This window comes from Psittacula echo (assembly GCF_963264785.1).
Source record: "Psittacula echo genome assembly, chromosome: 2".
In the NCBI taxonomy this organism is placed as follows: domain Eukaryota; kingdom Metazoa; phylum Chordata; class Aves; order Psittaciformes; family Psittacidae; genus Psittacula; species Psittacula echo.
In genome coordinates this window covers 28,683,504-28,827,682 of record NC_137737.1, presented here as the reverse complement: position 1 = coordinate 28,827,682, position 144,179 = coordinate 28,683,504, and the positions used below count along the sequence as shown (strand labels likewise).

Sequence of the window (144,179 nt, the reverse complement as noted above, 5' to 3'; positions counted from 1 at the left end):
ATCTGAAAGTGCCAAAATAGCCTTTTATATGTATATATATATATAAAAGGCTTCTCTGATACCTTAATGGAGTGATCCTTGTTTTCTATTAAAATTACATTTTTAACTAAGAGAACTCAACATTTTTTAATATTGAAAGTGGAAACTGTAAAACTATTTAATGTTCAAAACTGATACATTATGTTTTGTTTTCATGGGTCATTCCAGCACTTTCAGTTCAGGTTCTCTTTCAGAAAGCGACAAGAGTTTGCCCATGAAATGGGCAAGCTGATTCTCAGCCAGCTTTATTAAAGTGTAACTGGACAAGAAAGGTGACTTCCAACATTACATTTTAACTGTAATGTTCTATATGCACTTAAGGAATTCTACAGCCAAAAGAGGTTCTGAAGAGAGATCCATCATACAACTGTGCCACAAGACCCCCAGCATTATTCTACAAGAAGTTGGTAAGAATAGCACCAAACTAAGAAAAGCCTACACTAAGATAGATTGACTTTTCCCACAGTTGTAAGATATTCTGTATGAAGAAATGCCATGAGGTTCTGGTATAAAGACTGTCCAACACGAAATGGAAATATGTTCCTTTGGTGCTTTCACTAATTTTAACCTGCCCCTCCTTTGGCTCATGTACTGGCCTGATTGTGTTATCAGTCCTCTGATGGGTTTTTTTTTTTCCATAGCCCTGCTTAGCTTGGTCGTCTTCAGACAAAGGACAGCAGCTGTGAATCTGTTTGCTCTCTGAAAACAGGCAAGTACCCAATGCTTCATGCAGCACCTCATGTTTTCAGTTTTGTTGAGTAAGATACTGGTTTGGATGGTAGTCATTTCCACTCGTTGCCAAGGAAGACTGTTTCTCACACTTTCTTTCTAGATTCAGTCAGATTTTGAGGCAGAACATTGATCTAGAAAAACTAGCCACTTTTGTTGTGCTGACATTCATGAAAGACAGAACAGAGGTTTGACAGTTTCTTTTCCATAACTGGTATTTTATAAGCACATATTTCACATACAGACTACAGCATCAGCTTGTAAACTTGACCTAGGTAAGCCTGCCTCCTGTCATCCTAATATTTTTCTGTTTTCACAATATTTTTGTGCTGATAGGTAAGAACCTTCTATCACCTTCCTGCATACTGTTGCTTTTTCTAGGCAATATATTGTAGGATGTATTTAGCTGTGGCTCAAGGTAAGAGGTTTTACCCTATCAACACAAGAAACTCCACCTGCTCTGAAAGTTCCTTGCTGTTGTGCTAATTAGCTGAACTGATGTAGGCACTGTGCATGCCTACATTGCACAGTGCAACTCTCTGTAAAACTATTGAATATGATCAGAGGCGGTATGACTGCAAGACTGTGTGATAGAAGCAGCATAATTGCAGCCATCTGGGTTGACTTTGTCATTACTAATATGCACTTGAAATCATGCAGACATAGAATCGTAGAATCATAGAATAGTTAGGGTTGGAAAGGACCTTAAGATCATCAAGTTCCAAACACCCTGCCATGGGCAGGGACACCCCACACTAAACCAGGTCACCCAAGGCCTCATCCAACCTGGCCTTGAACACCACCAGGGATGGTGGTGTTTTCATTCACATTCACAGATGCATTCACAACTTCCCTGGGCAACCCGTTCCAGTGCCTCACCACCCTTACACTAAAGAATTTCTTCCTTATATCCAATCTAAACTTCCACTGTTTGAGTTTTAACCCGTTACCCCTTGTCCTATCACTGCAGTCCCTAATGAAGTGTCCCTCTCCAGCATCCTTGTAGGCCCCCTTCAGATGCTGGAAGGCTGCTATGGGGTCTCCACGCAGCCTCCTCTTCTCCAGGCTGAACAGCCCCAACTTTCTCAGCCTGTCTTCATACGGGAGGTGCTCCAGTCCCCTGATTATCTACATGTAGGAAAGAAGCTTAACAGCACTTTTGCAAAACAGCTCTCCATCTTCCTCCTGCTCAGGTGGTCTCATCAGGTGGTTTGAACATGAAAAATGCTGGTGATTAATGACTACCACTAACACCTATAGCATATAAATTTGGGCACTAAAGAAATAACCCATGCTTTACCCATGCTTTTCTATCTAGTGAGGGCAAAGTGAACACTATTCTGTGGTGTAATCCCTCTACCAATTACCATTTCTGAAAATACCTGCTTTTGGTTGTAAGGCCTCTGGGCTTTCAGTTGCCTTTAAATCTGCCAAAGCAGTCCTAAGAGGCAGCCAGTGTCTGCATGTTTTAAAAAAAAAATAATTAATATGTTCAAAAGAAGATGGGGGCAATTTGCTATGGAAAGGCACAATTTGTCCTCTGTCCCTGAGAGAAACTAAACATGCTCCAGGGAACAAAAAAATTCTCTGTTACAGTAACAGCTCTGGCTGTAACCCAGTAGATTCTTTCCTGCTTATAATCCTCTTTCCCTTATGCCAGTAACAAATATGGTAGAAAGAACTTAACAGATGAGAGCATATTTCCCACACTGACTTTATTTCAGAAAACTGCTCAAGGTTCTGGCTGTCACGTATCACTCACTGTAGAGATTCTATTAGCTGCAGGTTAGTAAGGGCCAGCTACACCCTGGTGTTGATCACTCTTTTTCCCTAGCTTCTTTATTTTTAGAAGATCAGTTTGAGGAAGATGTAGCAGGAATTATCTGCGCACAAACTGTCTAGTATGGTGTATATGGAAAATAAAGGTTTAACATGGAGTTTAGTGATATAAAGCTTTTGAAGCATAGATGAGTAAGGGAGCAGCAAAGTCAGAAGCTTCAGGTACAGCGAATTACTGGAAGGAGGGAAGGAGACGAATGTCCCATTAACAATGGGCTATATCAACACTGCAGAACTGTCAGTCTAGCCGACAGAAATGTCTATGCTTCTCGAATAAACTTACCTGCTCTCTGCACTTCTGTAAACTTGTATAGCTGTGAGAACTGGTGACAGACAGATGTGGCCACTGAGTGCCAGAATCAACAAAACTTTAAGTATAGCCCAATTCTCATGTATCCTCATTGTTGAGAGACCAGCCTTCGAGCCTCCAGCTCTGACAGGGGGATATGCTTGTGTCAGATTGAACGGAGGTTAAAGGAGAAGAGATGATATTCATGACCACTATATTTGTGCATCTGGGGTCAGCAATCATTTATTCCATACATAATTGATTATAAAGCAAGAGTAATTAACTCCATAAAAAGACATACAAGATAGTATCTGAAAGTACCTGTACTGCATTTTTTGCATTTGCAAATCTCCCTAAGACTGTAAAGCATCTGTTATGTGAGTGTCTAAAATGTTACTAATTTAACTGACAGGAAGCCAGAACGCAATCTTTGTAAAAGTAGTTGGTGGTCTTTTTAATTTAAAATTTATTAAGCCCTCCTGCTGGTAGTTTTTCCTATACACCTTTCTCTTCTAGTTCCTCAGAGTGTGATTTTCAGCAGCCAGAATTTTAGTTAACTCGGTCAGATTTAAAGTGATTTGGGATTAAGTGCACACTGAGAGTTAGAGGGAGATTTAAGACTCTTTTAGGTTTACCTAAGAACTCAGTTCTGAATTTTGAGGGCACATTCTCAACAAAGAAATCACGAAATACATCTACTGCTTCCTCTTAATTCAATGACAGACTCTCAGACTCTGTGGAAATTGCTAGCTTTTAAAGACCAGTCTGCCTTTAATTATGCCAATAAACTGTGTATGTCTATCTGTCTATTAGGGAAAACATTGCTGGCATTGTTTTTAATACAATGTTTTTAATTTACTCAAAGGATAGGAAAATAGAGTTAGAACCATTGTCCTTCAAGCAAGACTTGGAGGAGAATGAAAAATAAGTGCTGGTTTTGCTGGTGGCTAATAATGGATTTTCAGCAGCCTTACACAATTTTTTCCTTCTTTTCCTGCCAAAACAATACAATTAAAAGTAGAAACATAAATGAAACACATGTTAAAAGTAACAGGTCATGGGCCACGTCCTAGAATTCCTATTAGTACCCAATAACTTCATCAAACTGGGAACTGTGGTCATGGAGCATGTGGGTGGGAGTTTATGGCAACCTACAGGAAGTCACAGACAGGATTTGGGGCTCCAGATTGGGGAAAAATAAGCATGAGGGGCCCACCATCAATGAAACCATAATACGGGTCTCCACAGGAGTCAAAGAAAGAGGTTTGTGTCTTATATGTCCTCACTGTGTAGCAGTTGAGGAGCCCCTGTTGGGCAGATACACAGTTTTGGGAACCTTGCTGGCACTTCGATGGATGGATGGGGACCATTTCCCTACTTGCCCTGCCTGGGCTTCCTCCTAGAGAAATGAGCGTTCATCTCACAGGTCACTGAAGTCCATATGCAACTGTGACCAGATGACTTACACCTACTTACAGGGCAAGAGGCTGGGTGTCCTGAGCACTCAGGATGCAAGCAGCTGAGTTATGGGCTAGGCTTTCTGTTTTTTTCTTGCTTTTCCACAGCTGACTATTTTCTTTGACATTATAGCTATTCATTTTCCTTTTCATGTTCCTGATCTTTTTATTACATTGAAAATCTTTCACGCCAAGGCAACTTCAGGGTTTTTTTCTTTTCAAAACTTGACTTATCATTCAGTAAATAATTCTCAAGGGTTTATACTTTCATCTTAGCAGCAGCAGATTATGCAAATGATGTGTTGTACTAATGTTTCAGAAAAGATACAGTTACTAACGGGAATCTCTTCAAAGTCTAGTCTCTTGGAAGCTTACTCTATTTGACACTAGTAAAAGGCAAAAGTCCCAATTAAAATAACATGACAGTTATTTATATAAGCAGATCCTAGTTACTTTAATTATTGCTTTTGGCAGGATTCTAGAAGTTTAGTCTTTCTTAAATCCCACAGTGATGTCTGTTGGATAAAGGATTTAGTTACCATGAAAAAATACTCAGCCATTACCTAACCTAAATGCAGCTATACACTAGGGCAATGTTACCCAAGATAGCTTCGCTTGGAAGAAATGGGAAGATTGTTCTCATTTACTAATTCAGTTAGAAGCCTGAGGAACATGAGATACATCTTAATCTAATTTCTGCAGCATAGTTATTTAAAACGACTTTAGGCCTTTGAAGATAAAAGATGTTATTTATATTTGTTGTTGCAGGTCAGTCTCTGCAGCTCAGTTACCTTTTTTTAAGAAGCCAGTTTTATAAGGAAAAATGAAAGAGTGCATTCATAATATGGATATAACTTTGCAAACAGTCAGTCAGTTTAGAAGGAGCTACCCCAATGCGCATCAAAGAAGATTTTACTGCAATTGCAGTTCCATGCCTTCAACTTGTTCTTGAAAACATCACATGAAGTATCAGGAAGCTGCAACAGACTGACTTCTGATTGCTGAGCTATCCTATGGGTGCAGCTTCATGATAGAGATGGTAAAGTCATTCTTTGAGTAAAGTGCTATTCAAGCTGGCTCCGAAACTGATGGTTAAAACCACCACCAATGTTCTAAAGAAAATTCCTGCTCATTTCAGTGAGATTTCTTGTACTTGTTACTTCAAAAAGTAATTTCAGAGTTGGCTGAAATATTTAATGAGTTAAGTTTTCTTGTACCGGAGATGAATTAAAGCAATCATTTTACAGTACCTTTTCTTGCAGCCCTTCAGCACCATTAGGCTTTAATGACGTTTCATATTCTCCTGGCCTTCTGACTCAATACAGGCTCCACTAATTTAAGAAAACCAGTGCCATGACTCTTTTGGGTTGGCTGGTGATGAAATTCCCTTTGGATTTTTATTGCAACTCAAAATGAATTAAATCTTTACTTCTAGTTCTCACAATCCAAATAAACACTTCTTTGTGACTTTCAAGAAATAAAAATTATTTGTACATTGCACTTCTCTACTTTATTTCTATTAGATTTTTTGTTTTGTTTTGTTTTTCGAAGATGATTGAAATATAAAATGCAACTCCAGGCATAGTTTTACATATTGTTAAAAGTGAAATGGAATTTTACATTGGACTTAAAAATACAATGTCAAAATAGGACATGAGATAAAAGGTCAAAATATTCGTGGAAAGATAAAAATCTTTCTGGTGAAAAATTTCACTACTGGCAAGCCCTCATTCTTTCAACTACATGTTTCAATCAAAAAGGATCAATCAGATCTAGTGGCCACACTATCAGAGTATCCAGCCATTGAATCAGCAACTGCATGGAGCAAAGCCACACTCACATGACAATTCTGTTAGCAGTCAAGGCAGCTGGTGTGTATCCAGCTACGTTATGCTGAGATAATGTATCACCACCAAATAAGCATTTTATTAGTTTAATGTAAAGAAGGGTGACTTCAGGAAAAAATAAGTGACTGCAAAATGTTTGACAGTGACCCTCCGTTAACAGCACTTTACTCCAAGAATTACTTAACCGCCTCCATCAGTATTATAGTCTGAGAATCTTTACATTCTTGGAGGAGCCCTGTTTCAGGTAGGGGATAAAACTCATATACTCATCACTTGTAATAACTGAAGATTCCCTGATAGAATATCTTTTTATAAAAAAGGCAGAAAAAATACAGAAAACCACAACAGATTTCTTCTTAAGATAGGCTTTCATGTTAGAAAAGAAGAAAGATTTTTTTTGGAAAGCATTATTTGAAAACAAGACAGTGCCTAGCTATAGCTTTCTTCAAGAATGAGTAGGTGTAGTATACACCTATACAGTGAAAACTACATCTTGTTATGTATACAACACATAGTATATTTTGCAAAATCAGTGATTTTAGCCACATTCAGGAAAAAAATAATGTTTAGATCGAAACATTAAGTGGCTTATGGGTGCTGATTTTTTTTATATATTTTTTCTATAATCCAGCATTGAGGAAAGCAGCCCATAAATATCTCCTTGCTCCAGTATATGTTGCCTTAGTTGATGTTTTTGAATCATTTTGTTGAGCTCTGGCATAAGACATTAAAGAAGTACAAAGAAAATATATTCCACACACAGCTCTATAACAACAGTCCATATGCTGTGTCAGAAATTATGTTGGTGATAGTGATGACAGTCTTTTTGCTAATATAAGAGAAAAGGGGAATGGGTGTAAGGGTTAAATGGAATTAATAAAATGGACTAAGCTATTTCATTCACATTAAAAATTGAATCTAACTCATCTAAAAATGCCTTTCGGACTACTGGATATAGATCTCCTGACAGCTGCAGATGTAGTCACAGCAGTATTAGAAAAATAGAGATATTTTTCTTCCAAAGTTCAAGACCTGAGCACTGCCTAAAAAGGGAGACATGCCTTCGAGCAGTGAACTTTTGATATTTTACTGAGTTTAATGCATACCAACACTTAGAGTTCAAAGCATGGATTTAGTAACCCAAGGAAAAAAAACAACTTCCATTTCAACTGTGATTACATAACAATGCACAATACAACATAACTTTTACTTGGGAAACCTTGATAATGCCTGGCTGTTCTGTTTTTCTTTTCCTTTTTGGCTGAAAATGGTGCAAGGAGAGAAAGGGTGTTATTCACAATCTTCTGAAACATTTCAAAGCTAAGGAACATTTCTGATATGTGTAAAAGTGGAGATCTGTAGCAAGTAGCAACATGAATGGCTTCAATAACAATATTATGTGCTTCCATGCTGAGATAGATGGCTATTCACCCAGCAATGCAGACAAACAGCCATCCATTTCATTTGGGCACCTGTAGTGGTGCTCTGGGCAAGGCTGAAGCCGGAGGTGTTTGCTGGCTCAGTGACAGGTTGAACTCAGACTATTTTAGGAAAGTTCCAAGGCTGCCCAACATTTCAGTTAACACCAACTCTGCTGTGTTTGCAGCCATACAGCTACTTTCATCCAACAGCAGTGCAGGTTGCTGGGTTTGTTTCATCTTTGCTTTCACCAGAAAACTTTTCAGGCAGACTGAATCCCTGATTTAGTTCCCCGAGCAGCCACCTGAAAACTACAGATGGCACAGAGAAGGGAGTCAGCCCCCTCTTTTTAGTGTTGATGCAGATTTTTGTTGAATTGACAAGGCTTCATAAGTAGAATCTAAAAGTTCCTGCAAACAAGGACTTGAGAAGATGCCAAGAGACCAAGGATAGACTTCTTTAAAGAAAAAATTCAGATGAAGGGCTGCTATGTCTGACTGCAGCCACCAGAAAAGGAAAGGATAAGTGCCCAAATTTTAATAATCTTTACCCATCCTCACCTCTAAAAAAAGGTAACATATAAAGAAGTGCATTATAAGATAATGATGGCACCCTAATATCAATCGTGTGCTTAAAATCTCTTAAACTTATGAGCAGCTTACAGTATTGAGGCAAATGTCATGTCATTAACCTTTTATCTATAAACGGCCCTTAACTTGGAAAATTTTGCTTAGCTGACACTACAAGAAATACATTTGTTTGTATTTTTGAACTGAGCTTATGGTACTTGACGCTTGGAAAGTGGAAAAAAACCCAAGGCTTTCTTTCTAGTGGTAACTGATGGAAAGTTTCACAACAGGGGTGTGCTAGTCAGCCTTTCTTGTGGACATGAAAATATTATTAGGAAGACTCAGAAGAGTGTGGTCTATATTCCCAGAAGTACTAGACATAGTGTTATCTTTTTTCTATAGGTGCAAATCCTTTCCTTCAGAAAAAAACGATGAGAAAAGTACAAATAACACAAAAACAAATGGAGTCTAATCAATGTATGAAAAATTCTCAGGTCCTGGATTACAGGCCTGGTTTCACTGCAGTCAATAGAAGTTTTATTGTTGATTTCAAGTGAACTAGTTAAAACTTAAAACTGTGTTAAAAAAAAGTTACCGTCTCAAATATGCTTAACATTTGACACAGAAGAGCTGAAGGGAACTTGAACATAAAGCAAACAGAGCTTGGCTTCCATCTGGATCACTGACCACTGCTGGCCACATTCACAGTTATAATTAGGTTCTTTTTTGCTTGTCTGGCAATGTAGTGGGTCTTTGAAGTCTATATTTCCTCCCTGTATTTCTGTCCAAGACACAGGGCTCTGCTCCAAATTTGCCTTCAGGTCTCACATAAGGCCATTGCTGGTGTGCCACACACTCTCCTCTGGTTGTCAGCATCCATCTAGCAGAGGCCCCAGGGTCTCAGAACTGAAAGCCAAAAGCTGGCTGAGAGCCAATGGCTCTCCACTATTCTCATGGTGTTGTGGTTTAAGCCAGTCAGCAAGTCTGCAACGCAGTTTCTACTCTCCGCACCCCACCCCCCCGAGGGATGGGGAGGAGAATTGAAAGAATGTGACTCCCTCGCGTTGAGATAAGAACAGTCCAGTAACTAAGGTATAACACAAATCACTGCTGCTACCACCAATAATAATGATAAGGGAAATAACAAGGGACGAGAATACGATACCACCCGCCGAAATGAGCCAGACCGAGCAGAAAGTGCCCTTCTAGGTAACTCCCAGTTACAACCTGGGCATGATGTGCTGTGGTATGGAATACCTCTGGCTAGTTTGGGTCAGGTGTCCTGTCTCTGCTTCCTCCCGGCTTCCCCTCCTCCCTGGCAGAGCATGAGACTCACAAAGTCCTTGGTCAGGCTAAACACTTAAGCAGTAGCTAAAAACATCAGTGTTATCGGCGCTGTTCCCAGGCCGAAAGTCAAAAGCACTGCACTAGCTACTAAGAAGGAGAAAAAATGACTGCTGCTGCTGAACCCAGGACACATGGGCTCTTTAGTCTACTCTGGGGCTGGGCAAATAACCTCTCTTTGCCTCAGTTTCCTGACAACATAAAGGAGTATACTAGTATGTGTAGTAGACCATGGAAAAAGTTGTGTGAAGCAAGACGCATCAGCAGCTTGGACGTGGACTCCAGCTTCAGTCACTGGCCCTTACCTAGGCAACTATGCACTGAAGTGAAAAAGCCAGTACAAAAATATATTCTGGCCTCAGAGTATTGTACTGTGCCTGAAGAATATAACCTGATCTAATGCTTTCTCACACTGAGGAGAGTCTAAGAAAATTTTTCTTGTTTATTATCTATCTGCTTTTCCTTATTATCTTATTATCTATATATTTATTATCCTTAATTATGTATTTTAATAATAATAATTATATATACATTCTTAATTATATATATATTTATTATTCTTATGTATTACACTTTTTATCTCAAGTGGATTTAAATTCCCCAAAAGGTAGGAGACTCATATCTTCTCAGATGAAAAATGCTGAACACAAAAGTAGGCATTGAAACCTTTTGTTTAAATCTCTTTCTGGCTATTTATGTGTATACATATATATAAACACAGATAAGATTACAAGCAAATTTTATTCACACAGCTTTAGGAAGACAGAAACAAATATCTCTGGTCTTCACGTGGCACTCATATTTGCATTTTTATATATTTATCAGTTATAAATGTGTATAGCTTCTTATAAAAATTAAATTAGCTTTTCTTAATACTTATATGTTTAAGTAAATATAACTTTTCATATTGCAAAAAGATATTAAACAATATTTTATTAAAAAGAAAACATATATAAAATGGGATTATACTCCACCTCCATACTTCTTGTACTACAGAATTATTCTTTCCACAGGTGCTAGGCTTTGTTAGTAATTTAGGGAAATTTAATTTTTAATTCTTGAGGAATAAACCAAACTATAACAGAAAGTTCAAAAAAATATTTTCCCACTGTTTTCTAATTGTTTTTGACATATTAAACCAAAACACTGTAACCTTAATGGATTCCTAGAACATTACTCATGGTTATTCTGAACCATAGCAAGGTGTTTGCCTTAGAATATATTCTTATTAAGTTCCTATCTTATTATAGCCCTGATGTTAAAGGAATGCCTTACATAATTTCAAGTAGCTATAACAGTAAGAGCTAGCTCTTTGCTTAGAGTTAAGAATGTAAATGCTTTGTTGGACCAAAGCCACCATGTTTAACACAGAATTGTGTTTGCCAAGATTTCTTCCTGTCAAAACACAACATAACAAAAGCGAAAAATTTCAGTTTCAGCAAAGAAAAATTAAAAAATAGTTGAGAAGAAGGATTTCCAGTGAAAGTATGCCACAGAGCATAGATTAGCCTGGGGGGAGGTTTTACTCTGTCATTAGAAGACACGGGCTAAAACCTTTTTTTTTTTAGATTGGCTTGAAGCAAAGATTTGTCTCCAGTTACTCTGAATGCAAAAAGGTATGGATTTCCAATGTAGAACTTCTAAACTCTAGGTTTGGAATAAGTGCCCTTTCCAGTATGGTGCGGAGCTTTCTCCTCTTCCCATACTTCTCTTGAATTCATTCTGTGCAGATACAAAAAGATATTTCAAAACCAATTTTCTGTGTGTGACAAGGAAATGCTGCCAATGCTGACTTATCCAGCAATTTGTAAAGCCCAGCCCTCAGTGAGAACAGGATCTGTAAGAGGCAAACCACCCAAGAAACTGCAATACTATAAGGTAAATACAACAGTATGAAAAATAGACTTATTTCATTGGTTTATTAAGCAACTGCTTTTCTTCAAACTTCCTTTTTCTTCTACAATGATAGAAACAAGTCTGAAAATGGCAAAAGAGATCACTGAGTGATTCCACAAGTCAGTCTGTGCTTGACTTTCTAAAGATTTTTGAAATAATTTCAGCTAAATTAATTTTCAAGACAGAAGGTATACTACCAGTCTGAAATATCTTTACCATACCAGGTGATAAAATCTTCAGCAAGCTGTTTTCTTTGGAGATCAGTTGTTTGAGCCTAAAAAAATCAGCTAAAGTACATTGCATGCCACTTCAGTTCCCTATCCTCAGAGTAGACACATTTGGTAACAAGAATGCCAGTCTGACTGGCAGTGAATAAGATAAGGGAAGTTTGCAGTTCATTGATGTGTTGAAAAAGATTGATTTAATCTACTTGGGACGTAAACCACATTAAAAATATAAAACAAAAAAATCCAGACCATTTTTTGCAAACCAGAAAACCACTTTCAAGTACCTCCAAATTTTGCTTATTATTTGTTGAAATGGTTTCAGAAGTTGAGAAAATATTTCAGTTTAAAAAAATCAACCCCCTTACACAATTCAAGATTCAGGGTGCACTGTAGCTCAAATCACTTAGCAGAAGACAGATTGAAAGCTTCAGATCATACTGCTCTTTTCCAGTGATTTCTAGCTGGCCACTGATAGCTCTAAGCCATAGAACTCAATAATGATATTAAGAAAACCTGTTTTAAACAGTTATTTTTTCAAGAAGTTGGCATTTAGGAGTTATAAACAGCAGCAAAGTAATATTGTGGCTTGACACTGTTTTGGTTGAAACGATGATGTGGTAGGAAGTGGGTGTCAAGTTTCCTTGGCAACAAATAGAGGATAAATGACACACTCTGAATCACGAATGAATCACTAGCAGAGTTCTGCTTCTGATTTTTGGCTCTCATTTCCAGGTTCTAAAATTACAATACTTTTAAGATGATGGATGAAGGTGAACGCTTCACAGCAGTCACAAATGTGTGGTAAGGGTTAGATTGTTATTAGACTTCCTAACACCATGGAAATAGGAAGCTTTATCAGCAGCATTTACAGTTTCTTTCAGATAATGAAAGTCATTCATAGTTAAAAGGGTGTTCAGGTTCTTTGCAGAGCAACAGAGAGGATGAGGGTAGAAGTATGAATTTTTAGTGTCAGCAGCAGAACCACTAACTTCAGCACAGTTCAACAAGGTCCGGATTTCACTCACAAGCTTTACAAGAACTCACATGATGTAAGCATATGCTGTACTACACACTGTGCTGGAAAATGAGCTACAGCATCATTTACTGTGAATAAATTTATGGATTTTGATAACCAATCAAAATAAAGTGACAACATATGCTAATTTGAGCAACTGGGTGCTCCCTCAAACTTAAGATATGATGCTACAAGTGAAAGTTAAGAAATAGCAGGCTGTTACAGGAGAGAAAGATTATCTACTTGGACTATGTGTTTGTGTGTAACATGTACATACAAAGGTTCATTATCATCAGTATTAGTGTTGAAACTGTTTTAACCAGAAGTTGCAGAAACAATACCAGAGTTCAGACTGCCACTTTTGAATGGGTTTAATTACATAAAATATTTACTGTAAAGATACACATAACGTGTGCTCTGCATTGATTCTAAATTCCTGTGGGAGTTTATTTAATGGGACCTGGACCAGCTGAAGGTCAGGCTCTGGTGCCTTGACACACTGATTAGAATTGGACAGCAGTCAGACCCACCTTGTCAGAAGCTTTACCCTCCACTGGTTTTGTCCATTCAATAGTATGACAAACTGCACTCTTTGGTAAGCAGGACTAGAAAAAACCTGGGAAAGTTTTAGTACAGCAAGTACTAAATGAAGAAATGAAGAATGAAGAAATTAATTCTGCAGGTTTTCCATCCAAACATTAATAGATGTGAATATTTATAACAATGTTTGAATATATATTGCCAACTGTATTGGCTATAGGTATGTTTTCTCTTATTAAGTGATTACATTGAATTAGCAATAGTCTAGTAATATAACCTATTCAGGTCTCTGTGATGTTTGTCCTGTACATTTCAACACTCCTGAGCTTATAAAATAGTTGAGTTACAATAAGCAAATGACACTGATTGATAGAAAAATGCCTTAAGGTTGTCTAGGGTTCTGACATAGTGATAGTGTGTGTAATGCCTCTGGTGAAAATTAAGTGTACCTCATAGACTCACAACGTTATATTCTCTGCATTAATGTTCATATTTCTACCGAGATAAATTTCTTCAGAAGTACTTTGCTGCATGTCAGACTGATTTATCTTTTATATCACCTAAACTCTAATAACCCCTCTGTGAAATATTTGCTCCAGTTAAAAGAAAATTAACAAATTCAAAACTGTTTCTGGCTGCTATCTCAGAGCAAAATACTGAGTAGGTTTAAATTAGTGAGTAGGTTATTATCTTGGGAACAGCACCACCACTACTTTTCTTGACTTTTGGCTTTTCTGGTGCATGTTTTAAATTATAGAAGCACGTTCAACTGTGAAAGATCTTCATTCCATACCCTTTTCTTTCTAAGCTGAATTAAATCATAAAAGTTTGCTTCCAGCAAAAGCTTTCACAGTAAGGACACAATGTTCTTAACTATTACTCTCTTTCTGTCTTTATGAAATTGTACATACATCCTGCCAACCTGGAAATCAATGTTTTTAAGCAAATGAGAGGATTTTGATTTCTTTACTGCAGCTATATAGCTGCTTCTTCCATACCTATTACACTGAATGGTTGTGAATAAATCTCTCTGCAGATCCAGCAGTGAAAATTGAAGCCAAAATATTCCAAAAAGTTTCTCACATCTGTAAATACGTACTTGAATTGAGGTTGAGGTTGTGCACTCAAAACCACAGTGTAACTCCCATCAAGCCGTTTTGTGCTGTTGTCAGTATCCGTTATTGAATCTTAACATGAGAACATGATAAACTAGTGTCCCAATTAGACTGAGATGATTGACTCTGACCTTGACTTGATACAAGATTCTTGTCTACTCTGATTTTTGTAGTATGAGACTTGAGAAAAAAGCCTCCATAGCTATAAGGAAAACTGAACCCCATAACTCTCCTTTATTTAGTCTGTGCTTTTGCTCTTCTGGAGCTGTTATTAATCCCTTATGTGGGAGAAGGAAGGCTCAGGGAAGATATTATCAAAGTCTTCCAATACCTAAAGGAGGGTTACAGGAAATCTGGAGATGGACTTCTGACAAGGGCCTGTAGGGACAGGACAAGGGGGAACGGCTTTAAACTGACAGGCGAGAGACTGAGATAAGATCTGAGGAAGAAGTTGTTACTGTGAGAGGTTTAGACCCTGGCACAGGTTGCCCAGAGAAGCTGTGGCTGCCCCATCCCTGGCAGTGTTCAAGACCAGGTTGGACAGCACTTGGAGCAATGTGGTCTAGTGGAAGGTGTCCCTGCCCATGGCAGGCGGTTGGAACTGGACGATCCTAAAGGTCCTTTCTAACCCAAACCATTCTGTGATTCTGTAATCTCTGCTTGAAATTACTGAATTTAAATGCAGTTGTGTTGACTTGAAAGTTGAACAAAGAAGGCTGGCTAGTCGAAGGTGGGGAGCACATGGCTGACCCAATCTCTACCAAAGTAAAGTTTCACTGACTCTGGATCAGTGGTGGGAAAAAATTCTGTAAGTTTTGATGAACAAACCCAAACACACATATTCAGCAATTACATATTTTACAATTTTACAAGTACAAAGATTCTGCTTTTCTAGATTAATATGATCCATCTCTAAAACAGACGGTCCTTTGTGATGTTGTGCAATATTTTTTCTCTTTTTGTTTTGGCTTCTACTTCCTTAGTCAAGGAGCAAAATAAAATGTATACCTTGGGAGTTTAGGAAGTTATTGAGAAGAGAAACTTATTCAGAAAAGAAACTTCTTGTTTCTCATAGATACCAGAGTCAGACAGAAGCCATCTCTTTTTGCCTCTCTTTGATTCTCTTGTGGTTGGGTTTTTTTTTGTTTTTTTTTTTTGGGGGGGGGGGGGTGGTTTTGGTTGTTTTTTTGAGTTTCTTTTTTCAGCTACAACATACACTGTGGTTACTTGACTCATTACATTCCACAAAAAAAATCATAACTGAACATTGTCCTTTTGTTTATCTTCAAACAAAGTCTGAATATACAGCCTTTTCTGGGCAGATGTTTTTGTTTTACAAGTTGTAACCTCTACAGTTTCACAAGTTGCAACCTCTACAGTTTCACCTGGCCAGCTTCAGCTCAGTATTTCATTGGTGTCACAGGTGGAGAGCATTTGCTATGACCTCTATGTTATTATTCTTTCTTTTTGCAGATGAGAGATAACAGATAAGCTACTACTGTCCCTAAGGGGAATTATTTTTTCTTGTACTAGCAGTGAGTCAGCAACATGTTATGATGTATGTGAGCATCTCACTGCATGAACTTTCAGGCAACTGTACGCAGGATGTTAATTTGCTTGCCATGCATTACCTGTTTCCTATTGAAGTAGTGCAGAGAATCTTTCTGGGTCAAAACAACAATATAAATAAAATAGTATGAGAAAACAAAAAGAACAGCTTGCCCAGCATTACCACTGAGCAATCCAGTGCAGAAGAGGCTCCAGCTTTGGAGCCCTTGAGATCTACAAGGTACCTTTCCTCTCCATACTTAAAACATAAGGGAAAATCACAGACAAGTGTGTAGCAGAGTGCCCGACTTTCAGATGTATTAATGAAAACTAAATCAGGTGCTTTGCCATTCAGGTAACATTCCCAGATTTGGCAAGACTTACTCTGTCCTGTGATGACTGAATCTTTACCATCCTGTTTTTTTTCTCAGCTTAATTTTACACTTTGATTTTTACTCTCTTTCTTTTAACTTCCTTCCGTACTCTTTTTATTTATTTATTTATTTTTGTCCTTTATAGTCAATAAGGAAACTTACATGAAAGTGCTGCTTTCATACAGATGAAATGAATAATTATTTTACCACTTCCTCTACCTTGGGTCTTCCCTTTCTATTTGCTTGATAAGCTTTACAGGAAACCTATATCTATTTGTATAGATGCTAGACAGAATGGTGCAGGGCTTCCAGTCTTTATTGGCCCTCAGGCCCTACCAAATAGTATTGTAATACATGTTGTTAAATTAAGACCTATATTTTGATGACAAACTCACCTGCAGAGTTTCTTTCTCCTTTCTGGTTATCTCCTAGATCAATATGCAATCATTTAAACTAACGTTCTTCATCTGAAACCATAGAATTACATGTTTCATGAGCTGATTCTTAAACCCTTATTTTGGAGCTCTTTTACTTTGTTCAGTTAATGACCAGGTAAGTCAAGCACACAGTGTAATTACGTCTGCACGTCAAAGTACTGCACAGTAACAGCAGCAAAGCAGTTCTTTTTAGGAGAGCCTTTAGAATGTGACATGAATAAAGGAAAGCAACCTGGTGTCATTCTGTGCTATATTGTATTTGTAAGTATTTACTCTCATCCTTTAAATGCCTGATGATAGTAGATTTTGATGGGTTTTGGGGGGGGGGCAAGGTCTGTTTTATATCACTCATGTAATAAACCAAAGCAGGGGTTACCTGCCTTTTTACTTTTTTTAACTTGAAGAAAGAGTACAAATAAGTTTAGCCAGCACTATTTGAAGTATGCTCATGTTTTGAAAAGTTATGAATTAAATAAATCAATACGGATGTCTGAGACAACTGTATTTCACATACCTGCCACAGGATTTATCAGGGAAATAGTTAATAACTATTAGTTTTGTTTAGTAAATGTAGCCTTTGAATAACACCATAATACTCCACTAAGCCTTGGAGAAACTGTCGGACGTGCTGGTAGCAGTGGGAGATTAGGGTGTAAGGAGAGACTGGGGAAGGAGACACGGCTGGAAAAGGAGTTGCAGGAAGGGGTGGAGATGATGTCTGAGAAGTCACCTGTTGATTATACTATGCAGATATTACATTGCCTGGCACACTAAGATTAAGAGAAATGACAGAGGGTGGAAAAAAAAAGGAGGAATGGCATTTCTTTCAGTCCTGTGGAGCAGATAAGCCCAGTTATTTAGGCCATGCTTTAGTCTGAGTTATTTCAATGTGAAAAGAATTGTATTGACTGGTTGTCTCTGGAGTGAAAGAGCACAAAGGTAAAAAAAACAAAGGTAGGCAGCAGCTGGGCCAGGGCAGTGCCTCCACGGAGCTGTCAGTGGGAAAATCCTGGACTTCACCAGAAGCTTCACTGGAAGTCTCAGGCTGGTTTGTATAGTGAAATGGTGAATTTTAGTGTCTGCTAATTTTCTCTGCACCTGCATATTGAGTTACACCTCAGGATCCCTTCAGAGAGGTGAAAGAAAACAGAGGAACTGGAAAGATTTTTCTTAAGTCTGAGGATTCTGGGGGGAAGACTAAAACAATGTCACCTCTTACTGAAAGACTGTCACTGATGACAACTGAGAAGTATCTGGAAATAATTTATCCTTTTTTTCATTTCTGCCCTAAGGCATTTGTGTTCCTTGGATACATTTGTAAAACTTGTTGTCTTTTGTTCTCAGTTCCCATTCTTTGTATTTCCCCTTCAGGGAAGAAAAGTTCAAGAGTCAGTCTTAAAACAACAGAAACAAAAAGCAGGTGGACTACTTATTTTAGATAAAAGGGTATATTCTTGAAAGTAATTTGGGTTGTCTGTTTCTGTTGCTCATGTCAGGACCTATTTATTTCACCTGCAGGACTAATCTGACTTCAGTTATTTTCACACTTTGGGCTGAAACTATCGAAAGGCAAAAGCACAGATGTGTCTACTAACACTTGCACCTCAGATTTTCTAAGAGGCTCAATAAAGCAATGTGTGGATGTGTTCAGCTTTCAGAAAATAAATGTCTCTTTGAGGACAAATGTTTAAAATTTTTTCCTAAATTGAAAAAATATATATTTACAAAATAGCTAATTAAAACAAAATAGACACACAAAACTTCCTTTTAAGGATGAGTACTGATTACTTCTATTCTGGAAGATTGTAGAGACATGATCATTATTTTGGGGTTCTTATTCCCAAGGCAAATAAAACATTTTGCTATTTTTTTACCTCCAGTGGAAAGTCTCATTTAATGTAAAATACAGACTATTATTTTCCCACTGCAATACCTTAAGACCTGATCAATGACTTATTCAAATAGTATTTGTGCCACTGAGAAACACATTTCTGCTACGTTTTCTTCAATCACGTGTGCACAAAACTTCCTCTGTGCACAGAATCTCCTGCTTCGCATCATTCAGGATAGTCCACAGAAGAATTTCATTTTTTTGCTAGACAAGCGGGAAAAAATTACTAGAGGAAGAAAAAGGCTTAGTAAGAGTGTTTGTGTAGTAGAGTTGAAATGTGAAAAAAAGATAACAATTTCAGGAAGAAAGACTTTGAAAGAGCAGAATGGAAAAGGAAGATGAGAAGATAAGTTATGCCTTCTTTTACATTTACTTTTAAAATTCCCTACTTCATAAAAGTTTTCAGGTTTTATTCAATAAAATGTATCATGTATTAAATGTGCATTTATTAATTGTAATATTGTTACCATTAACTTTCTGATGGATGAACAAGTCATAGGGAAGAATTTTAATTTGGCTGAAGAAGAAAAAAGGGAACATATTAATCTGTTTTTCCTTTCTTTTGAAGCAATGTTAGAAAGAAATGCTCAAATAAATTAGAGAAGAGCGAAAATATAGCATAGGCTCTAGTTCCTTTTCCTTGATACACATATGATTAGCATTATACCTGATTATATAAGAGATTTAATAACAAAGTAGAGCAGAATCTGCCTGAATGATGCCCAAAGGAAGATCTGGGAGCTTTAAATTTACTTAATACATTTCAGGGACTGCCAGACCTTGAATATGACATTCTAAAAACTAAAACTAAATATGACATTCTAAACCTAAAACAGACTAATAGTTTCAAAACGTTTCAGAATTTTCAGATTTTTCAGTCTGCCCCCCAACATTTTCAGCATTTCAGAACATTTGCTCACAGTGGCTGTCCTGGAGAGAGAGAGAGACACTCATCTCTTTTGCATTCCTATGGGTGCAAAGCTGTTTCATCAGTGTCTTGCAGGAATACCTGAGAAGTTTGATATGCATAGTTAAGTCTTATTGAGGCTCATACTCCTATAGGAAGTGGGTAGTACTGGATGCTTCAAACTGTAGAGAATTGAACCTGAAGTCCAGTATCTGTGTCCTAACCACAAGGCTGAGTAGTACCCTGAGTGAGATGCTGCTCTGGTGATTGAAGCCGATTCATCTGTGCTGCCAAGATTAAGGTGTCGTGGGGTAAAAAGGAAAGCAGGTAAAAGGGAGCCTCATTTAGCAGTTAGGTGTCCTTCCAAGGGACACAACTAAAATGCCATGGCCAGGATTATGTATGCATTTATAGTAGATCATCACTTAATAAAATCAAAACCAGACCTGGATGCTTCCAGGACTACAAACCCAACATTCTTATCTGAAATAAGCATATGCATTGGACAGTGTTGATTTCTTAACAACTGTGTTATCTGAAATCTTAACTGTTATAAACATATGTAAAAATACGTATAAACATGCATGAGTATAAAAGTAGTAATTTTCTAACTGATATCACCTGCTAAACCATTAAGTCTTCACTGGTTAAAATAGCAGACAATCTAATTGCTTTGTGCTTTATATTGCTGTAACTACTCCAAATTTTCTTGATAAAACACTTGTCAGAAACTTATGGTTTGTTTGTATCTCAGAACTATATTGCTAGTTACTTGTATTATTTCATTCTGACTGCCAGATTCCAGCACCACTTACTTCTGTGATTAATTTTTACTAAAAGAACTCATTAACCTCCCTCCAAAGATACTTAAAATCATTTGTCTGAATTATTAAGAATGCACAATATCACAGGACTTCCCAAATTCTCTTTCTTCAAATAGAATGTCCTGAAGTTCCTTTAATGCTGTTCCCAGAAAGTAACTCATGATTCTTTATTAATTACAAAAGATGTTAACTTAATGACTGCACTAAAAATGTGGTTTTCTCTTCTCACTAGAGCTTGAAGGAAATACCGTTGCCAAGGCACTATCTCTAACACCAATCTCATACTAGTAGTGTACATGTAACCTTTTCATGATTGATTCTTTAAAGCCTAGCCAAATCTTGGGGGGGTTTTTTAACATGTTAATGCAGACCTGATTTCATTTCAACAGACTACAACTTTAATTGCATGAATAATTGTAGACAGTTAAGGTTAAATATTAATTTCATTGAAAATGAAAACATGTAGGTAGGTTAGCCAGCATTTTGCTCTGTTCATGCATAAATTTATTGCTGATATGGCACATTGGGCTTTTTATAATTATTGTTTTTCTGCCCTGTAATAATCCGAATAATGCTACACTGGAATTAACTTTGTTTTCTGAGTTTGATGGCAAAGTTACCCCAGTGTCAGGAAGTAAATGGGAATATTCTAGTGTTAGCTTTAGATACATTCTCCTGGTATCATCAAGGGCATGTCTGGAGAAAAATCTTGTTTATATAGGGATGGTAAGTGGAGCAGTTCATAGTCTTAGTTATGTTGTGCCCTCTGGCAAGCCTGCCAGGAGAGTGCTGTGCTTGTTTTGTGCAGAGAAACCTCCTCCACATTCCAGCTTGAGCATATCTATTGTTTTCAGACATAAACAGATGTGTTCCTTACCTAAGGGAAGCTCTCAAAAATATGGAAGTAAAACAGAAGAAACTGATGTGAAACCACAACAGTATTTGACCTGTCTGCATGCATTAATAATTCCAATTTTAGCTGAAGGCAGAGGTCTGTTGCGTTCAGTTTTATTTATTTGCTTGGTTTCTGCCCTGCAGTTCGTAAGAACAATAAAAGATATGAGTATTAGATTCACGTTTTTAATTTTAATTAGGATTTTGTGAAATACATGCATGTTTATGATGTAATTCGTGTTCGTTAAATGCAGAATAATTCAGATTTGCTTAACAAGAGCTGGTGAAAGGAGGATAAACATATCTTTTGTTCTGTCAAACCATCCTCTGTACCACAAGCCAAAAATCTCAAAACTTGTGATGAGACCAAACCATAGATCCAGAACAGAGCTTTTTGTAATAATTCTGATAAGGTGGATGAATTTTATTTGCATATATCTCTGCTGATTGGTAACAAAAATATATATTTGTCAACACTTGGGGTTTTTTTATTGTTACTCATTACTTTCTGCAGCTTGCTGATCTGTTTTTTCTAACCTTCAACCAATGTTGGTAGGACATTCAGACATGTTAGATTTTAGCTGTTAGTGAGAGGTAAAACAATAGCCCAAGTGGGTCAAGATTTACAACTTCTTCATGAAGGAAAGGCATGCCAAGTTTGTGTAGCTACTGAGTGTACAACTTCTTTGAATGCTATGTCTCTCTCCTCTCCCTCATCACCCATCTATGCCACAGTTACAACACAGGTTGTATGATGAAATTAAAACATGCTAATATTAACTACTACTAGTAGTGAGAAAAACTACTCTGTGTTGAGGAAGGACAGCAGGATGAGTGTACCAGCAAAGGGGAAGATAGGAGAGTTCTGAACACAATGCAAGTACAAAGGAAGGGGAGAAATATTGGAGCAAAGTGTAGTACCCCCAGCAGAGCACTGTACTAGGGCCAGATCTAGGCTCACTGGGACAGCAACACGGCACAGCACAGCACTGGCTGATCCCGCATCTCTCCAGGCACATTGTGCTGTGCTGCTGCTGGTGCTGCCTTTGCTGTCTTTGTCGCTGTTGTCGTTGCAGAGCACATGCAGCTGACCTGGGTTAGAGACCCCCCTGTTACATCCATTGTTAGAATTAGCAGCTTATTAACAAATCTTATTTAAAAGCAAAGATGTCCAAACCCTCAGATTTTTTAGTTATGATTTTTAATCTACGGATACCATAGAATAGAAGCTGGTTGTGCCTCCCCCCTCCTGGAATGATGAAACTGTACTGCTAGAAGAAGAAAAGTATAAGAATCTAGAAAATGGTATGGCAAAAAGGGATGGAAGGATTCAAGACGTGAAAATCAACTTTATTTTTAGATCTTGTAAATTCCATTGTATTCAATTTTAAAATTTAAGTGCAGGTAGCAGCTCACTTCCATAAAACTCAGGGAGACATAATTTGAAATATGAGACTAAATATAAACTAAAACTACCTGCAAAAAGGGATAATTACTGGTTCAAACCCCTTTTACTCAAAAACCAGAAGAATTTAATCAGTCTCATTCACAAGTAAACTGTAAAGTTTCATTTGTTCATAGAGCAAACAAGATTTCCTGTAGAAATTCTTAAGAATTTTAGTTATCATGAAAGATATCAAGATATCTTTGTTCTTTATTTGTTATTTCTGAATGCGCATCATATTAAAACCTTGGTTTCCATGCTACTGCAGTGTGATTCATATCTTGTGGTTAAAAAGACTGGCTTTTGTTTCCAAAATTTCTGCTGTGAGAAAACATCTGCTGAAATGTAGATAGTTTGTGGTGTGTGAATGAAATATGTATTCTTTATAAGCTTCTCCAGTAAGAATAGACTCATCACAAGACATGTGACAACAACCATTCGCACAGCTGCATCCAAGTGTGCACATTACCCACTAATTTTGTGATCAAACAGTTTTTTCTATTTAGAAAGAAAGGTTTCATGTGACATTTACATGTGAATTATTTACATGATTTCCAGGTGGTAGATGTACACATTACACTTGTTGCAGGACAAACTATTCCTATCACTAAAAATAACATAATGAAGATTATTATTCCATAAAATATAATAATCTCTATTACATAGAGAAAAGGCACCTTACAACACCAGCAAACACTTGTTCAACGGGAAATTATGCTGTAAATCCAGTGTAATAAAAACTATTATTACATAAAATCAAATAATTTCTATTACATAGAGTAATGGTTCCTTACAATACCAACAATTGTTTAACTGGAAATCCAGCTTTAAATCCTAGGAGCAGAGAATTTTTCTTACTTATCTGCAATTTATTAGGCTGTAATGGGCATTGTCTAACACATTGCAACATGAGTACTCAAGCTTAAACCACGACACAGGAAATACGTACTGCTGGTGGCGTGCCTCAAGCCTCCAAATAGAGTTCATATATCTAGATCAGAAATCCATGCTTTTGCATCCGTGTGCTCCTCTACCCCTTTTCTCAAATGGGGAATGGTTATTACTGTTCACACTGCAGAGTAGTGGATACAGATGAGCTTCGTAGAATCCCTGTCATTGTGTATTGTAATGTAGAAGGAAATAGGAATTCCACAAACTTTTGATGCAAGAATTTTTGGAGAATCATAGAATCATTCAGACTAGAAAAGGCCTTTAACATCATTGAGTCCAACCATAAACCTAACACTGCCAAGTCCACTATTAAACCATGTTCCTAAAAACCCCTAATATTTTTATGACAGGCAGGGAACTTCTGAGGATTTTGAAATTCAGGCTGCCTTTTTTGGATCACTGTATATTTGCATATTTTCAGCAACTTCAAAATGTTTACACTTAGTGCAAACATCAGTAATAAAAGCATTAGTTCACTGTCATCCAGCATTTCTCAGTCATGTGAAGAAGAATTTTAAAAAGACAAAACTTCTGGCTTTTCTTTTGTATGTCACAGTATTTGATATCATCAGCTGTTCAAACCGCTTCTGTTACTTTCTCACTTAATGGCATTGCGAGACTTTTGGACGAATCAGAAATATCTGCAAAATGTTTTCATTCTCTACTTTAGTACTAATTTTGAGTTGCCAGATTTTTTTTCCTAGCAATTGCTATCAGGTAAGAAACAGGTTATATTTCGCTCCTGTTTTCAGTGTGTAAACAGTGCAGTACACCACTGATGGCCATACAGGTTAAACTACCCTACTAATTTTTGTTAGCTGTCATGTCAGCATGTTAATGTGGATGAACAGGGAAGAATGAACTACCTGTCAACCCACAAAAAGTGCATGCACCATAGAGAAGCTTGTAGTGTTGCTTTCTTTGTAACACCTATTTTACTGAGAAAGATGAGGCTCCAGATTTTCCAATGGTAAGAGGCATAGCTGGAGTGCACTCATCCTGTCAAAAATCCTGATTGCAGTGGTGCTCAAAAGAGTTCTTACTCTGGCAAAGAGAAAACTATAAACCTGTTACAGAATGCCAGATTGACTGTAATATTTCTTACCAATAGATTTCTTCTTCTTTGTACACATACGGTACATTGTTTCTTCTAAATTATTGACACCTGGTAACTACACAAATATAAATGGGTTGCCTGGCTATCACAAGGGAGGGTAGGAAGAATAATGAATTGCATTCAGACTACAATTTGTTCCAATGAAACCTGAGTGCTGTGGTTTTGGTGATGTGTTTAACTGCATTAGGGAAATCATCGGATATGCACACTGGTGTTGAGAGGAGGATGAGGTACAACTACTTCTCTGAAGTAGTTGTAGCCTACAAAAATCTGTCAGAGTTTTCTGGTACTATACAACTATTGCCTATAGATATTTAAGCTATTAAATAGCTTTTAAGCTATTAAGTTTACTTATTTAATCAAAAGGCATATAGTAACAAAGAAATGTGCTTCTTGCATAGTGAAAGTGAAAAGAAAGACTGGAGAAGAGCTAAAATTGTATTTAAAACCCATTCTCCTTCTGGCAGAAATTCTTCATTAGAAAACCAGCTGGCAGATGCTTAACCATTTCACCATCTCTAAGGGTAAAATACTTCTTGGCACCCTTGAACAAATACAACATCAAGATGAGCTCTTTACAGGAGACTGTGGTAGTGCCAGTCAGTAACAGTCAGTACTGTATAAATAAACCTTCTGCTGTGTCTATGCACTTTCTAAGTTTAAACAACACAGAGGCAGATGTCTGTGAGATCCATCCTGGTATTTAAGTGGCCCCCTTCAAATTCTTCTTGTGATCTAGCCTGAGTGAGCTCTCAGAAGAAAATAAATAGTGTGCTAGTTCCCAACACAGTAAAAAACTTCCTTGTGTGGAAGTATTCCTCTGTAGTCACAGGGCTAGCATTTCATCTGATTCCTTAGGTATTCCAAGCAACTCCACTGCAATTGTGAAGAACGGAGGGATAATGCTGCAATGTTTGCACCAGACTTCACTCTAGATAACTAAGTACTCATCCAGTCACACACACAGTATGCTAGAGATTGGAAGGGACCTTAAAAGATCATCTAGTCCAATCCCCCTGCCGGAGCAGGAACACCTAGATGAGGTTACACAGGAATGTGTCCAGGCGGGCCTTGAATGTCTCCAGAGAAGGAGACTCCACAACCCCCCTGGGCAGCCTGTTCCAGTGTTCTGTCACCCTCACTGAGAAGTTTCTTCTCAAGTTTAAGTGGAACCTCTTGTGTTCCAGTTTGTACCCATTACCCCTTGTCCTACCATTGTTTGCCACTGAGAAGAGCCTGGCTCCATCCTCGTGACACTCCCCCTTTATATATTTATATACACTAATAAGGTCTCCCCGCAGTCTCCTCTTCTCCAAACTATAGAGACCCAGCTCCCTCAGCCTTTCCTCATAAGGGAGATGCTCCACTCCCTTAATCATCTTAGTTGCCCTGCGCTGGACTCTCTCCAGCAGGTCCCTGTCCTTCTTGAACTGAGGGGCCCAGAACTGGACACAATATTCCAGATGCGGTCTCACCAGGGCAGAGTAGAGGGGAAGGAGGACCTCTCTCGACCTACTGACCACCCCCCTTCTAATACACCCCAGGATGCCATTGGCCTTCTTGGCCACAAGGGCACAGTGTTGGCTCATGGTCATCCTGCCGTCCACTAGGACCCCCAGGTCCCTCTCCCCTACACTACTCTCTAACAGGTCGTTCCCCAACCTATACTGGAACCTGGGGTTGTTCCTGCCCAGATGCAGGACTCTACACTTTCCCTTGTTATATTTCATCAAGTTTCTCCCTGCCCAACTCTCCAGCCTGTCCAGGTCCCGCTGGATGGCAGCACAGCCTTCTGGCGTGTCAGCCACTCCTCCCAGCTTAGTGTCATCAGCAAACTTGCTGACAGTACACTCAATTCCCTCATCTAAATCATTGATGAATATATTAAATAATACTGGTCCCGGTACTGACCCTTGAGGCACTCCACTAGATACAGGCCTCCAACTAGACTCCGTCCCATAGACTACAACTCTCTGGCTTCTCTCCTTCAGCCAGTTCACAGTCCACCTCACTACCTGATCATCCAGACCACACTTCCTCAGTTTAGCTATGAGGATGCTGTGGGAGACTGTGTCAAATGCTTTGCTGAAGTCAAGGTAGACCACATCCACCGCTCTGCCATCATCCATCCACCGTGTTATTTCTTCATAAAAGGCTATGAGGTTGGTCAAGCATGACTTCCCCTTGGTAAAGCCATGTTGACTGCCCCTCATAACCCTCGTATCCTTGACATGCCTTAAGATGGCACCAAGAATAAGGTGTTCCATCACTTTGCCAGGGAGGGAGGTGAGGCTGACCAGTCTATAGTTACCCGGGTCCTCCTTCTTGCCCTTTTTGAAGACTGGAGTGACAGTCAATGTACATATGTAATTTCACTCTTAGCCTTCTTTTTTTTCCCCCGTTTCTTCATGCTCACACATTTAACAGAAATTTTACAGATGCTCTTCACCACTCTCCCCAAAAACTTCAGAAGCACATTCTCTCCCTTCTCTGTATATTATATAAAACACAACTGAAAAGAAATTTTTCCCCAGTATCATGTTAATGTTTTGCAACACAAGAAAAAGTTACACTTCTTTCACAAGAAAACAGAGAAAAATAAAGTGCTGGAAAATAGCCCTTTATTGATATTTAAATAAGTTTTTAAGATCAGTGTTACACACAGGGGTATTCTCACTTGTTGCCAGGAAAGCTCAACTTCATTTCCTAATTATTATAACTGCAAACTGCATTCTAGACTGTGGAGAATACAGGAAATAAAATATGTGCTCATAAATCCTGTCTTTTTCTTTAAAACTTGTGAAAATGTATTCCCAGAGCTAAGTAGTTAATGTAACAGATACCTTATCTCCTCTTAGACTGATTTTTCGCTTTGGCTGCTTCGTACTACTCGAAAGGCAGAAATATATATTCTGTTTGGTGGTATTCAAAGACTGATGTATTCAGCTATGATCCTAAGAAAAATTGGTTCATTACTGGTTACAACTTTCCCCAGCGGTATTGTGCCATGATTTTCTCTATTTTTCTTTGCCTTGCTTTCTTGTTTTTTTGCATTTTGAAATAAAGCTCATTTTTGCACAGTTTGTAGGAGTATCATATATGTTTTCTTGATATTTTCCAGCACTAAAAGAATGCTTTTGGCTTGGGATGCTTGAAGAAATTAGTTACGGACTGAAGTGGGTGTTCCCCTGTTCTGTGACATTTTAATAAGCTGAGCTAAACTTTACAATTATATATGCCTGTTACCTCAGTGGGATTGCTCTTGCAGGGAAGTGATCGAATGCTTTTAAGAGGGAACTTCCCTTGGATAGGGAATCAACAGTCTGATCAGCAGAACATACAGTATCTATATGGAACGGTGACCTCATTCAAAGCCCTTTATGGAACTTAAGGCATTGTTGACATCTTGAGAAATCATGTTTCCTTGATGGGTTCTCATTTTTATGCACATGACTGCTAACAGTCTGGTTATTAAATTTTAAAAGTAGACATGAGGGAAGTAACAGAGGAAAATGATTCATTCAGTTGCTCTGTGTGGGTGTGTGAGCCTATGGATTTAAAAAGCCACAGGAGTACAGAAAGATACAGTGGGAGGAGAAATTGCACTGACGAGTTTGTCAGCTTCAGAAGCATCACATTTAGAAGTTTCACATTTACATGTCTCTATTTGGCTGTATCAGTGAGAATTTGGTATCAGAACAGAAACATGACTTTTCAGTCATGGTTGTATTTCTGTCATTTTATCTGGTTAACAAATACAGTAACATCTCGTCTATCAAGTGGTTTAACATCTCTGTGGTGTAGATGTCAGGAAATGGCAGAAATTTTCAGTTCTGAGCTGATATGCCTAAGTATTTAACTCTGCCAAAAATGGTAAGGGTATAACCCCCATTTAAATTAGATGGATGAATGGCTCAGGACAGTAAGCCTTAAAGCATTATCAGGCTGCTTTGTTCTGAAATATATACAAGCAAAGGCACAATATGTAACGACAGGGCTAGTAAAAAAGGGAGAGGTGTATATGAGGGATGTTAGCCACTCTTTCAGAGATTTCAGAGCCTACCAAAGAATGCCAAGTTGAAATGCCGACACCAAAACAAAAACGCTTTGCGGCAGTACAGCAGACGTCAGTGTCAACATGGTAGCACTGAATGCAAACCTGCCTTAAAAGACTAGGGTTTTCTGCTCACTATACATACACTCAAGCATAAATTTTGAATTAACAATAACAATGACCCTGCCTCCCTCCCCACCCTGAAGTCTGGCAACAGGTGTTTTTTTAAAAGAAAGCTTTACAGAAGGAAATTTTAGAGACAAATGCTGCTGTTTCTTGCCAAGTCTGGCTAAACTGGGTGTAATGGGAACTATTCCTGGTCCCTGGCTTTGTCAAGAAATGAGGGAAGAATTCGCTCAATACTGAGGTAGGCTTCTGCTTGACAAAGCAAGGTCTGAACTTCTTCACGAAGAGGATGAAGTCCCCAGCAGGGGGAGCTTGCTGGGTGCTAGGGGATATAAACGAGGTTTCTGGACTATGAAGGATTCTGGCTGCAGGAAACATCTCACCAAACATCGGTTAAGGGTAGTTTTTTCTCTCTGTGTCCTGGTTTAGCAGTAGCAGTCATTTTTTCTACTGGTGCAGTGCTGTGTTTTGACTTTCGACCTGGGAATAATACTGATAAAGCTGATGTTTTCAGTTGCTGGTCAGAATGTTTACCCTGAGCAAGGACTTTGTGAGTCTCATGCTCTGCCAGGGAGGAGGAGAAGCCGGGAGGAAGCAGGGACAGGACACTTGACCCAAACTAGCCAAAGAGGTATTCCATACCACAGCCCGTCATGCCCAGGAGGTAGAACTGAGAGTCCCCGAAAGGGCTGGATCATGGCAGGGTGGGGGTGAGGTACCGGTTGGTGAGCGGTTGTATTCTCTTGCTTGTTATTTCCTTTATCATTATTACTATTGGTGGTAGCAGTAGTGATTTGTGTTATACCTTAGTTATTAAACTGTTCTTATCTCAACCTGTGGGAGCTGCATTCTTTTGATTCTCCTCCCCGTCCCTCCAGAAGCGGAGGGAAGAAAGGTGGGGGGGGGAAGTGGACTTCGTGGTTCTGATTTACGGCCTGGGCTTAAACCACGACAGTTCTTTTTGGCGCCCAAAGTGGGGCTCGAAGGGTTGAGATAACGACAGATCTGACCAAGGCACAATGTTGATTTATTGGCTCTCAAAGTTGTTTCTCTTGATGTCACAGTTTCAGTATGCTGTAGCTTACTTAAAGCCGGTATTTGCTGTGTTAGTGTTTATCAAGTGTGGGCCTTGGGCTAAGGTTCTTGTCTCATTGTACTTTATGGTAATGACTTGTAATACGGGAGGGCTCCAGCAGCAGGGCGGGATGGACGTGGCCGTGGACTTGTACCTGGCCGTCCCGCTGCTCTTCACTGTCCTGGCCCTCGTCCTCGCGTCCGTCTTTGTGAGGCTGCGGGGAGCTGAGGGGGAGCGGCCCCAGGAGCCGGCGGCGTCCGAAGCGGCCCGGGAGAGCGGCCCCGGGGACCAAGCGGCGGCGGGAGCGGGGCCGGAGGCCGGGAAGGAGGCGGCTGCCGAGGAGGGGAAGGAGGCGGCTGCCGAGCAGCAGGAGGAGGCGGCGGAGGAGCCGAGCCCCGCGGCCGAGCCCAGCCCCGCGGCGGCCGAGAGCATCCCCCAGCAGCAGCCTGCCGAGCTTCGTGAGCCTGAGCTGCAGGAAGATGCAGGAGACCCCGCAGCATTTCCCAGCAAGGCAGAGGAGGAAGATCTGGACTCGGAAAAAGAGAAGCTGGTGGTGAGAAAGCCTTCAAGCACAGCAGCTACAGCCCCAGTGACAAGTACAGCAGCAGCATTTGAGAGTTTTGAAGGTTTTGAATGGCCTTTGGGTACCCTTGGGACCTGCCTGCTGATTGTGATGGGGATCACCATGTTGGCACACACACAGAGTGTGTTCTACCCACGGCCATTTTGTCTGATCCCGAGAGTTAAGCAGAGTCATGTTTGGGTCTTGTCTGGGTTTAGACAATACAGGGAGACCGAGAGGTTTTCCCCAAGGCTGGACAGTCATGAGTGGCAGGGTGTGTGGGACAGTATGGGCGAGTATCTAATCCACTGGGCCCCTCCAGTGCTTTGGAAGCGTCGGAGATGGAAGGCAGCTGAGTGGAGTCCCCAACGACAAGTTGCAGAAACTGCTGCAGGGGAGGGTGAATTATTTTGAGCCTGATGGGCCCATCCATCAGGGCAGAGATGCAACACAGAGATGGACTCATGATCGAGGGGTGGACTTTGCAATGGGCCTCTCCTGCTCTGAAAGACTGTTACAAGAGATGGAGCCCACCATCATGGACCAAATGGACTCAGCAGCTTTATAGGGATTGGTCTGTGCACTAAGATAAGAGTGCACTGAGATGAGAGCGAGGGTATATTGAAAATGTGGGATCTAAGCATGACGTGAATGGTATGGAATAAGGGGTGGATACTGTCCTGGTTTAGCAGTAGCAGTCATTTTTTCTACTGGTGCAGTGCTGTGTTTTGACTTTCGACCTGGGAATAATACTGATAAAGCTGATGTTTTCAGTTGCTGGTCAGAATGTTTACCCTGACCAAGGACTTTGTGAGTCTCATGCTCTGCCAGGGAGGAGGAGAAGCCGGGAGGAAGCAGGGACAGGACACCTGACCCAAACTAGCCAAAGAGGTATTCCATACCACAGCCCGTCATGCCCAGGAGGTAGAACTGAGAGTCCCCGGAAGGGCTGGATCATGGCAGGGTGGGGGTGAGGTACCGGTTGGTGAGCGGTTGTATTCTCTTGCTTGTTATTTCCTTTATCATTATTACTATTGGTGGTAGCAGTAGTGATTTGTGTTATACCTTAGTTATTAAACTGTTCTTATCTCAACCTGTGGGAGCTGCATTCTTTTGATTCTCCTCCCCGTCCCTCCAGAAGCGGAGGGAAGAAAGGTGGGGGGGGGGAAGTGGACTTCGTGGTTCTGATTTACGGCCTGGGCTTAAACCACGACACTCTGTAAGGTGTAAACAGCCTCTTAACTTTCACTGGGGACCACGGTGGCTTTTAGCACAAGCTAAATTTGACAACTTGAAAGCAGTGAAAAGCTCTGCTCTCTGAATTTGTTGACCTGGCTCTTACATTGCAATGTCCCAAGGCAAAATCCATTATTTCTTTGCCACTAGTAAATGTTTACATTTCAAAGGCAGCTTGAAGGCCCTTCAACCTACACAGAAGCTGTGGATTTGGTGAGTGGTTGAAGAAAACTGTCTCCCCACTCTTGCCTTTTTGTTTCTTGCATATGTGTGAAGAAACTGAATTGTAGTCTGTCAAAACAGAAATTCCACCTTCTCTTTCATCAGATAGGTAGAGTTTTGAGGTGAACATTAACACCTATTCAATACAAACATGCAGCAGAATGTTAATGTGCCTGCTGACAAATGTACTAGACCTTTCCAAGAGAAGCTGACCAGACAAAGAAAACATGAGTGATCATTTGGATAAAAGGCTAAGGCTAAAATCAGAGGCAAAGCACAAGAAAAAACTGGAAGGAAAGAGGGTAGAGAACTTGCTCTTGTAAAGGCCAAACAAGTCTTGCAGACTTATTTGGTAGGCCATAGTTATATGTACATCACTCTGTACAGTGTGGCAAATGAAGAAACCCAAAACCAGTGTGATCACAGGATTTACATAAGGGAATTATGGACAAAGTTTGGTGCCCTAGGTCAAAGGTTCTCTAACAGAGATTTAGGAGCTCACAATTAAAAGTAGGTCAGGCTCTGTAAATTTTCAGTGCCTGCAATTAGGGAAAATATAAGATCATGTTTTCACATTACAGTTTGTTCCTTGCAGTCTGGCAATGCTGATGATAAGTAATGGTTCTTAGAACAATTTACTCATCATGCTCAGACTTGGCTCAAGACTTCTTTGTATTTGTATACATTTAGAGTCACCTATGTCTAGAGTCCGTTAATTACAGATTTTGAATCTGTTCTCAGCACTGCAGAGATACCTCTACTTAAAATAACAGTGGGAACATAATAAGCAGAGAGGAAAATAATCAAATACAACTGTCTTTAAGCTGATCCACATCATGTTATGTTGGATATCCCATCAAAGTAAAAAACACTTAGAAAAGAGTGATTCTTTTATGGCTGTGAAACCCAAATGTATTCAACTTCTAGTTGGAAAGATTAATCAAATTGCGCCACATTGCTGCCTTAATCCCATCAGGGTTTCAAGAATGTTAGTTTATTCACAGTCTTTTTTCATCTAACACTATATTAAATCATTATTCAGAGTCTCTTTAGTATTGTAGTATTGTAGATCCCAGTTCCACGTTTCTCACTTTCACAGAAAATGGCTTATTTTAAGAACTGATAGGTTAACATTAATATTTCTAACAAATGAAAAATAACTTTCTTTTTCTACTTGTCATGTAATTAATAATGTATTCATAATCTCAGTTGTTGTCTTTACTAAGAGTGATGTGTTTTTAGCTTAACTGCACACTAAGGCTTTGGAAAGTAATACTTAGGTCTGTTCAGTCATACTCCTAGCAATGCCTGTTTTGTGGTTCACCCTTTTCCCAGAAGACTCATATTTTAGCTTTTCCATTTTGTTATCAACACATAATCTTTCTCAGTCCCCAGAAAGCTTGATTTAAAGGCACTTTTCCCCAGTTTGTTTCAAATCTTGGCCCACAGTATAATTCTGTGCCATACAGAGCAGCTATTCACCGGATGCCAGACGCAAAAAAGTGCTCTTCAGTTGGCTCCTTTCCTCAAAGTTACCGATTTCTATGCCAAACTAATTCCTAATTTTTGGACTTCATAGCTGCTGATTGTGCTGTTTCCTCGAGGCAGTTGTTACTGGAAACAGTCCCAGATGTCAGTGACTTCTGTCATAAAACTTCTGTAAAAGGCTCAATATATTCTCTTTCTCATGTATTTTTCCTGGAGGTTCTGAGGCTGAACAACCAAACCTCAGCAGTGATAGGTAACTGTGGAACCCAGAATTTGCTGCAAAGCTGAAGTGTCACTTTCATGATCTATGAGAGCTACATCTCAACAGCTGCTTATACGTCCTAAATAACACTTTCAGCATTTTTCACCAGATGTTGTTTAAACATATATGATGATGTAGGTATATTACTTTTGAAATAATTTTGCTTTCTTACACTATGAGGCCTCTTGGCATTTTTTCTCAGAAGGTGAAAACATGCATAAAATACATCACAGTTGCAAAGCAGCTACATAGCTGAGGTGTCTTACAGCTGACAGTTTGAGAGCTATCCCAAGATTTATGAGTCACAGAACTGAAAGGTATGAAGATAGGGCTACTTTGTGTAAAATGCTACACGCTATTGAGTTGAGAGGACAAGCTTTATAGTGTCGGAAAAGATACCAATAGTGTTTAGTGTAATAGGCATTTGTATATGCCTATTACAATATTGCTTTCAATTATATAATCATGCTATTTTATTGTATAGCACTATATGTTTATTTGATCTCTCAAGAAATACATAAGAAGGAAGATTTAAGGTTTCTTAGACTGCTGTAAATTCTAGAATTTTTATTTTCGTGCTTTACAGTAAGCTAAATTTTATTATATTTCTGCATGTAATAATGGTAGATATGACAGAAGTATCTTTGGTAGTTTCCAAACTTACATTTGAGCAGCATGTTAATACTGCTTATCCATTTTCTAGGATTCCTCTTCTCCCTCATTCTTCTCTAAGCCTATCAAAAGCCTCTTTTTCTAGCTACTTCATGTCCTACAGCAGATGTTTTGCTGATCCTTTTCTCGGAGAAAGAAAAGAACATAAAAGCAACTACTCCCCAGGAGCACAATCTGATACCTTTAAGGGCTTACTTTAAGCCTCCCATCTGAAGGATTTTGTGGGAAAGCACCTGAGTGAATACTTCTGATTTGTTTTCTCTGGAGAAGTGATGATTACAGCAAGTTGCTGGGGAGCCAGTCATCCCTCCCACTGTTCCAGTCATGGGAACAACACAGAAGCACAAAATAAAGGTCAGAATATAATTTTTGACAATATTTACATAGTGAAAAGCACACACAGAAGCCTCATACGTGAATTACATGCACAACTGTGTTTGGTAAATAAAGGAATAATCCCTAAAATAAGGATCAAGGCACAGGTTGTCAAAACAACCATAATTAATTTTTCTTTCTGCATCTCAATTAATTTTACAGGAGATAAGTTTCCTGTATTAAATATATTTTAGAGTATCTCAGATATCTTATTTTTCTACCTGCTACAACTTCTGTCTGGTGACTATACCATACAGTACCATAGGGCTGGATTTTTGAATCTATTATCAACCTTTCTGTTTCTATATACTACAATAAAATAGAGTTCCTTTAGTTTATATGCTGGCTATTCTGCTTTAAGACCTAGCTTCTCCAGTGCTAACGGGATGGTTACAGCTGCCCAGTTTTCTCACTGCCGGCTGTGAGAGATTAACTACCTCCAATCATTCTGCACACAGATGAGGAAAAAGAGAATTTTACTCCTCTTCTCCAGTGTCCTCTTTGAAGATGCTCTTGAGCCATGGTTAAAGAAATAATGTCTCTTTTACACATTCCCTGGCATAACAGACAGTTAAGTGACACACTAATTGAGACATTGCATCTGCTGGAGAAACTCCTGAGAGTCTTCTGAAATTCACCCCTTGTTTACAGGTGCAAATGTGAGTGTTGGGATTTTTTATTCTTTTTCTTTTTTTTTTTTCCCAAAAGTAAATAAGCATATGGTATGTATTCCTGAGTGGAGGCAGTGTCCTCTTTCAGATCTTCAGAAGGGTCTCCTGCAAAGCAAAATGTAATGTTTTAGATTCTCAAAAGTATAATAAAGATCACTAAATACAGATAGGCCTCAGGCATCAGTTTTTGTTTTGCATGCCAGCTTCTTCAGTGAGAGTGTTTAGGTTAAAGATCAGTAGACATACGGGGATTTTCATATCTAGATTTGAATGTGCACAGATCCTGAGAGTGTTTGAATAGCAGGTTTGGATCTCGGTCTTCCATCTTTTCCCATCTTTCTAAATAGCTGTTTCCTACTGCTGCCCGGAAAAAAAAAAAAAAGGCCTTCTTGAACCACGTAACCTGTAACAGAAACCTTTTCAAAAGTAGGAAAAGCCTATGACTATAATGAAAAAATGTATTGCTCACATTTTGTTTTGCACACACCAGCCACAAATATTTGTGAATTTCTTGTGAAACCAGTGGACTGGAACATCTTCCTTATTGTTGTTACCATTTTTATTACATTAAAGGGAAAAGGGAATTAACCTGAAATGGGTGAACTTGGCAGCACTGCCAGTGTGTTTCTGTCTGGATTCTGTGTGGAAAAAAAAGACAAATTCTGAGAATAAAGAAGTCTGACAAAGCCCAGGAAATGTTCTACCTCACGATTCTTTTCCTTTATTTTTTTTTTTTTTAATCTTTGTTTGGTTTCCCTTGTTTTGGTTAAAATAAAATAAAATTAAAGAAGAGCAAATGTATCAAGTTGAATGAAGGAATGACTATTTACAGTCACACTCTTTTTTTCTTTTTCTACTCAAATGTCAGGTAAGAAAGTTGCGTAACAATTGAAACCATAAAAATGCATTTCACTTTTCTGCAGAATAATTCACACACACAAATTACCAAATTACAGAATGACACAGAAACATGCAATGTTCACAACGGTGTATAAGACAAAGAATTTTATTTATTAAAGAAAAACAAACAAACAAACAAGACAAAAAAGAAAGGAAATACTGCAGAAGGTGCATTGGAATACAAAATATATCCCTGTTTCTAATGATCCAAAGTACTATGGCTATCTAGAATAGGTGGAAAATTTTTTTATTGATAAGATCATAGTTCTGCTGGAACTGATCTTTTATGGTAGGAGAGGAGATGGGACTCCCAATTTAAGGAAAATGGAGAAAAAATTCAGGATAATGAGAAAATATTTTAGGAATAGGAATCCAGATTCAAAAGATATTGTGAATGTATCTTAGTAATTGTAGCTATACTCCAAAAGAAATGTCTAATTTAACCATATGCTATTAATCCAAATATTGATTCTTATGGTTAAACAAGGTTTTAAAAATCTATTCATATATATAAGATCTTTCTATCTTTTAAACAAAAGGCTGGCTACTTTTTCACAGGAGATATGTCAATATATTCAGAAGTCATCTTGGGTTAATAAAAAAGATAAACAGACCTACTGATACTTTGTCTTTTTATATACTGCATACCAGCTACAGACATAGCCTTCAGCAGTACGATAAAAAGTACCTATTAGCTGTCTTCCTTCCTCCATCTCACTCCCAGAAAGCATTATTAATGAGATATTTTCACAAGTAGGAAGAGACTAAGTAATTGTTTGAGGGGTTTTACTTTCAAGTCATTAACAAGTTGTTTTAATTAAAATATTTCTGAAACTGCATCTGAGCATTTAGTGTTGTAGAGTGCAGGACACAGTGCTGTGCTATGGTGTCTTGCAAAAGGAAAAAAAAAACACATCTATGCTTTGTAAATACATTTTAGTTCTCTTGCACAAATAGTTTTGTGTCAGGCCATGTGCTGGCACCTTTGAAATCTTGCTTGAAGTAGTTTATAGCTTTGTCTAAATCAGGGTACTTGCGTGTGATGGTTTATACGATGACAAATTACTCTTCACATGTACAGGACTCTGAACAGTTGTGAGGTTTAGCACTGCTATATAAAGAATTAAGCTTATTATGCCCAAAAGAATGAAATTATGCTGAGGCAATTTGATTAGCTGTGTCCAAAGGAAGATACAACAGTAATGAACTAAAAGTTTAAAGTGAACATTAACAGTAGTACAGTAATTGAAGTATTTGCTTAACTAGTTTCTTTAAATCTATTTTCCCTTTTATTTAGTCTATTTGCTGATCTTGTAAACATGTTATTTGGCTTCCAGATGATTCAAAGCATGAAAGTTGATTGAGCTTTCTAACCTTATTTTAGTGTTTATACACACTTCACAAAATCTTGTATTCATGATCTCTATCAGAAATTCTGGATTTGTTGGATTTCTTTCAAAAAATTTTTAAAGATTTTATTTCTTTTAAATCTTTTAAAATCTTAATTTAAATCTTCTTGAAACATACAGGTCTGTGCATGAATTGTGATAAAAAAAATTAATAGCACCTACTCATTTCAGCTTGTTGAACCAGTCATGAATGGAAGCTGTTTGATATTTCATTAGTGTTATTTTTAGTTGAAGCAAATGGAAAACCTAGATGTCCCGTAGTGTCTGCTAAAAGCCAAAAAGACAGAAGACTACTGAAGCAGTGAGGCAACACAGTGGGTGAATCAATATATTCCTGCAGAAGCAGGTTATTCAAAATCAGCACCTTGCCTTCAGGGGCAGGTAGTGATGCAGTGATGGCAAGTGATGTCTTATTGGCAGCCTTCACAGCACAGCTATTTTCAGCAAAATATAATTTGATAATTATTTTCATGTCAGCACAATTTGGAATATTTATTCTTTTGTAAGTTTTAATTCCTCTTAAGAGGAATGATCCTGTCAAAGTAACAGGGTCATAAGGATTGTTACATGTTGAGATTAACCTCTCTTCTACTTCATTGCCTCCAAGCTTTAGATCAGTTCTGATTGATTTTGGAAACAGTTTGTGTGCTGTTTCCAGGCTACTCTTTCCATTTTATTGTAATGGTACTAATATATATTGCTTTATTTATATTAATATTTATTAGCCACTTCCTCCCCTATAACCTGCTTTTCTCTCTTCATTTCAGAACCTTTTTTTGTAACTAGCTAGTTGTACCATACATATAACATGGATTTACACTGATATTAATGTCTTTCCTTCTCCACAAACTGAGGTGAGCAAGCACATATTAATATTAGGGCAGTTTGCGGTATTTATGCCGAAATCTCAGAGCCATCAGTACTTCACCTTAAGACTAAGGCTATAGGGACCTATGAATCTTAGCTTACTGCTATGGAAGTTTTTAAATGGTGTTTGCTGTGGTGGTTGGTACATAGATGGGTATTTTTACTGTGGTTGCCTTCTGACGTTGCTTACTGCCTGTGTTTTCTCATTGTCTCTGTTGAGCTTGAAACACCTGATTCCTTGAGGCATTATGGGGAGAACTGAAAGAAGAGGTTGACTTTTTTTCCCTCAAAGGTGAAGATATGGAATGAAAGTGAACAGACATGGCCCCTAGTCAGGGTTTGTGCAGTACGCTTATGGTTCGGGAGCCATTTATTAATTATTTAAATTAGTGTTATTATTCTCATTTATATGCTCGCTTGAGGCATAACCACTTAAGAGCAACAATTCCTTAAAAAACCCAAAAATTTCCCTTGGAAATCTTCTCCTGCTTTGCACTGTTTTCTACCTAGTAATGATAGCTCTTCAGGAGCAATTTGGCAACTGCACATCAATATATTGCTACAGGGATTCTGGATTTTGGTTTTGGTCTTTTTATTACCTGTATTGTGTGATAGTTGTGTTATTTGTATGAGTAATAGGGTATGTTAAGGAATGTTAGGCATTCCCTATTTGTTAGATTTCAGGCAGGATGTTCAATTTACTTCTGACTTTTCAAGAGTCAATTCTCAGCATAATTCAAATCTATTTTTAAATTATTCTGCAGAATATAAGCTGGTGCCTATTTATTTCAGCTTGATAGCTTCAAAGGGAATAGGTAACATATGCAAAGTCTGCAAAGATTCATTTATTTCACCAAATCCACTGAGCAATAATTCTGGCTTTGTTTCAACTGACAGTGGAAAAAAAAGTTGTTGCAGAGCCTTTTAAAGTGTTTACTCCAAAGGCTGGAAACCTTAAGCCATGCAAAATGAAGGAATTTTTAACAATTTTAAACAATTATTGCTGTTTCAGTTCAGACAAAATTAATAATTTTTATGATTATCTTCCACATCCCCCCCCGAAAACAATTGAGTCTACTCTATAAGAATAGTCTCAACTTACAAACTACACCTGTAATTTTCCTTTTGCAAGTCAGTATTATTGATATCTTCTAATTTCAGCCTCTGTATTTGCTTACTAAATGCAGCAAGGTCACAGCAGGTAAAAATGCTTTAAAGTATTGCAGGAACTATTAAAAAAATAAAAATATTTCTTTCAATTACGTCTAATATCACTTTCCATATATTTAATTTAGACACCTTAAGCATTCATTCTTGAAGATCACAGTTTAATTTCAGTAAGAAAGCAATTAAAGAGGGTATTTCTACTCCTGTATTTTTTGTTTTGCTCTTGCTGCTTGTTTTCCCCATCCCTTTGAAATAACCAAAGTTGTGTGTGATTTCATGAATGTGTCTTTCTGCAGTGTACAGCTGCAGAAAAAAACAAAACAAATTCTGATGAAGAGTCATGGAGGTAATTTCAATGACTAATGTGTTTAGCTCTGCTTTGTGGCCTGCCTGTTCAACAGCTAGGAGTTAGATAAAAGAAATCAATGAAGGAAGAGTTAAAAATATGAGAGAGAAAGAAAGGTAAAACAATGGTACTGGTACAACTTCCCCCCACCTCTGCAAAGCAACAGAAAAAAGTGCTTGCAAATTTGGTACAGTGGGATAGGAGTGGTTGGGCGGAATACAACATAGATATGTCAGTAATCCTCAGATCAGGGCAGAACAAAAATCTCAAGAATCCTTCAAATAGGAGGAAATTTGGAAAGAAAGGAGATACTGTCAATATATGCCATTGATATCTTCTCAAAACAACAAGGTGATTTTTTGTTTGTTTTTCAGTGGTGGGCTTTGCTCACAAAGAGGATTTATTTATTTATTGCTTTACCTAAAGGCTTTTTACTTTGCAAAAAGTAATATAAATTACTCTGTTTCTAAAGCCCCCTGTCAGTGCAAACATGCTGTGACAAGCTCCTCCAAGGAAAGTCCTGTAGGGTCCAAATCCCAGCTGAAATTCCTGAGTGAGCCACGCTGAATGTTTGAGACTGCTACCTGATTGCTAGCTGGAGTGACTGAGTTGCAGAATACTGACTTGAAAGGTACAAAAGCCTGAGGTTCTGTACATCTGGCAGTACAGGTGGCTGCTCATCAAACCAAAGAGCACTATTGTTTGTTTCTTTTTCTGAATCCTATCACTCCTTAGAACTGTATGATGAAATTGCAAAAGTACTCATCATTGATTAGATTTTGTTAACTTTATTTTCAGTAATATCTCTTCCTGGATTGCATTTAGATCACTGAGGTGGAGTACTCTGTAACTGATCCCTAATTCAGCTACCCTGATGCACACACAGCACACACTATCGCTATTGGTGTTTCTTCTTCCAGTGTAAACTGGAAGATAGGAAAAAAGGGAAGAGAAAGAGAGAAAATAATATTTAATTGCAGCTCACCTGATCTGGCCATAAGATGCAACAAGCACCCGCTCAGGGACTAACAGCACCCACAGTTTGGATGAACCATTAATTTCAACAGAAGACCTTGCAAAGCAGCATGTTGCTCAGAATTAATGAGGAGAGCCACTTCCCTTAAACTAGAGTGATTTCCAGGAAAAAGTTGGGCTAGATATTAGATAACTTACATGGAAGCCACAGTTTTCTAGAAATTGATATGTTTTTTTCTTCCTATATCACCATTGCAATAGTTTCAGTTATAGGACATGAATAGCGTCACCAGCTTGCTGTCCTGGTTATTTTCTTGAACAACAAGCTTGAAAAGGACTGATTTATTTCCATCTGTGGGTCTCTGTACATTTCTTAAGCTACATATATTGCTAGAACTGTGAAGTACTACTAAACACTGTGATTTCTGTGGTTTTTATAGATGGAAATGACAGCTACTCAAAAAAAAAGTTTTATTTCATAGACACCGGTGAATTAGAATAGAGTACTGTTTAAAGCTTGTTCTGTAAGTTATGTCATTCTTATCAAGTATTTTTGAGGACATGTAGTACCTCAGCTTTTTGCATACATGTAAATATATTATAGTGTCAGAGGCACAATTAAATGAGCACAATATATCAAATATTATCAATATTGTCTGTTGTTACACTGTGTGAATACCAAGAAACTCCATCAAATGCCTAGTGTTAATAACAGTAATTCAACAGCAAAATGGGTTTCTCATTCTTTCCTTCCCCTGTGACATACTGTCACCTAAACCAGAATCATTTGTCCATTTGTAGAAAATTCTTCTTTAAGTCTGTATACAGCTTGATGTTAGAAGCTACTGTACTTCTGACTGCATGTTAGACATACATAAATCTTTGTAGGATAGTTCAATACATATATATACACATATATATATACATATATATCATGTGCTTGCACTGCCTATGGACTGCAGTTGTAATAAACTTGGCGAGAATGATAGTAGGCTGTTCTAGCCACCAGCCTAAGCTACCTACAGCATCATCATCAAGTTTAATGTCATTAATCACATATATGTGAAAAATACATGATGGTAGCAACTATTCAGCTGCTTGTGGGTAGACTGTACTTAGATGCTGAAGGAACAAATTCAGACAAGTCAGAGCATCAATAACCTTAGCAGTGATAGAATAGCACAAACACATCTGGAATTCTTGTACTTAGTGTATGGTACTTAATTTTATTTTTTAAAACAGTTCAGGTGATCCACAATCATGATTTTAAGGAAACTATATTTCCAGCTGTCAGGTACTGTAACATTTTAAGCCATAAATCCTAAAATGGCAGTTTTCTTTATTCTGCTCTGCATATGAGAGAAAAATTGGAGATGAAGGGTGAAAAAACCCACTGAGCTGTGTTTCTTCCATCTGTGTAGCTAAAAAAGGAAAGAAAACAAGAGGAAAACACACATAAAGTAACTACCAGGTTCTGCCCTGCTCAAGGTAACCGCCTCATTGTGTCCATTATAGATGTTGTCATGACTCTAATTCAAACTTTGGCCTTAAACAATGGAGATCACAAAATACATATTTGCTACATATTGAGAATGTTATGGGAATGACCTAAATATTTTACACAAGGATAGCAATACATCTTCAACAAACATCATCTAGCCATAACACTCTGGAACATGGATTGTCGAAACAATTGTGGCTGGGGAGAGGTTCCTAAAGGAAGACTAATAACCTCAAATTAAGCAGGTTTACTTTCAGAGAGGTCTACTTTCAGAGAGGCTTTCTTTTTTCAGTTTCCTGCAGAAGGACTGTGTGGTGGGGGAGATGGAGGTTTCCCTGTGAGTGTTCTTCCCTGAGGGTTTCACTAAGGAAGAGTTACTGTAAATTCACAAGATGCTCTATGGAGCCAATAGGTCACCAGAGGACTGTACAGGCACAAGCTGAAGATTATTCCCATATCTGTTCCTTTCTTTGGCCATTCTTTGGACTGGCCGATTCTAGAACATGGGCATAAAAGGCAACATCTACCTAGGAAACTAAGTAGAGCCCAGATGTTGGCAATGACCCAGATACTGCAGCTCAGACATACATACACTGTTAAATTCGTAAAATTCCTTGTATGGCTTTCTGCCACTGCAACTGCAGCCATTGAAAACTCTGAGGTCTTTTTAATAACAACATATTGATCACTAGATCCTACAAATGAACTATTAGGAAATAATAGCTTCCATAGTTCTATGAGCCACTAATATAACTTTGATTTTCATCTTTTTTTATTTTTCAGATTTTTGTTATGCCTTCCTTTTGGCATAAGTTTCTCCTTAGCTGTTGCCAATTTTCTCTTCAATAGCCACTCTTTTAATTATTGGTTGATTGTTATTTTTGGATTTCCCTGTCTGCTATGCTTATCGTCTTTCCTTTTCATCAGTTTAATCTTCCTGTTCAATTCTTGTTGCATTTCTAGGAATGTACTGTATGAATCCCAGTTCTAGAGAGAAGGCTCTAAAAGGTCTGTGACTGATAAAAGGCCACAAGACTTTCTGGTAATTAAACATCTCAAGATTGTACAGATGCTTAATTACTTTTAGCAGTTAATGAATACATAATTGCACCAAGAACAACATGATGTTCTCTTATTACTTAGCATGCATAAGATTTGTCAGATTTTCAGATCTGATGGAATTAGGGAACTGGATGAAACATAAACTCAGTTCACTGTATATTACTATAACTATTTATATTTTTAGTAGGGATAGTAGGAATGATTACTACAAAACAGAAAAACCCAAAATGTAACAGACTTGTTGCATTTCATTCAATAACTGCAGTAACTGAAGTAACCTTCAGCTGTAACTCCTGATTATTTTAGCATTGAGGTAGTGACAAGATCAGAAATTATTCTTCCATCTCTAGAAACACTTTTAAATCACATCAGTCTTGGGTCACTATCCAGACCATGGGCCACCTTAAGCCAAGCCTGAAGGTTAGCTGAAAGGTTCAGACAGACTAACCTGCAGCTGTTTGTTTGTTTCTTAACATAGATGAGACTGCCTCACCCAATTTCTGTGCTTATTGTTTGGTTTCTTTTCAAATACTACTCCAAAGTATTGTAATGTGTTTCTTGAAAGGATTATCAACAACTTTTTAAGGACCACGTATCATGCTGCACATTATAAAGAAACCTAACCCTTAACTTAGTAAACTGGAAGAGCCCAGATCCAAATTTACCAAGTATCAAGTCAAGGAATTCTTATAAGAGAAATCCTGGGTGAAAAATTAATGCTTGCTGGAGTCTTGCTGCCTCTATCTCTCTTTTAGTAAGCCCTCCTTGCGAAAGAAGCTGTGAACTGGCTCCAGATACACACCCTCAGAAAAAAACCAGCAATATTTTATACCTCTGAAGTGAGCAACTTCAAATCTCTGGCAGATAAACTAGATAGCAGTTCCATTGACTATTCAGGGGAAATGATAAACTTCTAAAGCTTTGTGGTATATTGGTGATGTAATCTATTTTAGCTATAGAGACACAGTAAGAATATTTGTGTGAAACACTGAAGAAACTGAAATTCTGAACTCTTTGTGCTGAGATCTCTGGAATTCCTAAGACTACTGATGGTCAAAAAAGCACTGGCACCACGTAGGCTTTTGTCGTGGTTTAAGCCCAGATCGTAAATCAGAACCACGCAGTCTACTTCCCCCCCCCACCTTTCTTCCCTCCACTCCTGGAGGGATGGGGAGGAGAATCGAAAGAATGCAACTCCCACAGGTTGAGATAAGAACAGTTTAATAACTAAGGTATAACACAAATCACTACTGCTACCACCAATAATAATAATGATAAAGGAAATAACAAGGGAAGAGAATACAACCGCTCACTGACTGGTACCTTGCCCCCATCCTGCAGCGTTCCAGCCCTTCCAGGCGACTCTCAGTTCTACATCCTGGGCATGACGTGCTGTGGTATGGGATACCTCCTTGGCTAGTTTGGGTCAGGTGTCCTGTCCCTGCTTCCTCCCGGCTTCTCCTTCTCCCTGGCAGAGCATGAGACTCACAAAGTCCTTGCTCAGGGTAAACATTCTGACCAGCAACTGAAAACATCGGTTTTATCAGTATTATTCCCAGGCTGAAAGTCAAAACCACAGCGCTGCACCAGCTACTAAGAAGGAGAAAAACTGACTGCTGCTGCTGAACCCAGGACAGCTTTGAAGCTGGTTTTATCTACTGTTTTTTAGATGATTGAAGGCAACTAAAATTAAGCACTTCTTTTCTGAAAGATCTTTTATTACAAAGAATGTCCATGATAGCTTTCTGCCACTTCCACTCTTTGCTAGGGACTTTACCAAGTTAGATATATATGATGCAGAATACAAATGAGAAATAAGGCAATTTGCTTTAGAGGAAGCAGAAGAACAACTTTTTTCACTGTACAGGTAATTTTCTAATTCAATATCATCAATGATATTAATGTAAACAGAAAAATCTTTTAAGAACATTCTGTACTGCAAAAGAACACTCTAGACACTGGCCTGATTTCTTGTACATCTGTAATATACAAACATTTAATAGACAGCTTCTGCATAGCTGAGATTGTTAAAACCTTACTTTTTGGACAGCACCTGAGGCTCTACATTGAAGCTGATGCTACATAGCTAGTTGTGAAAATTAACGGGTAAGTCACTATAACTGAGGAGGTAAGTACTTTTGCATGATTTTGCACATTGATTAGAATGTTTTCAGAAGACTCATTACCAGCAAGTGTTAAATACTATAAGTTACTCTGTGGGCCAGACTGAATTCAGAGAACCAGAGATAATAGGACTATAAAGATGATATATAGCTAGCAACAGTTGGGGCTTGCTTAGGGATACATGTAAACACAGTCTGGATAGGACACTTAATAGGATAAATAAGGGGGGGAAAAAAGGATAAAGCAAACAATATATCAAATGGTGTAGAATACAAGTGTTCAAGTCTTTCCCATAGCAAAGATACCTGCTCCTGTTGCCCTTCTTCCAGTCTTACTGTCGTGGTTTAAGCCCCGGCTGTAAATTAGAACCACGCAGTCTACTTCCCCCCCCCCCCCCACTCCCCAGAGGGATGGGGAGGAGAATCGAAAGAATGTAACTCCCACGGGTTGAGATAAGAACAGTCCAGTAACTCAGGTATAACACAAATCACTACTGCTGCCACCAATAATAATAATGATAAGAGAAATAACAAGGGAAGAAAATATGATACCGCTCGCCGGAAAAGAGCCCGACCGAAAAGAGGACGTGCCCTTCCGGGTAGCTCCCAGTTACATCCCCGGGCATGACGTGCTGTGGTATGGAATACCTCTTTGGCTAGTTTGGGTCAGGCGTCCTGTCCCTGCTTCCTCCCGGCCCCTCCTCCTCCCTGGCAGAGCATGAGACTCACAAAGTCTTTGGTCAGTCTAAACATCAGTTGTTATCAGCTTTGTTCCGAGGCTGAAAGTCAAAAACACAGTGCTGCAACAGCTACTAAAAAGGAGAAAAACTGACTGCTACTGCTGAACCCAGGACAGTATCCACCCCTTATTCCATACCATTCACGTCATGCTCAGATCCCACATTTTCCATATACCCTCACTCTCATTTCAGTGCACTGTTATCTTAGTGCACGGACCAATTCCTATAAAGCTACTGAGTCCGTTCGGTTCATGATGTTGGGCTCCATCTCTTGTAACAGTCTTTCAGGGCAGGAGAGGCTGTGTGCAGTGTTGGATCGTTGTCTGCTGATGCTGATCGTTCCTTCACTGTAGAACTCATCCGGTTCTATCAAAGTTCATTCTCTGTTGGGATGATGGTCGGAGGGAAGTCAGGGCCAGTCGCTGGTGCCCTGCAGACTTCTAGTTGATGGCTATAGCAGGCAACAGCGTACAATTGAGTTCATTGTCTGTTTTCCCCTAAAATCAAATCCCCTTGAGGTACGCATCGGACTTCCCCATCTTCCCGCATTACCCACCAAGTATATCCAGGTCCCTGAGCAAAAGCAATCCCACGAGTGGGTTTGCCTTTACCTGAAGCAGGAATAACCCAGACTGTCTTCCCCAGCAAATTCTTCATGTGCACCACAGGAACTTTGTCCCCCTCTACAATATGTAAAAGTTCTGACTGGGCTGGGCCAGCCCTGTTGGCAGATCCTCTGGTGTTGACCAACCAGGTGGCCTTTGGTAAGTGTGTATCCCAATGCTTGAAAGTTCCCCCACCCATTGCTCTCAGTGTAGTTTTTAACAGCCCATTGTACCGTTCGATTTTCCCAGAGGCTGGTGCATGGTAGGGGATGTGATATACCCACTCAATGCCATGCTCTTTGGCCCAAGTGTCTATAAGGTTATTCCGGAAATGAGTCCCATTGTCTGATTCAATTCTTTCTGGGGTGCCATGTCGCCACAAAATCTGGTTCTCAAGGCCCAGGATAGTGTTCCGGGCAGTGGCGTGGGGCACAGCGTATGTTTCCAGCCATCCGGTGGTTGCTTCCACCATGGTAAGCACATGGCGCTTGCCGTGGCGGGTTGGTGGGAGTGTGATATAATCAATCTGCCAGGCCTCCCCATATTTGTACTTCAGCCATCGTCCTCCATACCAAAGAGGCTTTAACCGTTTGGCTTGTTTAATTGCAGCACATGTTTCACACTCATGAATAACCTGGGCAATAGTGTCCATTGTTAAGTCCACCCCTCGATCACGGGCCCATCTGTATGTTGCATCTCTGCCCTGATGGCCTGAAGTGTCATGGGCCCACCGAGCCAAAAATAATTCACCTTTATGTTGCCAATCTAAGTCCATCTGAGCCACTTCAATCTTAGCAGCTTTATCCACTTGTTGGTTGTTCTGGTGTTCCTCAGTGGCCCGACTCTTGGGTACATGGGCGTCTACATGGCGTACCTTCACCACCAGGTTCTGCACCCGGGCAGCGATATCTTGCCACAGTGCAGCAGCCCAGATGGGTTTACCTCTGCGTTGCCAGTTGCTCTGCTTCCATTGCTGCAACCACCCCCACAGGGCATTTGCCACCATCCATGAGTCAGTATAGAGATAAAGTACTGGCCACTTTTCTCGTTCAGCAATGTCCAAGGCCAGCTGGATGGCTTTCACCTCGGCAAACTGACTCGATTCACCCTCCCCTTCAGCAGTTTCTGCAACTTGTCTTTGAGGACTCCATACAGCTGCCTTCCATCTCCGATGCTTTCCCACAATTCGGCAGGACCCATCAGTAAACAAGGCATACTGCTTTTCACTTTCTGACAGTTTATTATATGGTGGGGCCTCTTCAGCACGCATCACCTCCTCTTCTGGTGACATTCCAAAATCTTTGCCCTCTGGCCAGTGCATGATGACTTCTAGAATGCCTGGACGACTGGGATTTCCTATTCGAGCTCGTTGTGTAATTAGTGCAGCCCATTTACTCCATGTCGCATCGGTTGCATGATGTGTAGAGGAGACCCTGCCTTTGAACATCCAGCCCAGAACGGGCAAACGGGGTGCCAGGAGGAGCTGTGCTTCAGTGCCAATCACCTCCGAAGCAGCTCGAACCCCTTCATAGGCTGCCAGTATCTCTTTCTCAGCTGGGGTATAGCTGGCCTCAGATCCTTTGTATCCCCGACTCCAAAAGCCGAGGGGTCGACCTCGAGTCTCCCCTGGAGCTTTCTGCCAGAGGCTCCAGGTAGGACCATTCTCCCCGGCTGCGGTGTACAGTACATTTTTTACATCTGGCCCGTTCCGGACTGGCCCAAGAGCTACTGCATGAACTATCTCACGTTTAATTTGCTCAAAGGCTTGTTGTTGCTCAGGGCCCCATTTAAAATCGTTCTTCTTCCGGGTCACATGATAGAGAGGGCTTACAATCGAACTGTAATTTGGGATGTGCATTCTCCAGAACCCCACAGCACCCAAGAAAGCTTGTGTTTCTTTCTTATTAGTTGGTGGAGACATTGCTGTTATCTTGTTGATCACATCTGTAGGGATCTGGCGACGTCCATCTTGCCATTTTATTCCCAAAAACTGAATCTCCTGTGCAGGTCCCTTGACCTTACTCCGTTTTATGGCAAAACCAGCTTTCAGCAGGATTTGGATTATTTCCCTCCCTTTCTCAAAGACTTCTTCCGCTGTATCACCCCACACAATAATGTCATCAATGTACTGCAGGTGTTCTGGAGCTTGCCCCTGTTCCAGTGCATTCTGGATCAGTCCATGGCAAATGGTAGGGCTGTGTTTCCACCCCTGGGGCAGTCGGTTCCAAGTGTACTGGACGCCCCTCCAAGTAAAAGCAAACTGTGGCCTACACTCTGCTGCCAAAGGAATTGAGAAGAATGCATTGGCAATATCAATCGTGGCATACCACTTGGCTGCCTTTGACTCCAGTTCATACTGAAGGTCTAGCATGTCCGGTACAGCAGCACTCAATGGTGGTGTGACTTCATTCAGGCCACGATAGTCTACTGTTAGTCTCCACTCTCCGTTAGACTTTCGCACTGGCCATATGGGGCTATTAAAGGGTGAGCGGGTCCTGCTGATCACTCCCTGACTCTCCAGACTACGGATCAGCTTATGGATGGGAATCAGGGAGTCTCGATTGGTGCGATATTGCCGCCGGTGCACTGTTGCGGTCGCGATTGGCACTTGTTGTTCTTCGACCTTCAGCAACCCCACAACAGAAGGATCCTCTGAGAGACCAGGCAAGGTGGACAGCTGCTCATTTTCCTCAGTCTCCAAAGCAGCAATACCAAAAGCCCATCGGTACCCTTTTGGGTCTTTGAAGTACCCTCTCCTGAGGTAATCTATGCCGAGGATGCATGGAGCCTCTGGACCAGTCTCAATGGGGTGCTTTTGCCATTTCCTTCCAGTCAGGCTGATCTCAGCCTCCAGTACAGTCAACTCTTGGGAACCTCCTGTCACTCCAGAGATATAGATGGGTTCCACCCCTTGACAGCTTGACGGCATCAGGGTACACTGTGCACCGGTATCTACGAGAGCTTTATACTTCTGTGGGACTGATGTGCCAGGCCATCTGACCCACACAGTCCAGTAAATCCGATTATCCCCTACCTCCACCTGGCTGGAGGCAGGGTCCCTCTAACAGTCATCACAACGTTGGACACCTAAGTCGTATTGAAAGGGATTATTCTTCGTTATCATAGGAGCTGGAGTAAAATCAGCTCTTCCGCTCCATCTGGGAACCTGCTCATCAGAGACTGAAGCCGCAGCTCTCATGGGATGATTAGTCTTGACCCTTGTTCCTATTTTCAATTCATGCACCCGTTCCTCCAAAGCTGAAGTAGGTTTTCCATCCCACTTCGTCATGTCTTCTCCATGATCCCGCAGGTAAAACCATAGGGTGGCCCGTGGTGTTTGCCTTCTATATCTTCTGTCTCGAACAATAGGACGTCTTTTGTTAACAGCTGAGACCTGTGTTGGTACACGTGAGGAGCTGGATAAATCAGATAGATCGTCCCTCAATTGTTTGACATCCTGGGACAGTTTTTCCACAGCTGAGATGATGGAAGGGGTGAGATTGTCTTCGAACTCTCGGAGTTTATGAATCATTTCATCCACTGTTGGTGTTACTATGTCACCCCAGGTTACTGTTGCCAATGAATGGGCATACGATGACGGTGCATTCCGTGTAAGTTTTCGCCACATGGGTCGTGTACATTCGACTTCATCTGGGTCTATGGGTATATCTCCGTTATTCGGTTTGATGTGATAAATCATCTCTACGATGGCTGATTCCCTCAGAGACTGGATGCCTTTGTCTAAAGTAGTCCACTTGGCCGAACGACTCGTAACATCGTCCTTGTATGGAAATCTTTCTTTCACAGCTGCCAAGAGCCGCCTCCAAAGACTGAGGGACTTTTTCTCTCTTGCAATTGCTTTGTCAATTCCCCCTTCTCTAGCAAGTGATCCCAGCTGCTTGGCTTCCGTACCTCCTAGTTCGTGACCATCGGCCCCATTGTCCCAGCATCGGAGCAACCAGGTGATGATGTGCTCCCCTGGTTGACGGGTAAAATCTTTTCGCATATTCCGTAGCTCGGTTGAGGTCCGAGGTCGAGAAGTCACCTCTTCTTCTTCTTCGTCATGTGATGATGACTCCTGACCAGATGCTGTCCTGAGTGGTGAATACATTGTTTCTTCATCTCGCTTCACCCTTCTTGCCTCTTTTTTGCTTTTTCTCTTGCGTAGAGGGGCAATCGATATTGGTACGAATTGGTCCTCTGGTTTAGCTGCAGTCATCACTGTGGTTTGAGTAGCAACAGTACTTGTTGCTGGGGGTGGTGTAGCTGCTGTGGTTGGAGCTGGGGTAGCTTCGCTGTCTGTTGCAGTCGAAGTTTGAGTAGCAGCTGTACTTGTCGGTGGGGCTGGTGTAGCTGCTGTGCTCGGAGCTGGAGAAGCTGCGCTGTCTGTTGCTTCGCTCTCAGATCCAGGGACATTTTTTCCCTTTTGAAGGTGCTGGATAGCGTTGAACAAGGCCCGGTAGGCATAGGCCAAGCCCCAGCACGTTGACATGATTTGTCCCTCTCTGGTATGACCAGGATGACAGCACACCTCATTTAAGTGTTTTACTAATTCTTCTGGATTTTGCAGTTGTTCGGTGGTGAAATTCCAAAACACTGGAGGGGCCCACTGACCTAGGTACTTGCCCATACTATCCCACACACCTTGCCACTCATGGCTGTCCAGCCTTGGGGAAAATCTCTCGGTCCCCCTATTTTGTCGTCTAACCCCAGACAAGACCCAAACCCGACTCTGCTTAACTCTTGAGATCAGACGTAATGGTTGTGGACAAAACACACTCTGTATGCGTGCCAACATGGTGACCCCCATCACAATCAGCAAACAGGTCTCAACAATATTAAAAGGCCACTCAAAAACTTCAAAACTCTCAAACGATGCTGTAAACGGTCTGGGAGGGGCACTGGGAGGGTAAAAGAATGTCTCCTTCATAGGTTGACCACCCAGGAAGGAGAAAAAAGATGTATAGTTGCTAAGCATTTGTATTATATACCTCCCAAAGTATAAAGGTGGTGACCACACTGGGAACACAAGCCAGATCAGTTTCATGATCAATCCTTCTATTGTATTACAAGTCATTGCTACAAAATACAACGAGACAACAACCTTAGCCCAAGCCCCACACTTGAAAAACACCAACACAGCAAATACCGGCTCTAAGTAACCTACGGCATATTGAGACTGTGAGATCAAAAACAACAACTTTGAGAGCCAATAAATCAGCATTGTGACGAGTGACTATTAATCTAAAACACTGAATGCTTATCACAAATACGATTAGACACACTCCGGTCAGATCTGTCGTTATCTCAACCCTTCGGGCCCCACGTTGGGCGCCAAAAAGAACTGTCGTGGTTTAAGCCCCGGCTGTAAATTAGAACCACGCAGTCTACTTCCCCCCCCCCCCCACTCCCCAGAGGGATGGGGAGGAGAATCGAAAGAATGTAACTCCCACGGGTTGAGATAAGAACAGTCCAGTAACTCAGGTATAACACAAATCACTACTGCTGCCACCAATAATAATAATGATAAGAGAAATAACAAGGGAAGAAAATATGATACCGCTCGCCGGAAAAGAGCCCGACCGAAAAGAGGACGTGCCCTTCCGGGTAGCTCCCAGTTACATCCCCGGGCATGACGTGCTGTGGTATGGAATACCTCTTTGGCTAGTTTGGGTCAGGCGTCCTGTCCCTGCTTCCTCCCGGCCCCTCCTCCTCCCTGGCAGAGCATGAGACTCACAAAGTCTTTGGTCAGTCTAAACATCAGTTGTTATCAGCTTTGTTCTGAGGCTGAAAGTCAAAAACACAGTGCTGCAACAGCTACTAAAAAGGAGAAAAACTGACTGCTACTGCTGAACCCAGGACACTTACTCTTTACTCTATGTAAAGTAGTAGCTCTCTGGATACATGCTAGCTTTAATTCTCCATTCTCCAGAGACAGTTGCTTCCCTAGTTTTCTGCCCTAACAGACTCACTGTCCTCTCTCCTTCACTTCCTTAGGTGTCAATCACAGCTGAAGTTTCTTCTTGGAATGACAGAAAGTTGTGGTCACTCTGGATGGGAAAAGATGTTACAGGTCTAACCTGTAACCTACAAAAATGACAACTGCTCATTGAGAAACAGTGTCTTAGGAGTAAGCCTTGGACAAGTTACTCGTGGAGGCTATAGTCTCCTTGTGACAGAAGGCTGAAAATGGCGGCTTGGGCAATTAGCCATCAGGTGTGACACAAGGTATAGCTCACTATGCTTTTGAGGACTATGGACTCAATGAATGACTGCATTCTGTATGATGTCAATGAAAATAGTTTGAATGGAACTAACACATATCACATTTTTGTTCCAAAGCAGGTTATTTCCTGAGTAGGTATTAAAATCACTGTGTTGGCGCTTTCTTTTTGTTTGTTTGTTTGTTCTTATTTATTATTACACATTATGTTCATGGAAATCACTCTCTGTAATTAAACAGACTTAATTATACAGATTTACTTTGTTACTGATTTTAGCCTTGGCCTTTGACATTCCTATGTATATCTATTTGCTATTTTTTACATTCTTCTCTATGTATACCTACTAGATTTGATAGCAAGTTCTATTAAAAAGAGAGAATGCAATTGCCAATTAATACAATACCTGTAGCTTGTCTTAGTCATCGAAACTTTTTATGAGGCTAAATTCAAATTCATGACAACTAGCTATATTTATTAAAATTAGCTCAGGTTTGTTGGTACAGAAATTAAACTCTGGCATGGCAACTGTATTGTCACTTCTAATTTAGATAATTTTTTTTTTACTCATTAGTCTTACTTTGTGTATACCCTTTCCTCTTAATGAGAGCAGAAAGAGAATTTGCAGGCTACTGAGTTAGATGTCATAATGGCAAGCTTGTTTCAGGCCCTCTCAAACCACAGGTTTTGTTACATTATAAGCCAATTTAGCAACAAAGCCCTCTTAATAAGTACAGTTCACCAGTGTTTAAAAAGAGACACAAAATGATCAGCTCTTCATATATTTGTTCGGTGTATAACAACACAGAAGGTCTTGGTGCAGCAAGATCAAATGTTGGTTCAGCTGGATCATATTCTGCCCACATTTGCTGATTGTCATGGTGATTTACTGTTGTGATCAAAACTTTCCTGCTTCCGCACACTAATAATTGTAGGCTATTTGCAACATTCATGGCCAAAACCATTGGAAATATACTCTAAGGTACCAGTAAATTTAACAACTGCCATGGAGTTTCCTGGACATTAAAACTCAGTCATCAGTAGTTTTAAATTGTTGGAATTGTCCTTTACACAGTTTTGACATGTTTCCATATCGTTCCCAGGGGCAGTTCAGTGATTAGCGCAAGTCAGTGGTCATTTGCAGTTTGCATGCAGCCACCTAGTTTGGAAAGTAAGAAAATACAACAGTACAGATCTGATTTGTTGTGTGCCAGTGAGCTTCATTGGCAGGGAAGGATTCTGAGAACAGAAGGCTTTTGTAGATCCTCATAGTTTGACTGTCAAAAATATCATACAATATATGCGGAAACATATTTTTCTTTAAATAGGTTTGTAGCTGTAGTCGTAAGTCTTTGTATAATCATGTAACAAAACCAAACTGACCTCTTCTACCAGGAAGGAGAGGAGAAGGAAGGAGTGGCAGTTGGTCATATAGTGTCTTGTTTAAGAGGCTCTACCAGGTCATCCTGACTTGCCCTTGGGAAGGAATGACTTGTTACCACTGATTGCTTTATGGCTGTCAGTACTCGACTGGGAGTGGATTACATTTGATTAAAATAATGAGCGGCTCTTTACTTTTCAGGATAAAACCATGATGCTCATTAGGAATGATAATGTAAGACTACTTTAGCTATATAATAAAATTTATTTTTAATGCTTAGGGAGGAAGAGGGTTGCTGAATGTTTTAGGCAGATGAGGTTAATTTAAGTAAGTTGTTTGCTCTAACTGTATAGCTCTTCAAAACCTTTTGGTTTAGATTAAAAAAAGAAAGCTCTCTTGAGCTGAGAGACAGTTTCTGCATAAAATTGTTCTCTTCTGCTCATTTCTGTACACAAGAGAAAGCCTGAGAATAGTAAGCAATGTATAGATTTTTATACTTGCTCTATAATGATATTGTTCCTTTATTCCTCTGTTTATAGGTGAAACATGCTTTTCATTTTACGTATCTTAGGATCTGTGATCCTGCCTCACAGATGGTGTTTATTAATTTCTCAAAGTGGAAAATACTTGAACACTGTCTCTAAATATGTTTTTCTTCTACTCAGGAAGAAAGTTGAAGCAATTAAGACTATAGATTTCATTGGATTAGTCCAAGTTAACGAATTTAAAATACTGAAAATACCATTAATAACAAAGACCTTTCAGCACTAACCATTATGTGAGGATCATAGTCTGCTTGTCCAAACATTAATTATGTTTCATATTCTCTTTATATGGCTCTACAACTTCCACAAATGCTCCCCAAGTTAAGTACTCAATAGAAAACTGGGTGTAATTTTAAACACTGGCATATCAGAAATAACCCTGCAAGGGTAGTGGGAACAGGAAGCCATGGAGACAGGAGAAGAGAAAAAGAATGTGCTGGTTCTGTCCTGTGGCTTCAAAAATACAAACAACAGGGTGGAAAAAAAAAAAAAAAAAAGTTCCTTGTCAACCTAATTGTCATTACAACTGTGTACAGTTCAACTAGTACCTGTAAATGAGACTTTAATAAGAAAGTCAGTATAAAGCAGTGTACTGTTAACCCCATTACCGAGTTTCTTTTTTCTAGATATACTTATTTCTGTTTAAGTTTTAAAAAGTGGGGCAGAAGTTCCCTCAATATTCCTGGTTCCTCACAGTAAAATGTTTTTGTGACCTTCCCAGTCACTATAGAATGAGTATGTAAACTATTCACTGACTCTAATTCAACTTCTCTAGATTATTAGTTACCTGAAATGAGTACAGAGAGTCACCTGAGTTACCATAGATATTCTTTCTTAACAGAACAAAGGCATATGCAAAATAACACCTAAATAAACAGTACTTCTGTATACCCCCCAAATTAGAGTTGCACAAATCACAATTTTAAATTGCACTCCTCTTTCTTCATCTCCAGGGAGGCAGAAGAGAAATCATAGATAACAGATTTCTTCTGTGTTATTTGCACTGCAAACAGCTAGAACAAGTCAGCACACAGAATTAAGTTGAGGGGTGTAAAATTTTGGCCAGGAACAGAAATAGTAGGATAAAGGCTAGAAATCAGTCAGAGATGACCTTAAGATAACAAGCAGTGTTTATAATTCTTACAAATTCGTCCCAAATGACAAGATTTTTGCTGGTCTCATGGTGATCCTGTGAATCTCCAGCCTACTCAGGAATTTCTGTCTGTTTAGTAAAAGTCCCCCCTTCCAAAAAGCTCCCAACTTATGAAATGAGTGAGGGGCCAGGAGGCAGAGCTGAGGAGAGGACTGTGCAGGACAGGAGAAGAAGAAATGGGGCAGAATACATGCATGGAACAAAAGAACATCGCTCCTTTTGGAGTCAGGGCAGCAGGTGTAACTGCTGACAAGCAAGAGCTCTGGAAGAAGATGATAACCACAAAGCATATGGGATACAGAAGAATGTCTTCATTAATATGGCACATCACACATGCCAGGGATAGGGAAAGCAACCACTTACTTGATGCACAAACACATTTTCCTTAAAGATCTCATCATTCAGTGGCATCACGATTCATTACTACAAAGGCAGAAAGGCTGGATTTCAGTAAACAGGAGAAAAGTGATTGCTAATGGTTCAAGAGAATTTATTAAGAGAAGATGTGATCTTTAGTTCAGACCTAATAATCTGCCTGGGTAGTAGCCTAGAGATAAAATGAGAAGAGGCTAGTTAGAGCTTTACAACACACATGAAGCTGATCTGCAGAGGAATTAAATCCTTTTAATTGACCACATGACATCAGTCACAGTCATCTTTTGCAAGATCAAACACGTTGTTAGACCTGAAAAAAATACTACTTTAAAAAGAACAGTAATAATAAGAAAAGCCCAACAAAAAAATCTTACACTGTAAAGAAGGCTCCACGATTGCTGAATCATGACTGGATGGGTTTTGCTTGTTTTACACTGAATATGACACAGGATCTCTACGGTATCGGAATTATCAAATAGAAAAGAAAATACTGAGACATGGATTAGGCAAAGAGTCAGGTGACGATGGATTTGCAAAGGCTGCAGATACTGTGATATCAAAAATTTTAGGTGCCTGTGTGCAAAAGGCTCCAGTGACACATAAGGAAGTTCTCCATGCCCTCTGTGATTCTCTGTGCACTGAACAACTGAAATCTCGTATTTGTTGTTAAATAGGTGGCTGATCCATAGAAGTGGATTTCCAATAGCAGGTAGTGGCAAATGTTCAGAAAATGTGCTTTCTGCCCAGCAGCATGAATTTTCCTTACTCGCCTAATCAGAGAGTTGAAGAGTAACCACAATACCTCACTGGTGCCATGCAAGTTCCCAGGGCCTCAGAAGGGAACTGGGAGATGAAGTTCATCATGGCAGGCTAAAGCCTGCTTTCTTCTTCATATAGCCCCTACTAGAGCTGGAGCTGGCAGATGAGACAGTGGTATGGGTATTTCTGACAGCATCTACATAGCACAGAAGGTCAAGAAAGAGACTTTGCTCAATCTCAGTGAGGAATTAAAAGGCAGACTGGAAGCTATTAAATTAAAAATTAGAAGAAGAGGAGTCTGGAACAATAACTGTAAGCTTTCAACACAAAGATAACATAGCTGAAGAGAAGAATAAAAGCAGAACAGCAATTTCTTCTGCATATGGAGTGATCACTGCACGCTTGTGTTGACAGAAGAGGAAACCAGTGAGCAGGGAGAGGCTAGGGGTGAAAAGAGTGCTGAAAGCGATCGGGAAGTTTTGGCTGGAAGAAACTGCGCTCGGATAGATGGATGGGTTTGGAGTCATTTCCAGTTTCTGCCCTAAAATCAAAAGAAAGTGGCTGGAGAAGGAAGACGTGGTATACAGTATTGACCATGGTTGTATTAGTGTTTGTTTTGCATGTTTGTTTGTTTGTTTTTCAGGACACTAGAAAGTTCTTGTGAAGAGAGGAGTGAAGAACTGAGGAGTGACAGAAACTAGTGAATAGCTGATGTCCTCTGCAGAGGTGTTTGGCCAGGAATGTGGCAGGAATGTGACTGCAAAGCACCGACCTCATTAAGGTTGTTTAACTGTATTTTTTCAAAAATCTTGTTTGCTGAAGACACATTTTCGAAACATCGTTGGGTTAACTCCTGCCATACTAACAAGCACCTTAACATCATTAAGGTTTAGTCAAATTAATTTTATCTGCATATCTTGGCTTCAGCGTACTTTGCATCTGAGATAGCTTCCCAGGAGACTAACTCTGAGCAAATTAAGCCTGTGAACAAGAAAGCGCTGTGCTACCGAGCCCCAGCGGAGGAGAAGCGTCCGCAGAGCCCAGCCGAGCACGAGCACGAGCACGAGCACGGGCACGGGCACGGGCATGGGCACCGGCACGGGCACGGGCACCGACTGCGGGGCGGGCACCACTCTCAGCCCGCTGGTTGGCTGTGACCGGGCTTTGCGCAGCCCTTGTTTAATGCGCACATTAACACCTGGGCCACCGCTCATCCCCTCCACCAGCAGAGTGGGGCGGAGATGCTCGCATGTCCGGGGCTTCGGTCACCATCGCGCGAGCTCCCGGGCTCTGGTGCAGCGCTGACGGCCCGGCCGGGCCATGCGGACGGGCAGACAGGGGCCAGCACCACGGACACTGCCTAAGACTCCCGGCAGCCGGGCACGGGCGGATCCGGCGGCACCGAACCGTGGGGACACCGACGGGATGCTGAGCCCGCAGCTGCGGTCCCTTTCTGGCGGCTGGGCCCCCCGGGTGTGTTCGGCGGGAGACGGAGGAGCTCTTCCCGGCTCTCTGCCCGCGTACAACCTGTGTTTACAAAGGGCGACTCCCAGGCTCCCGAGTTTAGTGTTGGAACTAAGTTGATCGCGATTATTCCGGGGGAAGAGCTCTGCTGCTGCGAAAGAGAACAGAGGAGGAAAATAGGCGGGAGAAGAGGCGGCGTGTCAGAAAAGGGTCCCCGTGGACGTTTTATTTGTCAGCAGTTAGGCAGTACCTCTTACTTTCTTTGCTGCTCCTTCCCTTTAAAGTGTTCAGCTTAAAACTCCGGTATAATAACTCGGGGATTTATCCCCTCAGGGATTTATGCCCTAACATGATAGGAACTGCGTCCTCCTCCATGGATGCCCCGGGTGCTTGGCAGGCGGCAGTGACTTCCTTCTTTCCCGCAGGTGTCCCGCTGACCCTGTCCCCGCTGGAGCCTGGTGTGTCCATGTCCCCTAACCCGGTACTACTGCCCAGGGCTCCCTCACCCCTCTTTGGGCGGCCGCGTGCCATCTCCGGTTTCTCTGCTGGAGGACCTGCGGTTCCAGCCCAAGGGAGATGGGGAGCGGTGAGAGACACAAGCCCTATCGTGCCACACAGGTACTGTCCCACTCCAACCCCGCCCCCGTAGCGCTTCCCTCGCGGTTCCCCCACGCCCGGCGTCCCCCGCCGGCGCCGCCTCTCCTCGCGTGACCTTCCCAACATGGCGGCACAGCCGCTCCCTCCGCCGCGAGGGGCCTCCCAGGCGAGGGGGCGGTGGCCGATCAACCGGGCGGGGCGGGAGAGCGGCCGAGTGGCTGGGCGGGGCGGGCTGCGCACGCTGGCAGGCGCTCGGCCAGCAGACGGCGGCCGCGCTGGGGTGCGGAGGCCGTCGCGCACTCTCCCGCCGCCGCAGAGGGAGCCGGCCGGGAGACGGCGTTGCCTCCGCGGGGCAGACGGGGGGCGACAGGCGCTGGAAAGCCCTGGCCTCCGCCTACACCTGCGCCCTCCGGGGGCGGTGAGTGGGTGTAGCCGCCGCCGATCACCTGGATCCCCACCCCGTGGCGCCTCCGCCTCTGTCCCCGCCCGGCTGGGGAAGGCGCCGCCGCCGCTGAGAGAGACCGACCGCGGGCAGCAGGGCTGGGGCGCGCGGGTGCAGCAAAGCGAGAGCTTGCGGCGCCGGTGGGGCCCTGACAGCCGGGGCGAGGCGGGCAGGAGGGCGGCGGCCCCCGGCCGGTGGAGCCTGCGGTGCAGAGCAGTGGAGCCGCGCAGGATGAACCCCAATGTCACCTACGCCAGTCGCAAGCGGCGGAAACCTGTGCAGAAAATGTAAGTGTCCCCGCGGGGCGGGAGAGGAGGGAGGCGGACAGGGGACACCGGCTTTCTCGCGGCTTTCTCGACTGGGGGGGCCGGCCGGTGCACTGTGCGGTGCAGGGGCCCCCGGGGGAGGTGGCGCCCAGGGGTGCCGGAGGGGTTTACTGATTTTAGCTTTGTTTCTTTAAAGAGAAAAGGGGTGTCGGAGCGCGGAGGGTCGGGGCTGTGGAAGGAGGGAGCCGTGCCGGCAGCGCGGCGCAGCCGGCTGACCTACATTGGGAGGCATCTGAGGTGACTGCTCCGAGCGATGCCTGCGCTCGCCCCACCGGAGCGGGTCCCGCCTGTGGGTCCTGCCGGTGGGTGGGCGGGTGAGTGCTGCGCGATCGCTGCAGCGCTCCCCGCGCTCCGGTACTTCCGTGCCGCCCCGCTCTTCTCCGCAGTGCTGCGCGCTGCTGCGCGGTTGTCGCCGCGCTCAGGTGTCTCTGCCAGCGGCGCGGGGTCTAAACCAGGAAAGGCTCGGCCGATTCCCACCCTGCAGAGCTGTGTTTAGCCTGTTTCGGAGGGCTGAACCAGCTTTAACCCCCCGGTACTACAATACATGTTATTTGTTCAGCTCCTAACAAACTCAAGTGCTGAGACCGGTCGAAAGAGGGGGAAAGAGGAAAAAAAACCACAAAAAACCCCCCAAAAACCCCAAAAATGTCTGTCCTTATGGTGGCTATTTGTTGTATTAGTTTATCATTTTGAAACTCTAGAAACAGCTTAGCGCACGAGTAATTTCATATGCACCTGCTTTAAATTGAGTCCCAAACTTTGAAGGCTCCTCTGAAACGCTGGCCTCAGGAAAGTGTTTTTTCAGGCTAGGGGGGATGCTTAACTTGTACTTTCAACTGAAAGTCAATAATCTATAGCTCATAAACTACTACTGAGTTTCAGGGAAACTAAGCAAAGTTCAAAAAATCCCCGTGTGTTTCTGCGGGGTACTTTGGTACATGTAAAGTAACTGCCAAGACCTCAAAAGCGTTGAAGGAGAGAATGACAAATATTTAACGAAGTTCTATTGTGAATTACATGTTTTTAGATGTATAGCAGACAACTGTCCTGGGGGGGAGGGGAATTAGCTCAAGTGCTTGCTTCTTTACGTTTGGAGTTGTTAGAATGAATGCATGTACATAGCTGGGGCTTCACCCTGCAAATTAACACAAAGTCTAAAAGCTTGAAAATCCCCTTGCTAGAAGATACATTCCCTATGAAAACAGCAGTGTTTGCTTTTTTGATCGTTATTTTCCAAGTAAAAATGTAGAGGTATCGGGTTAAATTATTCTGTAGATATGGAAGATTGATATGGAGTGAATGTGTTTTTTCATTAAGAAATAAAGATATATTTGTGGTATTTTTAGATTAGCAATAACTAATGCAAATAATTCTGGAGTTGTGATTGTGAAAGGGCGAGATGTTCTGCCTTGCTGGTAAAATTGCTTAATGCCTGGCTTACTATTAAATTCTGGTTAGTCTTGGTTAGAGGATGTGAAGCCTTATGGTAGTATTTACGTGTGTAGTCCTTTCCCATGTATCTTCCCTTTATGTAAGTTGGCCCAGCTTCTCTGGTTAGTTGAACTTTTTTCTTTATTACTAATGGATCTGTTTATCTGTAAGGGACTTTGCCCTTTAGGATTAAAGGAGAGAGAAGTGTGTGTTTCTTCTTAAAAGTATTAAAATAGTGTGGTGCCTCATAAATTGAAGTGGAGGCTGGTAACTAACCCACCTTTCTTGGGTTGCTAGAAACTGTTTTTATGCAGGACAAATTAATTTTGCACATAACGTGTATGTGTTTCTTCTCTCCTAAAAATGGCTATGCCCTTTGTTTGCTTTTGCTGTTAGACCAACCTTACAGGACACTGCAAGCAGGTCAGAGGGTTCCCATTTCTCACATACATAATTACAGACCATACTTCTAGGCCAAAAAGTGAGAGAGGCAATAAGCTTTTGTAACTGACTGGGGAGGGAGGGAAGGTGTACTTGCTGCTGGTTAATAAAGGTTTGACACTACCATGGCTTAAATATGTTTGAGGTTGGTTTCCTCCCCTGGTAGAATTCATAGCTTCCTCACCCTCCCGCCCCCCCTTTTCCTTTTTTATTTATAGAAAAGGTGATACATTGTTGGGACTGGTATCTTTTATAGAAGAGATTGTTTCTGTAGATAGTTCTTCTAATGTTTTATTTCCTGCCTATGTAACTCTGAATGGAGCATGATAATTGGTAACCTGTGGCAGCAGGCAGCTAGCTTATAGAAATGGAAGAAGCTATTAATATAATGTCATAGTTGCCATGGAAAAAAAATGAAGTAGATTAAATACTTCTTGCTTCAGGTGCAAATAACTCCTTAAAGCCATGTTAGTAACTCAAAACCAGTTTAAGAAACTTCCCCCCTGCAGCTCCCTGTTTTGATTATGTGCGTTGTGAAGAACCAGACTTAAAGGGGAATCTCTGGCTGTAGCCTGTTAGTGCCGAGGGTTGAAATGCATTGCTTCAGTTCAGTAGGGAATTACAATATCACAGCTGAGAAAGAAAAGCATGGGGGCACTTAACAGGCAACTCTTTCTTCAGTTCATCATCCTATCGGGGAAATTATTATTATTTTTTTTTAAAAAAAAGCCCACTAAACCATGTGCACTTCAATTGCATGTACTGTGCTACAGAAATCGCTTTCTTAAAACCTGGGAAACTTTCAGTTTCCTTCCAATGTAATGTTTGAACCCTGCGAGTCCCTCTGGTGGCAGCATGTCTGTGGGGCCTCTCGCACCCCACTGGAGCTTGGGCGGCAATGGATGGCCCCAACTTTTTGCTTTTTCCTTTTTTTCTTTAGTCTTGAATTCCTTTTCTCAGGGAATTATTAACTGACCTGCTGAATTAATATAATAGTATTGTAGTAGGAAGAATAAAATGCAGATTTGATGGAACTGGGGATTGCTGCACATAGACTCTAATAGCAGGTAAAGGACATTAAATAGGTGTAGCTCCACCCTGTAGTTTTTATAGTTTTCTGCCTGCTAGCTCTGATTTGCCTTGTTTTTCTCACTGTTTTCTCAGTGTTCCAATAGGAATTGTTTTGCACAACTGGATAAATGTAAAAGACAAGGAGTGGGTTTGGGAGGTGTAGATGTTTCATACTATGCAGGCATGAAATGCATGATGGCATGTTTCTTTAGCATTACGATATGGTTTTGTTCTGTGTTATCTTAACTGTATTAATGATATTAAATACTCCAGAGAAAAATGTTTGACTGGTTGAGCCTTAATTTTGAGTAGCTGTAGTAATTTCAGAAAGCAGTGCAGAGGTACTTTAAATTAAAAAAAAAAAGTAAACTGTTTATGTATTCTTTCAAGACAAACAAACAAAAAGTGCCAGAACAAACTTTTAAAATGGAAGTTCATGAGAAAAGGAAAAATAATAATTGAAAGATTTGTTTGTGTAAAGCAGGATCTGCTACAAACAGCAGCTTGCACCCCTTTTTTGAAAAGGAGGCAATAAAACTGTTATTGCATGTAGAATAAACTTTTTAGATATACATGATAGCCTTGCCAGTCTTGGGGTACCTGCATATTACATGTAGACTTCCACTTAAAATACACTGGTTTTGAGGTTTGTGAGGTGTTTTTGGTTGGTTGATTTTTGGTCAATGCTTCTTGCAGACATATACTTCTTAGAAAGAGAACCTGAAGCAAATGGAGGTAGACAGGTGTAGATATATCATGGTCAGTATATACAAACATACTTTTTTTTCTTTTTTTTTTTGTGTTTTAAAGCAGCTTTGGGTTGTCATCTTGAACAGTAATAAAATATGTTAAAAGCAAGTGTGAAACTTTAATTCTTGATTGGTGTTCTGGCTGTCTCTATCACTCTGGTGGAGTCCTTCATACACCAAAACAACCTGAGCAAACTACAGCATTGCTTACTGGTAGAAGACAGTTGCCCAGCATCTGATGAGTAGCACGCTGCTGATTGAGGTGGAGTTTGCTTTACTAAAAACAACTTTATCCTTCCAGTGGCCTAAATCTTCGCTGGCTTTATTGCCTGCTAAAGAAGTCACTGGAAGGGGTCTCGTGCCCCTTCAGGATGGGTTGACAACAAGTTTTGGTCGAAGAGGTCAATAGTCTGTGTTGTATTTCTTGCTTCCAAAGGAATTGTTAGCTGAATTTTCAGTAATTGTAAACTTGCTGTGTGTGGAAGAGTAAATGCGTAGAAGTATTTTTCAGTTGCTAAAGTAAACAGAATTTTGGAGAATGTCACCTGTTGAAAGACTTGCTTAATGGTAGCTTATGCATTTCATATACTTGACCTACATTGAATTAAATCATATAAATAAGAATAACGTACGTTAGTTATTGCATGTACTACTAAATAAGATAAATATACATAGCTGTAAAGATTAAATCTGTTAGCTAGATGACATGTATACTCTTATATCCTTCTTTCCTAAGCAATAAAACGGTTCTGATGAACTTCAAATTATTATTTTTAAATAGAATTACTTCTTTTAGCATGTAGCTGTGTCCTGAGTGCTTATCTTGCACATTATTGTGTTTCCTGACTTAATTCCACACTTCAGTATTGTTAATCAGTTACCATGCCTTTTAGTACTTGGTTTTTGATTTTTTTTTTCTCCTTTTCACAGTTTTTGTTGTCATATTATGAAAAAAATAAGTTTGTGTTTTGATTTTCTCAAAGAACTGCTTCAATGTCCCTTTAAAAATACAAATTAGCATGTAAATATTGACACTTGTTTGGCCTTTTCATAATAATGAATACTCTGGTACTTGTGCACTTTCTTTGCAATAATTTGGTGCTGTTAATGTCTGTAAAGGCGCACATGGTAAGCATATGTAATGGAAAGTTCTGATTAAGTATTTTATAGCAGACCAGTGAAAATACTGGTCAGCTAATGTTACAATGTCAAATCCTTTAGAACTGTAAAACAAGAATTAAGAGCGCTTGCTTGTCTTGCACTGTTGGATGATAAGGATTGTAGCTCAGTTCAGAGGCACTGAGTGTGTAGAGACCTCTGGCCTTTGATTAGAGAACTCAAATTTCCTGTGAAAGGTAAAAGATCATGAACTGAAAGATCAGCTTTAAATCCACCCCCTCCTTTAGTCCTTCCCCATACCCCTTTTTTTAAATTCTTTTAAATAAAAAACATACCACATACATGGATTTTAGTCTTGACATAGCATGTAATTTTCCTTGAAGGTAATTTTCTGCAACGTAGCTAGGGCTGTCTTTAGCATCAAGGGCTTACATAAGTGGATGGAAAATGGTTTAGCTTGCTACTCACGCCCCCGGCGCTTCCGCCCTCATTCCCTTCATCACTGAAGGATGCCTTTTTATATAATGGATTTTAGTTGGGTGACAAGGGGGAAAAGTAGGGAAAATTAGGGAAAATCAGTGTTTGATTTGGAGGGAGAGAGCATGGTAAGATTTATACTGCAAATAATGGTGAATTAATATTCAGAAGTGTTGTATACTACACTTACAGAATCCTTACGCTTTGAACTAGTTAGGAGTAAGAGAAATCATTAGGAAGTAAAGCAAAACATCAGTCTAACAGCTTGATGAGATAACTACACAGTTGCATATAGTTTGAGCTAACTTGTCAAAGTGCTCATAGAAGTTTTAAGCAAAGTGGAGGACAGTTGTGAAAATAAAAGTTGGTATTTAGTGCTTATTTATTTGGAAATGATAGCATGTTTTGAACAGTTTGCATTGGGACCTTCACTTTTCAGAAGCAGATCTGTTTGATTTGATAGTAGTGAGCTGTTCACTGATAGTTAGACAACTGTTACCTGCTTCAATTTGGAATTTATTATCCTGTCTCTATTTGTGGCAGTTTAATACATAAAAATTATGAAATAACTCTTAATGTTACTGGTAACATTTAGTGATTTTTGAACTATATTTTATAAGGGTTATATTTAAATTGTGTTAATCATATGGCTTGTACAAGTAAATATTCTGCCAGAATAAGAAAATGTGAAGAAAGCTTTACTGAATTATTTTAGGTTTAATATTCACATGGGGATATGGCAAGCTGCAGCTCTCCAAGTCAGGGCTTGTGACCAAACCACACATCCATTTGTTTGTCATCCATTGCAATTGGTGATGAACCACTTTTTTTCTGAGAGAATTTTCATATTTCTTGATTAATCTGCTTCCCCACTTTTCCAGTGTTTTCAGGATAAAGCTCTGCTAGAACTTACCCTGCAGCAAACTTAACTTTATCCATCTAGGGAGTAAATAGCTGCTGATGGTATATTTCTGTGTACGAACAACATTTTGTGTTACAGCATCTTCCAAGTTTTCAGGCTTCACATAAGGAGTGTGCCTCCTTTAATGTGCAAAACAGCAGTCACAGTGCTAGGAAAAGGGCAGTCAGACTTAAGTGCAAGTTTTTGACAAGTGACACTTGAATACACAATGCCTGTACAAGGAAGGGTTTGAATTTAAAGAAATATATTAACATTTTGAATTTAATATCTTGAATTTAGCAAGAAATGTAATTAAAACATAAATCCAGCTAAAAATAGGAATGTTCACTCTATCACTATTTATTTGACTGGAAATACAGATGAAATTATTTTTCAGTTTACTTTCAGCAGTGGCAAAAATAACTATCAGAGCTCTTGAAATTTCTCACTGTACAATTGAGGTAAGGGTGAAGTTTAGAAGCAGACTAAATGGAATACTGAAGAAATTAACTACTGAGTGTCTTCATGTTTAGTATTTTTGTGAGTGAAACATCTTGCAGAACCAACATTCCTTGAGAGCTGCATGAATTGGTGGCTGCTGCACACCTCAATTAGATCTGCAATATTGGAAAAGTGAGAATGATCACTCTTTAATTAGAAAACTGTTTAATAAATATCATAAAATCCATATGGCTCATGCAGATAAATGGTTTGGTTTCAGTATTGGTTTGTAATGACTAATTGTAAATCAAGTGAGTAGGGGTTTAAACCTATTCCTAGAAGTCTGTGTATGTGGTAAGGTGTAAGGGTCCAAGTATCTGGAATTGGAGCTCAGGGTGGGTATGATTGGAAAATTGCAAGTTTGCAAAAACTTCATTATGTAATTCATCAGTAATAGTTTTTTAAATTATTTGTTGTAAGGTACAAAGACGTTTTCATGCTCAAATGGAATTCTTTCAGCTGAGAAGTGACTTAAAGAATGAGCTCAATAGTGTTTACTACAAAGATTTTTCCCTGCTGACAGAGCTGTATCTCTTGTTTACTTGTGCAGTTTTGTATGCCTTGTTGTCTAGCAAGTTACTAAAATGTCTGTTGTATGCAATTGACAATAGCTTGTTCCAAACATTGACAAAAATTAAGGACACCTGTAAAAAAACTGTAACAAATGAAAGCGTGCTGTCAAATGCGTTTGTAGACAAATATTACTAGAGGTTATTGAATCATTTGTAATATGACCATTTTGAAGAAGTCAAATGACATTTGAGTGAAAGTGTAGGAAGTTTTTTATAAAAAAATGTTGAATCTCAATGGTTTCAAATGTTCATTACATGTTCAAATAGCCATTGTAGCTGTCACTACTTCATTTAAGTGTGTGTGTTGGATGGGGGATTAAACCATTTTAGTTTAATTCCACTCCTCTTCCGCTCCACAGGGAAACAGAAGTCAGTTGGAAGAAACATTTTCCTTGTTAAGGTTTTAAAGACAACTTGTAATGTTAGGCATGGCAGATATTTACCTTAATTTTGGGAAATCACTTAAGTTTGTATTGTGTTTGGGTTTTTTGCCACAGAGTAAAGCCATCCCCAGCTGAAGGAGTCAAGTCCAATCCATCCAAGAGACACAGGGACCGCTTGAATGCAGAGCTGGACCGCTTGGCTAGTCTTCTGCCTTTCCCTCAAGATGTTATTGCTAAATTGGATAAGCTGTCTGTGCTTAGGCTCAGCGTCAGTTACCTGAGAGCCAAAAGTTTTTTTGACGGTAAGGGCTGGGATTTTACTTGTACTGCTTGTAAAATACTGTTTATACTGTATGCTAATTTCAGCTGTTTAAATACTTAGAACTGTTAAATTTATCTGTATTTTAATGGAGCATCCAGTTGCGTGGGTATTTGTAATGTAACTGTATAAAGTAAACTTCCCAGTTTCTTGAAAGCCAAATGGAACTACTTATATTTCACTTAAATCACCAGGCTCTCAAAGCTTTGCATTTGGAAGTAATATTGTTCTTAATGAGTCTTCCAGTCCTTTTTCTTAGACCATCAAAGATACTTCAGAAAAATTTTTTTTTTCCTTTTTGAGAATTGCCTTCACAAAACTGTTGCTGTTCAAAACATGTCACATGAGTTTCTGTGAGTTGGTTTGCATAATGGTGCATAAGAAATGACTTTGTTTTGATACAGTATAATTGCTAGTGCCCCTTCCTATAGTTTCTTGCAAAGGTGATTTCTAAAGAATAGAGGGAAAAGTCTTTCCTATATTTAGGTCCTGATTAATGCAGAGTGTGAGGCATTAAGATGACAGCTAAAGTTCTCCAGTTGTGTGGGCAGGTTTTCACTGATCCCAGCCCTGTCAAGGGTAATACAGCAGCGCTTGTGCTTCTGGCCTGATTACTACTCCATATTCTGTTGCACTGCCTTAGAGCTGACTGAAGAATCTTACCACTCCTTCACTTCCTTAGCTGTTCTGTAGGATGAGAGATTCGATGGCTGGCTTCAAGCCAGTTTCTTCAAAGGCAGAAATAGTCTGGTCCTTTTCATTGCTGGAATAAAGTAGGCAGCTTGTACTTAATAATTGTTCTTTTCTATCAGTCAGTGAAGTTTTGTAATATTACACTGAAGATGGAATTATATTGATCAGCCTTAGCTAAGGAGTCTTACTTGCATGGAGTTGATATAAAATTGCAATCTTTTAATTTTTATTTATTTAACAAAGTGGTTTTGACATTAAAATAACCTCTGTCCTCACCAGTTTCAGATTTAGTGTTTCTGCCTCTTGATGGTGACTTCATACTATGGATGAAAGGACTGAAGAAACTTAGCTGCCTAAGATAGTTCTACTTTTTCCTGCAGAAATACAGGGCACTTATTTTCATTTATTGTGTCTCAAGGCTAGAGTTGGCGAAATATTTCTAGCAGTGTTTTTTTCAAATGAAAATATTTGCTCCCATGAAATGAAAGAATTTTCCTGGCACATCAGTTTCATGAAATTGTGTTCTGAAACAAATACAAGATTGCAAGTGTTTTGCCTTAGGTAGGATGGAGTGATAAAGGCAAATCTCAATTTCTCATGCAATGGAAGTGCTTGATTTTTGTTTCTCCCCCCACTCTGACAATTTGCTCTTTAAGGTCCTAGAATACAAGGGTTAAGGCTATGATTTCTGCATGGGGGGAAAAAGTCATGGCTGTAAAGAGACAAAAATCACTTCACACCAAAATGTACATCAGTTGCTTGTTTTTAATTTGAATGTGAAGGAAGCTTTCAGCTATTGAGAGTGATGATGAATTAGATATATATTAATGGCAGAGAAATTATATTTGCATTTCAGGTTGCTCTTTAACTACTATGGATCCTATGGATCCAGAACTAGAACAGACTTAACCTGGTTTTTTTTGTTTGTTTTTTTTTACCTCAGTAGCATACTTTTAGGATGGTATCCATGTTAGATAAACATATGCAGCTAATGTTACCTTACTGGACCACAGCTGTAGAATATAGGGGATTTAATTGATTTAATTGTACTGTAATGAATTAAGTAGCAGAATTTTAATTTGCCTTGCAGGAAATGACTTTTCAAACAGCAGGTAAATGTGTATACTAGGTGCATTACAACAGACTATTTTTCCTACAGTGTCCATAAAATAAAAAAAGCCTGATAAATGTGAAAAGATGAACAATTTGATGTTGCTTATCTTGTGCAAGACATTTTGAACAGTGTAAGATGAAGCAAGTTTAATTTATACCTTCAGATAGAGGAGCTTCAGTAAAAGCTTTCGTAACCTTTGGTGGTTTTTTAGCAGAAAAAAAGCTTTTTTTTCATAATTCTCAGGCCTCTGAACTGTAGGACTGTGAATCAGGTTGGTAGTTGGTATCTATCTGAAGGTGTTTAAAGGCTAACATCAATCACTGAAGATAAACAAAAGTAACTAATCTGTAACTATGACAGACCCAGTATTGAAAATAAGATTTTTTATTGTTTTAACGTACGTAAATAACATGGAGTCTATCTCATTTGAAACTTACCCTCCAAAAGATAAATTAGTTCTTTGAAGTACAGAACTAATCGAAATACCCTGAAAACTCCTAGGCTGGAGTTCCACGATCCATGCAGTGCTTCTCACAGAACTGCTTTTCTGAAGGAATGTTTTGTGTAGTTAAATATATGCGGAAAGCCCTGTAGAATAAATCTGACAAATGCAAGAGTGAGCACTGATAGTCACTTCGAGTGCCTAGACTGGGCCAACAGGTCCACTTCATTAACACAGCATCCCGAAGTAAAGGGAAACGCTAAATGAATAACAGGATGCAAATGGGGGGTGTGTAAATTCCTGCGGAAAGTAAAATATAAATGTGTAATCATATGATCTTGCTTGAAAGGAAACCCAAGGTTTTGCTGTAACAATAGATATTTTTTCAAAGAAAACACTTGCATTTTTCCAAGTTTAAATAATCCAGAGTGAATGCCTGTTTTCTGACAGCGGAAGGGAGTTGGGGGGGAAAGAACTGTTTTGTGAAAGACATCTCAAGAAGTTACATCAGTTTGAATGAACGTATGTTACTTAGATGTCTGCAAGTGGTTTTTTTTTTGTTGTTGTTGTTACTTTAAAAACTAAGTGTATATATACATACAAAGAAAAAACAAACAAAAAAACCCCTTCCCCTACCCCCAGTCGTTAAGATGGTACAGAATTCTCTCCAGAGCTACAGGCAGGTGAGTGTTTTTTCCATATTGTCAATTGAAACTTGCTGAACTTCTGCATGCTTACCATATTTCAAGTCATAGGAAATGAGTGTATGTTCCCCCCCGCCCCTCCTTTCTAGAACCCTTTTCTTCTGTTCCTGATCCTGTTAAGCAGTTGCTTTTGATTGCTGTAGTTAGTGAAGGTATTGTCCTGCTAAGTGACCCCTTTGTATCACTACCCTTTAGATAACACTAGTTCTGTGTGGTCAGGTTAGTCTTAAGTCTACCTCATGTCAGAAGGCTTTCTGTATCCCCATGCCAAGTCCTGTAGCATGGTTTTTTATATGTAACTTTGACCTTGTAGTTAAGAAGGAAATTTCTGTCGTGGCTTAAAATATTGTGTCTCAAGTCTGCTTTTTTTATTTTATTTTTTTATTTTTAATATAAACTCAAAGTTCTGTGGTGAGTCAAAGCTAATGAATGATTTACGGTGGTGTCGTTTCTCAGTGCTATACCTGCCTGTACTGAAGTGGATTAGCAGTCCTCAAAGTCAAGCAGGTTAGCTTAAATCACTGTTGGAGTATTTATTTTGTACATGTAAGATACTTCCTGAAAGTGGCTTAAGGCAAGCTTTTTATTTTTTAAGAGACTAGGATAAATCAGGCAGGTGACTGCTGACAATCAGTAAAAAAAGACTTTATATGTTGTCCTGGTATTATTTTGCTCCATTTTGATGCTAAGTGCCTATGCATGTGTGCATTCAGCGGTGAAAAATATAAAGTGGAATATGGGACAACAGCTCTTTGTGTGGATGCAGGTTAGTGTGAGTTCAGCATCTGGAGAACAACTGGATGATCATTTAGGCAGAGCCTGTGTTCCCAATGCATACTAAAGGAAAAAGCTCTTTTGCCTCTAGCTTTGGTCCTTATAGGATGAATTGATAATCATTTAAATTCTTTACTGTAGTAAGGAAGAACATTTATAATAGGTCTTCTTGGGGCTTTGGTGAAGTGGTTAGATTAAAGTAACAAAAGTAGAGCTTATATGATCACTTTTTTAATAATAGCAGCATGTTTTTTCTTTTTAAAGGTGTGGTGAGAATTAAGGAGAAGCTTGCAGAATCTAAAATGAAGTAGCTGCGCTATGCATGGGTATCAATGCATTAGAAACAAAGTTTAACATTTTGCTTATTAATTATCCTTTCATCCTTTTCAGTAAGAATTCCTGTGGTTTAAAGAACGTGTTGGGTTTTCTTTTTCCCTTTTTGCCTATTGGACGGTATTCTGCAATTACAGAAGAAAGTTTCTGCTCAAAATTAGTTTAGAATTGGTTTCTTATGTTGTATGCAAGTGATTTTGGCAAGCCTAGCAATAACAAAATAATTAAGAATTTTTCCTGTAAGTTTGCATTGCTTAATTTTACTTTATAATAATAATTAACACACATTCCTTGGCATAATGTAGCATAAATTTGCAGTGCATCCATTGTCATCACATAAAATATACTCTTTGATATAATGCATTTTTGCTGTGATGCCCGTTGTTATATCATGCTGTGTATTGGAGAGGACAAGGTTGTGTATGGCTCCTGCTCTGGAGAGGATAGCTTAAGATAAGATGTACAGATGGCAAAGATGGGCGAAGTGAAAGACAAGTGTATTTATTCTGTCACATTGAGAAGAGCTACAATGTATTTACAACGTAGAGGATATAGATAACCTTTCTGCCGAGTGTTCGGTGGTGGTCTGAAACCTGAAAGTACAAACAAACAATTTAAAGCTCAGTCAGTTAAAGCCAGGATAATGCAGCAGATGTGGCCTGACTTGCTTTTATTTCAGACTGTTTCTGTATTTACCTGCCTTGTCAGGCAGCTTTCCTCATCTATTTTTTGAAAGTGTGACTTCCCTTTGGTGTTACCCTCTTTCCCTGCTCTTCCTTCTGCATAAATAGACACTCCTGACTCCCAGGTCAGGAAAATCTAAAGCTTGCCAGGGTAGAGCAGTGGAATCAGGCTGCACTTACTGCTTGCAAGTATCTGTGTTGATGCTGTATAGGAATTTACCATTCCCAGTGGCTTCTGGTGGGCTTTACTTGTCTTACTTGTTTCATGATTATCTTGAGCCATTTTTGTATTCCCAAGGTAGAAAACATCCCATAGTTTGAGAGATATTGTTTGTGCATTTTGTAGAACATTATTCAATTTTGATACGAAGTTAAATGGAGAATCCACCATATCTCTTGGTGATTCTTCTAGCAGATATATCATCCTGTTAAAATATTATCTGGACTTAAATCTGTTTGGCTTCCAGCCTTGGAAGTTATGTTGTTCTCTGTCCAGTTATCTTTCCTGGACTTGGTATTTCTGCTCTGCATATGAATTCATTTTCACTTTTTTGAATGAGCTGCTTTGAGTCTTACCTGAGAGTGTAGGAGGGGAACAAAAAAAGTTGGGGGAAAAAAAAAAAATTCCACAAAAGAGCCAACTGCATTTCCTCTTGTACTCTTCCCCCTGGCCCCAATCCAAAACTATTACAAAATGTGAACCTTCGAATTGTATAGTTATTTCAGTATCAGACAGTCATACCATTCAAGTTATTACGTAATCCATGACTGTTCTTCCATGCTGCTGTACTTGTCTTCTCTCCCCACCCCCCACTCATGCCCACCAACATTTCCCCCTTCTGCCCCTGATCGCCTTCGATTCATACTGAGCATTTGTGGCTGTCTGCTACAGGCTATTTTAGCCTGTATTTTACGTAACAGAACATAAGTAGGGATTTAGACTTTGAAGTCCTAAATTCTGATCCCCCAAAATGATGATTAAGAGCCGTGTAGCTGTGACATCACTTTAAATCTCAAACTGTGTATGTTTTCACTATCACGTGCTCATTCTTAGCCTACTCAGAAACTTCTTTTTTTAGGAGTGCTGTGTCACTAAGCATGTCATGCAGCTTAGCAGCTCTATACCGCTATGGGTTGATGCAGCTGACATTTAATATACCCCAAACCAAACTCCTAAAATTGAAAAGTATGTTTATATTGCAAAGAGCTCAGTATACCAGTGTATCTGTAGGATAAAGAGGAGAAACTGGCTACAAATACTGACAGTTAACATATTGTTTGGATTTTCTGTTCTGAATCTGTTTTCAATGATTAATGTTAATCATTATTAGAACTCCGTTTGCAAGGGAGAGAAATAAAAGGTTATCTCTTTTTCTCTGCCCTATATGTATTATTACATATGGAAAGTCAATATAGGAGATTTTATGTTTCCCAAAGCTGTTGTAAAATTTCTTGAAAACCCTGTATCCCAGTATGCAAAGCATTTGTCTTTTCTTCATAGTCTCCGTAGATTAGTTTTAAGCATACTGTTCTGGGCTTTGCTCTGGATATCTGCTGCAGCAAAATATTCTCTCATTTGCAAGATCAGAGCCTAAAGTATAATTTATCCTATGTTAACCATATACGTGCTCTGGAGATTGACGTTTTTAGGGTTAGTATGATACTCAAACCCAGAATGGGTAGCAAGGTGAAAAGTTATATCAGGAAATACTGCTGCTTCTATGACACTTTGTGTTCCAAATCTTGTAATCTTTGTTAGCATTTTTATTACTATACTGTAGCACTTAAAGATAATGAGATTTGTAGCTTTTTGGTTTTGTTATACAACTGTTGATCCCTTCTCCAAATACAATTTGAGTGGAGAAGTATGATTAGAAGTAGCACCAGGCTTTCAACATCTCTCTTCCGTGGGCTTTTGATTCATCCATTTGAATTTGAAAAAGTATAGTTTGCTTGACTGTGACCTTAAAAAATATGTCATGGTAACTTAACACTTCAGTGTAAATTCACTTTAAAAATGTGTACAAATAATCTATTAATGCTGCAATAGCTTTTAATGCTGTGTGTGCCTTGGTGACACAGCAGTTTTCCTCCTGTGCGTGTTGGTAGCAGAAATGCCCTAGCTTTTCCTGTTCAACTTTATCTGTGTTCTGATAATGAAATAAAAGTTGCTTGTATGATTGAGCTCTGTAGATGTTTACAGTTCTGTTCAGTTATAACTGTTTGTTTTTCCCAAGTAAACAAAAATATTAGCTCTGTTAGAACAGTTTCATACATGCTTTGATAGAGCACCAACTACTTAAAGAATAAGTGCTTTGTGGATCATTTTGGAAATCTAGCTAGATAACTAGAACCTCTTTGTAGTTACTAGAGCTCGGTTGTTGTAATCAATTAATTTATAATGTCTTTTTAAAGAGAATCTGAAAAAGATAAAAGAAATAACCAGTTTCAAAAGTGCTTTTCAGAGTTTCAGATTATGTACTGATAAATGTTCCTGGAAAAAGCCTCCTGGGAGTTCTGCAGCTCAATGCACAACAGCCTGTCCGATTTGTATGTTTTAGCAAGGTATTCTGTTCATGGTAAAACTTACTATAGGTATTCTAGAAACTTAAATGAAGTAAACTGAAGAACTAGAATAGAGTTATCTGAAACTGCCTTAAGAAAGTAGAGGTTTACTGTTTGCCAGCTGCAAACATTAAAGGCGACATACAAATAGGAATTAGTTGCCCTCAGTGATGCATGCTAAACTGTTTTTTAATTGAATACAGAGATGCTCATTTTTTTTTCCACTGAATAATTGCCTCTTGAAATTCAGCCCATGTGCCTTTTGAATTGCTCAATACTGCACACTTTATGCATGGCATCATATAATATCTAATAAGCTGAAAGGCATACATGCTTGCCCCCTGATGACACATTCTAACTGATTGCATAAAGTAGAAATTTACTATAGCAAGTCCATGAACTGGGTGGTCAAATACTAATTCCCCCATCAGACTGCATTGTCACATCTTCAGCGGTACAATTCTGTGAGCTAGCATGAGTAGCTAGCTTTTTGTACCAAAGTATTCAGTTTCAGTGAATTTATTTTTGCCTTTTGGTGTCTAAGTCAGAGAAACAAACTGAAGGATGCCTTTCCTTATTGATTTATTTTTTCATTTTTTTTAATCATGCCACATATATATTTTGCATGTTTGGAGGAAAAGATAAGGGTAGCTCCCAGTCTCCTCCTTGTTTGTACCATTTGTTGTTTGGTGTACTTCTATCAGACAATAAGAGATGTGCCTAGAAAAAATGATCCCAGTCTTTCCTTGTCCTTACAACTGCTCTTAATTTTGCTTTGATACCATCATGCTTTGCATGGTGCTATATATAGTTTCTTACCAGAGACCAGGCTGTTGGTTCAGTCACATTAAAGGATGTTGAAATGTATCTGATGTCATGCAGCACACTGATACTGAAGGCTTTTGTTAATATGCTTTCTTGACCTATTTAATGGGGAACTGTAGACAGGTGGAGCCTAATACATAGTTTTGTGGTTTGTAGCTGATCCTTCAGAAGGACAGCAATGCAAATATGAATTCCTGGTCAGTATGCTAATCAGGTGGCATAAACACTAATGAGTTATTCCTAGTGATGTGGAAGGAAAAAAAAGTTGGTCCTCCTTTTCATGCGCTTTATCAGCATTTGAATGTAGAACACGGAGTTTATACTCCCCTGCAGGAAAGGTTTGAGCCCCTTGGCTGTAAGAGGTTTTATAGGAATGGATCAGCCTGTGTCTTTCTGTCCCCCTTTCTTCTGCTTCTCTCAAGCTATATTTGCTGACTGCGGGTCCACTGCTGGAATGCTTGCAATTGCTTACCTTCAGTGTTAGGAGCATCAGCTATCCTGAATTCCTCAGCATTTCTTCTGACTTAGATGTACAACTCTGAAATGGCTACCCTTCATTAAGTGAAGAAGTCCTTCCTCAGCTGTTACCCTGTGAGAGTACTAATCTTATTCATGTGTAGACTATGGGCTAATCAGGCCTGACAAACCTGACTGCCTTTTATGAAGAATGCCTGCTTTTGTGGACGATGGGAGAGCAGCTGATATTGTTTCCCTTGACTTTAACAAGGTCTTCAGTGTTGACTCTCATTGTTATGTATCACCAAGCTGGTGCTTTAGGGTCTTTCCAGAGTATCTCTCCAGTTCTGCCCCAAGCAACCCATTTGTCTTCTCCTTTGTGTAGTACAATTGAGGTCTCACTGTGTTGACCTCAGAGGCAACCTGTTAAATGCAGGGAGTGACTAGAGGTTTCTGAAAGGAACAAGGAAGGACTAATCTTTCAGACTGAGGACATGCATGCGGCTTTAACAGGATGCATCTATGGGCCTTGACAGTGAAATAAGCTGGGAATAAGTCCCATATCCCAAGTAGAGATCATACAGTCTTGGGCTGGAAAGGAAGCAAACCTCCAAAAGCATGCTTGACTCCCTTGCCATACTTCAGTCATTGCAGAAACTCTTCTGTTAAATTGCTGAAAAGTTTTTTGATTTGGCATAAAAACCCAACTTCATCTGTTTGGTGAAGTGTATGGGTTTTTTTCTCAATTTAAAGAAGAGAGATTTCTGTTAGAAAGTGCTTATTCATTAATATCATTAAATAGCAAGGGTTAGACTTGAATGGTCTTGTAAAGAAACCTTCCAAACCTACCTCCATACCATTTTAATGTAATAGTGGCAAAACTCAATATTGCATTTCACTAGGAGAATACTTAAACTGTCCTATTTCATACATGGAAGGGATCTCTGGAGAACATCTAGTCCAGCTCCCCTTGTTAATGCATGTTCAGCTAGAACAGGTTGCATAGGATCACGTCCAGGCAGGTTTTGAGTATCTCTGTAGAAGAAAACTCCACAGCTTCTCTGGGCAGGTTGTTCCAGTGCTTTGTCACCCTCAAAGTAAAGTTTTTCCTCACATTCAGATGGAACTCCTTGTGTTTCAGTTTGTGCTTGTTGTCCCTTAGCCTATCACTCGGTACCACTGAAAACAGTCTGGGCCATCTTCTTGGCACCCATCCTTAAGATATTTGCATGAACTGATAGGATCCATTCTTGGTTGTCTCTTCTCCATGCTAAAAAGGCCTAGAACTTTCTGTCCTTCATCAAAAGAGAGATGCACCAGTCCCCTTACTATCTTTGTAGCGTTCCACTGGACCCTCTCCTTTCCTTTATTGAACTGGGATGCCCAGAACTGGACACAGTACTCCATTGTGGTCTCACGAGGGCAGAGTAGATGGGAAGGATAGCCTCCCTTGACCTGCTGGCCACACTCCTCCTAATGCAGCCCAGGATACCATTGGTCTTCTCGGCCACAAGGGCACATATAGTTAATTTGTCCATCAGGGCTCCAAGGTCCTTTTCTACAGAGCGGCTTTCTAGCAGGTCAACGCCTAACCTGTACTGGTACCTGAGGCGGCTTCTCTCCAGTGCAGTACCGTACACTTGCCCTTGTTGATCCTCATTAGGTTTCTCTCCACCCAATTTTCCAGCCTATCAGGGTCCCACTGAATGACAGCACAACCTTCTGGTGTTTCAGCCACTCCTCCCAGTTCTGTATCATAAGCAAACTTGCTGAGGGCACGCTCTGTCCCTTCATCCAGGTCATTGATGAACAGGCCTCCAACTAGACTCTGCACCACTGATCACAACCTTCTGAGCTCTGCCATTCAGCCGGTTCTCAGTCCACCTCACTGTCCACTCGTGTAACTTGCACCACTTCCCATAAATCTCATTCTACTTGGAAGTAAATAACTTCTTTCTTTTCTGACTTTTCATCCCTCACCTCAAAATTTAGCAAGCTTTTTTTTTTTTTCCCCTCCCCTTTTTGTGGCTAAAGCGGTATCATACTAACAGATCTGAAGGTAAGTTGCAATTTCCAAGCATGCATCTCTTGCTGACTTTTTTTTTCTGTAGAAGCAAGGAAGAGGTACCCAGACAGGAATTGAATGGGAAGTACCTCAGAAGAAATGTGGGTGTGCCAGGATATGGTTTTGGTGATTCAGCAGGTGACTGTCATCTCTGTGATAGTTATGGAACAAGAGTTCATTGCTTCTGTCTTGAAACCACAAGCAGTATACGGTTTGGTATGTGGTTGGTTAAGCTTCAAAGCCCAAGTGAGAGTTGGCAAATTTTAACAACTGCGTATTTCCTGAGATTTACTTTTCTGTTTTAAAGTAAATGATAAAAGCAAAAGTGAAGTTATATTCCCTATGTTTGGGGTTTTTTGCCTTTTTAAAAAAAAAACAGCAAAAACAAAACCCAAAAGAAAACAAGAAAACTCCAAAAGAGCCCCAAAACCCAACAAACAGTTGAACAGAAATTCTGGCATTAGGTGACTAGGTACAACTGGCTAGCTGTAAAAGCACTGCATGCTAATTGCTGTCCTGATTTTCTGATTGCTTTTTCTCAACTTCAGGCTCTACTTTAAGTTGAGAACTGCCGCTGATGTATTAGAAGCTAAAAAATTCCTAGACAGCATATAGATACCATTGACCCTTTAGGACAAAAACATAATAGTTTATTCCTGATCCTACTTCGTAGTCCTGTAACCTGCCTACTTCTTGCTCTCAAAAATGGCTGCTTGCCTTTCAACTTCCATATCAAAGCATTTTACTCTACGCATGCAAGGAACATTTTTGTATAAGCCAGTAGGGTTGATTAACATCATCTGCCCTGTAACTAACGTCATAAGCTATCCCTCTTCTGATGTCTCACATGGAGAATGAGAATATTATGCAAGATACTGAAAATGGAATTAATTTTACAGGTGTGGAAAAAAAAGTCCTAATTCATTACTTTGGGTCATAATTTTTCTGTAGTTACTAGTGTTACTACTGTTCCGTAGCAGTAGATTTTATAGGCAATAGTAGCTGTGACTTCAGGAGTGGGATTTAGCCAACAGTTTGTAGATGTGCCAGGGTGGGAGGAGAAGACATACAGAGCTTGGGCATTAAACCATTGATGCTCATGCTAGTTTTCCATTTTAGCGGGTCTAGCACTAGAATGTTTTGGAATTTTTTACATATGATATTTCTAGCACCTCAAAGGTCAAATGATCCCTGTTAGCAAGTTTTTGAGGATAAACTGCTGATGTTAGGAGGTTTGTATATTTGAGTTGAAGTAGCATAACACAGTCAACAGGCTTTCCAGTTACATTTAGTCAGATTTGTATATTTTGAAAACATTTTAAAACCATCACTTAAATATTTAAGTCACTTCAGAATTGAAGAGCAAAATAGGCATTTGCTTTTCTCAAACCATAGCAGAAGAAAAGGTTACCAGGCAGTCCGTTCATGCTAAGCTATGGTGTTTCTGTTTTAACGTTTTTTCATGAGTGATACAAAAGAAAAACACTGATTGGGAAAATGTTAAAAAAAATACAGGTGGCTAACTGCCTGCGCTTTTAAGTACCGTGTTGTGCAACCTAGTTTCCTTCTCGGACATGATTTCTGCTTGCTTAATTGAAATAGCTTGCAGTAGTTGGAATAGGTTTAAAAAAAAAAAAAAAAAAAAGCAACAAAAACTTGTTTTGCTCTACAGGCCAAATAAAGGTGAACTTTCGTAAACAATGAAAGGCCTTGATTGTAAAGAAAAAAAATATTTGTGATAGTGGGCCTGTGTGTGCAAGCATTCACCAAATGAATCTGAGCTGCCGGCTCATAAAATATGATTTGGGGTATGTTCATTTTGTCCCATATGTAAATTACTTTATGATCTTTTGGAAAGGATTTGTCTGATTAAGGAACGTAATGGAAACAAACAGGGAGGGAAGGTGATACGAGATGGAAGGGAATAGAGTCAAATAATGCATTGCTGGATGGTTATAACTGTTCAGAAAACAATTCTGCTTTAAACTTGTCTCAGAGAAAACAGGCTTTGCAAAATCTTTAGTGCCATTCAAAGTTGTGTGCTGCTTGAAACTTAATGGGATCTTACCTGTGGGAAATCATATGGGAAAAAACGTGTCTTCCTTTGGATTTGGTAATGGCCCCTAAGCCTACAGTTGCTCTTTTTTGTAAAGTGAGTCACATTCCTTTCAGGATGAAAATAAAACATGACAATTTATACTGTACATAAATATTTTCATACTTGAGGTATCTTTCAAGTATTCTAAAGATTCCTTGGCTGCATTAGCCAACACCCATACCCACAGCCATATTAAAGTAAATGTCAAATTAGAGCCATATTAAATTAAATGGAAAGTACGAGAGACTTTTGGCGGAATTGCCTTATCTCCTTCCCCCCCACCTTCCGCATTAGCAAGATACAGCAGTGAGAACATGTCATTACAAGATTCTTTCCTTTCTGTTCACCTTCTCTGACGAAAGACACCAGTAGGTGCTATTAGGATCCTTCTTAGCATCAAGAATTTGAACTCCGTGTTTGAGGGACTTTTAAAATGCAAATCTTACAATTAAATGCTCATACGCATACTTCCAACCTATAGATGTGTGGTAGGTTCTCTTGGAAGATACAGTCAAGATTATTGCTTTCACTGTTAGCCCCATGACACATGAGGATTTAATCTCCCTTAATTAGAAATGTAATGCTTAACAGAGGGTGTAGCTCATCTGGCAGCATCTGTGAGATCTAAGGAATAGACTTATAGTTTTGTTTGTGATTTTTATCATTAAAATAAGTAGGAAGCAAAGCACTAAAACATGTCACTAAATGCTACTTTTTGTCAAAGAAGTTAATCTAGGAAATGAAAATATCTATATTATGGGATACTTACTATATTTTTATATATATATGCCACAAACTGAACCCTCTTCACCTCAAGACATTGATAATAGCTCAAGACATTGATAATAGCCTTAATGTATTTACACTTAAATGATAATTTTGTCATTTTTGGTAACTTGAAAATGAGTCTCAACCTGGTAAATTGCTAGCTGATACAGTAAGTCTGAATATAACATTGCTGCAGCATCACCTTTTCCACGTACTTCTCTGAAAATGTTGTTGTCTCCTTTCTGTAATATGTAATGTAATAACAGGCTTATGTTGAATATGAGAGTAATTATCACCCCACTTAAAGGCTCTATGTAAGGAAATCACGTGCATACGATAAATGGATTTAAGCAGTGGAAATAATAATTTTATAAAGGCTTATTTTTGTATTCTTTTCATGCCATGCAACTTTGAAAGTTGTAATCAGCTGTGATACTCAAATTTGATTTTTAGTTTTGAAGGAAGGCTGAATTGTTTATAGCAGAAGATTTTGCTGTTTTGCTTGCAGAGTAAGTTCCTTCTGGAAGAACAGGTTGGATGTCAAGTATTTTGTAACTTCAATGTATTCTGCAAAGCTGGCAGTTATATATTTATGTTTGCATAGTCAGTGTAATACTGCTAAATGTTTGGAATGAAATAGTAGATATTTTTGGCACTGGGATCTAAGGATGGAAATGCCATTTGCTACATAAAAGCAGAAAGTTGTGAATTACTACAGTACTAACTAGACTAAACACCCATAGTTCCTTTCTTAAGAAATACGTTACTGAACTCTATCTAAATTATTTGCCAGATACTATAACTTTGTCTGCCCTAGAAAGTCAGGCTGTCCTCAAGAAGGAATGCCTGACAATTTTGTCAGTCTTTTATGAGACTGAACAAAATCAGATCCATCTCAGAGGTTCTGGATATGCTTTGTGCAAAACAAGATCATGTCTATCTGACCTGCTATTTTTGCTTTCTAAAGGTTGGTACCTTCCTCTGTTTACAGATCAGTATAGTCATCACCAGTAATTTGCCTCTTTAATTCCCTTTTGCACTTGAACTTTGTGTTTAAACATACCTGAGAAACCAGTCAGAAATTACGCTTTTAGCAGGGTCATTTTTATTTCCTTTTTTTTTTTTTTTTTCCTGCGTATTACATATGTGTACTGAACTACTATCTCCAGTTTTGTGGTACATGATCATTTAACTTTTCCTAAATTGGTAAAATAACTTAAGTCACCAACTTTTCCAGCAGCTTTGCACAGCCTGCTTGTTTTGAGTATGTTTGAGTCAGTAAATGTTAATGCCTCACATTAGCAATTGAGCTCTGCAGCAATGTCTGAAGCTGGGTGGCTGTGAACGTTGAGTTGCAGTGGCCGTCTACTCACTGTATTAAGGAAGTGCTATGGGCTTTGTTTTACATGAGCACTGTGTGCTGTGAACTATCATAGCTTAAAGGCAAATACGTCTGCTGCTAAAGCTACCCAAGAGCAGTGTCCACTTTCAAGGTGGGAAAGCACGCTAGAGGTTGTTTTTTTGATGGCTGTCCTACCTTCACAAATAAAACTGTTTAATTCTTTGAACTGTTGCATTTGTTTCTTATTATTTGTGTTTTGCTATAAGAATGAGTATCATTCAACTTTGTACTCATATGGAATGCAGACATCTGAAACTGAACTGCAGAATTAATAAACTCTGTCCAAAATTTGTTGGTTTGTAAGTGCTATCAAACTCTTCTTAGAAGTTTTCATCTCTGGAAAATAAAAACATTTTTCTGTTTCTGTTTATAAACTTATGATGATATATTTATTAAATGTAGGTAAAATTAATTCCCTAAATCAGGATTGGCAACTTTTTTCCCAGAATTGGTGACATGCAAAGCACTAAGGGAGATGCATATAGATTTTTGCCAAAAATTCTCATTTTCTGTTCCTTCTGTACTGTAAGGTCAGGATCCAGAATCCTGGTTACCAGAATCCATTGGTACTCATTTCTACAAAACACTTCATAGGAACATCATATTTGGGAAAAAAAACCAAAAAAAAAAAACCAAAAAAAAACCCCAAACAAAACCAAAACATTATGATCAGAATGTGATGTAGTTTACAACCATTAATTAAAACAGTCTTCATGAGTTCAGAATCCTCCTGCACAAGGGCCTTATGGGGGAGAGCTTTGTGTCATCTTGTCTCTGTGTTTCCTTCACTAACATATTAAAGCTAATAATAGTTTCTGTTTTATCAAAGCTAATCTTTAATTAGATTGAGTAATTTTAGAACTGAACCAAATGTCTCAGATTATAAATATGGGACTAAAACTTAGTTTCTATTAAAAGATGAAACAGAGATGAATAGTTGCAACTGTGCTGGATTGTTTTATATAAACATATCTTGTCATTAATGACAGTTGTCAAGGGCATGTATTTATAAATGTTGTTTAATAATTCACAAGGTCTAGTAAAGCAGATGGAGCCAATTGAGTGAAATTGCCAATAGATTATTTCCAAGTATTTTTGCACGATTTTCTTTCATGTTTTAAACTGTTAAGCTAAGTGCATATATTTCTGGAATTGGACGAGTTATTTTCCTGGTGAATGTAGTTTTTACCTCAGAGTCAATTGTGCAAAGACAACTTGACACACATCTGGGGGAGGAACTGCTCAACTACCAGAAGTGCTTTTGCTTTTGTTCCTGGCTAAATCCCAAATACTCTAAGCATATGGAATAATTTAGCAGAAAATACATAATTATCAAATAGATCTGTCTTTGCCACCTTGAACATTATTTCTTGTGGCAGAGTAAATGAAACCTCCTGTTTAGATTTTATTTCATTTGATCTTTGGCTGTATTGGCAGAAATTTTTTTTTATATATATTTTATTTTTAAAGACAAATGGCACCATTAAAATATGCATTCATTTGTATTTAATATGAATCTGAATATACCCGATAAAGGCATGGTACAAAATTCTAACTGAAATTTTGAGGCAAAGAAACCAAAGTACATTTATCTTGGTAAGAACCTGAACAATCCATGTAACTGTAAAAACAAGTTTAATATCATGCAGGTGTTCCCAAGCAAATGTATGCACATTATTACATTCATTGTAAATAAAGCTGCCATCAAATTTTAGCTCTAAGCTTACTTCTGATTATCTTTTCTATGTGGAGACCAAAATCAGTGAATGCCAATTCTCCATTGCAGTGTCCACTCTGTGAGCAGATATCCTTACCAGTGTTGTAGCTTTGTCTATAAAAAGGACTTGCGACCTAAGAAACCTGCTGTCAGGATTAGTTCAGTATGCTCCCTATTAAATGATTTTGCTTAATTAAATTGATTGAAAGTTCTTTCAGAACTGGGTTTTCTGGACTAGGCTATGCATTTCACATGAAGCAGCCATCCCACGGAAGAGTAGAATGGCTCATTCAGCAGTGATTGGATCAAGGTCTGATCTTGGCCTTTGTGGTTAGTGCCTTGGCCAGGAATCAGTTTTCTAATTACAACTTTCAGGCTTGGGAAGCTTCTGTCATGAAAAAAAAACCAAACCAAACCAAACCAAAAACCCCAACCAAACAACAGACAAAAAACTCAACAGGAAGAGTAGGTATTATTTGTACCCTCAGCTTTAAGACTTACTTAAGACTGCAGTGGAAGAAAAATTGGGAACCACCTCTAAGCAGAGGGGGGAATGAAACCTGAATTCAGTATACCTTGGTACTGTGAAAATGGGCTATATAACTTTCTCTAGACATACAAAATAATCAGTGGCTACCAGCTGTCAGAAGAACTTGGATTTATGCCATATGGGGGAGAATCAGGAGAACACCTAGTTTCTGAATCATGCTTGAGGTCAGGGTGAAGTGGGTACCAAGCCATTCTTTCCCATCTAGATGGAGGTATGGCAGCTATGCATGTTGGGGCTTACAGCTGAAACTTAGGAAACTGAAGTACACATGATATTTAGATTGTGAGGTTTCTAAATAGTTTATTGGGTAAATGAACCTCAAATTTTATGTACCAAGCTGTTTTACGGATCTATCCTTCTGGAGTTGTATAGTACTCTGGCATATAGCCATATCAATCTCTCTTGCAATTGTCCACGTAAAAACAGTATTTCCTATTATGTAACTGTTTTCAGAAGTCTGGGAGCCAGACAACAGGTGTTCAAACCACCTTCTAGAATGTTAAGAATGCTTTTTACTTTGGTAACTCCAGTTACTAAATATCGATGACAAGTATTTTCATACAGTGGCAGTTGTTTTTTGTATTGGCTTTTCTGGTGGAACTTAAATATAGTGATGGGGAGGACTGTTCATTAAGTTGGACTACTTGTCTTTTGTTTATTCCTTCTGAAAATTTTGGTGAAGTCTTCTGAAGGAGTCTTGGAAATAGAATTGGATAGTGCTTTCTCATAACACATAGTTACTCAATTTATCAGATCGGTTTAAAACAATGGAGATTCTTTGGAAGATCTTAGTTTGTAGAGTCAAGTTAGGGTATTACAAGTATCATTAGAACATGTGCAGAGAAGGCCCAGAAAGTGTGTATCACAGATGAGACAGAGTTTGTCCAGTTTAGTGTGGCAAAATAAAGGCTAGGGGTTATGATTGCATTCTATGGATATACCAAGTAGGGTAACACTGAGAAGAGAGAAGAGCTGTTGAAGTTAATGGGCAGCATTATCACAGGAGGGCAAAGGAATAAGTTGGATGAGATAAAATTTTGCACTGAAGAGTTGAAGGTGCCTAGTAACAAAATGTCTTACTAGGATTTCAGAAAAAAAAAAACCAAACAGGAGGGGCTAAGTATTCTTAAGTTTTAGCTTGCTATTTTCTTTGATGTTACAGCAGTTACCAACTAAAAATGTTGCTTTGTCTCATTTGAGATATTGCACCTTCCAGCTTAGCTTTTTACTGGCATTTCAGCTGCAGTGAAGGTTGAATGTGCTTCAAAAACATTTCAAGAGGAAGTGGCACTTACTTACATACTCCCTTCGCCCTTTCAAATGTCAAAGCTTCTTTAGAAATAAAAATACATGGAATTCCCAAACAAGAAGGGAATGTGTGTGAAATGAAGAGTCAGTGAAATGGGCTGTTCTTTCTGCACATCTGGCAAAATCTCGTATTTTCTGGAAAACTGTGGAAAAAGTTATGTGAAAACAGATGGAAATCCCTTTTAAAGTGTGGCATAGAATTGTCAGCTCCAGAGATAAAAGATACTTCAGCAACACATCATGGATACCATATCAGCTCCATGGAAAAGTAGTGTCACAACTCTAGAAAGGTCCCTTGTGCTGTCAGATTCTCAGAGTAGGTTGTATTTCTAAGTAGTTTGAAAGCAAACACACACACCCACCCACCACACACCCCCGTCCCCAATACAAACAGAAGAAAAACAAAAAAAAACCCAAAAGCTTCAAAATCCCCCAATCTCTCCCCTTCCCAATCAGGAAAAACTCAGTAAGTCCACACAGGTCAGTTAGTTCTTCTAAGGCATCTCACTGCAGCAAGAAACCAAAAACTTGAGACGTCCAAGATGCTATTGCTCATCTTTAGGTTTTGTGCGATTGTCCTCCAGGGCAGTTTTCTAAGGCAGGAGCTTGCTTTGTTTATGTGTGTCCTGGGTTAAGCAGTAGAAGTTTTCTCTTTCTTAGTAGCTGGCGCAGTGCTGTGTTTTTGACTTTCGGCCTGGGAACAGCGCTGATAACACTGATGTTTATAGTTGTTGCTCAGTAATGTTTACTATGACCAAAGGCTTTCTGAGTCTCATGCTGTATCAGGGAGGAGGGGAAGCTGGGAGGAAGTAGAGACAGGAAACCTGACCCAAACTAACCAAAGAGGTATTCCATACCACAGCACGTCATGCCCAGTATATACACTAGGGGCAGTTACCTGGAAGGGCTAGATCGCTGCTCGGGTCAGGCTGGGTATCAGTTGGCGGGTAGTGAGCGTTTGTATTCTCTTCCTTTGTTGTTTGCCTATCATCATTATTATTATTGGTGGTAGCAGTAGTGGTTTTGTGTTATACTTTAGTTACTGGACTGTTCTTATCTCAACCCATGGGAGTTACATTCTTTTGGTTCTCCTCCCCATCCGTCCTGGAGTGGGGGACGAAGGGGGACAGTGAGTGAGCAGCTGTGTGGTTCTGGGTTGCCGGTTGGGCTTAAACCACGACAATGTGTATCAAAGGATCAGTTAAGTGGTGATGCTTCATGAATACTGTTTAGGTATTTGTCTTGATTTTTGGACAGCTTATTAACAGTAAAAAGTCTTTCTCATTTTTTGGATATGTAGTTCTGCTGTCTTAAAGTGCCGCCATGACTGAAGCTGTGGGGAAAGACACTTGTCAATTTTGGAGACTGTTGCAGTTAAAACCTCATTCTTTTAGGATATTTAACCATGAAGTTAGTGATTTTTCTCCAAAAATAACAATGGAAACCCAGTGTGTTGTCCAAATTCTGGCTTAGGAAATTGCCATACATTTAGCTCGTCACAAATAAACTCATTAGGTAAGACCTAATTCCTTGTCCTGGTTACCTGCTGTTACCTGTTCAGCTTTCTATAGGAGAACAAGGTTAAGGTTCCTTTCTTGTAAGAGGATTTCTGCTGTATAAAAATCATACCAGGGAGAGCGGGAGCTTTTTCACAGAGGCTGTCCCATATTGCAGGTGCTAGAAAGAAGGGGTTCATGAAGTTTTCTTCTTCCTGTTTAATATTTGCCTATGTAGTAACACACTTAGCAGAGCAATGCCTTATCAGTACAACAAACTAATAAAATACATCTTCTAGTTTTATTATAAAGTAGTTCTACGATTGAAATTGTGGTTCAGTAAATGCACGAGTTTACATGCTGTAAACTGGCAAAGTAGCTGAATTTTTCGTTTCACCTTGTGTAACTTTTAAGACATTTTAAAGTTGTGGTTTTGTGTTATTTTTTCCTATAGATATGCCATTTAATAATTATTTAAATGACAAAATTGACAAATCTGAATTAAAGTTATCTTCTATAGAATATACATATTCAAATGCACACTGTGTTCAAGCATAACATATCAACACCAGACTAAAGGGGAATTAAGATATTAATAAAGTGGTTTATCAACATAGGTGTCCAGAAGGGCTCCAAAACTATTTGAAAGGGATTTTTCCTGCATTTTTTTGTTAACATCAGTTAATTTTACGAGCAGAAAAATTAGATTCTGTCCCCCCCAGTATAACAGTAAACTCATTTAGTGTCTCATAAATAGTCTTATGATCTAGAAATGTGATTTCTGGGAAATTCGTGACTCCCTTTGAGTCTTGGCCAGCGAGATTTGATTGAAGTTTAGGTAGAAAAAAGGTGATACTCCTGCCAAGTTTTTGTCCCTCTTATGATTTATAACTCTGAACATTGGAAATATATCCTTGCCATAGACCTGGAAACCAAGTAGCACTAGTCTGCACTCAGAGGCATGTCAGTTTTGAAAGGGCAAGCAACAGACTTCCTTATGCCAAAAATAGCTTTTGTGCTAAATTCTTTAAGAATAGCATTTGATCACAGATAAATGGAAAATGTGGGGTAAGGCTAAGGTCATTTTAATACTAGATGGGTTTTCTTCGGTGAATCCAAAATATCATACATTGGAAAAGCTGTGGCACTTAGCATTAAGAAAAATGTTGTGTACTGTTTTTATTTCTCGTCTATATTTGTTTTATGTTGATTGAAGAGAACAGTTTAGACTTCATCAGCAGTTCAAGTAAGGTGTACCACTTATGTGCTTTTCTATTGTTGAGTATAAAATATGAATGAAAGCATGTCTGAAGTGTAAGTACGTACAGTCGTCCTTGGGGAAGTTCTGGAGCTGTACCTTGAGTAATTTCAGTCAGATGCTGACAAAATATTTACTGGTTTAATTTTGGTTTGTGAGTCTGTTTTCCTCCACTGGTCATCTGTTTTCATCCACATGTTCAAGTAAGTTTCTCAATAGAACCTTAATATGAGAAGTTCTTTATCTTGATTTATATCTTTGGTGTAGCAAACACACATGGCTTGCTTTATTGTAGTTGCATTTGTGGCAAACCTGAAAGGTTCCTAATAGTTTCTATAGAAATCTTTTGTATTAAAGCAGTTTTAACCAGAATCATCCACTTCTAGAGATGAAAATTTCATTATTCTGTTTTCTTTTTAGCCTAAGCATTTTGGGGCAAATCCTACATTTCTTCCTATATTAAGGAAATCTTGTATACTTGAAAATCCTCACACCTGGGTGGACTTGTGCTCTCTCTGCTATGTTTGTATAGAAGCATGAGGTTGCCTTTTACTTAGATAGAATTTGGGTTAAAGAAGAAAGTACTGGATGTCTGGAAATGCACAAAATCTGCATTGCAAAGGAACTGATGCCTGGAAATTCTTGATTTCTAGAGATTTGTACACATCAGAGGATGATTAGTGTCTGTACAGCAGCTAAATTATTGACTCTCAAAAGCCCAGGAAATTGCCAGAACCTGACTACTTACATTTTTTACCCTTGTTCTCTTTTCCGTTTTTAATTCCTCCTGCCCAATCTCTCATTTTAAAACGTACTCTGGTAAAAGTGTTATTCCCCCTTTCCCCCTCAGTCTCTTTTTTTTTTTTTGTTTTTCTTTTTTTTTTCTTTTTTTTTTTCTTCTTCACCAGCCATAACCTACTAATATTTTGCTGCAAGTATTCATGGTGGTATGCTTTATCCTCTTGTGATAGCTGCTTCATGGTGTTTTCTCTTTCTTGAACCTTGAATAATTTCTTTGAGGTCAAATCAAGACCTCAAAGAATCACTACCAGTCTCCCGTGGTGCTCAGGTTCTTTCAACTGCTTTCCTAAATATATAGATATGTTTATGTCTCCGCATTAGCTGAAAATATGCACATGAATTAAAGCACTGTGTTCTCTGAGTTTGAACGTTGCTTTTTACTAATTTTTTTAACCTCTGTTCTGCTTTTGTTCTGGAAATATCAAAACATAGGCAGCTCATGCATGTGTTTTTCTGCTTTAAATGTAAAATGGTATTTTTCTGCTTTAAAAGTAAAATATATTATTTGAAAGCAATTTCAGAATTGTCATAATTTGGCACATTGTCATCCACATGCTTAAGAGAAAAAAGGTATCCCAAATGTACAATTTCACCCTTATTTTGCTTATGTTTACAAAATTCAGTTATTTGACTTCCATGACTAGTTTTGTAAATTGTTTTCTGCATATAGTGCTTCAGACTATATCAGAATAGTGAGTTGTTTTTAAAATAATGTGTTTATGTTTTGGTTTTTTGTTAGTAATGGAAAATACATGTTGTTGTGCCTCCATCCATTCACAGTTTACTGTAATTTACAAGCTGTATTGTAAGTTGTATTACAGCTTACAAGGAAGACTGCCTTTGAGTTATTTCAGACATGTAAGAAAAAAAAGATTGATGCATGTCACAACTTCTCAATGTAATTGTTAATAGTTGGTAGAATATTTGGAAGACAAGATAGTGCGATTAGAAAATGGAAATATGGAACTTTTCAGTATTAAAAACTTGTCAAAATTAAAACCAGGATATGTCTACCTACATTGCTTTTTCTAATACTTTAGTGTAAATACTTGCTCAGCTTTTAGTAGGATATAAATATACAATATAAAGCTATCTTGAACATTATTTGTAATTCATAAATGAAGGGAAAGGAAATGCAAAACTTAAGTATGCATTTTTTCTCCATATGCAATGTTTTCCGTGTGCGTGCAACCTACACAGAAGTCAATCTCACTCCTTTGTGTAACATAACTAAAACATTACAGTTATAATAATTCAGAATTGAATTTAATTTCTCTTGTATCTCTAAGTACCGAGCAATCCTTTGTATATTATTAATGAAATGTACAGTTTATGCTATCTAGTAGAAGTGTAACTATTTACAAAACATGCAATCAATGCATGTTTTATCTTTCCAAAAAAATCGTTAATTGCATTTTTTGCTCTATGTTAATAACTTTCATAAACATTTTTCCCTTTACAGCCTGGGTGGTAACAGGTGCCGAATTTTTCATATTATCTTAAGTAATGGAGGGTAGCTAAGGTTGCATCTAGGTACATGGATATATGTAAGTTTTCTCTCTTACTTCGAATGGATCCTTTGCCAGTATAAACAGTTTAGTGTATATTAATGGTTTAGGCAAGAGCTTTATATCAAACTCAGTTTTCTCAGTAGTGCTTTCCTTGTCTAGTTTTGGCTGGTGATCATGTTGAAGGTTAGCATTTGCTGCTGAAGTGAGTAAGACCACCCCCCTCATCAGAACTGTTTTTTTTTACAGTAATCTAGAACAGACTAGTTGAATTCATGATTCTGCTGAAAAGGTTATGAAACAGTCTACATTGGCTCTGAGTGCAAACTTTGACCTGTTTGGCTGAATTGTGGGAACTGTGCCAAAATTTGATAGAAAGCAGTTCTGGGAAGCTCTTTAAGATTAAATTCCAGGACTGCATGACCGATGTGCTAACAATATGCTTGTGATATTAGGCAAGTGTTACTTCAATACAGTTTTAGGCTTTAACAGATCATTCACCTAAAAGTAAAAATCATCTCCAGCCTCTTTTAAGTAATTTGTTGCATCTGAATATGATTTTAAAAGGCCCAGTTAAAATTTTATATCTTGATATCCGTTTCTCTACAACTCTCTTGGGTCGACTACCTTGGGTCCTCAAAAACTTTTTGCTATGCTTTTTCTTTGGGAAAGAAGAGGTAGGAAAGAGAAAAGGTTCTAATTGCAGAGTATCTTGTATGATTTCAGAGAAGCTTTTCAGACAGCAATCACTGAATCAGTTTGTATTCAGCACTCTTAACACGTGACTGGTTTAGGTGAATATTGAGATGGAAAGTCTGTTTAATCATACATTTCCTCAGTCCTTTCATAATGATAAGAAGCATTTGGTGTGGGAATGATTGGGTTTCAGTGGAGAATAATCTCTCCAGACTCCTCAGCTGAATACCAGCAAATGTGGTTTATTTCCTTCATTTATGTCAGAAAAAATTCTTTATTCACTCAACACAGAAAAAAATACATTTCTTTTTTATTTTGTTCTTTCTGATGCTTTGCAAAGATGCACTTTTCTTCAGATTAAATAGTGTCTAGATTTGAGGAAAACAGTATAATAGAACTTGGTTTGGCTGATTTGAGTATTGCCAGTGTCCTGGTAATACTCTGCTAGGGATCTTAATCTCTTGTTCTATGGGCCAGACAACTGACTGTTGCATGATACAGTATTCACATGCATTTTTATTAATAATAAAGGCATTTTTATTAGATTTCATTTTTACTGATACTCCTTTTGAATATTTTTACAAGCAATGTAGGTGTGTCACTTCTTTCATGGGAAGGGGTACTGGAGCGGTTTCTGAATGTCTCTGTATTACTTTAAGAAGTTTAACTGCCAATAATATTTTCTTGAAGTGATAGTGAAGTTGACAACTTAAGTATTTGTGTGTTAAAGTAAGGTTCTGTATAAATGCTCATCAGAAAGTCGGCTGGATAGATGCTGATGTATGCCTTATTCTGAATTCTCTGTGTCTCCAGATACTTTATTAACTTTGCAACAATTAATACAAAAAATGCCCTTTCAAGTATGTCAGTGAATGAAATGAAATGAAAGATGGCATTTGGCAGTAGGTAGAACTCAATTGCTTAGATTCTGGAATTCTGTTCCAGACCTGAAATAGTTGTATGTCAGACTTTTTTTTCCCCCAGACAATACTGTTAGTCTCTTAAAATACACTGCATCTCTGTACAAATCTCTCATCACCTGAATATAACAGAACTAGAGATAAGAAGCTGATAAACACTGATGTTACCATTATCTGATTTGTCTTTTTAGATACAATGTAAAACTGACTATCTTTTACATTTGCTATTTTGAGTGCTAAAACATTTCACAACTGTAAAACAAATGTACCAGAAACTATAATGTTGTTCTGTGTCTAGAAAAACCTATTAAAGGTCACTGTATAGTTCTGTTGTCTTTGGGATTTAGCTTTTACTTCAAACCAGGAAAGTCTGAGCAATGGAAATGATACTTGTTGCTGGACATAAAATTAAGTGTGAGTCATTAACCTACTTGGAAAGCTACTGCTTACAGTCTAGCCCTCTTGCTGAAATTGTGTAGCAGATTTTTAACAGGTGTAAACAACTTTTCTTTAATTTTGTTGCTCTAAAGTTGCTAGTGGGATATTCTGAGAGGTAAATTCTTTGGTTTTCATGTGTTTTAGAGTATGCAAGCAGATTTTTTTTTCTGTTTACTCTGTGGGAGCATTCATGTTTTAATTTCCTGTGGCTGAACATTAAGAGGGGACAGGCCAAAGTGAGTTGTACTTAATTCAGGATCCAAAGATTATAAAGCAATGAACTGCTGGAATTACTTTGTCTGACTAAATAATGTAGACTATGAGAAGTATCGGAATACATAGCTGATTTTAAACTAGGTGATGTTCACTGTAATATTACCTTTGGATGAGTCATGCTTTTTAGCTTTAATTCTTCTTATCATCTATTACTGTATCTCTATCTAATATTTCTGAGGCCACAGCATTGTGTGTTGTGACTAAGTCTTTTCAGAATTACTGCTTTCCAAGATAACCCTCCCATTATCTTGTCCCAAGGCCACTTGTTGGGATCTGGCAGCCTTCAATTTGACTATATCAAACCACACATTGAAAGTTTTCATCCAGGTATCTGGGGTTGCTCAGTGTCAGGGACCTGTGTTGTTTCTGCTTGTTACTCTCATAGTATATATGTCAACCTAAAATCATACTATCATTTTTTTTGATAGTGTTTGCTTGAAGTATATTAATAAAGAAGTTTAATCACACAGGGCGGGGGGGGATGGACTTCAAGGGGACTTAGTGAATGTTCTAGATATCCTTCTAAATTAATGCATAGAAAAAAATATTGCTACATCTTCCACTCACTTGAATTGCAAATGAATTTGCAATTGCAATTCTGTGTGGCCCATTGCAGGACTTTTTGACTATATGGTAGGAAGAAGTGTATTAACATTTTAATTTCAAAGCAAACCTTCGGATAAATTCCTGACTGATTAATCAGTTAAGGTCTTTTTAGAATATCTTTTTCTTCTGCGGTGCCTTTGAGGGATATCTTAATGAAAACTGTCTGGCTTGAAAGTTGTTAGCTTCAGTGACAGCTTGAAAAAAGCCTGAAAGGAATAATTTATCTTTCAGTTAATGTACATAGTGTAATTATCATTTACCTTAGTTAAAAAGTAAGCGAACAGGAGCTCTTCAGGGTTCTTGACTAGAGTTCTGAGCAGCTGAAAATGAAGGTTTTCCACAGGTTGAAAAATCATTGGGAATTTAGGGTGAATATCTCATTGCTTGATATAAACCATTGATTATTTTACAGAAGTGCTGCTGCCTTTATAAATTCCACTTGCTTTGCAGCTTAGAAATTTTGGGGGGAGTGGTGATGTTTAGCTTTATGGGTAAAGGTACAGTCACTCAAATAACTAAGCTGCTTAGGAGCCACAGACCCACTCAGACTAATTTCAGATTTGGAGGCTTATATTTTTTCTTTTACAAACTATGTGGAAACCAGGTAAATTCCAAGTTAGGGACAATCTTTGAATATCTAGTTTTACTTAACAGCATCCTGTTTATTAGAAGACACATTAAGAGATGGGAGGTAGTATGTCAGGTGCTTTGTAGCAATTTGGTCTGATTCTTCATCCCTTATTCATTGAGTAATTTATTTTTTTTTCTTTCAACTGAGTGTATTCGTAACCTGAAAAATGATCCATGGTTACAGTATTTTATCTGAAGTTAGAAACTTTGCTTAATTGTTTAAACAGTTTAAAATCTAGCTATGGCAGAAAGAAGTCAGCCTTTTTGTTTTAAATAGATTTCGCTGTTTTCTTTAGTATGTAGTATGCATTTAGGGTTCCTGTTTCTTTCATTCCTGTCTCTGAAGGGAGCTTTAGGTCTAGAGCAGGCTTATAGCTGAGGTATACCTCATGCCGTACCATGTTGTCATACCATAGTTGAGTTGTTACCAGGTTATAGGAGGATTTTGCTGTCACAGTCCTAGCTATCTAGGCCGTGGCAGATAAACTTCAGGTGTAAAGGGTGGGGCCAGTTCTGCGCACGCTGCGCCTCACCTAAAAAATCCCTTGCGCAGGCTGGAAGGGTTTACTCACACTTGCAAAGCCCTGTAGCGACAGGCGAGGGTCGAAAAGGCAGGTGACAAGGTGCACTGGAAGCTGCAGGTCCAACCATGCCTGCGGGCGGTTCAGGCCTTTGGTTGCTCGAGCTTGATCTAGGAGATGACAGTCTCGTGCAGAATCTTCCTGATTGCCTATGCAGCTCTTCTCCAATCAGTTTTGCCTATTCCACTTGCCCTTAGTCATCGTGCTTGTAGTGAGTGTGGGTAATGCCCTTCCCAAATCTTCATTCGCGAAGCCAAGCCATCAATCATAGGAGGTTGTTGTATGATAACAAAACTCCTTTATTAACAGGAAATTTGGGGTTATCTCTAACAGTGAGGAAAATGTCTGACACTGAAACAAAAATCTTTTATTAGGTTGACTTTGTAAGCATTTTTAAAATGCAGTTTTTCCTTACACAAAATAGCTCATCATCACCTCAATTTCTAGTGAGCTGTTCAAAGATCACTCAACTTTTTTCTTTCTTTGTTCTAGTTGCATTAAAGTCTTCTAACTCTACCAGACCAGAGATAAATGGCATTCAGGAAAACTGCAGAGCAGCAAAACAGGGAGAAGGAATGCAGATCCTGGAAGGAGAACTCTTGCTGCAGGTATGTTTTGCAGTGGATGTATTACACACAGATTTACATAAAAATAAAATATGTATTTTATTTAATGTGCCAGTTACTCACTGATGAGATTGAGAAAGTTTTATTATTGTCAAATTCTTTCCTAATTTTCCTCATTTCATGCACCTAAAGGTTAATATTACACAGCTCTTGCACTTTCTTGGGTGGTAATAATGACTTTGAAGAGAGGGTGTTAAGACTACATTTGCCTCTAAACTCTGAGTCATTTCTTAGACTCTTTTTCCTATGTCTTTGCATCTGTTGTTAACAAAAATATAAAGAAACAGTTTTCATAAAGGTCAGATAGGTTAGTCATCTGCTGTAAATTAGATCACTAATTGTCCAAAAAGAAATCTCTAAGAGACTTTGAGCTTGCTGAAATATCTTGCTTTCTCAGTGGTTTGAAAGAACTCATAGTTTGTAACACCAGTTAAGGACAAATTTTAAAATACTTTCCATAACTTCTAGTAATATGAACTGGAAAATGTTAATGAAACATAGGTAGGGTTTTTTTAAATCATATAATCTGACAGTCTGCTTTAATGGTGTACAGTGTCAAAGCATATGAAATATAACAATATAATACTACATCCAGATTAAACTCAATAAATGGCTAATGTAAGTATTTCAATGTTCTAATTAGTTTCATAAAATAGATTTTACTTTGACCAGCTCCATTTGAAATATGTTCATAATCAGTCTTGTACACGGGCTTCACACAGATGCATCCATCAAAAGTGGCAAACATTAGGTCAGTTGGAGCCAGTGGCTTGCCTGGAACAAAATTAATGTAACTGTTTAAAGGGTAGAAATTAAAACAGGTTCTAAGAATCCTACAAAACATTTACTGTAAACTAATGCTACTTGAAAGTTGTTTCCTGACCAACTAAAAAACTAGGACATGTATGTAATTTTCAAACCTTAATAGAATATGACAAGGAACTGTTATGGACTTACTGCAGGTGAACAGCTTTCTTTTAAACACAAATGATCTAAAAAGGTACAGTATGTTATTTGTATTTGAGGTTTCTATTTGATGTGAAATCTAGGTTTTTATGACTTCTGAGTGAGAGTATTAAAGTTTTGTAATAGCCTTTATATTAGGAATATTGACACTATTTTTACAGCAGCACAAGTATTATTTCCAGTGCTCCAGAATAATAAAATCACTGAGAAATTTCATTATGCCTTTTAAGATAATTATTTTAGAACTGCATTTTGCAAAGCATCGGAATGTATCTCCCATTTATTGGTATATCTGCATGCTTTAAGGAACTTCAGTAATTTGTTGCATTATATGTGTGGACAAGTTGCATTTTACAGAATTTTTGGTTTACAGAATGCGTCTGATTACAGCGTTAACAATCCTGCTCTAAGATGAACTGCATACCAGAGCCACTGTAAAATGTGTTTGAATTCCAGGTGCAGGAGCTGAACATAGCTTACATGAAACAGAGCAGAATAACTGATTTTAACATATGGGTCAGAATTAGATACTGTACAGCTTGCAGACTTTTTATATCAACAATTTGAGGTGAAAAACCCTGCAGATTAGGTCAGCAGAGGACACAAGCACCTGCTGTTGCAGCATTCTGCTCCTTGGGAATTACAGGAAACTTGATCAAAACCAAAGCTTCTATGTAACTACTCAAGATTTCTTGGGTTGGCTACACTATTTAATTTCAGATTATTATTAATTTATTTTTTTTGTCTTAGCTCATACCTTATTCATGTAAATTTAACTAAACTTCCATAAGGAGTTTTTGAGCTCACAATTATTTATGAGAATAGATTAAGAAACATCTACACGTTAAATAGGAGTGGTTCACATCATTTAAAGACCAGTCATTTAATCAGATATTAACTTGACTTAATTAGACTGTCTTAGCAAAAGAACAAGAAATAGTAAAACTGTATCTATGCAAAATATGGAAAATATGCAAAATATGGAAAAGAAAAAATACGGAAAAGCAATAGTGGTTACCACAGTGTGGGGCTATGGTAGTTAATGTTTGTGAAAAAAATTATGCTGGTTTATAATAAAAAATATGTTATGTTATTACAATAAGATAGGATATCCTTCACTCACTTATTTTGCATTTTCTGTTACAGTAATTTTGCATAATAAAGAGTTTCAGAAAAATGTGTTTTGAGTATGCTGGCCAAATTTTACTTTGAATGCAGCTGAGGAAATTAAGTGGCACAATATACTTAATCCTGTCCCTCGAGACAGCCTTTTGTTAAATCTTGACTGAAATCCATGGAAGTAAATCAGCACCTTTCAGATGAGCTGCCAAGTCACAAATGTACTGTTTGCTATCACAACTGCCCTGAACCATATTGATTTGGAGTTCAGATAAATGCCCTTTGCGTGACTTTGAGTGAGGAGCCGCTTAGTCTGTTTCTTCATGAAGGGGGAAATCTCTTCAAAAACATTGTTTACTTGCAACAGTCCACTTGTGCAGAGGCTTTCTATTTTAAGTAAGCTATAAAATGTTTTCTTGGACTGTATAGGAGCTCTTGATGGCTTGATTTCCTGTCCACTTAGGCCCGTCTGCACTATGAATAGAACAGATTTGGGGAGTGGGGTTGTAACATGGCTCCCATTTGTGCAGTGGGCAGCAGTGTGTGCCGAAGGCTTGAGCTACACAATCCTTGTGAGCTGTGGTTGGTATTAGATAAAACTTACAGTTATTCTTGCTGATGTCCCTCATCTCCTACAATCAAGGGTAATTAAAAGTCATCAACAGGGTTTGACTTCTCCCTGAATTTTCCAGTTACCCATTTTTCCTTCATTAGAAGCAGTTTTCTTCATTGTGCCATGTGTGCTATAGAGAGATGCTTCTGTTTGTGCTGTTAATAATGATAAATTTTTGTGTGCTTCACATTTTATTGAGAGACTAACGCATAGGTAAGACTTACAGCCACAGCAATTATCTGGAATTTTGTCTCTGAAGCTGACATATTGGTGTTTCCTCCCCAGGCATTAAATGGTTTTGTATTAGTTGTTACGGCTGATGCTGTGGTTTTTTATGTCTCTTCTACTATCCAAGACTACTTGGGGTTCCAACAAGTAAGTTTATTTTTTCCTCTGTTTTTTTGCAGTAGTTTTTCTTAATTTCAGAGGGCACCAGTATTCACGTTTAGGGTCTAATAGCTTGTGTAACAGAAGTCTGTTAGGTACTTTGGGTCGGGTTACTTTGAAACCATACTACTTTTCAATCAGTTTACATAGCTGAAATGGGACCTCAGGCCAAGCACAACGGGAATATAGTTCCCAAAGTTGAGTTAGGCGAGATACGAAATTTTCACACTTAATTAGGCTTTACTGGAACAGCTGTTTGAAATGTAATACTGTGGTGTTACCCAGTTTATGATGCTGAGCAAGACAAATTCAATGGGAAGGTAGTTATTTTAATAGAAACCCTTCCTACAAAATTAACTTCATATGCCCCGAGGCTTTAACTATCAACTGAATGATTTTAGTATTTTTAGAATTTCAGTGTTCTCTTGTTCGTATTTATTTATTTATTTCAAAGCAGCATTTGTTATTTACAGTTTATGATGCAGATCACATGGCTAACTTCCTTGGGCTTGCAAGCCACATACCAAAGTAGTAAAGACCAAGACTCAGTGGGCTCACATTGCCTTCCTTAGGGAACTCCTGGGATTAGTTTATGTTAAGAAGATAAAAGATTAGTTATAGTTATTGGGTTATATCTTAGGTACTGGTTGATGATAGATTCAGTTGCTGTCTAAAAATAGGGAGAAACTCCCCATGTTCTGCAATTTTAGCTAACTGATAAGAGGTTGGGGAATGTTTGTATAGAAGAAAATATTCCAAACAAAACATTATAATTCCTGGGGTTATAGATTCTTTTGGTGCTGGGGAATGAAGAAAAATGCTTGGAAAACAAATTGTGCATAAAATTTATATAGTAATGCCAATAAATCAAGTGCATGTTACAGGAGTGAAGTCTTAAAGTTACAAAAATTAGCATTTCTGGCAATTTATTCTGGAAAATGCTAACTCTTTTATAAAATTCATCACAGCAAAATTTGAGCTAGGCTTCTGCTTTTGCCAGCTCATCTAATTTCTTTAGATCTATGTTTTATTTTAAATACTTTTCTGTTTATATAATGGTTGGATTTTCCATCCATGCAGAAAACGAGCAGTTTAACTCCTCTGAGTTGACAGACGCTTTTCTTGAATATTTTGGGTGGGCTTTTTCTCTTTAATTTCTTTCAACCACTGATCCTGGCTGTTGTAGCTTCACCATTTAGATCAAAATCCTAACCATGCAACTGATGGTGATATGAGTATGTAGTTTCTTGCTACTCGTGTGGTGAGGGACGGAAGCACTAGTTCCCTCCGAACTAGGGCTGAGACATAGAGCATTCACGGAATGTGGGTCATCAACGATTTACTGCGCAGTTAGAATTCCTTATATTTGCCGCCCAAGCACCTCCCCAGAGTCAGCTGGTTCCTGTCCCTCCTAGCAGCTTCCCGTCCATGCACCAATCCCTACAGAGTACTTAATAATTGCAGATTTTAGTGCATCATTAAGAAGTGACAAAGCTTTCATGCAAACAAAACCAATGTTCATAATCTGCTTGGCTTAGTTCTGGAAGTTTTGGCTTCTTTCGTATTCCTGCAGCACCTAGAATGGGTCATGTCCAAGTACCAGCTGGCAAGTACTTTATTTACAAGTATGTAAAGTTAAATGGCTTAAACCTTAAGCATAACAGTTCCAGGCTTGCTTAGATAAAAGCAGGTAAAGAAATACTTGACATAATGTTATTTTTTCTAAGGTAGTATTTTTTTATTATTATTTCTTATGTTTGCAGTCATGGGTGTGACTGAATTATTCTCTGTGCTGCTAAAAATTGTTTCACAAAGCTTTGCCATGTGCATGCAAATGTATGTTTTTATCTCTGAACAAAATGGATTTTGTTATATCTGTAGCAGTGTCATCAGTCACAGAATTTATATCACACATTGTCATACAAATTTCTTATTCTCTCCTTCCTATCTTTTTCCTCTTTGTATGTAGTCTGATATTATACATCAGAGTGTATTTGAATTGATTCACACTGAAGACAGACCTGAGTTTCAACGACAGCTACATTGGGCATTAAATCCTGCCCAGTCTGGAGATTCTGGACCAGGCATACAAGGTGAGAATGCACTCAACTTTTGTGTTTGCCTGTAAGATCAGTTTTTGGGGTTTTTTAATCTCTGTTTGTAAAAAAAAAAATAAATTAATTATTTTATACTAACAAAGGAAGGAATAACATCTTTTAAATTTACTGAATTTTAGCTATGTTTAGCTAACAATAGGAATTACAATTTTTTTTACGCTTTAGATAAGCACTGCGATTTATAGCACAGCACCATTAAAATACTAATTATACTTTAAATTGGAAGACTTTAATTTGGAGCATAAGTTACTGTCTTGCATGTCTGATCAGTTTGTCCTGTGGTAAACAGCAAAGCAGGTACCTGCATGTTTGTGTGGCAAACAGGGCAGTCGGAAGTGGACAGTTTCTTTTGGTGACATAATAAACAAGGAAGTTTGATTTTTCTGTGTTCACCCTCAGTTGTACGGCTTGTCTTAAACAGTTGTTTGAATGAGAAAGTGATTTCTCTGAAGTAATGATCTCTCTTTTTTATCTGCTACCCTTGATCACAGATCATGGCACCAGATTTTTTACCTTAGGAAGGCCAGCAGACAGTTGGGTATGACAGCTTCTTTAAGCTCTGCAGGCTGGTAGATCTGCTCTGTAACTAAGAATGTGCTAGCTACAGTGTTAATGTCATGTGTGGAAGGACAAGGAATGTTCTCATCTACATTTGTCAGTATTATATGCAGGCTACCACATGGACCAGCACTTCTCTTGGAAAAAAGAAGGGAAGAGAAATGAAAGATGAAATACATGAGCCTTTAAGACCAAATGGTATGCTTGTTAGAGCATCAGGTTATCACATGTTATTGGCTGATGCTTAAAGGACCTTCTATAGTGAGAAACAACTAAGGAGAAACATTTACTATCTCTCAGAACAGAGATGTGTAGGTACAGATAGTGATGTGTAACTTGGGAAGCATATACCTGCCTCATGATGACAACAAAACTGCTGAGACAACTCAACAGTGCTCCATTTTGCACAACAGTTGTTTAAATATGTAGATAAAACTCTGTTACTGTAAGTTACTTGATTACAGGTTATTGACTTTAATCCAGAAAAAGTCCATGTTATTTTTTAATAAATCTGCCATTCATAAAGCAACTTGATTTAAAACTCTTAACAGTTTCATATTTAATATTTTAGAGTATGAAAATGCTGTGATTCGACAGAAAAATAAAACCCAGCAAGTGTTACTAACTTGACTGGCTCACAGCTCAGTAGATTTCAATATTTCATTTAGTTGTCAACATTGTTACATCGCCTATGGAGCGCCTATTACATTGCCTATCTACACATGAAAACATGCTATGCAACTAGTTGGTACAGCTTGGTAGAGCAAGCACATGCTGGCATTCAGAAATGAGGGGTTTATGTGTTGGCTTACTGTGTACTTCAGAGTGAAACAGTGTTCTGTAGCACTGAAGCAAGTGCATATTAATTTACAAAAGGTTGCATTTGAAAAGTATGATGCCAAGTCGACATCAGATTTGACTGAATAATGGGAAGTGGTGAGCAGGATTACGAACAGTTGTTTATTTTGTACCTTGTGTATTCTGTGTGTGTGTGTTCCCAACTAACTAAAAGCTGCTAATTAATTATTTTGGGGCCTCAAGTAATGTAAAATGCTTGGATGTTGAGGACTTTTAAACTAAGTTCAGATTTATAACAAAGGGTGATGCTATGATCATAAGGATCTTCTCCATTTCTGCTACTTTAATCAATTTCTTTTTTAATACGTTCAGCTAGCATTATGTAGATATTTATAGATATAATTGGACTCAGGCTTAAGCACAGATTCCAGCCTGAGTCTGCGAACTAATTCTGCTTCAGTTAGCCCAGACTGATTGTTTCTCACTCAATACCCTGGGGTATGCCCCTAGACCACTGGTTTCCTCAGCTGTTACTGTGACACTCCTCCCGTACTCTCCTCCCAGTCCTGTTATACTCCCAGAGAAGTCTGCAGAATTCTGATTTTTCAGTCTCAAATACCTGCTTCAGGGCCTCAAGTCTGGATTATCTTCTAAAGTTTGCTTGCTATACCACCATGTATGATCTTGAGCTTATAGAGAAAGAAAAGGACTGAATGCACAGCATCATCTGCACATCTCTTCATGGAGTTGATGAGATACGGTGTGAGCTTCATGAGGGATGCAAGTTCTGATCCCTGTAGTGTTGACTGGTAGTTTTGCTCCAGGACTGCAGATGCTCTGCAGGGCACTTTACTGTCTTACAGTGTCACTTCTCCAGGATCTTGGCAGCGATACCTCTCTGCCTCTTGTCTGCCTGGGAAAGTGCAGCAGTATGCCTTTCACAAATGTAGGAGGTTTGGGCTGGAAGCACATTCCCTCCTGTTTTAAGTTCTGTTCACCTCCTCTCACGAGCTACAGATAGTGTTGCTTCTTCCACCTGTTCACTCTTGGGAGCTGCCAGTTTTCCTCAGGAAGCTGACAGATGCTTTAGAGAACCCAGATAAGATACTTGCATTCAAATTCCAGCTCTGTAATTACCAAAAGGATAACACTGAGTTGCTCTTGTGGCAGAAAAGCTGAAGGGCATGCCCACCAGTTTTTATTTAATTTTCTGTGTGTGTGAATTTCTAGGGAATGACCAGTTTGTGCGTTTTTCATATAGATTTATATATATATTAGAAACAAGATCCCTTTGCTAAATTTGCTGTGAGTAGACATGCTCTGGTATCGCTGTAGTCACTGTAGTAGGTATGATACGTAGTCTCATGCAGAACATATGTATTCCATCAGAAGTTTATTGATTTACCTTCTGTTTTTACTTTATATTCCAAATGTTTAAGTCTGTTTCTAAATGCTACTTAGCAACAAAAGCTTGTCCTGAAGTGGCAGAAGAATATCATGTTGGTATCCTAGTTGTCAATCATGGGTTTGAGTCTCTGTTTTTATTATAGTTGCTATGCCTTTTGCAGATCCTGCAGTTGCAGAAATACTGGTGTGCTCTTTATCAAGAACTTTGCTCTCTGCAATTGCTATAGAGTCTAGATTGTTGACAAACATAATAAATTAATAAACAAAAAAACCAAACAAAACTCAAAAAACCCCACGACTTAAAACCCAAAACAAAACTAAACACATGCAGTTTTCAAATACTGTAAAACGTAATCCCATCAGAAGAACTGGTACTTAACCTGGTGTTATAATCAGTATAGATTCAGAGGATGTTTCCAGTTTACATTGTTCTTGCTCAGGTCATGACCTAATGCTTTGTTTATGAGAGGGAAGATGATTTGTTATAGATAGCCTTCAGTAGGTGTTCTTCTAAAAATAATCCTTATAAACAATCCTTTCCTGTAGGAGATAATGGCTTTTCACAGCCAGCAACCTATTATAACCCAGACCAACTTCCTCCAGAGAATTCTTCCTTTATGGAAAGGAATTTCATCTGCAGGTTACGATGCCTCCTGGATAATTCATCTGGGTTCCTGGTGAGTATGGAGTTGTGTAAAAACTTCCACATATGCTTGCAAGTTGGAAATCTTCACAATATTTACAGTAAGTACAGCAACTTGCTTTATTTGTTAAGTCTTCATAGCTATCTGAGCTGCTTGAACCAGTATGTTTGAGTTAGTAACACTAAATGTGTCCCCTTCAACATGTTACAACCAGGAGCAAGTTCTCTCATTTCTCATGGCTCAGTTTACTCAATGAAAAATGAATGAGCATCTGCTTTTGTAAAGTACTGTGTGATTTGCGGATAAAAAAGCATTACAAAGATTATTTTCTGTTGAGTATCTTGAGATGCAGTAAGTCATAATAACTAACAGAGCCATAGTTTTCCCTTACTTGGGAAAGTCTGTACTTGCTCTGTCTAATACTTTTTTTTTTTTTTTTTTTTTTTTGTCAATGTTGGAGATGTTAAAAGCAGTGTGGGTTTATCATCCTCTAGGTGACTTCTTACAAATAGAGTTGTTTATGTAGGATTTTGCAGTTGTACACGTTTGCATACTTCATACTAATGACTGACAAATGCAAGAGAAATAATTTCATGTTAATTGTATGCATGTATAATGCCATGTTCACTAGAATATTAGAAAATCCAGTTTTTACTAACTTCCTGTTAGTTCTTTTTCCAATGAGTTTATTAGTAGATCTCAAAGTGATATGCTCATGGCTATAACTACAGTGTTCTGTATTGTAGCTAGCATTTGTGTATGTGATGCTACAAAGCTTGAATCAGATGGGTCTAAAAATAGGTAAATATATATATTGCATCATAACAGAAATATTTTATTCTTAAATATCTCCAACATGTAACAATTACTTTTTTCCTTATCCTAAGGCTATGAATTTTCAAGGACGATTAAAGTTTCTCCATGGACAAAACAAGAAAGGGAAGGATGGTGCTGCTCTGTCTCCTCAGCTCGCTCTGTTTGCAGTAGCTACTCCCCTGCAGCCACCATCTATCCTTGAGATACGAACCAAAAACTTCATATTCAGAACTAAACACAAACTGGATTTCACACCTACTGGCTGTGATGCAAAGTAGGTGTAAATTATTCTGCCTAATACTCTGATAATTTGCTTATGAGATAGGTTTCATCCATGTATTTGAAATATAAAGCTGGCTACTTTTGCAGTCAATACTGATGATTGTTTAGGAACTGTTAGGATTTTTCTCTTTGTCAGTGTGCTTCCTTGAAAGGCATATTGCCTTTTGACTCAATCATTACAAACCAAACAAACAGCCCCCTTTGCCCCCTAAAAAAAAAAAACCAAACCCCCCCACACATAAACCCAACTATTTCTCCTTCAACTCAAATACATGTAAAATACAATGGAGATGTTATTTACTTCAAAATAAATTAAGTCCTTTTTTTGTACTGTGGCTTCACCCATTTCCAAGTCATTCTTTTCCCTATATAAATACTGGAAATACTATTGCATTACCAGATCAACATAACAGCTATGCATCAACATGGCAAGAAACCCATTAAGGTGTTTCTTCATTAAAAAAAAAAAAAAAAGCCTCTGGTCTCCTTCCTTCCTTCTCTCCTCCCTCCTATTATTGACTGACAATGCTTTCAGGTTTCAGTGGAATCTCATATGGATTTCCATGCCTACTTATGGGATAATGTAGTAAAATTACTTGGTATTATGTCTATTGATAAACTAAAATGTTCTATGGGTTCTAAAAACTGACAAAAGTAAAAGTTAACAAAATGTTAACACAGGCTTTTCATTCTTCTGTTTGATTTTTTTCCATTATGTTTCACTTGAAACCTTTGATTTTTGTCACATTTTACACTTTTACATATATTGTTTCCCACCCCTTTTTCCTGTTTTTCCTCCCTCTATCTTTAGATCTCTGTTTTTTTGTTCCAAATTCTGTTTCAGTTTCTTTAACTGATACTGTTAAGTTCTTCATCTCCCTGACCTCAAGGAAAGTAATTTTTGGCTACCAGGGTCAGATGTGATATTGCCTGTGCTCCTCTGAGGTATATCTTAGACAGCTTAAATGCAAACGCAGGGGTCCCAAACCAATAGCAAAAGGGATGTAGTTCTGAAATACGCCTTGTTTTGAATTTTAAGCTATTAAAAGTACTAATTTAGGCAAAAAGTTTTACATTACTAAAGTTAAGCCCCTAGTTATTTCTACATGCACGCACCTGTAGGTAAAACCTATGAAGTGGGGCTAAGAAAACAGTGTCTTTCATTGCAACAGATGGGAGCTGCCTGCTATTAGTGAGTATGTTCAAAAGTATGAAATCAGGAGTCCAGCTGAACTGAAGACATTCTCTTTTTTTTTTTTGTTGATGATGTGATAATTTTGATAATTTTGCGAGCCCGTTCCTAGTCACTGGAGGCAACGTGGGGGACTAGTAAAAATTTTTATTTGTTAGCTGTATTTTTGCTTTTAGAACCATCATGCTTCTGCATGCAGTTGGTATTGCAACAAAATGTAGTTAGTGCTTGCATCTGAAATATTCTAGCCATAATTAACTTGCCTGCCTTTAATTCTGTGAGTTGGCTCATCAGCAGTGTTGCAATTTTTTTGTTTTTACCTTCCAGAGGAAAGATTGTCCTGGGATACACTGAAGCAGAGCTATGTATGAGAGGAACAGGATACCAGTTTATTCATGCAGCTGATATGCTTTATTGTGCTGAAAATCATGTCCGAAGTAAGCTTCATTCCTTAAGAAAGGCTGAAAAATTAAAGCATGTATTATATTCATAGTGAAAAAATACTATGAAGTACTCTTAAAAAAAAGTTATTAACAAAAAGAACACTGTTCATGTGATCTTTTCCTCCCTATAAAAACTAACACTGGATGAATTAATATATTTAATATCTAGAGCCCTTTAGGTTACATATTTCAGTTTCTGTCATATCTTGCTTTTCTCACTTCGTTCTCTGCTCAGTCCAGCTCCTGCTATTTCAACAACTTCCTTTGGGCAAAGGGACTATTTCAGAGATAGCTTTCCTGTTAGGAAGTTAAATAAAGTATTCTGATATCCATGTAAGATTTTTAACACAAATTAACCTGTGATTTAGCATGCTAGTGTCTTTTGGGTTTTGATTCTTGGCATCTTGATTTGGTTTAAGTAGCAGCTTAAGGAAAGAAGTATAATGTTTTAAGCTAAGGAAATAAGCATCAGTTATTTGATATGTAACTACTGAATAGACTTCTTTCTTTACATTTTTGTTAGCTGTAACATACTTGTCTTTGGAAGTTACAGAAACATCTTCAGGATATTTTGGTGCTTCTTCTTTTCTACTGATGTCTCTTGAAAAGCTGCTTTTTCTTTTTAACCTTTCAGTAGCTTAGTTCTCAACCTATATTAAGCATGTTTTCTCTTTCAGGTAAAGCTCAGTCCCTTTTGTATACCAGTAATTTTGGTTTTTTAGTAAGGAATAAGAAAGATTTCCAGAATAGAATGGGATGAAATTCTGGTTTGAAATTATGGTTTGAAACTTCATCTTAAAACTGTTTTTTTTTATTTGCATTTCTCATGCTAAGATAAAATGAAGTCGTATAGCAAAGATTATTTGAAGATTCTTAAACTTTCCTCATCTTATTTTTTATTCACATTTTCTGTCTATGAATGCAGTGTTTTCAGCAATGTACAACAAAAATGTATTATTTTTATCGAGCATTGACAGTGAAGTGATAGTGGGAATGAAAAATAACAGATTTTGAAGTAGTTCTGCATTAACCAGTCAAAATGTGAAAGAATTGGATTCAGAGCAAATGTGGGTTTTGATTTCTTAAGTAATAGTCACTTTTCAGATGTAGAAGAGACTTAAGCTCTTGTCATTTACATGTTCTAGTATTTATTAATTTCTGTTATTGCAGAAATAATGGATGAAGCTCAGTACAGGATGTTGCCCCCTCCAGTTGCCAGTCTGTAGGGGATCTCTGACAATTGCCTGCAGTTTGGCTTTTATCTTACCAGTAAATTAAAGCAGGCATCTTAAAGTGATCAGTTATCCTGTTTCACTAAGAATAATCAGTGCTGTAGAGAAATGTCTGGTTAAGGACATGAGATTTGTAAAATTGCTGTACAAATGGGAGTACTTTCATGACATACCAGGTTTTCTTGGTTTTGTTCACTGGACAGTAAACAGTATGCTTACTCTTTGATTCTAGTGATGAAGACAGGTGAGAGTGGAATGACTGTATTTAGGCTTCTAACCAAAGAAAATCGATGGGCCTGGGTGCAGGCAAATGCACGTCTTGTCTACAAGAATGGAAGACCGGATTACATCATTTCTACTCAAAGACCTCTTACGTAAGTCATCATTCTATGAAGCAGTATACTTCAAAAACTGAAAACTTTTGAGCTTGTTTATATTCAGAAATTAATTCTTTATGTTTAAATAAACCCACTTTAAAACCTGAACTCCAAAAAGAAAGCCTCCTTCAATTTGCTAACAAACAAATATTGAATTATTGAAAATAATTCTGTTATTTCAGTACTTTATGTGGCATAGTCCTTTATGTGTAAAACTTTAGACATTTTTATTTCATATGAAGAATGAGAGCAGGGATACAAGCACCATGTTACTCCATCCAGCCGTATTTTTAATACAGTATCCCCATTAATGAAAACTAAGCAATCCAACTGCAGTTGTGTAGAAAATGCAGCAGATAACGTAAATTAAGTCCTTCATGGTGCTGAACTAAATTCTGCATAGTATGGAATTCAGCATGATTATACAGGTTAAATAATTTTTGCTAAGGAGTCTGTAAAATGGAGAGAGAGATACTTCAGTATTGAAGTATTCATTTACTTGATATGCCAAGAACAACAGTGTGAAACAAAGCCCACTTATTTTCATTTCAGCTCATAATGCACAGAAAATGGTGTATGCTATCTAGATTTAATTACAAATGTAATATGTAAATGTGGTATTACAGTCATAAGCTCCTTATTTCATAATCTGCCTCTTGGTTTAACTCAGCCAAGTTGAGCTCCAATAGCTAGGAATTTGAAAAATGCCTATAAATATAGTTTGGGGGTTTTTTTCATATTAATTCCAGGGGACAAGAAGACTACAGTAACTGCTTAGTACTGCAGTATTATGCTATATATCTGATTTATTTTCAGAGATGAAGAAGGGGCAGAACATCTACGGAAGCGTAACATGAAACTGCCCTTCATGTTTGCCACTGGTGAGGCTGTGTTATATGAGGTATCTTTTCCTATGTCGAGCCTTACAGATCCTTCTCAGCTGAAGAATAAAAGCACAATGGGAAAAGGAGCCAAAGCAACGCTACAAAATGATTCTGTGGATCCAAACTCCCTGCTGGGTGCCATGTTAAGGCAAGATGAGTCTGTGTATCTCTGCCCTCCAGCATCACATAAACTTTCCTTTGAGGGGAACTTCTTTGCAGACAGCAGGGATGAACTGGGTGGTGTTAGCAGCAGCTGGATAGATAATCTCCTACCTGCTGGAAAGGACAACATTCTCAAGCGGGAGATAATGGAGTGTTCCCAGGACAGTACTGTTCCTCTCCCTGAAGACAGTGCAGCACTCTTTCAAGATAACAAAACCAGTGATTTGTACAACATCATGAAAAATCTGGGTATCGACTTTGAAGATCTAAAGTATATTCAGCAGGATGAGGAGTTTTTTAAAACAGAAATATCTGATGTGGATGATATTGGGGATATTAACATAACTGATGAAATCCTGACTTACGTTCAGGATTCCTTAAATAAGTCTGACTTCTTATACTCAGGCTGTAACCAGCAGCAGTCCTTGGTCCAAAATGAAGGTTGCTTGGTACAGCCAGAGTTAGATCCACATCAATTTCATCAGCACCAGAAACAGCTCATGGAGCAGCAACAGCAGCAGCAGCAGCAACTCTGTCAAAAGATGAAACATATGCAAGTCAATGGGATGTTCACAAATTGGAGCTCTGGCACCAGCATGTCTCATAGCTGCTCGCAGCAACAGCCCCAGCAATATGAATTTCCTGGCATGCATACAACTACATCCGAGTTCTCTTACAAATCAGAAGTAAACGCTTCCCCGTATGCGTGTAGGCAAGAGTTTATCCCTTACAAGCAACCCACAGCAATGATGCCACAGCTTTCAAATTTTTCTCAAATGGATTTCCCTGTAGCAGGTTTTGACAGATCGACCTATTCTGCGTCTTCCAGCTTGGAGGATTTTCTCAGTTGCTTGCACCAAGTTCCTGAAAATCATGAGTGCGGGATGAGCTCTGAGTCTGTTATGCTAACTCCTCAAACATGCTACGCCGGCGCTGTTTCTATGTACCAGTGCACACAAGAAGCACAGCCCAGCTGCGTGGATCAAATGGAGTATGATCCTATGATGACAAGTCAACAAACGTTGTTGAACAAGGTAAGGTAAACAGTGTTGCTCCAGTGCTTGCGTTTTGAATCATGGTTTTATAGTTCTGGGTGGCTACCAGGATGCAGTTTCCTGTAATTGTGTGTCACTGATTTTGATGGGTTAGCAGTGTGGGGAATGTTCTTGCTTTATTTGTTCTTTAGATTGAAGAGAGTTGTATTTGGTCAGTTTGTTATGTACAGGTATCCACAGCTCTGTAGCTCTCTTTGCAGTATTAAAACAAGAGTGTTTGAACTAGTCTGTTACACCTACCAGTAATTTTCTCATAGGAGCAAAGGAAAAGCAGATGAGTCGAAAGTTTGGGATTTGCTTATATATCTTTTTTGAGAGGAGTGTCATGATGTCAGAAATACTGTCTGGCACATTTGTTTTCATGAAATATGTTGTAAAGATCCAGAAAGATACCTTTTTAAGAAAAACCCTAATGTTCTCTAGCTTCTCAGATTCTTCAGTGCTTTTAGGATTGCTTAAAATACCGGATTGTAATGTCACATAAATAGCATGAAATATTATGCACTATAGCATTTCTACACACAATAAGTGAAATTCAGCTTGCTCCCCAGGCTGCTAAATTATCTGCTGCAGACAAAATAGGAGGAAAAAAATTATATTCAAGTAGGTAAGTTAGACCTTTTTCACACTATGCTGAGGAGAATGCACAGTAAAAGCTGCAGAAGAAGTGCCTGGCTGTAGCATAGACTACAGCTTTAAGCACAGTTCTTCACAAGTAAAATCAACTTATAAATTAAATAAAATAAAAATCAATTACTAAGGCAGTTCCTGATTCTGAACAACCTTTGAAGTAATTTAAATTTTACCACTTCTTTCAGTTAATGCTGCTCAAGTACAAGGCTATAGTTATTGTATTTTTTTTTTTTACCTCAGTGAGTTAAGGTTCTAAAGTACTGATCCTACAAATGCTTATGCACATGCTTAAGCATTTACAGAATTAAAGTATTAATTGCCATTTAACCTACAGAAGACAGAGGTGAGGAATGCAAGTAGAACATACCCATTTTTTTTCCGGTACGCTTAGTACAAGTACAAAACATACCCTTTTCTAAAACTGCTTCAGTAGTGGAAAATAAGATAATTGCAGAAATGTAGCTAAAATATAGGACAGTTCAGCAAGATGACCAACTGCTGCCTGGGTACCCAAGAGCTGAAGAGCATGAAGCTACTGGCAAGCTGCAGTGCGCAAGTTTGCTCAGTGCTTGGCTGTATGTTGCCAAGCCGGTGTTGCCTGGTTGATGTTATTAGCCCTTCTGTGTTTGGTTGCTGCAAAGCAGTTCCAGGGTCATCCAAGTTCATCTGTAAAATAGTATAGAATTGTTCTGTTCACAAAAGCTATACTGGTGCAATGCACAAGTTTTGGACAGCCAGTGAATAAGCAGTTCCATTTCTTTCTTTTTGACGGTTGGTTTCAATTAGATTTATTTTGTAGATTATTTTGTTGTTATGTTGCATTAATCTTTTTCTTCACTGTCTTGTTTACTTTTTCTTCTCACTTGTCTGTATAAATTTTACTAATGACTAAGCATCTCTGAATGCAGGAAATGAACATGTCTGTTACTTCGTATTTACTACAATACTGTGCTTCAGTACTAATACTGTGTTTAGCTTGTTTGTCATTAAAAAAAAAAAAAAATGAGCAAAGGCTGCTTTGTTTTTTGTGGAAAGTTATCCCTAGGTTTTTCAGAGGCAAATTCAGCCCCTCTTACTATGGTGTACCTATGCTGTGTGAATCTGGATAGCATTCGTAAGCAGAATGCTAGTGCAGAACTGATGCACTTTAGCTCCTGTTTACCTCTGAGGAGAACTACTGAACATTTGTCCAAATGAGCTTAAAAAAGGAGCATATTTCTTGATGAGATAAGGAAGGATTATTCCCCCGACCCCTTTTGTAAAAGAGTGATCGTAGATAACCAATAGCTCTCTCCAAGTGTTTGTGGGTCCCAAAATTATATATGCCAACTGGGGGTGGTTTCAGGTGGGAAGACACTGCTTGTTCCTAAACCAGATAGCATGGACTTTAGCAGCCTACACTGCTCTATACTGTTCACATGCAAAACCCCAACATCTCTTGTATCAGACTACTCAGTTTTGATCTCCAAGTCGCATCTGCAAATTAGCATTTTTGTAGATTGATGGCAAAGTAAGGCTTTATATAAACCAAATATGTTGAGAATTGTTTTAATGTAGAAACAGTTTTTACCTAGAAATGTCATTGGTCCAGAGAAACATAACCCTATATTTGTATATGCTTATATTACAGAGATTGTATTTAGTCTTGTATCAGAGTTAAGAACTTTAAAATATGTGAATCCGTGGGAACTAGTAAGTCTGAAGTATTGCTGCTGCACTTGAAGTAATCTTGTAAATTGGTGGCAAATAATATACATTTGTTTGTTGTAAATAGGGAGAATGTATCACTACTTATGATAATAAACTTAAGGTTTGATTTTTTTGCTAATTGGTAACTCAAGTTAGGATGTGACTAAGCAGATAGAATACTAGTGTCTGAGCCTGTGTTCATGCAGTCAAACCAAAGTAGGGCAGCCTTTGTGGCTGGATTTAGCACAATGACATCTCTATCAGCAGTTGGAGTCTGGAGAGAGGACAGACGTTGCTATGCAAGCCACAATTGCTATCCTTTTCTCAGCCGTCTTACTCTCGTCAATTTCAATGTGAAAAGACTAGAGGATTAGAAAGCCAGAAGGGTCTATTGTAGTCATCTGCCTTGACCTTCTGCCTAACTTGTTATTGTGATAGGATCATAGCCAATGTAGTCTAAAAACACTTTCAGTGGTGAAGGGCAGAATGGCCTTATATAATGTAATAACTTGTTTAAGGTCAGCATTCCTTTATTAATCAGGAGGAACCTTGCTGAGTACTGGATTCTGTGTTGAGAACTCTTAGAAATTTTAATGAGCATGCTCATCTTATTAATGAAGTACATTGGAATAATCTGTTTCTGTCAGAAGTAATCCTACCTTATGTTATTGTAGCTATCTTTAAAACAAGTAACTTTGATTAAAAACATAATTCATATGGCTATATTCTTGTTGTTAAAAACTTAGAAGAACTGGTCACACTAAATTTAATGTTTGTGCAGAAGGTAAAAAAAGAAGTTTCTAATACCCAGCATATATTGATAGATGAATGAATGATTATATAATATATATTTTTAAGGCCAGACTTTGAATGAATGAATACCTAGGGTCTAAGCTACTCCGGAAGAGGTGATGGAAATGCGTAAAATACTTTGCTGTATTTTCTTTGCATGACTGACTGGAGTATTTTGTAGATAAAGTGACTTTTCCATAGCATGACAGGAAACATTACATCAGATGATTAAAATAATTCTGTGAACAATTATGTCAAGACTGATGAAAGCCAGTCATTGCTCTTACTTGTCAATATGAAGACCCTTTATCAGAAAAGCCTGTAGATTGAATGCAGTACATTTCAGCTTACTCGTAGGACTGCATGCACATTCCTGGAAGAGCTGTAAAGTCTTGATCCCATTGCAGACATGAAAATATGTAAATAGGTTGCTTTTAAAATATAACAGCTGGATGTGGAAATAAGGAGTGCTCAGACTGTGCTTTCTACAACACTTTAGATGGTGATAGCAATGTTTTTTACTTAGCCAGACGAAGGACTCTTGCTGACTGCAACATAGGAAAGTTTCAGTGAAGATTCAGACCCTACTTTGGTGTAAATTAACTTCTCATCATTCATCATTAAAAAAAAAAAAAAAAGTTTAGAAGCTATTAATTGTATTTTAAGATGATTTCATCCAATCCGTGTCTTTAGGAGGATTTATAAAAACTTAAAAATAAATTGGTTTCCCATTCTAACCACTTATATTGTCTCTTTTCCCACCAGTTCCAAAACGGTTTCAATGGAAGAAATGTAAATGAAGCATATCCCTCTCAGTTAGATGTGATCAGTAACACACAGACTGCCACACATCTTCAGCCTCTTCATCATCCGACAGAACCCAGATCCTTCTCAGATTTGGCATCTAGTGGATTTATGTGATTCAGTTCTAGAGCTCCATCTGTGATTTTGTCTGGGCATCAGGCTGCTCTGAGGAAAGGCTTGATAAATCTCTTTGAGCATTGGGCTTAAACAGCTAAATTACATTTTGAGAATACGAGGTTGGTTGCACTATATACTGGTGGATATGTAATCCAAGACCTGGCTTTTTAGAGTGACAGGAGGAATTAAAACTTCTAATTAAAAGTACGCATGTGCTGTTTTCCATCAGATTGACTGTGTCATTGCAGTATGGATTACGTATGTGTTACAGACTATGTCATGCTATACAACATAAGATAAGGCAAATGGTTTTGTTGTTTAGATAATAATTGGGCACTTTACAAATAGCATCAATGGCACAAGAAAAATGATTTCACACATGGATTATTTCCAGACTTTATTTTTTAAAAACTATTAAAAAGCTCTGAATTAATGAGAATCAAAAGCACTTAATTTTAATGCATACTAAGCTCTTTAATCACTTCTTTTATACTTAAATCCTTTTGTTTTAACTCTAAATTTCTAGCACTTTAATAGAAGGCTTAATACAAGGATATGATATGCAACTTCAGGTTTTCTATGAAACAGACCCCTTGCATTCCTCCTTTTCTTGTCAACCTTAAGTGCCTCACAGTTTAGCTACCTTGTTTCTGATGGGAGCTTATTTTAGCAAAACTCACTGTTATGTGTCATCCATATTATGTGAACTTTTGTCTAACATTTACAGTGCTACTGGCTGTATCTTTTTTTTTTTCTTTTTCCTCTAAAGAGAATTTGCTCAGATAATGACTTAATTCTTTATCTGTGGACTTGCTATGCTTTTATCAAGATTCATTAATGTTCTGAATTTAGTTCAGGTGAAAAGTTTTGGTTTATTCTATACTGCTTTTCTGCTTTCTTCAGGTAATACAGGGTATATTGAGAAAGCAAACTTTGCTGAGGGGGAGGAGCAGATCCTCAGGATTAGTTTTAGATTATTAATGCTGAAAAACATGTGCCTTATCTTGTGTTAAAATGCTCATAATGTTCTTTAGAAATAATACAAGGCTGCTCTATGCAAATATTTTCATTAAAATGGATATTGAAAAGGTTTGCATTTTAAACAAGGGGGAAAGGAGTCTCAATAGTGATTGGTATTGACATTTACTTTGACTGCAGTTTTCAATGTTGGTAGTGGGGAGAGGGTCAGGTTTGGTTTAAACTTTATCCCTAGCAAATTGCACTGCAAAGTACAGAGAGGTTAGTCTTTTTTATGTATGTTGATCCATTTGAAAACCTTTGTGCAAAATATGAAATTGGGAAAAGAAAAAAATCATTAGAGAAATTCTCCTTGTAATAGGCTTTATTTTCAGGAAGTAAACCCACATCTACAAAAACATTCTGAGTTTTTATCTGAGAGGATTGTTAGAATTACAGACACCAATGTTTGGTGCAAAATAATAATTACATGAGAAATACAGAAATGTGTATATGTTCAAAATATTTCATACTCTTGTGTGTTGTATAGGTCATATATAATAGAACGTCTTTGTAAAATATTTCAAAGCAGTTAATTTTAAAATGTTACATCATTATATGTTAACAGTTTTATTATATTTGTTATATATAATATAAAATGGCAATTTAGCTAGTTTGTTTAAAACGGGCAAAAAAAAAACCAACCCTAATTGGCTCCCTCCAGATAGTTGTTAATACTGTTTAAATAAAGGACAATCACTTAAAATTGGAATCCTTTTGTAGCTGAAACATACTTGCTTTGAAAAAGAGCATATTGTCTTCCATTCTGTGTGATACAATATGCTAGGCCAAACTTCTGATTCAGTTACAACTTTTCAGATTAATAACTTCAGCATTTCTTTTAAGTGAAATTACCATATATGAAAGGGACATTAAGGAAGCAATTACTGTTCAGGAAAAGCCCATAAAGACATTGTGGGTTGTATTACAAGGTTGCTTTTTTTTTGTTTATTTAACATTTCAGATTCTTTTTTCAACACAAGACATCAGTAACAGATCTAAATAATGTAATTTGAATTAATTTGAGTTTCTGTCCTTTGTTTTTAATTGGAGGTCTTTTTTTACGCCAAATCTGAAGCGTCTTCCATATCTAGTTAGTGTATCATGTTTGTGTTTGAACTTGAAAATTAGGAAACTGCTGTAAAACCAGAAGGTTCAAAGGGATAACGTGTTTTACATCTTACAAACCAGTATATATCCTGTTTATGAATTTAGTTAAACCAAATACATGTTGTCCTATCACTAAGTGCCAAGGATGCAGTGCTACAACTGTGCTGCCCTACTTACTGTAAACAAATTAGTTGTTTATATACATATCAGTGTATTTTGTGCATTATCTTATGCGTACAACATTGACTGTATTAGTGCACTCTTGATCTGCACCAAACTGTACCTACAGTGCACAGGTGTTTCTGAATTGGATCTCTATTAGCCCTTCAGGTCTGTTATAAGTAAGATTATAACCCAGTGTTAGTCAGTATTACTGTCCATTTTTGTACAAGTTTCCTTAGCTTGTTTTTCTTTCCAGTTCTTGTCTCTCCTTTGCTATGCCTGCACATACCATGCAAGTGCACCTCTTGCATTAAGGTATGGTTTTGTAGTGCTCTTGCTCATCACCACTGAAGTTTGTAAGACATAATATATGGTAATAAAATAATCACTTGAATGTAGCTGAAATGTATGTTCTTTTACTGCAAAAATGTTTGATTTCAGCAGTATACAAAAAAGTATGTTATCATACAGTTACTGATATCTTTTAAGAGCTCGTTGTCTAATAGTTTACAAAACTATTGTTATTTACATCACTGTGGACTTTGCACTTCTCTGAATATTAGATGCAAATACAATGTATATAATTTAGAGTGGTGAACAAATGTGTGTTTGTCCATGGAATTAGTATTTTATACTTGCATGAAAATGAGTTTATAAATAAACTTTGTAAATAGTAAGCCACAATTAGCAGTTGGAAGGCTTCTATATTCATTGCTTAATGACACAGTTGAAAAGTACTGAGGCAGGAATAGATTTCTGCTTATATGCTGCTAAAAAGAAGTATTTTCCCTTTTGAGATTTGTAGCTGGCCATTCGTAACCTACTGACTGTTTACTGCTACTTCATAAATAGTATTTTAAACTTAAGAAAAAAATTCTTTTACTTTATTTCTAATTATTGTTACTAATGTTTCCTGGGTGCTATATTGGCTTTGCATGATAATCTTTTAAAATCAGTTGTAGTGATGTATCAGATGTTTAACTGTAATCGCCTATGCAGTTTACCAACCTTATAGTAGTTCTTTGGCTTAGCGACATGATAGACAAGAATTTAATTGTATTCAACTATGCTGTTAGCTTGTAATGTATTCAGACACGTGTCTTAACCAGAGCCCATACTAGGTCTTCTTGTTTATTCTTCTTGCATAGTGCAAAAAGACAAGCTGAGATAGAAGAGTAATTCAGCAATGCTGCAAATCCGGTAAGTAACATCTGGAAATAATCAGGCAATAATATAAGCAACGTAGCCTGTCCTTTTTTTTGTAATTTTTGCATTTGTTAAAAGGATACCTTCAAGCCACATAATCTGTTCCCAGAAGCGTAACTGTTCCCTTGCTGTCCAGTTTTGTCTGAGGAGAAAGAAATTTTCTTCTGGACTAAGCCATTTTCTTTATGATTTATGGAATTCTATTTCTAATTCCACATGAAAATGAACAACCATGTTGGTACCTAACCTGCAGTAGTCGACAGCATCATAAGCTCAGGCAGTTCATTGGTGGAAGTCATTCAAATTTCAGAGTGAGATTTTCACAAATAGCTCTTTTGGAAATGCATTTTCCTAGTGATGAACAATATTCCTACTCACATACTTTAAACTGAGAGCTGTTTTAGTCTCAGGTGATTTTGTTCACCTGAGAACTTGTTTTACTAATTTAGGTTAAAGTTACTACCTAGAATAATAGCCTGATTCCACTTCTAATAAATTTTTATTTTGTCCATTGATTAAGTTGAAGCTTTAGACATCCATAGTACAAGTAAACTAATACTAAAATTAATAATGAAAAAACTAAAATCTAAAACTAATAATGAAATTCCACCCATTGCATACTCTGTGTAATGTGAACATTTAATGAGTTTCTAGCACGGACCACTGTTCACTTTTTTCCTTTTCATTTGTTACCTCCAGTGAGCAATAATCACTTTGATTGCTTACCGGGGAATCAGAGCCAGCTCTCCAGAAAAACATCTGTTCTTCCTCTCAAACAAGTTCTGATGCATTGATTTTTGTGCTGAACCTACATTTTATAAATCCTTTTATCTCTTCAAGTCGCTCTTCCTGACAAGTAAAGAAGGACCATAGTAGTAAGGCACCAGCAGTAAAGTGCAAAATTTTCAAAGGTTCAACCAACAATGCGAAATCCAAGACATGATCAATCTTTGGGACACTGAGATTTCTTCTTTTAACCTACCCTTTCTATTCAAGGTTCAGCAGGCAATGTTATTAGTATTAAACAAAGCTAAGTACAATTTAGTTTCCAAAGTAGGTAGTCTTTGAGAAAGGGAGAGGTTCCTTAGCATCAAAATTACTGTGGTTCTTATAATTTATGCTGAAGCCACCAGGCTTTTATCTTCACTTAACTCTGACCTGGCTACACATGAATGTATATACAATATCCAGAAATTAATAACTTCAGCAGATCTTCTTTTTTACATTGTTTTGAAGTTTGTGTGTGATCATAAGTGCATATCTAAAATCCATGCAAATAAGTTTGAGAAGTTTCATTATTAAAACAAATTAAAAAACTATAAGAGGAAGCTTGAGGGATGTTGGGACTAATTGGAATCCTTCATACTGTGTAATAATAAAAATAAATGTAACAATTCCTCCTGTATTTCAGAACGTCAAGGAAAAAAAAAAAAACATAATATTTTTTTATCAGATTTTTCCCTTTTTACTGACTACAGACATGAAGACTTCCTTCAACGTGGAATAACAGGTATCTGTTGGTATGTGGTATGAGCCAGAGGAACTTGGCTCCTTGCTAATAAAAGCAAGAGCTAAATTAGAAGCAAATACTGAATTCACTTTGTGGCACTAATCAGTGAAGTAACTACTCAGATCCTAGCAACACTGAGCTACTTGCCTAGCAAGCCCTCAAGAAGTTGCGTAGCAGGTGTTTCCTGCATCTCTCTGGGGCCCAAAGCAGCAAGTGATAGCAGAGCATACTAGGAAAATATTGTCCAACAGAAAGCAAAGTCTTATGTCAAAATGAACTAATGGGCAAGCAAAACACACAAATTAGCACCATCTTGTACCTTGTTTGGAGTTAGAATGTGAATGAAATCCAGGTCTCCAAAGTGGTTTTTCATAGGATATTCTGAAATGAAACACATTCTCTTCAATTATTCCACTTGGAACAAATAGTTCATGAATAACTGAAGAAAGAGTGTGAAGTCTTTATCATTTAGTCTAGGAGCTAGGACATGCACTTAGAACAACTGGATTCCTCAATAGGAGGTGCTGGGTGCTCAGGGCAGTCTGTGGTCCACTAATTAGGGCACACATTCTGCCTTTCACCAGCATCTTTTTCATTCTTTTGAGGGCAGAAGTGTTGTAAATGTAGGTGGAGGTTTAAATGTAAAAGCCCAAAACCAGCAACAAAAAAACCAGCTTGATCTTCATACAGCTGTATATTTACAGCTGTAGTAGATGGATCTCTGTAGCTAAAATGTACTATTGATGGTCTTATCAGAGAGGTTATTCCCTTTGATTTTAGCTGTTCATGCTGCCATATATGGTTTTTAAAGAACATCTTTTCCAAGTTAGCATCAACTCTGAGACTTGTTTCTACAGACGCTGCAAATTGTTCTTCCAAGTGGAACTGTAGAGAAAAGAATGACTTCCTACTAGTAGAGCTTCAAGTACAATGCTAAGAGCTGGTCAGGGCTTTACAGTAGTGCCAGTCACTATAAAAAATAGTCCTTTGCTTGCAGAAGTCCCTAAAATTACTGGACAAAATGGCATAGTGTTTGTGAGTCCTTGGTGGGTGGTGGTAGCATTGCTGTGTAACATGCACATGAACGCACACAGAGCAGCCTGTGATCATGAAGGCACAAGATCATGTGCCAAAGAATGTTTTAATTACACTGGCATCTAATCAAACCTTGAAAGGCTAATAAGAGCCTGTGACACCTCATTCAACATAAAAAAAGATCCGTGTTAAACTTCAGGACTAGACTTATAATCTGTGCATAAATTTTTTATGTACTTCGCTTCATGGCTCAAGTCTACTTTCAGTCCCTCAGTAGTTCTTGATAAAATAAATAAAGGGTAATTCTCAGGCAAAGGGAAGTTTTGCAAACTTTATAATGTTTCAATTTTTGTATTGCTAGGTAAAACAATAATGGCAGGAACTTCAGACTAAGAATATTATTGTTAAGCAGCAGAAATATGGAAATGATCAGTTAGAAGAATGTAGATAAACCTCATTAACATGCTTCCAAACTCTTGTTTTTTCCCTCAAATATAGGTGTGTGAAGGCACATTCATCAAGTTTTTTCCATTCAGTCCTTGTTTTGCAGACATCTGAAACTAGCATTTAAAATGTTTCTTGCTATAGATGAAATTGATTTTCTGATCCTGAAGTTGTGACTTCAATACTTGCGGAAATTTGATGATTTGAAGTCAGTGTGCCCATTGCTCTCTAATGATAAAATTTGGACAAGAGTGAGACGTGCCAGGTTGCACATGAGTGGATGCACCACGAACATTTTTCATACTTTTATTTATTCTTAGAATTAGGCCATTTGTATATTAACGGACATGCTTGCCTACCTGCTTTCAGGAGACATATAAACCTTGCATGGAGCCCACTCCAATAGACGTTTGCAGCATAAGACCAAGTTAATCTTGACGTTTACATGCTATCAGTGTTGTTTGTAGCCTCTGCTGCTTCTTAATGAAGACAGTGGTGCAGCATCTGCAGAAAGGGTCAAAGTATAGTACAAAAGTCTCTTCAAATCACTTTGACAGCTACCAGATGGCAAAGGCAGACAAGGAGTTTCAAATAGCCTATGGGAATCTGTGTAGCAAGAATGGTTGCTTCATGGCCAGGGCAGTCACCCATATCTTTAGGGAACAAGGTATCCACACTTCTTGCTGCAATACTGCACAGTAGTTGAAGTTACTAACAGGGTGTGCAAAGGACAAATATGGCTGAGAATTGCTGCCAAGACTCTTAATTCCTCTATAGGCACTGCAGGGAGATCCATATTGCTAAGTACTGCTCACACCACAGAGCCCAGAGCCAACTAAGCTCCTAAACCAGGTTTGTCAGAGCCAACTGTGGAGAAACTGGCAACTCCCTTTTATGCAATAGCCTCATATGTCTAGTATAATCCTTCTGCCAGGGCTTGACTGGCAGCGGAAGAACTGCATTCAAATGTAGAGCATCGCAACAAACACACCAGTTGAACTCCCACCCAGGAACTTGGAATAACTGATCTGAATTACTTGATCCTCAAAATGAGCTGACTTCCCTGCTTGCAAACACAGATCACTTAACAGTTGTTACTCAAGGTGGGATGGGGGGCGGGAGTAGAAAATTCCAACAAGTTGGGTAAACAGGGTGGTTTATAACACCTAATGCCTAAAGCAAATACCAAACTATTTTAGAGTCTGTTTTCCTCTGATGTGGCAACTGTTGGGTCAACTCTTGTCCGGTTTGCAGTATCATATAAGTAGCAGCCCTCAATTGATAAAGCCTGTTGAGTAACATGACCCAATTTGACTAGCTGCTAAGCTGCTTCTGTTACCTGCTTTTTGTTGCTTTGCCACACTCCTTTGCTACTGTTCTTTGCAACTTCTTGCTGCTCTCCGTGCCTGCTCTGCCAGCCAGTTTCTTTACCATGGCACATTGGTGAGCAGTTCCTGCTATGGCAACTCAGAGCAGGTTACACTGAAAATAGCACAGACATCTAACATACATATTTATGTGTATTCACTTAAACAGCTTTTCCTACATTGCAGCATACAGGACAATTTTTGCATAATAGTCCTTTATTCACCGTTAGTGAAGAGGTAGATTTGGGTGGGTTTTAGGTCTTAGCTATTAGTCTTACAGTAGAGTTGGAAAGTAGAATTTCTCTCTTGGATCTTTTCTGCGTCATCACCATTCCTTCTCTGCCCCATGTGCTGGGCCTTGCCTCAGTGCCAGACTCAAGGTTTTTCTCATTGCCAGTCACTTCTGAGTCATGTAGAGGTAGGTAGCAACTCCATGGATAAGATAAACATAGCCAGGTACTACAGCCCACTCATGTTCCCTTGTCACTCCCCATGTTAGAAGAATAGAACTTCTACAGACTTCTGCCAACCATTACCTCTTTGAAGCCTCTCGTAACTTCCTAGTTTTAACCTGAAATTAGAGAAACACTACTTTAAAAATAGCATGCAACAAATGATGAAGGGCCTCCTTCCATCCCTCAAGAGCCAGTTCTTAACCTTTCATTTACCGTACCATAGTTTTAGTAGTATAATTTCAGATACACTTATTTGCACTCAGCTTCTTAAATCATGCATGAAATGTTTTTTCAGAGCCACATTAACAGCTAGCTGCTCAGCTTGCTGGAATTAGAAACCAGATATGTCATTTTATTGACAATATGAAATCAGGCTCTGGTTTTGGGGTAGATTGCTATAATAAAGAGGAAAGGTCCCTTTGGTGTTTTTTGATTTATGACACCCTGTAAATGTCCAGGCACATTTTGCCTAGTAGCAGAAGAAGGAAAAATAGTAACTCTTGGCTGGAGATTAAAAAAAGTCTCACCCACCATGAATGTATTTTGAGATCCTGCATATTTGGGAGCAAATCAGCCTCTTATCTGCTTTTGGGATCGTGCTCATTTGTAACCACAGTGCAGGCTCTGTGGCTTTTAAGATTTTTTTGTTAGTCTGCCTAAATAAAATCATTCATATCAGATGAATATCGGTACAGTGCCATTAAGATCACATTAAAGAGATCTTTAGGCTAACATTTTTGGCCTTGCAGGATAAATTGCATCCTGTTCAGATTTTTTGGATTCTCAGTGTCTCAAAACCTGCTTTTTAGGCACACTGGAAACTAAAAATAGTGAAGTGCTATTAATTGCAGCTATGTTGTGCTCATTACCCTGCTCATGTAAAGTCTTGTCATCGTTCTGCTGGAATGTTTCCTGGAGAGTTGCATAAACAAGCCATGACCTATGGCTTTCTATAGCTTGTGATCAGACTGTTTAATCTCTGCTTATCAGTCAGGAACATTCAACATTACTATTTCACAGCAAAGCCTTTAGTAGAAGTACATCAACTGATTATCATAGAATCAGAATAGTTAGAGTTGGACAGGACCTTAAGATCATCAAGTTCCAGCCGCCCTGCCATAGGCAGGGACACCTCACACTAAACCATAGCACCCAAGGCCTCATCCAACCTGGCCTTGAACGCTGCCAGGGATGGAGCATTCACAACCTCCCTGGGCAACCCATTCCAGTGCCTCACCACCCTCACAGTAAAGAATTTCTTCCTTATATCCAATCTAAACTTCCCCTGTTCAAGTTCGAACCCGTTACCCCTTGTCCTGTCACTACAGTCCCTAATGAAAAGTCTCTCCCCAGCATCCTTGTAGGCCCCCTTCAGATACTGGAAGGCTGCTATGAGGTCTCCACGCAGCCTTCTCTTCTCCAGGCTGAACAGCCCCAACTTTCTCAGCCTATCTCCATACGGGAGGTGCTCCAGTCCCCTGATCATCCTCGTGGCCCTCCTCTGGACTTGTTCCAACAGTTCCATGTCCTTTTTATGTTGAGGACACCAGAACTGCACACAATACTCCAAGTGAGGTCTCACAAGAATAGAGTCGAGGTGCAGGATCACCTCCTTTGACCTGCTGGTCACACTCCTTTTGATGCAGCCCAGGATACAGTTGGCTTTCTGGGCTGCGAGTGCACACTGAAGCTGGCTCGTGTTAAGTTTCTCATCGACCAACATCCTCAAGTCCTTCTCCTCAGGGCTGCTCTGAATCTCTTCTCTGCCCAACCTGTAGCTGTGCCTGGGATTTCTCTGACCCAGGTGTAGGACCTTGCACTTGGCATGGTTAAACTTCATAAGGTTGGCATCAGCCCACCTCACAAGCGTGTCGAGGTCCCTCTGGATGGCATCCCTTCCCTCCAGTGTATCAACCAAACCACACAGCTTGGTGTCATCGGCAAACTTGCTGAGGGTGCACTCAATCCCACTGTCCATGCCACCGACAAAGATGTTACTTTAAAGATTAACTTAAATATCAACTGCATCGGTAAACAGAAACATTACTGGTGAATCATAGTATGATGCAAAGACCTCTTACATCATCTCGCTCCTCTCAGGGACAGAACAGGATTCCTTATTGTTGTATAAAAGCTTTGTTTGTCTGGTGAGGGCAACTGTGGAAAATCCTAATCGCTCAAGAGTGCAATCAGTCTGTAAAAGTTCTCCCTGGGATAAAGATTCCCCTTCATGCATGCCATCTTTTCCTGTTCTTCATTTCTTCCTACTAGTCTTTCTAAGTAGTTATTTTTGCCTCCCAGACAGCCACAGAACAAAAAATTTCTTGACTATTACCCTCAGTCATTTTGAGGTTGAACAGTATCTATTCAGGGATGGGGATTTCCATATAACATGCAATAAAATAGTTTATATGAAGAGACAAGTTAAAAGAAATAGACTATTCCAGCAGAAGTGGCAGGTGATGAGCTACTATTTTTTCTTTAAAAGAAAGGAAGTACTTAAATAAAATCCTTAATGCTACCCCTTGTAACACAAGCCCATTTTTATCATTGTGTTTCCAAAATCCTTTCATTTTAGCAAGCTGGAGGTTCGTTTGTTTTGGTTGCTTTGTTTTGTTTTGTTTTATGGGGAGTGGCATGTTTTGTTTGGGATTTTTTAGGGGGGATGGTTTTGGTTGGTTGTTTTTTTGTTTGTTTTGTTTTCTTGGGTTTTTTTGAGGATTGGTGAGGTTTTTTGTATTTTTAGTGTGTTGTGTTGTTTTTTTTCCTGAAACTTAATACAGTCCATTATGTCAGTGCTAGACAAAGAGACATTAGTTGAATCAATTACTCATGTATTAGAGAAATGCATACATACCTGGGAAAATCTCTTGCCTCTTTCTTTATTCTACTTATGCATGCCAGATTTGTACTCTTTTGGTTTTGCTGAACATGATGCTGCAGACTCATGTCAAATGCCTGTCCAGTGTTGCTTTCTCCATCACTAAGAATTCTTTGTTTTCTTCACACTTCGAAAGAGGCAACAGTCTGTGTTTTCCAAACAATAAAGATGGAAAGGGAGAACTGTTCTGACAGAAGAGGATGCAGCAGTGAGCTGCTAGATAAAACTGTGAAAGGAAGGTAGACCAAAATATTAAAGAAGGTTGGGGGAGTAATAGGAGATCCAGTGATGGTCCCTTGGGGGTTAGAAGTGCCATTGTGTAGGGCACTCAGACCTAGACTGAGCTAGCTTGTACTCTGGGAACAATCTATATGGCTTAATGCATTTCTCCCATCTTTAATTCATGACTCTGCTTAGCCCATGACTGGAGCCTTTCATTCTATGGCAAAAACGTGTGCTCAGCCTAAGAGCGGATGTTTGCCTGTGTGTTTTTAAAGGGCTCATAGTTGCCTCCAAAATTTCTTTTTGGTTTCACGTATTTTTGAAAATCATACAAAACCTTTGGAAGTGACTCATCTAAACACTTCAAAATCCATGGAGAAAATTGGAAAGGAAAGGTGTTTACTCCCTAGCTGTCAGCCTCTGTGTGTCATATCTCAGCCTGCTGGAGGTGTTCTCAGCTATCAAGATGTTCATAGCAGCTGAACATACATCTCCCTTTGCTCACAATATGGTTTTATCTTATGGAATTTGACAAATGGCAGCATAAGTTATCTGAGATTCCATACAAAATTTGCATGTAAATCCTGTATTTGCTGCTTCTAAATATTTCTGTCAGTGTTTTGTGGAATCCTTTTGGCCTATGGGAAAAACAATCAAACAAAAACCAGTCATGGTGGATTTAGTTGAGTCTGCAAAGTAAGAAAATTATCTTGTTTAAAGCTGACAGGTGGGTTTAGAAGTGGTCTACCTTACCTAGAAACTATATGCCTCGGGAAAGAGATCACTTCTGCCTATCCATGTAGAAAAAAACAGAACGTATTTGTGAAAATAACTACTCACTGCATCCACCTGAAACATTTCAGGCAGTCTCTGGCTCTGAATTTCACCTCTGGGTCTCCTAATTTTGCTGCCATCCCAGCAGCAATGGTTACTGCCTCTGAAGCTGGAGATGACTGTCATTTATGCAAAACAGAGAAAAGATCTTATGCCCATTTTTAAAATTAATATGGATCAAGCTTGGAAAACACTGACTGTTAGGGCATTGCTTAACCTGAGTTTTCTGATCTGTGCTACAAACCTTTTGGCGCCAAAGCAGAGAAGATAGAAAATATGGCAATAGAACAAAACCTGTGTTCTTTCCATATTTCAGGCTTGCTACTACTTAGCCTGTTAGCTATTTTTCATAAATGATGATATACTATTTGAAGAGGTTGAGGCAAAAGACAGATTTTTATTCTTTATTTTCTAAACATCTTTGGAAGATTATCTTTTCTACAGGCGGAGAAATCAGCTTTCGTGGTTTTGCTTCTTTCTATTTTTTATCCTCAGTCATTCAGCCTCTCCTTAGCATCTGTGTAGTTTCAAAGAATGTAATCCCTGCCCTTCACTGAGAAACTGAAACCTTTGCTGTATTAGCAATCTACTGACACAGTCTTACTGGTATGCATCTTTTCCTTCTCGCTCAGCGATAATGTCATCATCCATTTTACTCTTAACTCTGAGGAATGAAGAGTGACTATTTGAAATACTTCACTGCTGCGAAGGGAAAGGATCTGTTACCAGATGTAATACTAGATGTAGCTTTCTTCTGAATTTACAGAATATCAAGAGCATGACTAAGGTAGAATATCAAGATCCAGCCATTTAATTACTTGGGATATACATAGCTAGTGGTTACACAAATAAATCTTGAAATTCTGAACTTGTAAATTCAATCTCCTACCCACATCAATGAATGACACACTGGAAGATATTCAGAGATCTAAACACAGGCATCTAGTGCCCTCTTAGCTATAGGCTATCCAAAGCATCTACATAAGCAACCGCACAACTTTTTACAGCACCAGCTGGTAGGCTAGAACAGATTGATGCCTATGCCAGGCATATGAATCACTGCCACATTGGGGTATCCCCACATTGCTGAGAAATGTTTAGGATGAAAAAAGATATAAAAAATTATGACCCTTTTACATTCTGACATATCAACATGTGGATTTGTTTAACATGTTAATAGCAAAAAGTTTGACTTACCTACCATCTCACAGACCTGGAAATTAGAAGAGCAAAACTGAAGTTACTAACATTTTATCTTCCTAATCCACGACCAGGTCATAGTCCTTTTGTCCTCAAAACTGGTTAATGTTGTACTGATAAAACTTTTTTTTTACCACCAAAGCATTTGGAATGTGGAAGGAACTTACATTTTTATGTGCAAAAACCTGCCAGTCTCATCTCACTAAAGAAAATGCAGTACTTCTGTCCAAATGTGACTGCATGATAGTGATAGCACATCAGGTCTGGCCTCTGGTGTTTGGCCTTCAGTGTAAAACCATTCTGATCAGTTCTCTAACACATTCAGTGGATTTGCATCCTGCTTGTACATGTTCTGTGAGCAAAAGACCTTGGGAGTTATCCATTTGTTGCTGCCAATGGCATCTTGAAATCACAGAATGGTTTGGGCTGGAAGGAACTTTAAAGCTCATCCAGTTCCAACCCCCTGCCATGGGCAGGGACACCTTCCTCTAGACCAGGTTGCTCAGAGCACCTTCCAACCTAGCCTTGAACATTGCCAGGGATGGGGCAGCCGCAGCTCCTCTGGGCAATCTGTTCCCCTCTCTGTGACAGGGGTTAAGAAAGTCATTCAGAAAGCTTTTACAGTGACATGATGCAGGCTGTTTGCCAGTACCACTGGGTGTTACAGTGATCAGACACGAAACCCAGATACTGCAAGCGCAGCACTGCAGTTCTGCTGGAACTGCTGGCACTCAGCTCAGTTTTCTATGCTAATTATTCTTCCTCCAGGTCTCCAGCTTGGTGAGGGAGGAAGAACATTTCTGAAGAGAGATTTTTGAAGCAAAGGCTTTCAAAGCTGATTGTGATCCCTCAAGCATATGCTTTGCATGTATCTGGGTAGCATCATCTGGCTGGAACAGTGCTGGATATTTTTCATAGATGATGCATCCATTTCACCAATAGAAGCTCTGCCATAACTGCTCCCCTCTTATCTCTGATTTCTCATTCTGAGGAGTCTTTCTGTTTGCAGATGAGGTAATGGGCCAAAGATGAGCTTGCTAACCATGCCAAAAATTCTGTGGACAGTTCTTCACAGTTTTACAAACTGTGTGATCTGTGATTCAGAAACTCAGAGAACTGGGTGGAAAGGCTCGCCTGGGACATATGCACAAATTAGCTGTTGTAAGTGATTAAATCATTCAGACTACCTGTCCAAGAGAAGACTTTAAATAAAATTAAAATATGAGCAGAGAGGTTCCGGGTAGTGTACTGAGAATCTGCGTCCCCTCAGGAAGTGAATGAGGCTGAGGATCTCTACAACTCTCCAGGGTCTGGACTCACAGGGGGATCAGGCAATTTTATCTATCTATTTATCTATTTATCTATCTATCTATCTAATCTATCTATCTATCATCTATCAATCCATCCATCCATCTATCTATAAACATACAGTCACACACCTACACACAGGAACCAACTTCCCACTGAAATCAGCTTGCTGGATTTTACAGCTGGACTCTTAAAGCTTTGCTGTGTCACAAAAAAAGTATTGTATTGTATTAAGTCCCAACCTTTAGAAAACCTTCCTATCACATCTTCTAATAAATTTCCCCCTTTTATAGATTTCCTTCTGGCCAAAGTGTGTGTATTGTCAGTAAAAGAGGTATTTTATTTTTAAAACACATGCAATTTACCTGATGCTTTAAATTGCCTTTTGCTTCAAAGAAGTGCATAATAATTATTCCACACCCATGAAGTGAATAATAACTTCACTTTCTCTGAAAAGCAGTGGTACAGCATTTTAATTTGGCTTTATGCCAAATGCAGAAGCATTCATTAAGGTTTTAATGCCTTTTTTTTTTTTTTAAACACAGTCTGATTTACCTGAAATACCAACATGATCTTTGTCAGAAAGGTTATTTACTTGGGGTTTTTTGTATGACACATTTGTCTTGGGATCCTACACACCAAATGGCTGTCCTTTGAAGTCATGTATCCACTGACTACAGGTACTAGACTCTCAACATTGCAGATATATTCTGACATCTGGGTATTGACAAATGCTGGGTACAGTCAGGTCTTCAGACTCTTTCCTTGTGTTTAGTGTAATGATAACACAATATTTTGCTTTCATCCCCTTGACTCGCTTAGCAGTCTTTCCCATCGCTTTGTTCTGTAAAAGCCCCCTCTTCTACTTGAATCTATGTTTATAATGACGTATTAATTTATTTGGATTCTGCTGAGAGCCACTGACTTGCATTGAAGAAGAAAAGAATATATACAATGTCACATCAGGCAAAGTGCTAGCATAATTTAATTTAGTTTCATAGTCTTTAGGTGCCAAAAAGGGAACTAGAAATGTAAGGTCACTTTCTCTGCTTACTGCAATGGAAGAAGTGTGCATTGTCCATAAAGCGGAAAAATTAAGGTTTAGGGTGTAATATGATCCTTATGGGTCCCTTTCAACTTGAGATATTCTATGATTCTATGATCTCCTGCATCAACCTCATTTGCAGTCCCAGGCTGAAAAACAAAATGTAAAATAGTAAATGTAGACTGCCACCTGTATTTTATTTTTTATTAGACAGTTCCTGCTTTTTCTGTCTTCACAAATATGTCAAAACAGACTCAAAGAAATGTAGCTCATTGGACAAACTCACAGAAGTACTCTGGTCCTTCTCTTTGACAGAGTCAGGCTCAGCCAGAGCAACTGCTGGGCAGCATCAACAGACAGTCATGGACCAGAACATGTAATCTCAGGGCACACAGGACACCAGTAGGGCTTTCAAAACCAGGTAGAAATTGAGGTGCTAAGAACCTGAGACGGTAGTTATGAAGATATCCACAGCAGGGCTGGGGCAGGGGTACTGCAAGAGCACATTTTTAGCGGAAGTGAGTGGTGAGAAAGGAGTGCAAAAAATGGGGAAAAGACATCACTATCTGTGTTTGAGTGAGCTGGTGTCACCCCTTACTGCTGCCTATCCCCATTCCCTTTTTTCTCTTGTTAAGAAGTCAGCATAGACCATCTCTGGCATATCATCGTGGAAGTCAGAACTGTTTATTTCTGTAATTTCTGTTTTTCAAGACTGCATAAGCAGATGTTGTCTTTGCCACCTCATGCAATCAGCCTGGGTAAGGGGCAAGTATTACTGACCTCAGAATGCACAAGCACTGTGCAACCCCACACAGCTGCTAAAGATGGATCTTTCTGGTCTGAGCAGAGAGAATGACTGAGCTGACGTGGTTACTTGTTTTTCTTTTATTGCCTTTGCAGAAGTGGATTTCATTCCAAAGTTAGCCATTCACCTCCACCCAGAATTACAAATAAACCATGAGGGAAATGAGGAACCTGAAGGCCTGGTTGCTCTCTTGTGAACTGAGTCACATAATGTGTCTGACCCAAAGCACTGAACATTACCCCAGTGATAAAATGTAACTCTCTCTAGTTCTCACTTAAATATGACACCTTTTATTCTAATTAAATTTAGGTAAAAAAAATAAAATTCATATTCCCTGTATGCAGCCTTCAGCATGTGAGACCAGTTTACTGAGTGTATGAAACTTCTTTGATTTACAGATTCATGGACGAATCAGAACAATCTGTGCTATCTAGTCTGCATGGTCATATCTTTGTGCTGTCTTGACTTGATTCAAAAAGGGTAACAGAAACAAAAGCAGAGTGAAAAGTGGGGAGACAGCACTGGGTGAAGATGCTTAATTTTAGAATCTACATGTGAGCTTGGTGTCAGTACTTCAATTGCCATTGTCAGCGAAAATCTCAGCCTACAGCCAGTGAAGTCTGGAGAGTGATACGGTTATTGGAGTCTGGTCTACTGTAAGCAGAATGGCTCTCCAATACCAGCTGAGGAAGACTTCTAGATCACCAGCGCTAGCCCTCCAGTGTTAAAGAAATCTGGTTGTTTCATCCCACACACAAAGTTATCAAGTACCACTGAATTTTCTCTGATCACTAGGAGAGATTTTCTAATTACTGGCTTAATCAACGATAATTTATCCTTCAAAGCACAGGAATCCAGATCATACAGTGGTGGAATAACAGGACTTCAGGGCTTGCCCCTCACATCATGCAGTCACTGATGTCCAGCTCAGTACTGTTTTGATTAATATAAAAGTTTTAGGATCTGACCTGATGATTTTTTCTGGATGATTTCCTGCTGTAATACTATGGCATTGCACTACATGGAGCAACCACATATTCTTCATCAAAGCACTGGAACTCTGCTATTGACTGTATTTACTTCTATCACCTCACTTCATCCTTTGAACATTCTTTGTGCTGGCTGGTGACCATAATAACCATGTATGTCACTCTATGCTGTAGATAATGTTTGCACAATGACATAGCCTGTATAACATTCCCATCATCTATTCTGCTTTCCTGAAAGTTCCAGAGATAGATTTGCTTCTGTGCCAAAACATGTAGCTGACTTCTTTTGCGAAACACTTGTAAGCACTGTGCTTTTGGGGTTTTTTATTTTGCTCTGGAAGTCCTGTTCCAGAAAGCAACCTGACATCTGCTTTTTCTAAACCCAGATATTTGTAAAGCCTAGCAAACGTTTCCTGCCTTAATCTATTCTTGAAAATCTGAAGTTCTGCAAAACTTTTCCTTAACGTTGCAAGCAATAACTTTCTTGTAAAAGAGAAAAAAAAAAAAACAAACAAAACCACAGGACATGTCCTGCAGGTTTCATGTTGCAGAAGGTCAGTATCTCTTCTCAGTATAATACAGTATCTCTAGAATAGAAACAAAGTGAAAGTTTCAAATCAATTTATTCAGTGACAGCTGAAGATAGCCAACTGTCAAAATGGAAAACAAACTAAGTGAAAGATGACCAACACAGTTCTGAAGCATGCTTTCAAAGTGCCTTTTTAGTTACTCCATTTCATTCTCCCTGTTTTCATACCTTGAAATATTACACCAGTTGTTATATTCTTAAAGAAGTTATTTGAAGAATGGTTCACAGTCCATTTATTGTTATTCTGTACAGAGATGTGATGAAATCAATGTACTCTGCACCACAGGCATAATAAAAAGCAGATGGTTTTTCCTCAAGCAATGAGTACATTAAAATCCAAACTATAATACAACATATATAGTGCTTCTAGATTAAAGCTCTTGCATGCCAGATTTGTAGCTTTTATTCTTTCTGATTTTAGCGCTTAGTAGGATTTATTCCAGTGATTCTGCCCTTGGGCCAGAATGAATCAGCTTTTATCTAGGATGATCATATATTGGCTAAGCCCTGTAGCTTTTCTTTTAATAAACATGTAACTTTAACCTACCATTACATGTACATAAAGCATTACAAATCAAGCTTGCACACAACACTATAGCAAAAATAGAATTCATTACAGTTCAAAATGGGGTTCATTTGCAGAATGAATGCTTCTAATGTGTGTCCTTTTAATTTCTCTGGTTGCTTTTAGTCAGCTTTCTTATAATCAAATTCTTTCTTGTCCCAGCTTAAGCATAAGTAAGTATCATAGAAAAACATCTTCAGGCTCCTGCCTTCAGTGTGAATTTTCATAGGGCTGCAATCCTGACTAGAAAGTGACACTATCATTTGTGCAAAGTGGCTCTCTGGTTTTGTCATCTTCCTTGGTAGCATGACCAGCAACATTCAAAAACTGTTTATGCATCTATTTGTCTTATTTTCTTAAACTTTTTTCTTTGTTTTTCAAGACTGTCAGGGCTTTGCTCATACTCTAAAAGAGTAAATTTCCTGAATCTGGAATTATTATTTTCTTTCTCCGACTCTCTAGAAGTACACTCTGCACATTCTGACTCCTGGCTGTGATACTTGCAGGAGACATATGACTTGCAGAGTTAACTTCATATGCTCTCCTCTGTTTTGTCTGCAATGCATATGATGTGACAGTGATGTAAAAGCAAGTGGGCAAGTTGCTGGTCTGCTCTTGAGCATTTTGGTTTTCTCAGCACATGGGAAAATCCCGCAGGGTCATATTCAGGCTATAATTGGAAGGCAAAGGGTATTAAGCAATCCTTGCCACCAGTGATGTTTTCAGTAGTACTTTGAAAGCACCCTGAGATCTCTGAGAATACGGGCTGGTTTTTATTGGGAAGATATTTACAGAACCGGAAGCTAGGAAAGAATAAATGTGTATCAGGCATGCAGTCCAATCTACTGTCCAAAAACTTAACTAATTAGTTACAGGACAATTAGAAAATAATTCTTTCTTGCCCCAGATTGATTTTACATATCTGTCTAGACTGCTCAAAGGGGCAGGAGCAGTCTGACCTGAGATATTGCTGTGGCATTAACTGTATGCTCTGGTTTCACAAATACAGCTCATTAACTCAGCCATTGCCTGAGCAGTCCCATAGAGAAGCTCTCCGTAGAAGGAATAACATCTAGATAGGGCTGAGCGATTCAAGACAAGGTGAAAATTGTTTCAGCCAGTCTAACATGTTGAAGGCTATATTTTACACAGGGAAGAATCCTGCCCAGGGATGTGCACTGCTCCTGCCCTCCCACCAGCTGTTCCTCTCTTTGCCACCAGTTCTGTAGACCTGCTTTCAGTACAGGGTGTCATTTCCACAACTAGACATCAGCTCCTCAGCAAGACTGCCTTGAACACCATGCAACATGGTAAAAGAGAAATATATCATTCATATGAATAAATTAGAGGGGATTCCCCTCCTGCCTTTTTCTCCTACATGCAAAGCAGAGGCCTACTTATCATTTCCTGTAAGTCTTGAAGCTCTGAGGTTTGTACTGACTCAGAGCAAAATTATTTACACTAATAAGGAAAGAAGGCAAAGCTTTCTGTCTAAATTTAATGCAGACTTTTCCCTGACTGGTTCAAATTCAGAAAAAAGCAGTATAAGGTTCTCATTGAGTGTTACTGTAACTCAGTAAGAAGACCAATAAACAGAAATAGTACAGAAGGTGAAGATAAAGCAGTCTTCCTATGCTCTGGTTTCATGTTAACATCATTCAGCATGTGACTTACAGTACATCTCCTCCAGCATCTAAAGATGCTTAGCAGGTCTGTAGCAGGTCTCAACAGGTCAAATAAAAAAGACTAAGTATTTGGAAGAATCTGTATATTTTACATGTTAATTTAGCATGGGTGACTTTAATGCCATCTGTCCATCAGACATTCCCACAGAAAGTTTTCCCAAACCTGTCCTCCAGAGGAATATTTCTAGGGTGAGGAAGAAGCGTGCAGTCCCGAATGCTAAACTCTTGCTAGTGTGCTGGGACAGCCTGTGAAGCCCCTGCTGACAGTGAGAGATTTACTGGTCCATGGAACTGAAACTGCTGCTTCATTTCATTTAGAAAACAGACTTCAGAAGATCCTTATCAAAGACAGTAAAAACTTGTGGTTACTACTGACCTGGGCTTCTTCAAGACAGCTGTAGAAAGATGAAAAACACTGTTTCTCAGGACTTATCTACTGAAACCTTCCAGTCTTTTTTGGATTGAAATATGATCAGTTCTAATCACCATATTGTTAGAACTTGTTCACTCTGCCACAATTAATGCAATGAAAATGCATCTGCACAGCAAATTGTTTGATTATTACTTCATTTTAAACGGGGGATATAAAATTACTGCAGTGCAGAAACTCCCTTTTTTTTTTTTTTGTTGAAGCATTCATTGTTCTCCGTCAGATTAACTATGACTCTCCCACAGGTCTGCCAAGATTTTCTTCTCCAGTTGGAACGGTGTTTTTTTGTGACTGTCAGGAATTCTATTAACCTACATTGAACATTTGGCTTCAAAGGAGTAATAACAAATATGATGAATGACTAACTTTTGCCTGCACCGATAAATCCCACGTCTAATGCTATTTAGCTAGAAAAGTATTATCTTCCTAATACAGAAATTAACTCCTTCACAGAAAGAAGATTGCTCTCTGGTTTTTTTTTGAATCTCAGGTGGAAAAAATTGTAGGATTATGTATTCTGATCCTGTTTGGGTTTGTTTTTTGGTTTGTTTTTTTTTTGTGCCATTTACAGTTTGTTTCCAAACAATTCAGAAATATGACTTTTGGATGGAATTAACTGTTTAGTATAAACTTATGCTAGAAATGAGAAGAAATAATTTCTTTTCTACTTTTGAAAATTCCAACAGCTGTTTAAATTAGCTCAATCCTCCTTCTCACAAAGAGGTATCTTTTTTGGGAAAAATAAAATCACAACAGAGATAAATACAAAGTGCAGCTCTCAATGTGAGAATTAAAACAAGTAATAGAAAACACTCTTGTTACAGAGGTTACATTTGAGAACATGATGACATGATTGCCTGTAAGTGCTAGGGCATAGTCCTTCTCTTCTATTAATGTAAATCAAAGGTAATGGCTGTGTAATCAAGGATATTATAGAGAGGAATAAAGTTCAAATGATACTAGCCAATGTTATACATATATATGTATATATACATAACATAAATATATTTATATAGTCTCCATCATAATTTTGCTGAAAAAAAACATTGACAGAGGTAATTTTAATTTTATCCCATGACTCAGGCAATGCACTGATTCTGCAGGGCACTTACGGTTTAATTTGGAAATATACTGTGGTTTAGTGTCGAGTTAATTTACTTTTTATGTAAATTTGCTTTTCATTTTTTTGCTATGTAGTTAAACATGTATTTGAGTTACACTACAGTTGAATTATGATGGCAGCTTCCATATTCAGGGAAAACAAGGATAAATAAAACCCAAAATAAAATAAAACCATATGCCAAGTATGATTGCTTTGAACCTTTGCAAGAGCAGAGGAAGCGAAATGCAAATTCTTTCCTGTGAAAACATTTGTGGAAAGTATGAAATCTGGGAGCTGGCTGGGTTCTGCACCCTGTTTGTTTACCAGAGCAAACACATAATTGCAGCAGGTTACGCAATATGCTGTTGCATGTTACCTGCGGTCCCTTCACAGAGGAGACTTTCAGGAAGGAAACAATAATGAACCAAAAAAGATCCAAAAAGCCTGCAGTTCCCACATAAAATAATCCCTTTCTTCTGGAAACTAGTGCTTGCTCCACAGCTCTGGGGAAGAGCAGCAGCTGTGACCGGGACTGGGAGAACATGGAGGGATCCTCACTGCAGGCTTAGAGAAAACTGGGAGGTATGTGGGGAATGATCTGAGGCAGATCAGCCGCAGGTGGAGGTGGCCTGGCCAGAGCCAGGAAAGGCCCTGGGGAGGGAGACTGGGAAGAAAGGCCAGTTTGGACTGGTCTTTGCAGGGAGGAATGGGACCAGGTCTGCAAATCACAAGAGGAGGTTAAATTTAGGGGCCAGACTCAACAAGAGGTGAAATAGAAGAATATAAGTAGACAGAGAGGTGGAGACCCATCTTGGAAAGGGAAGGGATGATTTTGTGCACCAATTAATGCACTCAGAGTGGGTAGGATGCAACCACACCCTGGAGTCAAGCTAGGGGTCTCAAGTAGAATTTGGGTGGTGAATGCAAAATTAAGACACCAAGTACTACAACAGAGCTGCCACAGAAGCCTGCAGGCACAGGAACATCAGAGACTTTCACTGTGATTCACATCTCAGCACATTACCAAAATGGGCCCATTTCTGACAGGGCCGAGCAGCTGGGAGCTGGGGAACCAGGCATTCCTTTGCCTAAATCCCTGAAGGGGTATGATCGGAGAGGCATTTGCAAAGCACGTTGAATGCCTCGTGACTGCCACTTTCCTTTAAACACTGCCACAAGCGGAGGGGCCCCTTTGCAACATGAGCAAGGTTAAAGTGCTTGCCTGGGCTGCAGAAGAGCACCTTTGTTTCCCCATCAGGATATCCAAGATCTGGGAACTGAGCCTAGATCCACACTTCTCTTCCCCAGTTGGGCCAGCAGGCAGGCTGTGATCCCTGGAAGAGGTGTTGGAAATCAGTTTGCATCCAGTTCACAGGAGGGTGTGGGCCCCACTAGGACTAGTATCTGGTATAGATCTGGGGGAATCACATGGCTGCACTGCAGCAGAGCAGGGAGGAGAATGCTCTCATGACAGAGGGGATGAACCAGTCTAGCAGCATGGCCTGCAAGTACTGCTGTGAGGTCAGCATCTCCCAAGGCTGTCAGCCATGCTGGCTCCCTTGCACTGCCAAGGAACCCCAGTGTGGGTACTGGGGTGCTGGTAGATAGATTAACATAAAAAAGGAGACCCTTAGTAAGCCAGAGCCAGAGCATAGTTGTGTTGGCAGGGGCAGACCTTAGCAGCAAAGTAAAGGTGTGATTGTGAGCCCCACCTGCTATTATGTCCCACACATGCCAATTCCTACTGTTATGTATTTTTGTAGTAAAAGCACCAAATAAACCTGACCTGCACTTTACACAGTTGTTGATTTATAGCTTCAGCCTCTAAGACTCATTTCCTTCTTTCTCTCTTCTTCATTGATTTTACTGTCCTCAGTGGCATAACACAGATGAGAGCATCCTAATATTTGTTACAACCACGTATCTTTGTCATACATCAGTGCAAGGCTACAGTAACAGAAGGCATAATAACAAAGGAATAATGTCATAATAAGCACTGTGTGTACAGTCACTGGCATAGCTGCTTGATTATGTTATTAAACACATGCTTTATTTAATCACATATAAAATGCAGTCTGTATTCCCCATGTAGTCTTCAAAGCCTATATCCTCAATCAAAATGGTGATAGCTCAAGCTCTGAATTTCTGGCCATGTCTCCACTGCACTTTTAACTTGTAAGAAGGCTTTCCTCATGGCCAGACTCCTCTCCATGTACTGTGTGCCTGCAGACATGACCCCAGGCATACGTAGAGCCCACTCTCCGGGGTGCCTGCCCCAGCATGTTTGGGGTGAGCACACTGCCAAGGCACAGCCAGGCAAGCTGCCTGAGAGACATGGCTGTGGCGGGAAGAGGCTGGCACCTGGGTGCTGCTCAGCCTTCATTCACTCTCATGACTACCTTGAAGATAGTATTTTTCCACTAGAAAGCATTCCCCCACTTCCTCTCGACTCACACGTTGGACGACGCAGAAAGGGAGCCCATTCTCTTTGACAAGTGCTTTAATAACTTAGCAATTTATTTCCTTGTGCTTTCATCAGTCTTTCTGTCTTCAGATAAAAGTGAACAAACAAAGAACTTTTTTATCCATTTTAAAAGCTGTCAGTTATTTCTCACTCAAGCTACTGTTTCAATGACAGTGATAAAAAAGTGGGAGGAAAAGAGGATGAAAAAGGCACTGAGATGCATTTAAATGGCAGCTTGGCATTTTATTTGTAAAGGGAGGAAACTCTGAAATCAGTGAAACATTCCTCAAACTAAATTATGTATCCCAGGTTAGGGATTACCACTGGGACCATGCTGGGAAATGAAAAGATCTGACTCATGGAGCCCTGACAGAGTTTGCACCTCCGCTACAACATTTGGACTGAAACCCCTTATTTTTTTCCTAGTAATCCTTGGAATCTTACCATGCTTGGATTCATTTTGAGCAAAACAGACAAGGAGTCTCCCCATAACCACCCAGCACACTGACTGCAAGATAAATCTGATTTAAAGACATGAGATGTAATCCAAACACAGCTGTAAGAGCTGAAAGTACTGGTGAGAACAACATATACGATCCACCAACACCCCAGAGGTAACCGCAGGCCACCTTCCATGTCCCCAAGCAAAGCAGGTGCAACTTTGATGGCACTGGTGTCCATATGTGTAGAGCTACAGAAGTGTAAAGCCTTCCCAACCCCAAGTGTTAAGCTCCAGTTCCATCCTGACACTATCCCTCATCATATCTGTCTGTATATTCAGCATCCTAAAAAAAGTAACCTAAGCCAAGTATAGACATTGTAATCTTTCCTCAGTATAAAACCTGGCTTTGTTGTTGCTGTTGCAGTCCCATCAGGATCAGCCCCCACCTCACATCCCTCACATCATTTACCCTTGAATTCTTTCGCTTTCTTCACCTCTCTCTCCATTTACTGCTTCTGTATATGTCTTGGCACTGGACATGATACACAATAGAAAAAGATTGTGGAATTTAATTCTCTTTTATTTGTTCAATAAATTTCAGAAAGGGATAATTTTTTATAGATAAGAAATCTTCTTTAAGGAAAGGTAAAAGGAATATAGATTCATTTATTAAGTAAGGAACAAAAAACTATAATAGTAACACATAAAACCAACTCATGGGATTGTATAATATATTATCATTAATTTTATTACAGCATCGTACATAACTCTTCTGATATGATAGGAGTGACTCAAATTAAACCAGCTGAGAATCTACCTACACTTTTTAAGGGGCTTTAAAAGGATACTTAAAAGTCTAACTATATGTGATGTCCGCAATCCACCGACAAAACAAAACTACAGTGAAAGTGTGTGTCTGTGAGAAACACTGTACACGCTCTGCAAACAGCTTCCAAACCACAATCTTAGCAGCTTTCATTTTCCGAAACAAAAAGTAATAAACTATATAATGCACTGTTACACTGCCAAAATAGTTTTAACCATTATGGTTAGATAAGCACAAATACATCCAAAATGAATAGGGTCTGGGGCTTTTTTTTTGTGTGTTTATGCTTTAGAACAACCATATTAATTTTTGTCTTATCCACAGGGTAGAAGAATTGCTATAACTATAGTACACCACAGGCAGGGTTTACAGCCAAAAACTTAGTCTATTGTATTTCAACTAAACTGGCTGTTTTGGCCATTAGGTTTTGTTTTGTGGGTATTTTTCATCTCAAGAAACATAATAGCGCTAGCCGGCTGCTCATTTGAGGCATGTCAATGATTTATTACTTGTTTGTAAAGTAAATGGGAAGGGAAAGGTGTCAGTCCAATTTGAAACATAGTCTGAAGTGAGAGTGTGTATGTTAACTATTCTGGGTATTGCCAAGTCTGATCTAAAACGTGTCTAGAGCATTGGTGGTGCCTGTTCCAGCTCTGGAGTCCTCAGTACAGGAAATATGTGGACGTGGTGGAGAGGGTCCAGAGGGGGGATGCAAAAATGATCAGAGGGATGGAGCACCTTTGCTATGAAGACCATCTGAAAAAGTTGGGCTTGTTCAGAGTGGAGAAAAGAAGGCTCTAGGGAGACCTTATTCCAGTCTTTTAGTACTTAAAAGGTGCCTATAAGAAAAATGGGGAGAGACTTTTTAGCAGGGCGTGTTGTGATTGAATAGATTTAAACTAAAAGAGGAGAGATTCAGGCTGGACACAAGGAAGAAATTTTTTGCAGTGACGGTGGCAAAACACTGGCAGAGGTTGCCCAGAGAGGTGGTGGATGCGCCATCCCTGGAGACGTTCAAGGCCAGGCTGGATGTGGTTCTGGGAAGCCTGATATAGATGAAGATGTCCCTGCTCATTGCAGGGGAGTTGGACTTATCTGATTCTATTCGTTCTTTCAGTCAGTAACACAGACCAGACCAGTCCATAGGATGCTACTCCAAGCTCTTCGAGTGGAGGGAAAATACTCTGTGATGGGTAGCACAGAAACCTGGGCTGAGCTGACACATATAAAGTAACCAGAGTCAAATTGACTGTGGCATTTATTCCTAGTTCTACATTTGCACCTTGGACTTAATGACGGATCAGAGGATTTCTGATCATCGTCTGTGACTGAGTGGAGATAGGTGCTCAGTTTGCCCTCATCTGGTCACTATTATATAAATAATTTCTTTGTGATCTGGGCCACGCTAGCTCCAAGTTAGTGTTCTGTAATTATTAGTTAATGGCTAAAAGATTCCCTTTTTACGGGAGAGTGAGAGCTGAATAATCCCATATGTTTACATATGACATCCTATTAAACCTCCACAATAAAATTAATGCAATAAGCAATGCATTGCCCAGCTTGTCCACCTCAGAATTCTTCTACTATACAGCAATGAGAAGATTCATCTCACCCTCCTGTCTCCCAGCAACAAATTTCTTCTCCCATCGAAGGCATTTTTCCCTTTTATTTTAGATGACTGTGTTCGGTTGAAACGTTGCCTGACCTTGAACTTCACAAAGCAATTGCTCTCCTTGGCTACTCAGAGTTCCCGGGGAGCAACTGACAGAGCTACTTAGTACTTTTAATCTTGTTTACCATGTATACTGCTAGCAACCATCAAGTTTAAATACTGACACCTAATTGACCTCACAGCTCCTGCTGCCCCAGCCAGCACAGTTGAGGAGAATGTTTTAGAGCTGTGAATGGTATCACAAACTAGTGTGCAGAACTCTGTTGCAGACAATTAAATGCAGGGTAGAAACACCACAGCTTGGCTAAAATTAGCATTAAGAAACACCTATTTTTTTTTTTCTATACCCAAATTACAGGGTTGCACAGTGCCATGCTGTCAGCTAAAAGCAGCACTTTAAGGGGAAATGTGAGAATTCAGCAACAGCATGTCAAATAGAAAAGCAAAATTGAAGCCCTTTCTATGATGCTCTCCCTCATGTTTTAAACTATCGTCTTTCTTATTCTCATGTCTTCCTGAGATTTTGTCAAGGCAGTTTCTGGTGGGTGGGAAGGCATCAGTAATATGTTCTAATAGCTGAGACCATTACACCATTACACCATTACTGGGGTGGCAGAAGTTGGCATGTGCACCCACTGACCATTACCTTGAGCTCCATCTTCTCAGCTATCCCTGTTCTGCTCATTTCCATAATCTATTATGACAAAATGATGTGAAACAGGGAGCTTTTCCCTGGTGCAGGTTAATGTTTCATACTGCCATGCCTGGCATTTTTGTTAATGGGTTGTGGCTAGAGATCGCAGAAAGACAGTGCTGCATACAGGTCATGCACTTCTCATGCTCCTGCCTACAATAGAGGTCTCTGGTCAAAACTTAACTAATAGTTAGCATGACATTTCTGGAAGGAGGTAACTGTAACAAAACATCTTTTAGTCATAATATAAATAAGCTTTAGGAGCTTTAGGTGTCTACATTCCACCGTAAGCTGGGTCTTTAATTCCCCTAAGTTCTTAAAAA

General features: G+C 38.9%; 1 protein-coding gene across 1 annotated transcript; it reads left to right on the top strand.

Moving 5' to 3' along the window:
• Positions 1-60,318: 60,318 nt before the first annotated feature.
• Positions 60,319-115,797, top strand: AHR (aryl hydrocarbon receptor; the record flags this gene model as incomplete). The annotated part of the gene is made up of 11 exons (XM_080610426.1): positions 60,319-60,374; positions 68,173-68,360; positions 96,577-96,692; positions 99,694-99,783; positions 101,765-101,888; positions 105,222-105,352; positions 106,207-106,409; positions 107,937-108,046; positions 109,517-109,658; positions 110,478-111,741; positions 115,642-115,797. 11 exons carry the CDS (start codon positions 60,319-60,321, stop codon positions 115,795-115,797), a joined length of 2,580 nt encoding a protein of 859 aa, XP_080466552.1.
• Between the last annotated feature and the right edge of the window lie 28,382 nt (positions 115,798-144,179).